This window comes from Rhipicephalus microplus, unplaced genomic scaffold, assembly GCF_043290135.1.
Source record: "Rhipicephalus microplus isolate Deutch F79 unplaced genomic scaffold, USDA_Rmic scaffold_14, whole genome shotgun sequence".
Classification (NCBI taxonomy): Eukaryota; Metazoa; Arthropoda; class Arachnida; order Ixodida; family Ixodidae; genus Rhipicephalus; species Rhipicephalus microplus.
In genome coordinates this window covers 30,148,530-30,292,708 of record NW_027464587.1, presented here as the reverse complement: position 1 = coordinate 30,292,708, position 144,179 = coordinate 30,148,530, and the positions used below count along the sequence as shown (strand labels likewise).

Below are 144,179 nucleotides of genomic sequence, written 5' to 3'. Positions count from 1 at the left end.
TGACTAGATTCCCAGAGAAGGCAAGCGGGGTAAAGGGAGACAGAAGGTTAGGTGGGCAGAAGAGATTAAGAAGTTTGCGGGTATAAATTGGCAGCAGCAAGCACAGGACCAGGTTAACTGATGGACAGTGATGCCAACCCTAGGGATTTATCCCTAGATCTAGGGGTTTTTTGTCTCTTTTAAAGATTTGGCGTCTTTTTTGTGAAATCTAGGGATTTTTTAGAGTGTTGAAATGAAACGCTATGCAGCTTAATGACTGGTGTTGCTGAGTAACCACGCGTTTTTAATAATAAGTAACTGCAAAGAATGTAATTTTTTGCTAATTTCTATTTTTCATTTCTAACTTTCCTTCGCTATTTCTATTTTTTTCGTTTAAAAGAGCATTGGTGTTGTGCAAGCCGAGAGAGGGCGACTTTGGTTCTGTAACGCGAGCATTGAGAAAGTAATTTCTTTTTCTATGACGCGAGGTTCTCGCAGTAACAACCTCTCATGTGTGCTGTCGAAGGAACTTGTCCGAACTTGTCGTCGCGAGTGACAACTTTTCTTCGCAAGTCAAGTGCAACTGTGGAAACTCTGAGGTGTGCTGTACACTCGAGGGAACTTTTCCGAACTTGTCTTCACGAGTGACTACTTGGCTTCGCGAGTGAAAGTGCAATTGTGACTTACAGTGCACGGAAAAACGCGCGAAATTCACCTCCGCTGCGCACCTTCACTGTGCAAAGTGAAGGCGCGCTCCATGTGAAATGGCAACTTCTGGACGAAGAGACTTTGAGCAAGGTGAGCCGAGTAGAAAGAAAGGGAAAGCATACGATCAAAAATATTTGACGAGATGGGAAGCTGAACCAAAGTACAAGGGATGGCTAGCAACGAGTAAAAAAGGGCCCCTGTACTTCTACTGCAAGTCATGCAACGCTGATTGCAAAGGTGAAAATCGGAAATCGACCGCCACCTCGCAAGCTCCAAGCACAGGAACAGTGCTGCAAGCTTGCAATCGACCCGCACGCTGACATCTATGCCTGCAGTAAGTGGGCAAACTCAGCTAGACAAATCTGTCAAAGAGGCGGAAATAAGGCTTGCAGCGTTCATCACAGAGCATAACCTGCCATTTAATGTCATGGGGCATTTAGTTGACGTTGTCAAAGCAGCATGCGATGATTCTCAAATTGCAAAGAATGTGAGCTGTGGCCGGACGAAGTGCACTGCCATCGTAAAAAATGTTCTTGGAGAGCAGAGTCGCCAAGACATCTGTGAACTCTTGCGCAGACAGAAGTTCTCTCTGCTTGTCGACGAATCTACTGACAAGGGAACAGTGAAGCATCTGTCCCTTGTCGCCCGAGTGATGAATGCCAACGGCGACGTAGTGGATGCGTTTCTTGACTTGGTACCAGTCAGCGACGGAACCGCCCAGTCTCTCTTCAGCAGTCTGAAGGCAGTCTTTACTAGCACAGAAATTCCATACGGAAGAAACTTGATCGGTTTCGCGGCGGACGGAGCAAACGTGATGATGGGTGCTCATCATTCCGTCGCATCGATGCTGCAAGCACAAATTTTAGGAATTTTCATTCTGAAATGCATTTGCCATTCCTTCCATCTCTGTGCCTCCTACGCGTGCAAAACACTACCGAGAGGAGTGGAGGATCTGGCCCGCGATGTGTACAACTACTTTTTGTCTCCCAAGCAGACTTCTGCATACCAGGAGGTCCAAAGGCTCGCAGAGGTGAAGCCACATAAGCTACTGCACCCGAGCCAAACCAGGTGGCTGTCCCTCCAAGTTGTTGTTACCCGCCTACTTGAGCAGATGCCGGCCTTGATTTCATTTTTCTAAAAAGCAGCCACTGAGGACCGCGTGCTTGCCGCAGAAGCCATTCTCGAGAAGCTTAGCAACCCGTCGACTAAGCTTTACCTCGAGTTTCTTGAGTACGTGCTGCCTTTTTTTACAAACCTAAACAAAGAAATGCAGTCCGAGCAAACCAGAATCCACTTGCTGCACGAAAAGGTTTCGGGCACGCTAAAATGCATACTCGAATGCTACATCAAGCGGGACTACTTAGAGGCCACGCCGTTGTCCGATGTGCAGTACAAAGACCCCGCCAAGTTCCTGCCACTAGAGGAAATATATCTCGGAGCAAAGCCAACTGCAGCGCTATCCGGTGGCACACACGGCCTAAATGATGACCAGATTCACAACTTTAGGCTGCGGTGCTTAGAGTTTTTCATCGAAGCCGCTCGTCAGATATACTTGCGGTTCCCCCTGAAAAGTCCCCAGTTGAAGAACCTTCGAGTCCTGGACCCGAAAGTTGTCATAGGAAAGACGATTTCATCAATCGCGCCCCTTGCGGTCTCATTTCCTCTGATCGTGAGGGAAAATGAAGTGAATGAACTGGACAGGGAGTGGCGTCTCCTCCGCAACATGGACCTGAGTGAGCACGCTGGCTTTACTGCGAGCCAGTTTTGGCACGCCGTATCCCAGATGCGAAGAGGCGATGGATCACAAGAGTTTCCCTGTTGTCAGCGTTTATGAAAAACATTTTGTGCCTACCACACTCCAGCGCTGCGGTCGAACGTGTGTTTTCGCAACTAAATCTGCTGAAAACAAAGCAAAGAAACAGGTTGTCAACAGACGCGTTGTGCGGCTTGCTGCACGCAAAAAGAACCTTGACGGACAGCTCCTGCTACACGTTCCAGATCACTCCATCGCATTTGAAGCGGATGAAGAAAGAAATGTATGGTGATTAAAACTTCAAAGTGTTACGTGTCACGATGTCCAGCATTTTCGTCGTCCTGCAAGCCTCGGCCGGCTGCCTCAGTAATTTGCGCATACAGAGAAGAGACTGTTGCAAGAGCATTTCAAGAGGCGTTGCTGTGAAACAAGAGTCGTCTGCTCGGAGAAGCGAATTCACATCGCTCCACAGAAAATATTGAAAAAAAAGAGCTGCAGTTGCTGCTAGTAAGCTATATCTTAACTCTAATGAGATTCAGAGCAAACGAGGCGAAGAGCAAGCTGCGTTTAGACTAATAAAGGTGAACACCAACGTGCGAAAAGAAAAAAAAAATGCAATCTGGGGATTTTGTCGGCTATCTAAGGATTTTTGAGGGGTCATTCTAGGGATAAAGCGTTGCCTCAGGTTGGCATCACTGCTGGTGGAACATTTCTCCCGCAGTGGATGTAGTAACGCTGAGGATCATGATGATGAAGCTGTCGCCAATATTTTTGCGTCCATCGTGGTGACAATGGGCGGGCGAAGTGGTTCGAGTTGATGTCAGGCTGTAATATTGCCAGATTGTCTCGGAGCGAGCATACCTGCTTGAGCGTTTTGGGTGCTTCACAGGCGCAACACTTCCGAACAACAATGAAAAAAACAAAACAAAACACAGTGCTGAGCCTGTAGCTACCACGGCCGAGACGTGCTGATATCCTATGTACCGATATCCTATTATGCTGCAAATTACAGCGCTAACGTGCATCGTACACCACCACAAACGGTGTTTCACCACAAACATCTACACCTCTCTCTCGCTTCCTTTCTCAAGTTCTACTTGAATGGCCGGCTGTGGTGACTGTACTTGCGTAACAAATTTTACGCTTAAATACTTAATAAAACAGCAAAGTACAATGAGACCTAAATACAAAATAGACTAAAATGTTTTATCAATCGCAGATTTCACAATTTTCAATGAAAGAAGTGCACAGGCAAAAAAAATTTTTTTTGGACACTGTGACGAGCAGTTTCGTAAAACACATGTGGCGAGGGCTAGCTACCGTGCCACGGATAGAAGCGCGGCGCAGTTGGGTTGTTTTTGATGAGGAACGAGGAGTCATGGCATGCTCAATTTAGGTATTTTGATTAGTGCTCGACAGTTTCATCTCTGGAAGACTTTACGACTTCATGCGAACGTCGAACGAATGTGTTAGCCTGAGACAAGACGGATGTGTGGATCCATTGTGTTCGGAAGGCCGCGCTAGCTGCCTTGTCCGCAATGCAGCCATTTGCAGGTAATTAATCTCTTCTGCTTCGAGTAAGTGAAAATGTACATATAATATAACGCAACACAGAGTGTTTTGAGAGTGGAGATGATGGAACGTTGCCTTGTAAACAATGCTTTAGACTCTGCATATTCGCGGCCATTTGTTTTGGATCGTGATAAAATATCAGTGTCTATGGCGCAATACTTGTGTTGAACAGCATGCTAAATAACTATGACGTATACTCGGGCAGGCTAACGCTCTATCCGAAGAACTAGAAAAGGGCACGTATTCGCTTGGTAATTAAATATCTCCAAACCTGTTCTCTCTGTGTGAGCTCAAGCTTTACTGCTCAGTACCCCCCCCCCCCCTCCTTTTTTTTTTGTCACAGAGATAACCTCGATGGTTTAAAATTAGAGTAGACCAAGACTTGATCTCTACGAATAGCGTTAAAATAATGTACAGTGACATTTATTAAAATTCCCGAGGGAATACGAATTTTGAATTGTACGTGACACGAGTTAATTGTGTTGATAATTACTATACAATGTTGTAAATTATACTGTGGTGTATCTGTACTTTTTACTGCTATGTACAATAAAGGTGTGCCTATTTATTCACAAATGTTGTTGACTGTATGTAGATAAGTGCAATCGCATGTTGAAAGGCACAATTGAGCAGAACTTCACCTATGCTTGCTTCATAAAATATCTCACAATGGTTTAGTCATCGATCAAGTCACGTATTAAGAGAGCCGCTGTTTCTGTTTACAGGAGCCGTTTGTAATTGCGACAATAGTACTTGTTTTTTGATTTATAGCAATATCGGCTTTACGATTTTCTAATGAGATGAAATTTAATTTTTAGTAGTACTGCATGTGTAAATTAGTAATTACAGTTGCACTAACAATGTAAATATTTCTTTCAGATGGTTCCGTACGTACGAAATCTACGAAATTGCTACCTTCTGCCGCCTTTCTAAGGAGGCAAATAAGGTGCTTCACAGCCCCTGTACACTCAATCTGCAAAGTTTTTAATAAATGAAGTCCAAATTCAACGCCAAGCTTCTTCGTCTATATGCATTGCAGGGGTCCACTGGTACCTGGAAACAATTGGGACCAGCTTAAGTGGTTTATGGTCAAATTTCCAGTGGAAAGCAGTTGCCAGTGGATCTCAACTGGAAGCAGTTCAAGTGGTTTATGGTCGAATTCCTAGTGGGGACCAGTTGCCAATGGGTCCCAGTTGGAACACACCGGCAACTGGTCCTCACTGGGAATTTGACCATAATCCGCTTGAACTGGTCCCAGTTGTTCCCAGTTAGAATATTTTCGCCTGAGGAATACGAAAAGTAGGTCTGGAAATTAGTATGCACAAAGTAAAGTAAAACAGTCTCGGCAGAAAATTTACAGCACTTAGCGCCGCGGAGCCGAACCATGCAAGTGAAATAACTAGATTAATAAGGATGGGGTGGATCACATTAGGCAAGCATTCTCAAATCACGAATGGTAATCTGCCACTAACTCTGAAGAGGAGGGTATATAACAGCTGTATCTTGCCAGTACTTACCTACGGAGCAGAAACCTGAAAGCTTGCAAAGAGGGTTCCGCTTAAATTGAGGATGACGCAGTGAGAAATAAAAAGGAAAATGATAAGCATAACTTAAAGGAGCCCTGAAACACCAATTTCAAGTAACCGTAGAATGAATTCACTGAAAGAGGTTATTGATTGATATGTGGGGTTTAACGTCCCAAAACCACTATATGATTATGAGAGACGCCGTAGTGGAGGGCTCCGGAAATTTTGACCACCTGGGGTTCTTTAACGTGCACCCAAATCTGAGCACACGGGCCTACAACATTTCCGCTTCCATCGGAAATGCAGCCGCCGAAAGAGGTTATTGCCTTGCGAATTCAATGCCGCAAAAATTTTTTAAGAATCTGTCCAGTTCGAGTCGAGTTACAAGATTTGTTGGATGCTGAAATTGCACTCTCTCTTCTCTCGTCGCAACAAAAACACTGGAAGCTAAGCAGGGAGGGATGGAAGGGGCAAAAAAAAAGCGTCACCTATGCCTCGTGACATTGAGCACTTTTTTTGTACTTTTTTCTTCGAATGCGTGGCTTTATCAGTGTTAGCACGAGCACGCGTGGACAAGTCACGGCCTCTCGTGGTGACCTCCGTAACGATCAGGCGTGTCATGTTCAAATCAGGCAATGACTGATAAATGGGCTTGTTACGAGTGATTTTGTAGCGTCTTTTGTCATTTGTTGAGAAAAGAGAAAGGAATATTTAGCTGGCTGTGATAACTTATTATGAATTCCAGGCCGCGTGTTTAGCTATAAAATTTGGCTCGCGTGTTGTCGGGAGCCTTTACTACCGATCGGCAGCGTTTCCTGACTATGCTCGAAAAGTGTTACAGGGCCCCTTTAAGAGACAAGAAGAGGACAGAGTGGGTCAGGGAGCGAACCAGAGTTGAGGATATCAGAGTTGAAATCAAGAAGGAATGGACGTGGACCGGGCACGTAGCGCGTAGGCAGGATGACCACTGGTCATAAAGTAAAATTGACTGGATTCTCAGTGAAGGCAAACACACGAGGGGGAGACAAAAAGTTAGGTGGGCTGATGAGATGAATAATTTTGCAAGTATAACGTGGTAATGGAAAGCACAAGACCGGGTTGATTGGTGGATCATGAGAGAGGCCTTTGTCCTGCTATGGGTTTAGTCACGCTGATGATGATGTTGATGACCATTCTGAATTTTAGCAGAAACAGAGGGATCGACGGCCGTAGACATTGTGCATTATCACCAGATTGAGATTTTGTTGTTCTGCCTGCCGAGTGTGACCTCGAGGTTTTAATAAAATGGATGACCGAAAAGGTACGTTATTATTAATTAATTTGTCTAATAATATTGGGATTTGAAAACCTTACCATAATAAAAGGCACCAAGTTGAGATTTCTGAAAAGGTCAGCCAATGGTGCATTCCTCGGTTCCTTTTTTCACAAAATTGTAACGGCGGGCAACAAGAGGCGTACCGTACATGGCACTGGTGTCACGCGGCGCACTCGTAAGCCCGATCCAGGTCAAATCTCTCAACTTTGATAGGATCCTTTCTGTCACTAGCGTAAAGAAGCCCATATTGATAGGAACGACCTTGTGACAACGGTGTTGCAAGTCATTCACGAACACAGTTTGAAGTGTGTAGTCACTGAAACAGCCACATTGAAGCATGGTGGGACGCGATCTCTGTGATGTCCCGTCATGAGCACATCGAATGCTGCTTCTTTCGCTATACATGCACGGAAGTCCAACGACCATCCAGGAGCGTCATCATCACACGAAGGGAGATTAAATCACCGCGTCACACATTGCCTTGATGTCATCTAACCGTCATGTTGCGCACCCATAACGTGACACGGAGATTCTTCAGGCGACGGTTAAAGGGCCACTCACCAGGCCCCATAACGAATTTTAGTTAGACAGTGGAAGTAATCGGGTGTTCTATGAGAAACATTTTGCCACAAAAATTTTTCGAATCGGTTCATCACTAGCGGAGGAAACGGGTTTTTTGAAGCGGCACGAAACGAAGATGAGAGGAGGCGAACTCGAAACCCTTGCCGCTCCTCCGCGTAGTCTTCGCAAGCCAAATCTCTTCCCCACTCTCTCCAGCATCTGAGCAAGAGGTGACGTGCGCTTGACGTGCCCAACCAAGTCCAACCCCCGAGAACGCGAGCAGCGTTTCTTTGTTGACCAGCGTTATTTTGTGGTCTTCTGCCTGTTTCTGCGGGATGGTTTGGAAACGCTAGCTTAGACGCGGTTGAGTAGATCAGCACAATGAGTGCGAGAATGCGTAAGAGCGTTCCACAGCGGTCGTCTGCTCAATGCGCTGACCGCGGGGACATGAACGCATGCGAAACGCTGGCACATTAGCCCCGTATCTCGTAGCACTTCACGGGAAAAAAATAAAAGAAAAACGCGCACAATTTTTATTGCGTCTCATTATTTATTTCATATTTTATTATTCTCTTAAAGCAACAAGTACATAAACTACGCATGTTGTGTTAAATATTTTTGCCATGTCACGTGGTATACTGTTGACAACGTCAGAGCAGACTCGTCTACGTAGAGGACCAACGTCACTGCATTGCCGTGTACGTAGGGCCAAACCTACGCCAACGTCATGCCCTCATTCTCTACGCGTGCGCCGGCAGAGGAGAGGGGAGCAGCTTTCTTTTTGAAATTTGACCCATTTCCGCGGCGCATAGCGTTGCAAAGCTTGGCAGACGTGATCATGAGCACCTCGTCTACGCATTGCGCTCGTCAGCACAAAATTGTCAAACCTGGTGGGTGGCCCTTTAAGAGAAACGAGGAATCGGCTTACAGATTGGTGCCCTCTGAGAAACCTACTGTCACTAATTTCCCCATCACGTGGCTATAACTACATAGGCCACAATATGCGACGTTTTCGTAGGGTAAGTAAATTTGCATGCTTCGAAAGCCGTATTGTCACCACAGGGCGAATGCATATCGAAAATATGTCTCAGTCGGCCCAGTGGTCGCGTCCTTACGACATTCTCAAACGGCACACGTGAACGCCAAACAATCAACTTGAAACCAGACGTCCTTTTCTCCCTTTTGACGGCTCCACTCGCGAAGCATGTGGGCGACCGAGTCGCCTGAAATGGTTCGGAGGATTTCAAGCTGAGCTGAACAGCTGTGCCGCCCGCGACCTCCGACGCCAACGTAGCTCTCTCCTCCTGACGTCATTGAAGCTCTCGCCGTGTGATGCCCCGTTCTCGAACTTCGTCGACCAGCTCTCCTTTTTCCTATATCCTTCTTTTTCTGTGTCACTCGCCTGTCCTATTTATTTATATAGATCCTCCCACTATTCTTTTTATCCCCTTCCCTACAAGGCATTGTGCCGTGTCGCCCTATAGAGGCAGACAGAAATTAGGTACCTTTTTTTTACTCTTCTCAAGAACCACTCACTCACTCATTCGCCTTTCTTTCCCATGTGCGGGTCTCCCGCGTCCCCCTTTCCGGAACACGGGAACTGGCTCTGCGCTTTGCAGCACGTACCCGTATACACTGCACCCCACTAGAACACGCCGCTCTGCATACCTCTTACTAACTTCTCCTTTCAGGAAATGGACTTGCTCGCTGGATTCGGGGCTGACTGGTTGTGCCCTCATGATCTCCGACGACAGCGCAGCTCTGGCCGACTGGGTTGGTCCTACGCCACCTCCTGCCGCCGGTCCCCTACGACGACGTCAGCTCAGCTCTGGCCGACTTGATTAGCCTTACGCCATCTCCTGTCGCTGACAAGAGCTCTCGCAAGTGGTGCCCGTGCTCAGAATCCTGTAACCGTGTTTTCATCTTTCCTATCTCTCTTATGTCGTCACTGGCTGTCCTTGCGCATCTATATCTCTGTCTCTCCCTCCATACCTTTAATATTATCCTTTTAATCCCTCCTCACCTCCCTGCCTTGTCAGCTACTGTTGAGGTGTCGCACGCTGATGCAGACAGTTACGGGGCTCAGTTTTATCTTCTTTTTCCTCTTATAACCACAATCTTCTTTCAGGAAAGCAGGTGCTGTTCATATATTAGTGGCTGTCTCTGGTGCACCAGGAAAACACTGTGATGGGCACTTATAAAATATGAAACATAGCATTCTTTTTTTATGATTCATTGTAAATCTTATTGTCTTATGGAATCTTCAGTGCCTTATCTGTCATTTAAAGCTGGATCAGCTTCTTTTTCTTGTTTGGCATATTTGAAGGCGCACTGATGTCCAGGAATTCTCCTAGCCAGGACCGCTCCCCATGGACGGCCTCTTTGCGGCATGAGGACCTTCCTTTTGACATGTTTCTCCGCAGTGGTGTGAGCAGCATTACCGTCGCACTAGTACCTATGGGTGGTCACTTCATTAAGTTGAATAACCCCAAAGCCATTCAAGAACACCTTCACGCAGTGTCCCCTAACTACAGATCGTAACTGACGTGCAGCAGTTTGGTCGCGGTGGGATAGTATGCAGATCGACAGACCAGGAATGTTTAAGAGACTTTCTCAATTGTTTGTCATTTGCATCAATTCCGGTGAGTGCGTTTGTTTCACCTCATCAGACTTGCACAAAAGGAATCTTACGAGGCGTAGACGTGCAGCTGAGCCCTGCTGAAACTCTAGAAAAGTTCTCGGTGGCAGGTGGGGTGGCAGTTTATCGATGCAATTGAGGTGTGGACAACAAGCGCGTCGCAACAGAGTCCTTGATTGCGACTTTTGCTGGCACCTCATTTCCTTCTGAGATTAAAGCGTTGTCCCTGGTGTTTCGAGTAGACCAATTGACATCTCGTCCGTTACAATGCCTGAACTGCAGGAGGTTAGGTCATAGTGGCGGTGGCTGTAAATAAGAGGGACGATGCAGCATATGTGTCAGGAACCCGTGCCGGACTGGAACGTATCTACTGATGTGGAAATTGATGCCCATGCTCAAAAACGTAGCTGATCCCCGCTGAATCATGCAAACCCTTCGTCCCCACAGGCGAAATAAAAAAAAAAGAATCCGGCCAGTAAATTTTTGAAGGAGAGTATTTCGGAGAAAGTTGTCTTCGCAACAATTACTGCAACAAAATAGCATCTTTAAAAGTTTTGCAGTGGAATTATTGTTCGATATTTGCTGCAATGACTGATTTACACTATCTCAGTTCCCAGCTGAATTCTGGTTTAATTTTGTTACAAGAAACTTGACTTAATCCAGACAACAGCTTTTATGTCAAGAATTACCGTTCTTTTAGACTAGACCGCCCTTCGAGAGGCGTTGGTGTAATGACATTGTTATCAAACAGACTTTGCCATAAAGCTAAGGAGACGTTTAGGCTGCTGTCTCCGGAATTTGAAATTTTAGCTATTAAAATAACTCTGCCTTTTCGTCAGACATTTACAATAGCCAATGTTTATTTCCCGTCCGGCGTACATGATACCAGATTATTGGACACCCTAATTGGCACGTGTGGAAGAAATATTTTATTAGCAGGAGATTTTAACGCCCATCATGTGACATGGCGTGTAAAATATGATCCGTGCAGTAACCGTTTGTGGGACTGGTCCTAAGATATTAACCTCACCTGTTTAAATTCAGGAATTCCAACGTACTTGAGAGGTAACACATCTTCTTCATTGGATCTTACTTTTGCAAGCGTCTGCCTGAATGTTTCGGGTAGGTCCGTAGTTAACTGCGCAACAAACAGCGATCATATACCAATTACTTATGAAATAAAAGGTCCGGTAGTATCTGTAGTTTCCAATGTACGTACGTTTATAAATTATACTAAATTTAAAAAGTGTTTGCTTGCTTCACTAACTCATCTATCAGATACAACCACTAAGCAACGGTCCCCAATGGAGACTTCTGGTCGATGGTAAGCGCTACAAGAAAAATCACGCGCGCTCTCAAAACGCTGCCGAACATCATCAGCCACAGACAAACCAGAGACGGCGCCCAGAGTGGTACGATATCCTAACCTAGCCTAACGACCTAACTTAACCTAACCTTCGCCATGTAGCGTAAATAGCGGATGAGTTTTACAGAGATCTGTACAGCAGCCGGGACAACCACGACCTTAATACTATAAGAACTAGCAGCAACGCAGATGACACCCCACCAGTAATGATAGGAAAAGTCAGAAAAGCCTTGAAGAGCATGCAAAGAGGCAAAACTGCTGGTGAGGATCAGGTAACATCAGATCTGCTGAAAGATGGAGGACAGATTGTATAAACATTTGTACAGTTCTACAGAATTCCCGCGAAAAATCTTAATTTACGATCACATCAGTGAAGCAGAACTGTAATTCACCGTGGTGGAATGATGAGTGCTCCAGGGACTACAGGCGTAGAAAGGCAGCCTGGAAAAACGTGTTATTCAATCAATGCCATCCAAACTGGGAAGGCTAACCAGTTTTATGCTGGAGCTTTTAAAAGAAGTTTCGCAAGCAAAAGAAAGTTACGACAATCAGACGTTTGAGTATATATCTAAATCAAACAACAAGCGCACACTCTATAGATTTCTCCGTAAAAAGAAAATGACACCGCGAGCTATGAGCACACAGTTTAATATTTTGTCTCCGGAGGAAATCAAAGAATCGTTAGATATCATTGGTAGGGAGTTATAGCAGCGCTTTTCTTCCCAGTTATCCTCACGCCAGAGCATGCCCCATGTGACAACGACTTCTTGAGATTTCCAGTTCTGAATTAACAGAGGTAGTAGATAGCATTCCATCAGTGGCTCCGAGCCCTGACGGAGTCACGTCGTCCATGTTAAAATTGGTAAATAAAGAATATCGAGAGATTTATTGGAGGTTATCAACTGCTCAGTAAGAATGGCATGGCTCCTTCCTGCTTGGAAAATAGCTAAGGTGATACCACTGCTGAAAAATCCAGATAAAGGGTATGAAATTGACAATACTGTAGGCCCATTGCACTAACCTCTAATTTTGTGAAATTGATTGAGCCAGTGTGAAACATCCGTAAAATAAAGTTCATTAACGAGAAAAATATTTTAAATCCGTCTCAAATTGGCTTCAGATCAGAGTGCTCGATACGGCATGCCCATATAGATACTGAGAGTCGGATTCGGTTAGCTCGGCATACTTGGTTGTTATGCCGCAATAGTAACGCTGCACATCGCGAAAGCGTATGACAGCGTTGAGCGTGCAGTTTTAGTAAAGCGGTTGCACAACATGAAGCTCCCAAATTACAGCACGGCATAGATTGAGGAATTTTTGTGTAATGGGACATTCTTTTGTTCCCAAAACGGCATTTCTTCGTCTATACGTATGCGCAAACACGAGGAATTTGGCAAGGGGCAGTCCTTTCTCCTGTAATATTTAATATACTAATGAGTTCTTTACCACGACATCAGAATGTACACACATATGTTTATGCGGATGACACCGTTTTTTTTTTTTTTTTGCTGCGGCCGACAATATTCACAATCTATATCAGGTGCTACAGTCATACTTATCAGCTCTAGAAGGGTGGCTTGATGAAATACACCTGCATCTGAATGTACGAAAATGTTTCATACTGCCATTATCTTTGAAAGACCCCATTCATATTTCTCTTTATTATCATCTACAGTGTATTCCGCAAGTGGAGCAAATGGAATACCTTGGTGTGCTATACGATCGCCCCATGTCTTGGAAGGAACACATCGAATACATAACAGTAAAGGGGGTTCGGGCGGTTGGTTTGTTACGCAAGATTAGTCATAGTCGATTTGGCATGCGAAGGCAAACGCTTTTATCAATATACTGCATGTACGTTCGACCGGTGCTAGAATTTGGATGCATATTATTCGCTGGCGCTCCTTCTTACAAGCTTCGCCCGCCTGTAATGCTTGAGAGGCAAGCGTTGCGTCTGTGTTTAGTTCTTCCTAAATTGGTAACCATTTAAGTCCTGTATATGGAAGGTGGACTCCCATCACTTGATCCACGTTTCAAATTATTGGCGGTACAGTGATGTTTAAAACTCTATGAATCCCCAGCAAGGCGTTCCGAAACAGTTTTTAGCTACCAGCCTGAGTTGTTCTTTGGGGCATATTGACCAAGATTTCAGAAGCCTTAAGTTCTCCATATACAGAGCTTTCTTGACAACTTAAATGTCCTAATAAGTGCCGTATATCCGATCAGTGACAGCAACAGCTCCATCAAAATACAGTTTGACCAAGTTTTTCCAAAACAAGCGAAACTAATGTCAGACCACACTTTAAATCCTATTCTGAATGATTATCTGGTTCATTCATCAATAAGGACAGTCATCGCGACAGATGCTTCGCAAAATGAAAAAAAAAATTATGGAATTGGAATATTCGTTCCTATTCTGGATTGGTCATATTTTCTACGCATTCCAGGTTTTGTACCCATTTTTGTAGCAAAGTGTTTTTGAGATAGTTTTGGCTCTCCGCAAATTAGCTGCACCAACTAGTACGGCAATAATTTTAACTAATTCGCTGTCGGTGTGTTCTTCTCTCACTGCAAATGACAACTCCCACGCGCTGAGTACTTTTAAATCATTAGTTCCACCGTATATACAGTTCGTTAAATTGGTTTGGGTACCAGGGCATTAGGAATTTCTCTCAATAAAATGGCGGATGCATTAGCTAAGTCATCATTAAATGGCTTAGTTATTCAATACTTCCAGCATTTAAATTCGTTATAGGGCAAGATTTAGGAGGAAAATTATGTTAGAATAATTTTATTTGCCATTCATAATAAACACAGTGAAATCTCAACACCTAAACTATTGTTGAAAGAGCACATTATGTGACACGCGTGCAGTTGAAGTTGCAATCACAAGGCTGAGGTGTCATACTCCATATCTAACTTTTTATTTACACCGAGCTGGCTGGCTGCTTCCTCAAATTGTTGGCTTTGTGGAGTCCCTGGGACATCAGAACATTATCTGATATATTGTAAAAAATACGCTGGATTGCGCAAAATCTCATTAGATACGATCTTCCCTCTCGTAGGATTGGAGTTGGCCACTACAAATCTACTTTGTTCCTTGGGTTCACTGACGGGAAAGTTGCCGATGCCTTGCAGGAGTTTAATAAAACTTCAAAAAGATTCAGACTGTAGAACCAATTATTACTGCTAAATTACTTTTTTTAAATTGCTCTATTCATTGATTTACTTATTGTTGTTGGTGAAACCATCTGCTTCATTTTCTGTATACATTATTCATAATTGTATATTTCCCTTTTAATTTTTGCTTTTCTATACAGTTTAAAAACCGTGAGCTAACAAATTAACATTATTTAGTCAGAACTACCTGGTTCTTGGCCAATGCCCCAGCATGGGTGTGTGCCACAGTTTCCAGGCACTTCCTTCCTTCCTTCCTTAAACAAATTTTTGTGTCTAGGTGAAAGCAAAATCAAAGAAAGCGGCATGACTGCCGGAACAGCGTCGCTGATTGACAGCATAACTTGGGATAAGGTGGCATACTCGTGGCATTTTATCGAGAAAGCGAGTATGCCACCGCGAGTATGCTTGACTGGAGGGAAACGCAACGCACGTCGCGTGAGAGAGAGAGGTTAATGAAAGAGGAGGAAATAAAATCGACGTTATTTTCTGCCTCCCTTCACGGGGGCATGGCTCACCACCTTTAGGGATGGAGGAAAGGTGATAGGAAAAAGAAAACAGTAAAAGAAGAAAAAAGTGAAACAAATGGAAAGATAGTCTGTTGTCGGTATAGCACGAAGCGAAAGGGTTCTTCTATAAGGTAGCGAGGTATGCAAAAGCAGTGACCTCGAGGAAGGCTCGGAGGGCTTGCGTCTTCGAGCGCGTGGGAAAAAGCCTGTCGTCCGCTCTTGCCCGACGAAGAACGAGCATGTGATAACAGCTCGCCATCACGCATTGTTGTCCAGCCAGGGCAGGGCAGGAGGAAGATATATGCTCCAACGTTTCGCCGTCGCTGCACCTTCGGCCCGCAGGTGATAAACAGAGACCCGTGGAACACAAGCGTGGCGCCGGTGAACCAGCAACCACCGCTCACATCAGTCCAGGCTGGTTTCCAGAAGGGATGGTGGAGGCCTGCCGTTTGCCACCCACATTTCAGGGTGGGCCGTTGGTAGGAGCAACCGTAATCGCTGCCGAGAGTAATCAGACTAGGCTGCCGCTTAAGGGACTGGCGTGTCGCAGTGGTGTGCTGCCTTAGTGGCGGTGTCAGCCTTCTGTATAGTTTCCAGCTAATCAACGTGCGAGGGAAGCCATTGGGGGGCAGGCGCACACCGCTATCTCCGATAGCGGTCAGTTTGGCGCGCAGGAATGCTTCAGTGATGCCTGCTTTGTCTGGCTGGAGCAGGGCTTGTAGGCCTGGCTGTGGGTAGGACATACTCGCCACGGGCAGCTGGGTTTAGCAGCTGTTAACGACTACAGGGTTTACCAATACTTTCCCATTTTGATCAGACAGCCGACACTGAAGTCCCTACCGATGCCAGCAATGTCAGTCTCAGCGCCATCCTGGTCCAGTGGCAAAATGATCAAGAGAAAGCGTTAGCCTATGCTAGCCGCGAACACGCAAAAGCTGCGACAAACTACTCTTCAACCGAAAAAAATTCCGCCATATCCACGAAGTAAATGATGATGAGTGGGCGAAGCTCCGGAGGTAAACCTGGTAAACCATGAATCCTCTGTACATTTTGCCCACTCGATTTTATTACATCGCTCCCCCTAGCGTACGTCGCCGCACTAAATCGAACGATTGCCTTCAACCAATGACACGCGCCATATGTGACATCATTCCTATTTTATAAGATCTCGCGTCTTTCATCAACTACAAGTACCGCTTTCTAGTTTATAACATCTTGCATCTTTTCATCATCAGCTACAAGTACCACCATCTAGTAAACACTACAAGAACTAAACGAAAGGTGGCTACATGGATGGATGGATGCTATGAGCGTCCCCTTTATAGCGGGGTGGTGACAAGTATGCCACCAGGCTCGAAAAAAAAAAAAAAACCTTTTTTTTCTTTTTATGTTGGCCTAATGCCTCTACTTCGATAAATTCTATCTTAATGGAAAAAAAGGTAAATTTTCACCTTAAGTTCTCTGCCATTTACGGCACACTGTCCATATTTTATTTTTCCAATATTTATTTTTGTCCTTTCTCTCTAATTTTCTGCCACCAATACTCTAACCGTCTCTTACTTATTTCAATCGCGGGTGTGTTCAGCTTTCCATTGTTGTCCCTAAAACCCAAGGCTTCCTGTAGGCTCGTGCCCAAACGTACACCTGGGTGGATATCTCCACATTCAATCAGAACATGCTCCGCCGTTTCCTTATCTTTCCCGCAGCATGTGCATTGTTCTTCTTCTTTACTGAATCTTGCTTTATAACTACGCGTTCTAAGGCAACCCGATCTCGCTTCAAACAGTAAAGCGCTTCCCCTTGAATTATCGTAAAATGCCTCCCTCCTTATTTCATTTTTGCCCTTTCGGTAGTTACTCAGAGCCGGTTTTTTTCTCCATAGCTGCCATCCAGTAAATCCTCTCCGCCTCCCTGACTTTTCCCTTAACGCTCTTTGTTGACATATGGCTCACAATACCAGCCGTATAATTACTAGTGAGTCTTCTAGTTCTTTTTCTCCACTGTGTGTCCACGCTCTTCCTATACAAATAACGGAACACCTTCTCTGCCCATCTACTCTCCTTCATATTTCTTAGCCTTTCTTCGAACCTTATTTTGCTCTGCGCTTCCCTCGCCTCAAAACCTGCCCACCCCATATCGCCCTTTACAGCCTCGTTTGTCGTCTTCCCGTGAGCACCCAACGCGAGGCGTCCCACAGTCCTTTGATTTACATCCATTCCCGATTGCACCTCTGCCCTCATGCACACCACTGAGTTCCCAAAAGTAAGCCCTGGAACCATTACACCCTTCCACAGACCTCGAAGCACCTCATACCTATTGTATCCCCACAACGCTCTGTGCTTCATTATTGCCGCATTCCTCTTTCCTTTTGCTGCCGAGGCTTTTTCCTGTACCTCCATGTATCTATCACTCTCATTTACCCATACTCCAAGGTACTTGTATTCACTTACCCTCGGTATTTCCTGGCCTTGTATGGACACCGTCTGATCACAGGGATCATTGAATGCCATCAATCCACACTTCGTTACACTGAATCCTAGTCCAAGAGCTTCACCTTCCCTTCCGCATATATTCGCCAGCTGCTGTATATCATCTCGACTGTCCGCAAATAAGACGATATCGTCCGCATAAAATAAACCTGGAAGCTTCTGCTCAATCATCATGCCGCCCTGTTTGTGTGACAGATTAAAACCAATGTTGCATACAGGAGACGGTACCGTCCCTACATACAGGAGACGGTACCGCCATCTAGTGAACACTGCAAGAACTAAACTAGAGGTGGCTACATGGATGGATGGATGGATGCTATGAGCGTCCCCTTTATAACGGGGTGGTGACAAGTATGCCACCAGGCTCGACAAAAAAAAAACCTTTTTTCTTTTTTTTTATGTTGGCCTAATGCCTCTACTTCGATAAATTCTATCTTTATGGAAAAAAAGGTAAATTTTCAGCTTAAGTTCTCTGCCATTTACGGCACACTGTCCATATTTTATTTTTCCAATATTTATTTTTGTCCTTTCTCTCTAATTTTCTGCCACCAATACTCTAACCGTCTCTTACTTATTTCAATCGCGGGTGTGTTCAGCTTTCCATTGTTGTCCCTAAAACCCAAGGCTTCCTGTAGGCTCGTGCCCAAACGTACACCTGGGTGGATATCTCCACATTCAATCAGAACATGCTCCGCCGTTTCCTTATCTTTCCCGCAGCATGTGCATTGTTCTTCTTCTTTACTGAATCTTGCTTTATAACTACGCGTTCTAAGGCAACCCGATCTCGCTTCAAACAGTAAAGCGCTTCTCCTTGAATTATCGTAAAATGCCTCGCTCCTTATTTCATTTTTGCCCTTTCGGTAGTTACTCAGAGCCGGTACATACAGGGGACGGTACTGCCATCTAGTGAACACTGCAAGAACTAAACTAGAGGTGGCTACATACAGGCTACAGGGGACGCACAGCCCACGCCCTAAGGAGCTTCGCCCCTAAAAGAGTGTCTCGCAGTCATCTGAGCAATAACCAAGTTTCGACCCTTTATGGTAGACCATTCTGAGCTTTCAGTGACCACCATGTTCTATGCTGGCTGGAAAATATCAAGGATTCGTCAGGTCGACTAGCAAGATGGAGCCTTTGGCTGCAGGAGTATGTCATTACTGTCGTATACAAATTTGGAAGAAAGCACAGTGATGCCGAATGCCTGTCACGCGCCACCGTTGATCCAAGTGTATCTGAAGAAGAAAACTTCCCGTTTCTAGGCGTTGTCGACGCAATAAAAACTGCTAAAAAACAACGAGATGACCCGGATTTGCTGGCACTTATGCATCTGCAGCGTCTCGACGTTCGAGTCCCTCGCACATTCTCCAGAAGGCTCTCCATGTTGTGCTTTTGGGGAGTGTCCTTGACAAGAGGAACTTCGAACCTCACGGCGAAATGTTTTACTAGTTCCTACAGCCATGCGAGAGAAAATCCTGCATGCCTGTCACAACGAGCCAACATCCGGACACACGAGTGTGAGCCGAACATTTACCAGGATTCGCTTGAAGTAGTATTGGTATAAGTGGCTCGCATCAGTGCAGTGCTACGTTAAAACTTGTCGTCAATGTCAACGGCGCAAAACTCCACCCGTAATACTAGCTGGCCTTTTCCAGCAAATAGACCCTCCGGATGCCCTATTGCGACAAGTTTGCATGGACTTCCTAGCACCTTTCCCGACATCGTGTGCAGGCAAGAAGTGGATAGTCACAGCCACAGACTATCTGACTCGTTATGCTGACTGTGACTCTCTGGTACAGTGTAATAGCTGCGGAATTTGCTAAGTTATTTGTGGGAAACACAGTCCTCAAACATGGTGCACCCATCGTCGTTATTATGGATCGGGGTACCGTATTTACTGCAGACCTAATGCCATGCTTGGTGCGCATGACAAATACCGGTCTCAGAAGAACAACGGTGTATCATCCTCAATCAAATGGCTCAACTGAACGCCTCAGCAGAACTCTGACCGACATGCTATCATTGTATGTCGATGTTGAACATAAACAGCGGGATGAATTATACTATAGATCATATTCGCATATAATACAGCCATTCAAGAAACAACCCGCGTTGTCCCTTTCAACTAGTATTCGGCCGAAGAGTAACCCCCTTCACTGGATGCCATGCTACCTCGTCCCTTTCCAACTAGTATTCGGCCGAAGAGTAACCACCCCACTGGATGTCATGCTACCACTACGAGACGAAAGCAGCTATCCATCTGACTTGGATGACTTCTTGCAAAGAGCCGAAGAAGCACGAAAAATGGCAAGATACCGAATACGCCACCAACAGCGCGTCGATTCTAGTCGGTACAACAAGCGAATTGCATACCACGTCTAGTGTTCGACGTCGACGTATATGGCCAGCGTATCGGCGGTGTTCTTATTAGGATGCTCGGCGAGGCCGTTGGTCTGTGGGTGATACGCAGTCGTCGAGCGGTGACTTGTCTGGCTGTATGCCAAGATTGCCTGAGTTAACTCCACAGCGAAAGCCGTACCTCTGACAGTGATGAGGACCTTCGGGGATCCGTGATGCAAAGCAATGTCTTCAACAAAGAACTTCACTACCTCGGTGACACTGCCTCTAGGTAGGGCACTTGTTTCGTTGTAGCGGGTCAGGTAGCTGGTGGCGACAACGATTCATTTTTTTCCTGCAAGTCGACATAAAGAACAGTCCCAGAAGGTTCATACCTATTTGCTGAAATGAATGGGGAGGTGGTTTGATAGGTTAAAGAAAGCGTGCTGGTCTTGTCGGCGTTGTCTTTCATCGTTGACAGTCTTGGCATGTCCTGACGTAACGAGTTACTTCGGCGGCAAGTCGTGGTCAGTAGTACTTTTCCGGTATTCTTCCGAGCGTACGAAAAACACCGATGTGTCCAGCCGTCGGGTCATCATGTAGGGCCTGGAGGGCTTCTGGTCTCACCACTGAGGGAACCACGAGAAGGTGTTTGGCTCAAAGGGGTGAAAAGTATTTCTTTAGGAGAACTCTGCCTCGCCGAAAGAACTACGCCAGTCTTCTCTTAATTATATTTGGAACAGTCACGCAGTTATATACCCTCGAGGTATTCCGCAAGACTTCCGAGTTCCGAGCCAGCTCGTTGTCGCTCGGTGAAGTCGTCGGCTTTTCAGTCGTCGTGGGTTCCCAGGAAGCAGTCCTCATGCGGGTCATCCTGCGGCAATGGTTTGACGGGGGCACGAACAAGGCAGTCGGCGCCATAGTGCTTTCTTCCACGCTTGTAAATAATAGTAACGTCGAATTCCCGAAGTCTCAGACTCCACCATGCAAAGTGACCCAGAGGGTCCTTCACGCTAGCTAGCCAATACAAGGCGTGGTGGTAGGTGTGAAATTTCGTGCAGCTCAGATGATGGCAAGGCACTCTTTTTTTTGCTGTGGAGCCGTTAGCCTCTGCCTCTGATAGTGAGCGGCTTGCATAACTGATGACTCTTTCCAGTCCGTTAGTCCTCTGTACAAGATTAGCACTGAGTCCTACGATGCTTGTGTCGGTGTGTATCGGTGAATTTGTCGAAATGCGCATGTAGCACCGGCGTCTGCAAACGCTGTTTTAGTTCCTGAAGTGCTCTTTCCTGTGGTGTTTCCCACTTGAACTCCGCGTTGGTCCTGGTAGAGCTAGTGAGTGGCTCGGCAATGTGAGTTAAGTTTTTGATGAACCACCTGTAAAAGGCGCACAGGCTAAGAAATCGTTGCACGACATTCTTGTCGGTGGGTGGTGGGAAGGTGGTGATAGAAGCTGTTTTCTGTGGGTCGGGGCGAACTCCAGACTTGCTGATGACGTGGACCAAGAACAAGAGCTCCTCGTACGGGAGGTGGTGCTATTTTGGCTTCAGGACATGTCCGGATGTCTAGGACACTTGCAGTACAGTTTCAAGGTGCTCGAGGTGTTCATTGAAGTTTGAGGAAAAGACCATGATGTCCTCAAGGTTAACACGATAAGTCTGCCTGCCATATCAAGCTGGCCAGTACTGTACCCATAACGCGCCGGAAGGCAGCGGGGGCCGAACAAAGCCCGAAAGGCATTAAAATTGAGCAGGCTATCTGGTGTTATAGAGGCAATATTTTCTCAGTCTCTCTCGTCAACCTTTAAGTAGGAGGGTAGCATGTATCGTAATTAGGTTAACAAAAGATAGAAGACGAAGGTGGTAGAGGCCTACGAGCCATGACGATCCTTTGGTATAACGCTTATACGAGGATTTTGGGTCGGCAAATAATGAAGTAAACACACAGTATACTATACTGATGGGTGACTTTGATATCAAAGGAGGCAAGGAACAGGCCGGAGACCATGCAGAGGGGAAATATGACATCGGCTCTAGAAATGCCAGAGTGGAGTTATTAATGAGTAGAGTTCGCAGAACGTAACAGCTTCCGGATCTTGAATACCTTTTACAGAAAATGGGCTAACTGCAAGTGGACGAGGCGGAGTCCTAATGGCGACAACGAAATGAAACAGACTTCATTCTGTGTGCATATCCACGCAGTATAGAATGGAGAAGTATTTGGCAAGATCTAATGAAGTAACCAAAGAATGATAAGAGCTCGAATCACTTCGGTTTAAAAAAAATGGCAGCATATCCACGGAGTGAATGGTGGAGAGTGGGGCGAAGCATTCGTCCACCCATGCGTCCGTCTGTGTGACCGTCCATGCATCTGTTCGTGCGCCCGTCCCTGCGTTCGTTCATGCATCCGCCCCTGCGTCCGTTCATGCGTCCATCCATGCATCTGTCTGTGTGTCCGTTCGTCCATCTATTCAACACTCCAAGTCCCACCATCTCGCATCTTTTTATCATATATTCCCAATATAGAAGCACCGCCATTCAGTGGACATTCCAAGGACTAAACGAGAGGTGGCACACGCACACTTTCTTACGGCTTGCGCTTCGAGTCTACTTCCCACCTTCAACCACCTTGAGTTCATGGTATATACTAGTTCACTGTATTCATGGCAAAGCGGCCCAATGCTCGCTAAACCTTTCTAAAACCAAGGAGGTTACGCCCAGCGAGTATAACGTAGCAACCTTTTCCTGTCAGATAGTGCTCAATGTACATGCCTGTGGCTGATAATGTGAAATGAGAGACAGGAGGATTTAGCTTTTAATTTCTTACGGCTTGCGCTTCGTATCTGCTTCCCCTCTTTAACCACCTCGAATTCATTCATGGTATATACTAGTTCATTGTATTCATGGCCCTGCGGCTCAACGCTCCCTAACCTTTCTAAAACTAAGGAGGTTACACCCAGCGAGTATAATGTAGCAACCCTTTCTTGTCCGATAGTGCTCAATGTACATGCCAATGGCTGCTAATGGGGATCGCAGCGTGCGCGTTGACTAAAAGCCGAATGCTCCTGTCTCTCATTTCCCATTAGCAGCGATTGGCATGTACATTGAGCACTATTTTTTTATTGTTAAACAACGCACAGAAGAAATCCCTCACCGGCACCACCTTGGAGGTCAAATGTCATACCTATTTCGGGTATGAGCCACTGGTGGTTACGTACTACGAGGGACGCACAAGCCACGCCATAAGGAGCTTCGCCCCTAAAAGCAAAGGCATAAACTGTAGTGTTACGCAAGAAGACAATTAATGAGCTGGCGTCGACAGGGAAAGTACAGGAATCAGCTTCAGAATAGATTCGCGGCTCTAAATGACGTAATTTACGTTAGCGTTGACTTAATGAACGATAAGATTACTAGTATCATTAAAGAGTGTGAAATAGAAGCCGGAGGTACAGTCACTAGGCAGAACACTGGTAAACTATCCCAGGAGAGGAAAATCTCATTAAGAGACGAAAAACCTTGAAAGCCTCAAATGCAACCGGCAAAGGAAAGATAGTGGCGTATTCGAAGTTAATCAATAAGCGTAAGGTAGCCGACATTAGAACGTATACCATGGAGAGAATCGAGCAAGCTGTAAAAAGCGGCAGAAGCCTAAAAGCCGTGAAGGCAAACTTATGCATAGGGAAAAATCGGATATATGCATTGAAAGAGCAGGAACATCAAATTTCAAATACGACATGTGGCGTTCATTCGAACTGTTATGAGATCACAAATCGGGTCACGCGCGGCGCCGTAGTTGTCCGCCACTGCCACCACCGGTGTCCGTACCCACTGCCGCTGAATATAGAAAAAAAACTTGGAATCAAAGTCACAGTGGGACTCGAACCCGGGTCCGCTACGTGCCAGCCCAGTATTACATCACTGAGCCATGGTGGAATGAGGGAGTTATTCGCTAACTTACCGTAGGCTTCATGTCGGGAAAGGAATCGCGTTAATAAGACTAATAAAGCGTTTTAGAGCAGCGAAAAACAACCAGGTGTCACACGATGCGAATAGCGTAACGAGTGGGTCGTCTGATACTCCAACCCATTACAAAAGCTTGTTTTTTTGTTCAGCTATTCGCTATGGCACATTACCACTTCAGGCATTATTTCTCATCGTCGTCAGCCACTGCATTAACAATTGGCACAAAATTCCTAGCAAGTGTTTAGCGGATACCACGCTTCTTAGAAGAATGACGAAAAATTGCTTAGCTGACGCCGGCATACTACCCTAAAATTTTTATTATTAATGCTGTAGTGGGCATCAAGCAAGTGTTCTTGCAGTAGTTACCCACTGAGTGTTTTGAAAAGGCTCTGAAAGGCCACTCTTATAGCTTTCGCCGTGACTGTGCTGCATGCGCCTTCGCGCAGACCTGGCGTTTTTCATTTTTTAATCTACGGTCATCGCGATCAAGTAACACGAACGCAGCGTTCACATGTCTTACCAGCCAGCGTGGCCCAAGCGTGGGTCTACAGCTGCCTCGCCGCTGCTCTGTCGGGCGTCGATTTCAGAATCACTGCTCAGAAAGGATCGAACCGAAAATGATTCGCCACGGCTCGAATCACTGCGATTACATATCCCTCAGTGTTTCGATCGTCCCTTGTGAACGCTGACGAAGGCGCGACGACGATGGTGGGAAGACATGCCGATACACGTGCGTGCCGGGGAGACGAAATGTCTACTGAAAATTGTGTCATCATTTCGTGTGACCACGTGATGAGATGGGGTGAGACCGCGGCAGGTGATCCCTTGGCAGCGTGAAAATTGGCGGGCTGTGCACCTGTTCAGAATTGGGTTCGGCACTGGTCATACTGGTCAATATTAAACTTAATAATTCGTCCCTCTGTTATTGCTAGCACCGAACCGTCATGTAGGGATTGACAACTACACGTTCACGCAAACGACAGATGTCGCTTGCGTGAACGTGTAGATGAATAACGACAGATGAGTTACGACAGATGTTTGACCCAGAAGGCGGTCGTTGAAGTAAAAGATGTCGCGATATGACGTGAGCAGATGACGGAGATCTCTAGCTTGCACCGGGGTTAAATCAGGAGCGATCATTTTCGCGAAGGCGTCAAGAGGCAGAGTAGAATTAGCATCATCACATGGTGACGAAAGTGACGAAACATTGGCGTCCAAAGTGGCATTCATGCAATTGTCTAGCGAAGAGAAAGTGGCCAATGACATGCCTTGAGGAATCACTTGAGTCAATAGACTGGCGTTGAAAAGTGGAATGACCACTGTATTATCGACTACAGAAACAATGGTGTGAGCAAAGGTGCGGTCTCGCACCATCAGTACGTCGACAAGAGACACGAGGTAGTCACCGCGAGAGGTACTGGGATTGTTACCCAGCACCTCCACCAAGTGTGACGGGGGCGAGATCAAGGTTTATTCAAACAGTTGATTGTCAGCCAGACGATATGGCGGATGAGTACCACGCGCCGGCTCTACATTTTCTCGCCGCCTTCATCTTCGGCGACCACCGCCCTGGTTCATGTCTATGTCACACAGTAACAATGTGTACAAGTATCAGCCTCTACTGCCGGCTCAAGAGCTGACGAGACGTGGCTACATACGATTACGAGGAGACGCTCCGCCCACGCCTTAAGAAGCTTTATTCCTAAAAAGTTCGCTTTTTCGCTTGCCGCCTCTTGCCTACGTCGACGTCACGAACACGTGGCATCTAGTGGAGGTGCTTCCTGGCCCATGCGGAGGTGCTTCACACCACCCTCAAGCCGTCAGCCCAGCCCATGGCGTGAAGAAGCCTCAGCGACAGTCGAGCCAGCTACAAACTGCAGAGACTACTCCCACCCTCTCCCAATTCGGGCCCTTACATGACAACACCCGAGCTACGACAACGAAGCAAGCCGCCACGAAGACAACACCTGCGCAGCCTACACTCCTACTGCTTCACCAGCCGAAGGAGCCGCCGAAATTCCGAGGGTCATCGTGCGAGCTCCTGGAGAGCTGGTTAAAAGCATATGACCGGGTTGCCGTCTTCAGCCATTGGAAAAATAAAAAAAAGCTAAGACATATGTACCTAACCCTTAGAAGACGCTACCAGAACGTTGTTCCAGAGGCAAGAGTTGACCCTAACATAATGGGACCTTTTCCTAATTAGGTTTTTGGCAATTTCGCCAGCGTCATCCGCAAAGAGAAGGCCGCAACTCTTCATGAAACCAAAACCCAACTACTATGCGAAAAATTCACGCTCTTCACGGAAGATATTACTAGACTCTTCCACAACGCTGATCTCCCTCGAAATTCCTGAAAACAAGAAAGTTCGCCTCCTCACGTGAGGATTTAAACAGGAACTTTTCGGGGGGATAATTCTGAACCTACCGAACAGGGTACAAAAATTTGTCTCGAAAGCCAACACTACCGAGAAGAGCCTGGACATGTGCAACCGCCAGTACCATTGCCGTTAGACGCCACAGTTCACCGCTATCCAAAGACTGTGCTCCACCGATCTGCGTGGAACGGTCACAACGATCGTGCAGAAAGAGCTGCGAAAATTCTTGCCTCTGTCACCACCTAAAGCGGATTTTATTGCTGGCGTCGTGCGCCATGAGATCTAGTGATCCTAGAGTTCTCCAGCAAGCAGAGGCGCAGCCGAGGGCTATATATGAGCTATGCTGCTGCAGCGCGTCGCTACGCTCGCCCTCCACAGCCCACAAGCGACCACACCGCCTCAGTTCCGCCGCCAGACACCAATGCCAACGCCGCCATACGATCCACCCGCCGGCCAGCGCAACGCGAGGAAAACCAACGTGTGGCGAGCCCAGAACACAGACTTCTCTGCTACCACTGCGAAGAAACTGGCCACATTTACCACCGCTGCCAGTACCACCAGATGGGACTGCGTGGTTTCGTCGTCAATGCGCCGCACCGACAGCAGAATGAACGCACTCACCACACCGCTGACTCCCCCGCAAGAGCGCAGCCAACTCACCGACGACCTTACCGTTCGCCGTCGCCAGAGCGCTACGCGTCACCGCATCGCAGGTAGTATCTCAACTCTGCTCGGGGTCGACCTCCGAGCCTGTACAAGGAAAACTTAGACAGCAACCGATAGAAGTGCGGTTGCTGTACTACGAACTACCGAAGATCCTCCGCCACCGCCGCCGCCGACGACGACAATATGAAACGTCAAGAGCCTGCCGCATCCCTAACGCAGCTCCAGCGTCGAAACTTCGCGGCCAGCAGACCTGACGACTCATGGAAGCAGTCGAGCAAACCGACGTAGTCAAGATTCGACGCCGCGACTCAACCGCAACACAAGATGACGAACAAAGGATCTCGACCTTCTCATCGACAGCCACAGCGTCACAACTCTCATCGACACCGAGGCCGACTATGCCGTCATCAATGGGACATTCTCCGGAAAGTTGAAGAAAGTTAGGACCGCCCGGGAAGGCCCCGAAATCCATACAACTGGAGATAACCTATAGTTACACCGTAGAAATCTGCACAGCCAAAATCACTATTAAAAGCAAGACGTATCCCGCAAGCTTTGTCGTACTACAGCATTGCTCGAGAGATGTCATACTTTGTAATGTGTCGCTCACGACCTGAGAACAATGTTGATAACACTATCCGCAGGATAACTAGCACCGCGCACGCCGCAGGGAAGCCACACCTTGAATGTGCTGAAATCCTGATCGCCGCCCGAAAAGGTGGCGCACCGAAGAACCGTTTCTTTTTTTCTAAACTAAAGCAGTCCTTCCCCAAGTTTCATGTCGTGCATAGCCAAAAAGAGAACAAAACAGTCCGAGCGATCTCACCTTTGCTTGTTTCGAAAACACTCACTGAAGCAATCGGCCCAGGATATCGTGTAACGAAGTTGGGAAGCGGCGACGTCCTTTTGGAGGTTCGCGACAAGCTCCAATACGACAACTTACCTAAACTGGTAGCGTTTGGGAATGTCCCAGTCTCAGTAGGCCCACACAGGTTAATGAATACAATGAGCGGCGTGGTCTCTGATGACGACCTGCTTGGACTGTCAGAAAGTGAATTATTAGAAGTCTGGCAAGACCAGAATGTAGTCAAGGTTCAAAGAATTAATATACGAAGAGACAAAAAGAAAACACCCACAAAACACATAATCATCATTTTTGGTACCAGTGACTTACCTGATTCAATTGAAACTGGCTACTGCAAGCTCCGTGTCAGGCCCTATGTGCCAAACCCTCGCAGATGTTTCAAGTTCCAGCGCTTTGGACATGGGTCACAAAGTTGCAGAGCGCACATTACTTGCGCAAAACGTGCATCTAACGAGCACGCATCAGATACGTGTATTTCAAACACATCATGCTGTGTGAATTGTGAAGGAGACCATGCTGCCTACTCGAGATCGTGCCCTATCTGGAAAAAAAGAAAAAAACAAATCCTTAAGATTAAAGTGAAGTTCGATCTGTCCTTCCAAGAAGCACGTAAACAGTTCTCCATCTATCAGTCCAGTCCCTCCTTCGCTTATGTGACGCGCCGGGGCGCCGCGCCGCATCTTTCCATGCCCGCAAAAGTCACACAGAGTGAGACTGCGGGCGCGCCACAAGCGCCCCTGGCTGGAGCAGCCAGTACTGCTCCACCACCTAACAAACAGGGCCAGCAGACTCCCCAGTCTGCCGGACCTCGGACCACTGCAAGCGCTGTTAGGTCCGAAAATTTTGTTAAAGTGCCTGCCGAGCAAGCACCATCCACCACCTCACAAGAGGCGATGGATACAAGTACGACTCCTCCGGCGCCCGAGACGCTGAAAGAGAGGCGCAGCTCTTTGGAGCGCACAAAAAAAAGAAACACTACGAATTACAGGGCCTCCGAAGGACCCTGTAACGTAAGGTAACACCTTTGTACACACAGCAACACACAGATTAAAATGACACATATATTGCAGTGGAACGTCAGAGGACTGCTGAAAAACCTCGATGATATTCAAGAACTTTTACACAAATATACACCAAAAGTGCTGTGTGTACAAGAGACACACCTGAAACCGAAACACATAAACTTTCTACGTCATTACGCCATGTTTCGAAAGGATCGGAATGATGCAGTCGCGTCATCCGGTGGTGTTACCATTGCTGTTGATCCAGGAACTGCCTGTACACATTTACCACTTCAGACGTCTTTTGAGGCAGTAGCCGTCTGAGCCGTTATCTTGAATAAACTGGTCACAATGTGCTCTATTTATATACCTCCTCAGCACCAACTTAGTAAACAAGAATTCCAGGCATTAATTGATGAACTTCCAGAACCGTACCTTCTCCTTGGAGATTTTAACGCACATAGCAGTCTGTGGGGGGACTCGCGCTGCGATGCACGAGGTCGTCTGATTAAACAGTTCCTTTCTCCTCTGGCGCGTGTCTCCTCAATAGGAAAGAGGCAACACATTGTAGCCTCGCTAACCATACCTACTCGTCAATCGACCTAAGCATTGTATCTCCATCGCTTCTTCCACTACTTCACTGGAAAGTCATTAGTAATCCTTTTGGAAGTGACCACTATCCTGTTGTTCTGAGCTCAGCAGCACCAAATGAAAGTCCTCCACAGATTCGCAAATGGCTGATAGAAAAAGCCGATTGGGACCAGTTTTACAAGGCTGCTAGCTTAACTTGGACTGACATGTGCGGTTTTAGCTTAGATGCAGCTGTACAATACTTTACTGTTTTTATTATTGAAGCTGCAGCTAAGTGCATTCCGCAAACATCTGAACTGGGCAGAAAACGACGAATACCCTTGTGGAACAGCGAATGTCGAAAGGCCCGCAAACAACAAAACAAATCATGGAGACTGCTTCGAGACTCACTGACCGCTGAAAATCTTGTCAATTTTAAAAAAACATCAAGTCTCAAGGCAGGAGAATTCGTCGACAGGCCAGGAGGGAGAGCTGGCAGAGGTTTATATCAGTGATCAATACATATACACATAAAGCAAGAGTCTGGAAAATGGTCAGTAGTGTAGTTGGACGAGAACAACATCCTCTTCCTCTAGTAAGCACACAAGGCAATGGTATGGAAGACCAAGCGAACTCCCTTGGTGCACATTTTTAACGGGTCTCCAACTCGTCTCATTACAGTCCAGCGTTTCAGCGATACAAAGCAAGAATAGAAAAACAGAAAATAGAATTCAAATCCACAAACAATGAGGCATACAATGAACCTTTAGTCATAGCTGAGTTACAAGCATAATTGAACTGCTGTAACAAAACCGCCCCAGGCTCTGACCATACATTATACGAAATCCTCAAACATCTGCCTCCTGAAACCCAAAAAGCCTTCCTTTCCTTGTATAATGCCGTTTGGTGAGATCCATTCCGGTGAGATCCATTCCACCTGGAAAGAAGCTACCATTATTCCAATTCTTAAGCAGGGCAAGGACCCATCTTTAGCATCAAGCTACATACCAATAGCATTGACAAGTTGCCTTTGCAAGGTTTTTGAAAAAATTCCGCCATATCCACGAAGTGAATGATGATAAGTGGGCGAAGCTCCGGAGGTAAACCTGGTAAACCATGAATCCTCTGTACATTTTGCCCACTCGATTTTATTACATCGCTCCCCCTAGTGTACGTCGCCGCACTAAATCGAACGATTGCCTTCAACCAATGACACGCGCCATATGTGACATCATTTCTATTTTATAAGATCTCGCGTCTTTCATCAACTACAAGTACCGCTTTCTAGTTTATAACATCTTGCATCTTTTCATCATCAGCTACAAGTACCACCATCTAGTAAACACTACAAGAACTAAACGAGAGGTGGCTACATACAGGAGACGGTACCGCCATCTAGTGAACACTGCAAGAACTAAACTAGAGGTGGCTACATACAGTCTACAGGGGACGCACAGCCCACGCCCTAAGGAGCTTCGCCCCTAAAAATGCTGAACAGACGATTGATGCATTTGCTGGAAACAAATAGACTGCTTGACCTTTACCAGTGCGGGTTCCGAGAGGCTAAGTCCACTACTGACCATCTTGTCACAAATTCGTGATGCTTTCATTCATAAACAATTCTTTTTGTCAGTGTTCCTCGATATGGAGAAGGCCTATGACACTACGTGGCGCTTTGGCATACTCCGAGACCTGTCACACCTAGGTGTGCGGGGCAGAATGTTGAATATAATCGAAAGTTACCTGTCTAATCGGACATTCCGTGTTCGAGTGGACACTGTGTTGTCCCGTACATTTGTTCAAGAAACAGGAGTGCCACAAGGAGGGGTATTGAGTTGTACACTTTTTATAGTGAAAATGAACTCTTTGTGTCTCGTTATCCCACGAAATATGTTTTACTGTACGTTTGTTGACGACGTGCAGGTCGGCTTTAAGTCCTGTAACCTCTCAGTGTGTGAACGTCAGGTTCAACTAGGTTTGAACAAGGTATCTCAATGGGCAGATGAAAATGGTTTTAAACTGAACGCGCAAAAGAGCACCTGCATCTCGTTCTGCCGAAAGAGGGGCGTTCATCCTGATCCCGAGATTGACCTGGAAGGTCAGCGTCTCTCAGTGAAGACAGAGCACAATTTTCTGGGCCTAATATTAGACACAAAACTAACCTTCATCCCATACATCAAGTATTTAAAAGACAGGTGTTTAAAACCATGAATATTTTGAAAGTGTTATCACGAACTACGTGGGGCAGTGACAGGAAATGTCTGATGAATCTATATAAAAGCCTCGTACGCACGCGCCTAGGTTACGGTGCTATAATCTATCAGTCTGCGACACCATCAGCCTTAAAGATTCTCGACCCTGTCCACCATCTAGGCATACGTCTCTCTACATGTGCTTTTCGAACTAGCCCCGTAGAGAGTCTGTACGTAGAATCAAATGAATGGTCGCTCAATCTACAGAGACGTTAACTGTCTTTTACATACTATTTCAAGGTTAACGCTGATGAGGAACATCCCGCTCACTACACAGTAAATGATCCGTCCAACTGGACCTTGTTCAATAACTGTCCTTCGCTGAGACAGCCATACTCACTTCGTGTCAGGAGGCTCGCTGAGGAAACAGCTGTGCCACATTTAGAACAATGTATGATGGCTCCAGCAGTATATCTGCCGCCATGGAAGTGGCAAGTCATAGACTGCGATCTATCTTTCATGAAAGTCACTAAACACGCGCCTACTGTACATCTCCGCACGCCCTTCCTCGAACTCGAACACAAGTACACCTGCCCAGAATTTTTCACAGATGCTGCGAAGTCCCACACTGGTGTGTCCTATGCAGCTGTTGGTCCATATTTCACCAACTCCGGTATTTTGCTCTCCGAAAGAACCATCTTCACAGCAGAGGCTCACGCTGTATCTGTGGCTGTCAAGCATATTAAGAAACTGAAACTACAACGTGCGGTAATATACACAGATTCGCTGAGCGTAGTGGTGGCTCTGAAAACTCTGCGAAAACATAAAAATTCTGTCCTTGTGCCCTTGTACTCTCCGTTATGCACGATATACGCTCTTAAACGGCATGTTGTAGTCTGCTGAGTGCCGGGGCACCACGAAATCGCTGGAAACGTGTTGGCGGATCAGCTGGCCGCATCTGCCCAAGACAACACTGGCGACAATACATCTGTAGCTGTCCCTGCGCTTGATCTGAAACCATTTCTAAGACGGGAGCTCAGGGCGTGCGGGCAGCGCCTATGGGATCGGAAGACAGAAAACAAACTGCATGTTGTCAAACCGAGACTTGGAAATTGGCTAACAGTATACAGATCACGCTACACACAAGTCACACTTACAAGACTACAGGTAGGACATACACACTCGACACATTGTTACGACCGTCATCAATATTGAAGTTTTTCGGCCTTTGTGAAAGGGACGAAAATATTTCGACGCATTCCAAGCGAGGGTATGCTGTCAAGACGGGTTGTTTTCCTGTCGGCAAAACGTGAAAAGGGGCCAGGACCGGTCTGCGCAAGGAAGGCACACGAGCCAAGAAAGGCCATTGTGAGCTCGACTCTATGCAAAGGTTTCCAGGCAAACGAGGATATTCGCAGCTAAGCCCCTGCTCCTAGCAAACAACGAGGAATGGAATGTGGGGTTGAAGGGAAGGGAATGGCACTATCAGTTGCAGCCCTTGCGGGAGCCCGCCTCGTTGACGAGGGATTAGTTGACTACTCCTCCTCCTCCCCCCCCACCCCTTTCTCCATAGGATCGGCTGAATGGGGTGGCATATTTTGACGGTATGCTGGCCCATTACTACATTGTCCTACCCAAACAGTCAGGCAAGTTTGACACGTGTTCTGGCAGCCGGTTTTTCGAACCTCACCCAGCTGTCAGAAGAATCTTGGAAACCAAAATCATCGGACGTGCGCGAAACTTGGTGACGTGTGCGAAAACGTCGGTGCAGTGCTTTGGTGACCATATTTGGGCATCGTGTGGACTGTGCCCTCTCCGCATGCATTGTGTGGTGTCTTTCCTCTCCTTCGTGGGTAAAGCACCTAGCCCATGGAACACCCTATTGGCGGGAGCCGCGGACAATGCGTCCATGGTTGACAACGTGGCGCTATGTAAACGGAAGACTTTTGCATATTTGAAGTTCTACACTTCAACAGCTCTCCTGTACAGTTCTGATCACTTGATCACCTCTTTTCTAACTCTCAGTTACTAACCATGTAAATAAATTGTTGTCGTTTTTACGAGGCCTCATCTGACTTGTTCGACGATGGGTCCTAGGACGGGGGCCAGCTACCAAACTGTGACCCGCGGGACCCGGAGTCACAACAACATTCATACCTTCTGTCTGGTGGCGATGCACCATTGTGTGAGAGATGTGGAGAACCGCTCACGGTTCTCCACATCTTTGTCCAATGCAGTGATTTAGATTTTCTTAGAAAAAAGCACTTTTTATATCCCTTCCGACAAGAGATACCCTTGCACCCATCGGTGTTCATCGGTAGATAACCCCTTTTTCCTCATAAATCGCTGCTGGCGTTTTTAACAGATGTACATATTTTTAATGTCATATATTCAGGAACTTCGTAGCACGATCTCAGAAGAGAGGTCGCTGCCGCGGTGGCTGCAACTACGTCACTGTCCCACTATCACGACGTCACGTCGTTTAGTATTCTTGCACATAGTTCACGTCCATGTCATGATTTTAATGCTATGTTTTTTCCCGCATTAGTGCGAGGAATTTTAAGGCCCTTTTAGAGCCACACATCATAACATTCATTCTTCATATCTCTAGTCTATCGAAATGGCACTATTTGGCCATCGATTGGCCCTTGCGCCATTGAAAACCACTCATCACCATCATCATGTTCAACAAAAAAGTTTTGTCTCGTCAATGCGCAATCGCACCGACAGTGATTTCAATTTCAAGCCAGGCACAGCAGAATGCAATCATGAAGGAGTAATGTAATGTTATAGGGTTTCAGCAGCTGAAACCATTGCCATCGCTCAAGATCACTCAATAAAGAAGCATATTATTACCGAGACAATGCGCATGCACCTCAGGCATTATGCCAGGACCGCTTCCCACCACCTGGCGAGCCTCGTTGCTGAAAGGCCCCACACGACATACGCTGCTACTGTCCGCAAGCATCGTTCATTGTTTACTGAGGCGTACGCACCTGCATCAAAGCCACTGCTTCCTCCTTAGAGCTTGAGCCGGCCGCGAGTTCACTTAATGATTCCAGAAATGAGGAGAAATTCGGACTTACCGACACATGCCCTGAAACAAATGAGTGTATTCCTACTGGAACAAAACTACAGTAACCACGTGCACATTTACACCGATGGCTCGACTACGCCGTCCAGTTCAGGTGGAGCAGTGGTTATACCATCACAAGGGGTAACTCGGGGTTTTAAGACTTCACATGTGAGAATGTCCATGACGGCAGAACTCGAGGCTCTGCGCAGTGCACTGGAACTTATAAATTCTGAAGAAAAACCAAGTAAATGGGCCGTGTTTTTTGACTCAAAACCAGCGGTACAGTGCCTGCTGTCAGTTCTCCGACGCGGATGCCACGACCAGTTGATCTAGCAAACCGTGAAACTTCACCACCTTTTATTATAAAAAAGGCCATGACATCATCTTTCAATGGTTACCTGGGCATCTTGATATAAGCGGAAATGATTCTGCAGATCACGCTGCTCGCACATAACATGAAGAAGCGAGCAGCGTTCCAATTCCGCTTTCAAGAGCAGGCGCGGTGAGGCAGATTCGTCAACTGGCTCGCAGTCTCACACTATCTGAGTGGAACACACCAAGCATACAACGGACAAAACTGCATGAGCTTCACCCTTCACTACAACTCCGGCCTCCACCCGGCCTATATCGACGTGAAGCTTCGCTTCTCTGTCGCCTTTGGCTGGGAGTTGCTTTCACGAAAGCTTCTACCACGTTAATAGAAATTACTGACAGTGCGGCATGCTATGTTTGCGGCACCGATGAAAATATCGAACACCTGCTGTGCCACTGTCCTCGATTTGCCTCAGACAGACAAGTACTTGCCAACGCAATGCGGCGACTGGATAATCAGCCTCTTTCTGTGCAGGCGCTATTACAGCAACGTCCACATTCCTCGACAGCCCACAATGCAGTGAAAGCCCTGCTTTGTTTCCTGAGAAAGACGGGCTTGTGTGAAAGCCTCTGGCATGTGGTGTAGTTCTACACGCTGTAGTGAAATTACTGCCAGTCTCTCCTTTTTTTTACACCTCTACTCTTATTCTCATCTTTCTTGTCCCCTTCCCTAATCCCCCCGTGTAGCGTAGCCAACGGTATGCCTTTATGGTTAACCTCCCTGCCTTCTGCCGTTTGTTGCTTCCTTCATATAGGGCCCCTGTTCAGTGATAGCCTGCTCTTCAATACTACAGCACAAGGCGCGAAAGCGTCAGATAGAAGGCACGCACAGCAAAAAGCCTACAAGAAAAATAGTGGCAGCATGAATGTTGACATTATAGCATTCTTTCTTAACATTTATATTCTCTCGTAACTATATCATTGAGTGATTACTGTGCTGAAGAAAAAAGTCACCTTAATTGTTGGTTTCCCTTGTGTGGCTAACACAGACCACTGTCGGAAGTGGGAGAGCTCGCCCCCCCCCCTTGCCCCCCTTGACCCCGTTGTCCGCCCCCAGCTGATACGCCCATAAAGTTTACGAAAAACTCAATAGATACGCCTATGCAGAAACCAAGGCCATCCACATTCAAAGAAATACAGCAAGTAGAAGCGATAAAAATAGAGCAGGACCCCACTGTAAGGTAGCGGTAGAAAATTTTGTGCCAATCCTAAAGAGGGGAAGTCCCTTGCACAATTCTAACGAAACGAGACTCAAAGATGTGACGAGCCTTCCTTTTAAGTATTTCAGCAGTTCATGAGCACAGAACGAACGCGCTTATTTTGTTAATGTCGTCAGGAATGCCAATGAAAATGATCACGAGGAAGATTTCGAAGATAGTCGTTTTTAGGTGCGAAGACGCACCGGATCTTCGTGTATAGTTGAAGGCGCTTGATTGAAGCTCTGTCGTTATGTTAGATTGGCGTTCTGCCAAAGCACCAAAATCTCATTTTAAAAGTTCATTTCAATAAAGTTTTCGCAAGATTATCGCATTGAATCGATTGTGTCATTTCAATATTAGCCAAATCTAAAGTTCGTATGCTAATATTGGAGAAAATCGTCTGTATATCTTTATTACTTGTGGCTGTGAACTTCTCCTAGCTTACATTTAAAGTATATATGGTAATAGACCTGACAACGCTGTGTTTACTTTCCGTAACAAATTTTCACTGTCTTCACAAACTCTGTTTAGGATGGATTTGACTAATTTCGAAAAAAAAAGAAAAGAAAAAGAACTCTTTTTCTTTTCGGGAGCCTTGACGATGGTGGGTAGTACTTTAGGGGTCTGGGTTGTCGTATGCTGGGTGAGCTGGCTGGAATAGAAGTGGATCCAAGAAATATAAAAGGAATCGAGGTAGATGTCCAGTGGTTAGACGTGAATATTAGAATTTTTGTTTGTGATGTGCTTATGTATAGTTGGTTAGTTTCACGTCATTCGAGTACATTTCGCATGTATTGTTGATGTTGAATGTCAGCGCTGTGAGACCTTTGTCTGAGTTTATAATGGGGGTGTCGCCTGCATAAAATATACATTAAAAAACAGAGATACATTTCGGCAAGTCATTGACGTATAATGAAGCAATGGTTGGACGAATATGACTCGCGAGTCATGACATGAATAACGTGACGATCCCGTCGCGTGCGTCGTCAAACATTTTTAAGCCAACGCAGCAAGAGGGCGCCAGACACCCAGAGACACCTCCTCTGGGACTGTGAGCCACCGCTGCGTAACCAAGATGAAGCAATGCCAAGTGCCATCAGCAGCAGGATCATCAGCTGAGAGTCGGGCAACCAAAGACACGGGGTCCAGCACGTGCTTAGCATCGTAAATTGCCAGAGGCCGAAAGCTGTGCCCTCACGGGTTGGAAGTGTGTAACACGCCAGTGTCTCTCTTTAATTCCCCTACCCGTTCCCCCCTTTATGCCGGATCGTCAATACATTTGTTTCACTCACTCACTCCTGCCATTGGAATATAACTGAGTACGGCTAAATGCCACTGATATGCGGGTATGTGCCACAGGCGACTGACACTTCATATCCACCCCGGAACAGCGAGAACCACAGGGTTAATTTTACGTTAATATAAAGCCGACATCGCTGCGTTCATCTAAGGAATGAGAAGAAAAAAGTGTCTGGGTGCCAGCAGGAATAAAAAAAAAAACAGCGTTCGGCGTGGCAACCAAGTATTTTCTACCCCAGAGCCACGTCCGTTCTCACAACTGCTTTTCAAATATACCGCAACGTTCGTGAAGCATCTATTAGGGATGCAGTGTTAGCTATACACTTTTATAAACATTACATATGTACTCCTACGATACAACCATCACATCGGGTTAAGATCAACTGTATTTAAGCACAATGCACTGAAGGTATTTGACAGTTTATATCAACCAAGGAACGGCGCGAACAGACATTGGTAATTTAAATTCGAGCGTTAAGAAAAATTAGTGCATCCCGATGATGTAAATGATGATGACTGGGTGAAGCTGCAGGTCCTAAGGTTTATAATGCCTACATAGAAGCTGCCGACCAGTGTAAGGGACGGATGCAGGAATGGACGGATGGGCAGATGAATGAATATTGATGCGCGGACGGATGAATGAACTGACAGATGCATGGACGGGTAGACCGATGGTCGGTGCGGTTGATTACGTATAGGGCTGTCGTGTAGTTGATTACTTAAAAAGTCGGTTCTTTACATACTTGTTTTCTTTTCTTATTGTGCAGGTGTTCGGTTTCGGTTTTGTGGTGTTTGATGGCTGAAAAAAAATGGTGCTAAAGAGTTTTGCCCATAAAAGCTGGCGTCGGCATCGTTGTCCCTGCGGACCCATAAAATAAATATCGATGTCCCTTCAGAAATCGAACCCTAGGACAACTGGTGGCAATCGAGTATTCTACCACAGAGCCACGCCAGGTCTCGGAACTGCTTTTCTAGTAGAACAAACAAATCCTCAGCCAGCACCATAAACATCTAGCAGACATTGCCAATTAGAAATTAAAAATGAACAGGGCAGAGCCAAGTGAAAATTTGAGGGGAAAGCATGTGCAGGAGAAGCGGACTCCTCCCCCAGTCCAACCAACCAAATAAAACTTCTTGGTTTGGTTTACAAGGTCGTTCTTGCTGATAACATGTTTGACCAAGTTAATCTTCGGTGACGAATTCTTGCGATGCGCAGCCTAATAGGACTTTCTTGAAGCTCTTGCTGTTCTTGCTTTTGATTTAAACCTCTTTTCCGAAAAAAGTGCTCTGTAAAACTAAAAAAAAAACTTTTGATTACTGCCCCTGCTCCCTCCACCCTGCTAGTGTCAAGTTGGTTTGCATATTAGTTTTATTACTTTTTCTATAGTAGCAAATGCAAAGTAGGTACGCGCAGTTGGAATTATTCTTGGAGTTTTGTTTCATTTTTTTATATACAACAATATTCAGCGGATTTAAAGTGTGACAGAATGTGGAGTTGCTTACAATATTAGTGGTTTACTTGTAAGTATTCATTAAACAGTACCTTTAACTTTAGAGATACGATTGCATGATTCTAACTGTGAGGAAGAAAACTTTGATTTGTGACAGACAGTCCTCGATAGTTGTTAGAATTTTATCCTTCGTGAGTGCAATGTCTATAGTTTTCACAATTTTCGCTTCAACTTGTTTATTCTTTTTTTTTCTCGTTTTCTCTTTTTCTCTCTTTCTTTAAAAGTTTTTTCCCTTTTTCCTGCCTCAACTTTTGTGTTTTTTCCCTTTCGTTTTTTCCTTGTTTCTTCTCTGTTCTCGCTCTATTTTCTTTTTTCTTTTCATCAAGCAAAACTTTCGAGTTTTCTTTTTCTCTTCTGCACTTTTGTTCTTATTTTCTTCCTTTTCTTCTTTCTTTCTTTCTTATTGCTTATTTTTTTCTACTTTTTCTACTTTTTTATTTTTGTTCTCTTCTATTTTCTTTCATGTATTGTTTTTTACATATTTTTCTTTTACATTCATTTGACAAGTTTCAGTTTCAGATTAGCTTAGCATAGACAACCATTATATAATAATAATATAATAATAATATTAAAATAATAATAATAATAATAATAATAATAATAATAATAATAATTTGCTTTTCCTTGTAGAAGGTGTTAGGAGACAGAAGGACCATTTGCTTTGGGTCTTTTATTAAATTTTCACTCCGCTTTATTCTTTGAACCGTAATTTCGTCATGAGAACAGTCCGCGTTTGCAATTTCCCATTTGCAATTAGCCCTGAGTACCTTACTGTCCCGCAAACGTTTTATCGATCGCATCTGCAGTTTGACCTCACTATCCGTTAGTGTTTTTGAAGTAGCTCTAATTTCGCCGCCTTTGGGTCCTGGGGGTGTTTTAGAGCTGTTATGCTCCCATTTCCCATTCCTGGTCCGCACGCCTCCCTATGTACTGATTGAACAGTGTATGAAGGGGCTTCTGATATCCCACCTTGTATCTGCAGGGGGCAAAGTTTCCTCCTTTATTTTCGTTATTTGTATATCTATGCGATAGCTCGAGGTTGCCCTGCTCGGTTGCACCGGTTTGGGGGAGGGGGTGCTTTTATGCGCCCACCTTCAATGCAGGCGGTCTTATTTCCACAGAGCAAAGGAGGATGTAGCGGCAGGTGTCTTTGCTCGAGGTTGTGATGCTCCAATTGCACCAGAATTATGGTGTTTATTCGAAGATGCTTAAAAACCTTCTTTTGGTCAGGGGGCCTGGCTTTCTCCGAGAAAATGTAGAGCATCTTCGTAGATTTTTTTATTTTTAAATTATCATAGGAGTATTTTCACAAAGCTAGTCACACATTTATTCATCTTGTTGTTTTTAATTTTCCCCATTACGATGAGTCGATTGGGATTGAGATTACTGCTTGTTCCTTGTTTTTGCCTACTTTTTCCGCTCCCTCTTCTTCCTTTTCGGGGCGTTATCTTAGTGATAACCGCTCTTCTTGATTATATTATTATTATTATTATTATTATTATTATTATTATTATTGTGGTTGTTATTGTTGTTGTTGCTGTTATTTTAATAAAACGAGATGCTCTGATTGGCTTCTTTAACTATCTGCTCTATGATTTTTATTTGTTATTTGTTTCTAATTATCTCTGGTTAAGGCTGTCTACGCTCTGTTTGTAATATTTCTGTAACTTTTCTCATTCATTTTTAGTATTTGAATAGGAGGTGAGGTAGTAGTCAAAAGAGGATGCCGCTTGTTCACACCTTCAATTCACCTCTTCGGTAAAGCCGAATCTTCTCAGGTAGTAAAGGATTCGTCCACGTGCCGAGAACGCCTCAGTTTCCCAATATCCCAATGAAAAATGAGCCGGTAGGTTATTCACGCTTTCGCCCATTTGTAGGAGTATCATGTCATTTTGAGTTCTATCGGTCACGATGTTTTTCTTCAAGTTTCTTTTTGATGATATTTGATGGGAATGGTACCTCGACATTCTCTCCACACATGCACGCTTTTTTAGAAAGTTCATCTGCTATCTCGTTTCTGGTTATTCATTTATGAGTTCGAAGATAAGTTAGCGATATGTTGTAGGTTAATAGTGACAACATATTCTTTTTGATAGAATAGTTGAAGTAATTTTTGTTGTGAGAATTTCCTAACCCTTTCAAGACAAATAGCCTGTTTGTTAAAATTTGATAAGGTTTAGAACTGTCCATCTTTTTAGTTTTCCCTGATGCTTCTCTGATTGCTATTGCTTCGGCTTTGAAGTTGCTGGAGTAGTTTGATAGTTCAAAATATTTTCGTTTCTAGTATATTGTCATTTTTGTGCATGACCACGTAGCTTGCTCCGCACTTGCGATTTTGTTTTGATCCATCGGTGTGTATGTTAATATCAGCATGAATGGGATTTTTGTTATGCTTGAGTGGTTTTAGACACGCAGGATGAATTGCCCATAAGTCGTAGCATGGAGCTATGTTATTGTTAGTGAACTTGTTACCATTTCATTTGAACATTTTGTCATCCTCAATTAGATAAAGCTCGTTTTCTCTTTCCATTGTTCAGTGAATTGGAGAAATGTTCGTTATGGCATTGAGTGGCGTGTTTGGTGTTGTTCTGTATCCTTTACACATTTTAATTAACGGCTGCCCTTGTATACGTCTAACCTTCCGTATTATGTGACTTTAATTCGAATACCATATTTCTGATGCAGAGACAATCGCTCTTTTGATACCTCTTATGTAGATGTCTCTTAGTTGTTTTGTTGACAATCCTCAACTGGAGCCTGTGAATTAAGCTAATCCTATTTTAATTGATTGTATCTTTGTTTAGGTATGTTAAGATGAACTAAAAAAGAAAATCTTTTCTCAAAAGTGTTTCCCAAAATCTTTTTTCACGGGATTATATAATATTGTTGCCGCCGAATTTTATTATAGGTGAACTATTCTGATATTCCTTTGCCAATAGCAGATGTTTGCTCTTATCAGAAAAAACTCTATTTTTTGTACTATTTTAAGTCCTTGATTACTCGTACTTTCTATTTGTATCCTGGTTTCAGCTATTATTACTAATGCTATATCATCTACAAAGGCCTGAATTTTTACTCCAAACAGCAATGGTGTATTGAGAAGTTTCGCCAATATAATATTTCGAAAAATTTGGCTCAGTGATGAACCTTGTGGTGTACCACCAGTTACTGAGAATTCGATGTTTTTGATGGTAGCTCATATGTTATGCTTCTTTCATGCAGTAAGTGTTTATTCACATTACCTATACATGTCAAAATTTTCAATTCCACAAATATAGTTAGGATTCCACTCGCATCTAAGCTTGTAAAGGAGTTATTTATGTCGAGGGATAATATATTTACTGTAGGTTTGTCTATTTTTGCTTTTTCAACATTTGTTTTGATTGTGTGCAATGCATGTACTCCTGATTTGCTATAGGTAGCCGATTTGCTATATATTGCCGTATTGATTGCGATGAATAAGGCTGTTATTGTGCAAATAATTGTAAATGATTTGATACAGTAATTTTTCATGGATATTGCCAAATATATCATCGTCATCATCATCATCATCATCATCATCATCATCAGCAGCAGCAGCAGCAGCAGCAGCAGCAGCAGCAGCAGCAGCCTGACTACGTCCACTGCAGGACAAAGGCCTCTCCCATGTTCCACCAGTTAACCCGGTCCTGTACTTGCTGCTGCCAATTTATACCCACAAACTTCTTAATCTCATCTGCCCACCTAACGTTCTGTCTCACCCAAACCCGCTTCCCTTCTCTGGGGATCCATTAGTTACCCTTAATGACCAGCGGTTATACTGTCTACGCGCTACATGCCCGGCCCATGTTCATGTCTTCGTCTTGGTTTCAGCTATGATATCCTTAACCCCCGTTTGTTCCCTAATCCACTCTGCTCTCTTCTTGTCTCTTAAGGTTACACCTACCATTTTTCTTTCCATTGCTCGCTGCGTCGTCCTCAATTTAAGCTGAACCCTCTTTGTAAGTCTCAAAGTTTCTGCTCCAAATATATAGCTAATTGCAATTGGTCTTATGCAGCTTTGATAGTTTGTCCTTCGTTTGTTAGCTTAGGAATTAGAATTATTTTTTCTCCGTGCTCTTGGAAAATAGTTTAACTCTAGTGAGGTATTCATTATAAAATAAAATATCTTCTCATGTTTATTATACAGTGTCTGTAGAAATGATGCTGTACTGTTGTCTGACCCTAATGCTGTTTTCCTTCGTAAACATCTAGCTACGTTACTTATCTCCCCGTCAGAAAATATTTATTAATCGCTCTGGACTTCCTTGGTTAAGCTTTAAGTAGGTGCTAGTGCCTCCTGCGTATTGGCATCTATATTCTGTTCATTATACTGTCCGCTTGTGGTTTTGCACAATGATTTCACTACTTCTGTTGCTGTTTCTACTATATACAATTAAGTTCTCATCGGATTTTTTAAAATACTACTTTTAGTTTCTTAATCATGTTTGTAGAAATTTTATGTAGAAAGTTAAAAGAATTTTTCTTTCTAATTTCTCCACAATATTCTTTTCAAGAACTGTATTTGGTCTCACTGATATTTTCTTGATAGATTGTAAATGCTTCATAGCACTGCTCCTTGAACATTTTCTTCTGAATCTCGTCTTTAGATTCTTGATATCTTCTTCTAGGAGCCTTAACGTTTTTTCGTTCTAGGTCAAAAAGAAGTTGTTAAGCTGAGTGAGTACAACGTCAGACACCAATAAATGGTGGCATTAGACCGTAAACATCAGCTGTGGCCACCGGCGAACTGGTAAAAACACTTAGGACCGACTAAACACTTAGGACACTTAGGACCAAGCGGCTCTGTGATGTCACCTTGCACTCCTTGACCCTCAGTGGTGCCGCCTACTCAAGCAGTGATGAAAGGCGGAGGTCGTGCCATGCTTCAGAGAAACACTGGTGGAGAGCGATGGCTGCCAGAGTGGACTATATAATGTGGTCTCACAATTTATTACCAGCCCGCAGGCTTACTCCATCGAAGGTAAGCTTGAGAAACGGACGGGTCACTGGGAACCTCGGCGATTTGAATTTGAAATAAGACCATGCTCTTGCAAAATAATTGACCACTGGCGACAACAGAACTTTGCCTCTTTCGAGCATGCATTCCCTGCGGCAAAAATGACATTGGGCAATATGGGCGAGATGTAGGCCATTTCCGATACACAGCTCCCTAATGAGTGCACAAGAGGCTGTTGTGCCTCTGATTTGGCGCAGTTCAGTCGTATTTTTCCGTAATAATCACTTTGCAAACGCATGTGTCACGTGCAATAAAGGTTTTATTGCGGAGTTGAGGTGTTGTTGGTGTTGGTAGAGGAAGAAGCTGTAGTAGATGAAGAAATAAGAATCAGTAGTTTATTTCACTTGCCATATAAAATGTGCACAGTGAGAAAAAATGCTTTGTTTATGCAGCTTTGCGAAGATATCGACTATACTGTGTCTTGGACATGAATCACCACTGCCCCATTCAAGAGGCAAGGGGAAGGCATAAGCTTGTAGTGAGAAATTCGAGAACACAGGAAGGGGGCTGAGCCAGCACTCACTGTGTGTTTTCAGATTTTTCATTACAACATTACTACATTATTAATGCAACGTTGTTACGCCGGTAATGTTACCACGAGAAGGAATAATGTGCTCAGTAGCTCAGCTGATGCAACGTTGGGGATAGGGTATTTCACACGTATCGGCTATTGAAAAAGAAATAAAAGCAGTAAAAGTTGAAGGCGCCCTGCACTAGTGAAGCTACCATGAATCATGAGATAAAATGTGAGCGCATCTTCTTATTGTCGTCGTAGGCCAGAAATTGTGTAACTTAAAAAAAAAAACATTCTCATGCCAGATTTTTCCATGCAAAATAAAATATATACGACACGTTTAGAGGGTGAGCATATTGCAATAGTATTGAACGTTGCGCTAGTTGCTAAGGAAGCATGTTTGAATACAGCGCGAAAACAACAAAGAATGTTAGAAAAGTGTTTTTGTTCATGCAGTCAGCCAATCAGAGAATAAACTACAATAAATTTCCTAGAATACACGTCAAAGTACATTACATTACAATTAAGTACATTACATTTTCTAGAATATATATATAAAAGGCGACAGGTGTCACAGGAGTTTGGATTTTCCTATTTATCCTTTACAGCGTACCGCCGACTGTTTGCGCTGACTGAGCCCCCAGCTTCCAACAAGTTGGGCCACTTCAATGCTCAATACTCACGTAAGAAGAACAGACTTTGCACATCAGCTTTCCACGTCAGTCAATAATTGGGCAAAGAAAAAAAATTCATCTAAGAGATTAGTATATTACTTCAAAAAGTACAAATTTGTTACTGTGCTGTATATTCTAGAATGTGCAGTTCGTTTAGTTACCCGGCTGTTGTTCTAGTTCATCCGTAAGAAACCGGCTACTAACCAAAAGGTTGCCCGTTCGATCCCGGTAATGGTGGTGGCGGTGGCATCTCGACGGAGGCGAAATGCTAGAAGTCCGTGTACTGTAGTAGTAGTAGTAGTAGTAGTAGTAGTAGTAGTAGGATTTTTATTTACAGTAAGCCGGATACAGAGCTCACTGCAGGGGCAAAGGGCTAAAGGCAAACAGCCTGACAAAGGCCCTTGTCCCTCCGCAGTCCGTGGCAGTGCAAAGCTTAAACAATATATATATTCAATACATTGTTTTCAAGCAACCTGAAATTGTAAATACAAAATTCAAACATAAATAGCATAAGAAGTTTACATAACACATTTTAAGAATTAGAGGTCACTCTCGTTATAATTCACACTAAACAATATCAATGAAACAACATCGAAAACAGACACAAAATGCATGCGGATACAATGAATTCCGCTGTATACACTCGTATAATTGACATAGAAGTTGATGAACAATTTAAGCATTTGCAGAGGCATGAGACTCCATTACGTAGTTTCGATAGTGTAGACCTGTGGTTATGAATAAGTTCTTTATTTGTTTCTTGAAAGTCGCACTACTAGCCCTAAAGTTCAATTGATCTGCAAGGGTATTTAAAACCTGAGGTACCTGGTAAGCAATACTTTGTTTTCCATACTTGGTTCTTGTTCTAGGAGCTCGTTTCTTTTGTTCGCGCATACTGTAGTGTGGTCTTTCGGTGCAACTTTCTTCATATAGCTTAGTCTTTTGTATTAACTGAAGTAATTTAAAATGATATAATTGATCAATTCTGAGTATGGAATGTTTAATGAATAGTGTAGCAGTGCGCAAGTCTTGTAGATTTCCCCTGTAATTTTCAAAGCAGCGCAATATTTTATTTTGCATAGTTATTAACTTATGGTAATTCCCTTGTGATGTCGTTCCCCAGACTAACATCCCATAACTTACTTTAGAATTGAAGAGTGCATAGTACATACTTATTTTTAACCTCAATGGGATTAAGTGCATTGTTCTAAAAAAACAACCAACTATTCGCGCTAATGCGGTGATAAGATGATTTACATGTGTATTCCAGTTTAATTTCTCCTGAAACCATACAACAAGAAACTTTTGTTCCCTAACATGTGCGATGGAATTTTCTTCGAATTTTACAGCTATGTTACTAATAGGTTTGTTCATAGGTCAGAATATCATATAGGTTGTTTTTTTTTTTGCATTCAAGCGCCGTCCATTTTGCCTTAACCAATTTGAAAGATTGCTTAGATAATTATTTACACTGACCTCAAGTAATATTAGATTGTCTGATGTAAAGAAAACATTCGTATCGTCAGCGTACATTATAAGTTCAGGAGAATGAGGTATATCGACAATATCATTTATATAGACAAGGAACAATAATGGCCCCAGTATAGACCCTTGGGGGACTCCTTGGTTCAACTTTATCTTTGCAGAAATAGTGTTATTCAGTTTTGCATATTGATAACGATCTTCTAGGTAACTTTTAAACAGTTGTAGTGCAACTTCACGCACCCCATAACTTGATAATTTATGAATCAATGATTTGAATTGTATGGAGTCAAATGCCTTTTGAAGATCGAGGAAGAGCCCAAGAGTATATTTTTTGTTTTCCATATTTTCGATTATCTTATCTTTGATATAGAGTAGAGCTTGTTCTGTTGATTTATTTTTTTGAAAACCATACTGACTTTTTGTTATTATTTGGTGCTTATCAAAAAAGGATGCAAGTCTATCATAAATAACCCCTTCAAATATTTTTGATATTGTTGGAAGCACAGATATAGGTCGATAGTTCGCTAAAGTATTGATATCACCACCTTTATTTACTGCAGTGACTTTTGCTACTTTTAGCTGCTCTGGAAATACACCGTTAGTGAGGGTGAGGTTGATAATATAGGCCAAGACATTAGATATCAATGGTGACACCATTTTAAACTCAACAGAACCTATCTCATCAATCCCTGATGCAACATTGTTTTTAAGTTTTCTAATTAATCTTTCTACTTCAACCGGATCTGTGGGTGCGAGAAAAATAGAATACGGCAAAGGAGATTTATGAGGAGTTGGAGCATTATCTCGCTTTTCATCCGTTAAAATAAAGGAACCCGCATTTATGAAATGTTCATTCATGACATTGGCCAACCTTTCACCACTGAAAATCTGACCATTAATTGTTAGGTCCTGTGTCCTATTACAACCCTTTTTTTCTGTTCGTAAGCCCATTTATGACCTCCCATAGCTTCCTCTGGTCATTGTAAATGCTTTCAAATAATTTTTCATAGTAGTTCTGTTTAGCCTTCCGTATTTCTGAATTTAAAACGTTTCTGTATTTCTTGTACTCAGCTAAGGCGTCTGTGTTCCGCGAACGGATGAAATCATGATACAATTTATTCTTTATTTTTATGCGCCGGTAAAGATCACGATTTATCCAAGGCTTTCTGCATTTCTTATTTCTGCCACGTGAGTGCTTCTGAAGTGGAAATGCCGCATCATAGCTAGTACTCAATAACGTCATGAATGTGTTATAACCATCATCAGGATTTTCTTGTCTATAAACAGTGGTCCAATCTATGCTCTGAACTAGCTGAAAAAAAATGTTCCCGAGTTTTGCTGTATGATGTCAGAGCTCGTTAAAGGACACCAGGTGGTCCAAGTTTTCGGTGTTCTCCACTATATGGCATGCCTCGTAATAATATCGTGGTTTTGGCGCACGAAACGCCAGATATTATCATTTCGACAAGTTAAGAACATCGATGCACACGAAAACTGCTGGCACAAATGAACGATAGTGAGTTTTTCGACAGGCAATTCAATGTATGCCGTTTCGTCTAAGTAACTTTGCAATTGCAGCAAGTTGGAAAATATGAAACTAAAAATGATGTTGCACAGAAGTGTATCTGCAGCGTTTTTGGGTGTCTTCTCCAAAGGTATGTTTTCTAGCAATTTCACAAATTTAGCACTGACTCAATAGGGTGCTTCAGATAGGTAACTATCACGCTTGCTCCTGACAATTTAATTATTTATTACATTACGTACTCATTCAATTATTGGACGTAGCTCCATGGCCAAGAGCAATAAAGGAGAGAGTGATTGCATCATAAATGTAATAAAATCAGACAACACATGAGATACTGATTAGGCAACGTTAGCCATGGCATTCTTGAACAGTTGGTAATTGTTGACGAAGGCTGCGTGCGGAGAAATGGGATTTCACCCTTCTAATGTGCGTGCTGGGAATTATTCAAATTGCGTCAGTGTTACGTAAAAGTTTCAAAGGTTTGGTTTCCGGGGCTAGTTGGTCAAATATTTGTGAATGGGCAAATATCGCGAAGGTGAAGTAACACAAGGAAAAGGGCATGCAGGGTTAGGCTACTACCAACTAAAGGCTTTATTGCTTCCGGGCAATAAAAAGAAAATTTGTTTACCCATGAGTTTTCGTTTCCATTGCGTTGAAGCATATACGATTCAGCTGTTAGTCAGTGCTCGTTCTGCACGTTCATTCACTTGTGTAACGTCTCCTTCGCTCCGTTTTTAACCTAAAACTGTAAAAAGCTATTCGAATCTTTTGTGCGAGGTCTAAACGATATGACACATACGACGGTGGTGACAAGAATTCGTTGCGGAGCTGGATAATGAAGATGCTGAAACGAAGTAGGTTATGCGAGAGATTATGGGTAAAGACTTGATTTTATGGAAGATAAGCCTTATTTAGTAGTTATCAATAATAATTCTATCGATTGAATAACGTTTGTTTTACTATAAGGTCACAAACGGAGGCAACATATTCTATGTTTAGGTAAATATACGTTTTGTGCGTGATTTTTTAGGAAAGAAGGTACTTTGTGAAGTTACATAGACGTATTCTAATATTCGATCAGCATATTAAATAAACTATAAAATGTGGAATTTCCAAGATAGGTTCGATGTAATGCGATTGCTTAGGTAGTTGTTGCAAAGCAGACTATCTTGAGGAGTGTCAGCTAAGCAGTAAATAAACGAAACAGGGCGAGTTTGTGTTATGCGCCTATGTTTAGAAGTGTTTATGGGAATTTCGATTATTTATTTATTTTATTTATTTTCCAAATACTGTTAGCCTTTCGGCTGTTACAGGGGTGGGACATACTAGGAATGACAAACATGAATACATTCAAATCATACAGCAATTTAAACAGCAACACTTGAACTTGGAAATGTTACATGACATGCATTGGAAACACCGGCATTGAGGCTGAAGGAAAAACAGTGCAGTCGTAGTAAGCATACAAATAAATTGCAATAAATTAACATAGAAGACCATGCTTACAGAAAAATATCTTTGAGCCCTTCCTCAAGTTTTTCCAGTAAATTACAATGAACCAGTGGTAATGCCAAAGCATTCCACTGACGAATTGTTTTTAGAAAAAATGAATTCCCATATACATTGACACGCTGTTGTGGCACTTCGTATGTGTAATCGTTTACACTTCTTGGGTTTCTTCCGCGGCGTGGCGTTAAATATTTTGTTGTATTTAGGTTTAATTTATTTTTTGACAATAAAAACAAGAACTTCATCCTTGCCAATTGCCGTCGTTCAGCTCGACAACACTCCTTATTGGTCTATTGGGCTTATTGAAAAAAAACTTTAGCTACATCAGCACAAGTTACATAACAATAAACAACGTAACTGTTTGCAAAAAGGTTACTTTACGAGATAACACATGAAAAAGAAATTAGAAAGAACTAAGACCATCACCATGTGGGCCACCAGATCGAATGGCAGCGCGCTATAGATCGAATGGCAGCACCTATGATATTCTCAGTCATTGGAAGCGGTTGATTGGTTGGTCGGTTGCAAAACTTTATCGAAGCCCTGCTAGCCGAGCGTTTTTTTTTAATCTAGCCAGTACAGCGTTTGAGAGACAATTTCAAGCTGGCGTTATTTGTAAAAAAGTTCAAGACATACCTTACTGAATGCTTGAGAAAATTCGAGTAAAAATACGATTACTTAGAAAACGACTATCAAGAATAGCATTATGTTTACGGGTAAACTGTATTAGTTGGGTTCAGAACAAAATATATTTCAATATAGATATTAGCAAGACCAAAATCGGTAAGCTCATATAAAGCATTGGTGTTTGTACTGGTGCGGGCGAGAATGGTAACCCACAACACTGCTACCGAAATCAGCTTCGGCGAACCGCGACTAAGTATAATGGGCGTGAACCCAACGTGACAGCTGTATTATAGGAATACATATGTAATTTTAATAAAAATTGGATAGCCAGCACAGCAAACGAATGATGTTTCAAGAACATCAAGGTGTTTATACTTGAAAAGTAGTTCCAAGACCTGGCGTGGCTCACTGGTAGAATACTATACTGACATGCAAAATGCTAAGTTGGATTTCTGTTGGAACATTGTTATTCGTTCTGTGCGTTCGTTGCACCAACGCTGCCGATGCAAGCTTTTCGGGGCTAAGATTCTTAGGGACGGCCTAGATTTTGTTCATCACAATTCACAAAACCCAAATCGAAAGTGAACACCTGCACAACAAAAAACGAAGACATTATGTCACGTCACCTCAGAGGTCTATGTGAGGTATATTGGTAGTAGAGCAGCAGAGCTCTTGGCAAAAGGCGTCAGTTGAGATCGCTTTCGGAATGAACAGTGCGCGCACTTCTATCGCAACGTGTGCCACTGGACATGCATTGGCATTATTCCCCCTTTGCGAAATAGGACAGCGCCTCGATGCTCAAAGAAAGCTATAAGGAAAAGAAAACAAAAAAGAAACAAAGGAGAAATCGCGCAGCTTACACAACGCGTAATTGCGATAATGGTAGAATGTATCTGACGCTGAGTCAATGATTAGCGAGGAGATCTCACTAACGAAAGTAAAAAAGAAAAAGAAACAAATGAGCAATAAGGGAAATTATGGACGCACAAAGTAAGGCTTCATGCACACGACATGAGTGATGTCAGAGCTCAGTTCTTTTCTTTGCGTTCATGTTGGCGATGCAGTGTCGGGAACCACTTCGATGCTTACGTCAATAACGCGGCGTAGCACTTAATAGAAACCGAAGTACCGACTAAGCAATGTTTGGGAAGAGGCCGCAGCGACGAACAGGGGATAGACTCTGCTTGCTGTCCTGGTCTTTAGGACACGTCCCTGTGGTGGGTGTCGTAGCGCCGTGCGTGTGCCTGCTGTTGCAGACTGATGTGCAGCCGGGCGACCTGGCAAGCTTCCTCGGCACGCGCTTCAAATTCTTCAGCGTCAGTTGTTAGCTGATAAGCGTATCCACAGGGAAGCATAACATTTAACATCGTTTGGGCTTCGCGGCCATAGACAAGGCCAAACAGCGGGAATCGCGTTGCCTCTTGAACGGCGGGGTCACACATGGTGGCTGGATACAACGCCATGTTTTATGTTGGATGCGATGTACATAGAGATCATCTCTGTGATTGTCTTGTTTAGACTCTCGGTAAGTTCGTTGGTTTGCGGATAGTAAGCAGTCGTCTTTCGATGCGTGGTATTCTTCAGCCGACAAAATTCATCCATAAACTGCGCAGTGAAAGCTGTACCTTGGTCTGGTATCACTAAGAGGGAACACCGTGACGCAGTACGATTTGAGACATGAAGAACTGCGCAACGTCGGAAGCTGTGGCTCATGGCATCGCCTCTGTCTCGGCGTAGCGTGTCGCATAGAGTGTTGTAACAATTACCCATTTGTTTCCGTCGGTTGACAGAAGAAAAGGACTAAAAAGATTCATCCGGATTTGGTCAAACGGCTTGCAAGGGGGAAAAATTGGTTGAAGAAGCCTCCGTAACCTTCCCTCCATTGCCACAGAAAGGTGTCCCCGAGTATTTCGCGTTAAGCACTTCACCTTCGCAGCAAATCTGTGATTTTGTTTTTTAGCCTTGTTTTTCAGTGACCGCGGAATCGAATAGAGCTCTCCTACTTTTTCAGCTTAACGGTACCGACAACTGAAATTTTTCGACCCAGTTTTTTTCCGGCGTGTCAAAAAGCTTACCCTTCGTAGTGTTCTATAGCTGCCATAGTTATACATAAAAGCAACTGGTTATTTTATATGTAGCATTTTTCGATCTAAAAGGTGCTGAATATGGACGCGCCTTTTTGTCTAGCAACACTGAGAATTAATAGCAATGCCGGTAGCCCTTTTAGCGACCTGTGCATGCAGTAGTGGTTCTGCTTTCACGGGAATTCCTGTAACTATACTTAGCCACATTTATTCTGAGCTTTACGACTATTTTTTAAAATAACAAGCCGTTACAATGAGATTGTGTGGCTTTATACAGCTTCTCTGTTTTTGTAACTCGTTGCGTGCGCCCATGTCTAACGTCGTTGCGCCCGTGTCGTGAATAGTTTGTCCCGTCATCCTTACTCTCTAGACACGCGAGCCAAGCCGAATCACCGAGAACGTCACTGCGCATATGCGCGGCCATGATGAGAAGCAGTACACGTCATTTTTGAGAAAAATTGTAAATAGAAAAACCACGTCGCTCAAAACTCTTAGCAACCCGGAAACTGTGTGGAAAATTTTATGAGCGCACAAAAATTATTCAAGTTGTGCTGACCAGCATGGCATAAATACGTCATGCGAAGGCAGCACAACTTTAACGCGTTATTGTAACGCAGGCCTATAGGTACATTTTTGTGTAATACTATCATTTACTATAAAGAAGCAAACAATATTTCCATACGAACAGTAAAATTGTTGACCGCGTATCCCTCTAAGCCAAAAGAGAGCATCGGGGGTGTAGGTGTTGCTGCTTTCTGGGAGCGATTGCATTGCCACTCCCATTATTCACTAGAAAGTAGTAACTGCAGGGGGTAAAACCGTTTCTCTCTATTTAGTTCCTCTTTCACGGAATGAACAGTTAATTCCTCCAGTTGCTCTTCGAGAACCGACCCTTACTCTCTCCCGTTCCTCCCCGTAGACCAACGGTTAGTCTTGATCATTACTCTCGCGTTGTCGTAGTTACTCTCTGAGGAGCAACTGCTCGTGCTTCCAGTTGCTCCTAGTGAGAATGAGCATTTATTCTTGCCAGACGCTGAACACACGTCCAGAGCTCCTTGGAAGAGAATTTCTTGTGTGCTTGTAACAAAAAGTGGACAAAATTTGAAAGAAAATAAATGCTTTATTATTTTCTTTCGTTTTATAGGTGACGTGTGAACACACGCAGTAGAGTTTGCCACACCACTGCCAAGGCTAAGTGAGTGGTATAACACATTAAAGATTTTTGGCGTCTTTCGTCGAAAAAACAATGTCGAATTCCCAGCACAGGGCAGACTGCGTCATCATGACAAAAAAACACTAACTTCTTCACCTGTGAAGGACTGGAGTTGCTCAGGTCTGTTGTTGCCATCAACATATGTGAGGCATCTCATTGCTACAAGAAGAAATAAAAGTGTGAGGTTTAACATGCCAGAATCAATACACGCAAATGAATCTCTCTTACACACACACACACACAAGCACACACACACACGCGCGCACACGCACACGCACACAAACACACACATGCACACAGATACACACTCACACACACACACACACGCGCGCACACGCACACGCACACAAACACACACACATGCACACAGATACACACTCACACACACACACACACACACGCGCGCACACACACGCACACGCACACACACACACACACGCACACATTTTCATGCTCTACGCAATAAACTCTGTTGGAAGTTAGCGCTTGTGCCTTTCGTGTCCTTCTTGTCTCTGTGTCGTCGTTTTGTTCTCGCGCTATAACTATCGTCATGCCATACCAACTAGCCCAAGCTGCCTCACTTCTATGAGCAGTATGTTGTGTTCTCGAGCAGCTGGCTGATTGTTTGTTTTTCCTCAAAACACATTATTTATTGATGTTGTGCCATCAAAACAAAAGTCTGTTCTTGCTTTTTCAATGTATCCTTTGCAACAGACATGGTTACTGTCACATGGTTACTGTCTCCTCTATATATTTTCGTGCTCTGCGCAATAAACTCAGTTGGAAGTTAGCGCTCGTGTCTTTCGTGTCCTTCATGTCTCTGTGTCGTTGTTTTGTTCTCGCGCTATAACTATCGTCATACTGCTCATGCTCTGAACAAGCACAGGCTTGGTAGCTGAAAACGCCTTCAGCAATGTTAGACTGTAATTACCTATACATTGTAAGAGCATTAAATGTAGTGGTAAATGTGACGCAGTTCACCCCCACTCACCTGCAAGCTGATGCATGCGCCGTCTTTTGTCTGATGAGCCAACTGGCTTGCAGACAACCGAAGACGCGTTTACGTCGTGTTTGTTCCATCCAGCAGCAAAACCCACAACAACATTGCGCTCTCGAAAGATAAGCATAGACTACGCCCCATGACAAAGAAATAGAAATGCAAATCTGGGAAAAACACGCACGAGCAAAATATGGCACACGGCCTTGCCCGTCCATGTGCTCGCCGACCTAGTTGCGCTGAAAAAACGTCGGGAGGTGGCAGCCCAGGCGTCAACGCAATGCTTTTAGTGTGTTCTTTTACTGCACTCATAAAAACAATCAGTTATAGTACAAGTGATGTTTAGTCAACGGCAAATTGTAGTTTAAATATTTTATAGCACTAGTATGCAGGAAATAAAAAAATAATGATCACTTTGTAAGGACTACATGCTTGCTATGCTAGCACCACTTGTCGTACGCAAGCAGGCTTGTCATTCTGCACTCACAATTCATCTACTAAGTTTTGCGACTGATGAAGGATGTGTCTGGAATGGCTTCTATTTTTTTTCTCCTGTTTTTTTTTCTGAAAGCCTTTTGCACTGTTTTGGTGGCCGGGGAAGGGAGGAATGGGGGGTAGGGGGTGTTGATCGGCTTTGTGTCAGCTTTTCTTTTTCCGAAGTCCTAGCTTCGCAAGAGTTTCGGCGTTTGATCGGCTTTGACATTCCTTTGCCGACTTTATGCTGCTCCTGCGCTTGTTACACGTGTTGCGGCAGCTGTATTCGCAGGCCTTCTGTTGTCGGCCAGCGCTCATTTATGTTTCCATTTGGTGCAGTTTGGTGCACAAACAAAGAAATCTTGCCCCTAAATATCAAAGTGGGCGCATATATATTTATTTGTCTGCAGGGTCCTTCAAGGAGTAACCGTTGTGTTACGAGGTCAATTGCTTACCTTTCCCCTTCTGTTACTCCGTTAAAAACTTCAGACTAACACAATTACTTCCCCGTTTTCGGATATGTCGGCCATTTTGTTCCACTTGGACTTTTTTGGGGAGTAGCAGTTGGTCTCAAACACCGAAAGCACCAGTTGCTCCCATTTTGGGCATTTTCGGCTGAGAGTGTACACTATAGTTTACGATCACGTGACAGGGAAGTTGGGATAGTAGAAGTTTCCACCACCAGGGGGCGACACAGGTTACTTTGGCAATTTTTAAACAAGAAATAAGAATATAACTCTACTTCTCACGAGAAAAATATGGTTGGTTTGACTCACATGGAGGGAAAATCTTCCTATTCATGCAGTCATCTCATTTCATGTCCTGGGCAGTTGTTCTTTCCTTTAAAAACTGGAAAGCCGCTCAAAAACATGCCGAACACCACGGCGCCGGAGGAAACGTGCCGGATACTCTCCAGGCGCTGTTTTTTTTGAATAAAATAGAAGAAAAAAATGTATGAGCAACAACTTTGTGAGGCAGCACAGGCAAAGGCACATTTTTTACTACGCCAAGCAGCCCGTTTTCGTGCACTTTCGGTTTTGGTTTCGCAAGCGCTTCCAACATGTACGTTTTCTCACGAACACTATGCCATGAATGCTACATTTACTAAGGAGGAAATCGATAAAATGTTCAACTTTAAGAAAAACAAGACGAAGGTAGATTGAAACATTCAGATTTATTTTAGAAAAAAAAAAGGTACGGCCGAGCAGGAACTGGGTGATTGGAAAGAGCAGCGCAAAGGCAAGAAACCATTTCCAAAATTTGAGTGCATATCTTTGGTCGGCATCGTTGTTTTCCTTCTTTTAGAGACGCAGGAACTCTCTGAAGACGCTCACGTTATATTTTTCAGCAGATGCAAAGGCGATGAGGGCAAGCAGAATGCTTGGTCGCCGAGTACAGATGCCATTGCAGAAAGAAAGATCAGTAAAGCTACAAAACGTTACAGAGGCGTTCGCAAGCTGCCTCGTTTCGCACGTGTTGTTCCCTGTTCAAGAACACATTATTTGTTACCATCGTAGCGGCGTCCTCAATACGTTAGACATAACAGACAAAATGGGGTGCAAGCTTCGTGTACGGTAGGGTTTTCAGTTCATTTCAACGGGCAGCCTTCTAAACTTCATTGGACAGCCTTTCGACGTCACAGGGCGAGGGAAACATGGGAGACTGAGCCCGCAAAAATCGCCTTTAGGGTAAGCATTCATTTTATTGTATTTTGATATCTCTACGCTGACTAACTTTGCCCTACGTGCCCCTATCGCTGCTGTTCTTGCTGTACTTATTTCATAAATCTTTATTGTACGGAACAAACTAGAAGAACGTGTAAAACCATTCATAAAATGAGTTAGAGGGCTGCTTTAAGAAAGCCGAGAAGTGTCCCCACCTATATTGTTTGTATCTTACACCGTGGTAAGAGCCTGCGTAAGAAACAGTCGTTTCTCCCTTTTACAGACCCTCAGCAATCATGTGATGGCATCAGGGAACGAGATTCTGCAGATGCGCGAGGAACCTACGCGTTGTATCCTAGTCAGCATCACTGACCTCCATTCAGAACTCACTGGCACGCGCTAGCGTGTTCGGACCTGCGGTATTGGCTATGAGAAGCTGTGACCTTTCCCCCTTACACTCTCTCAGCAATCACTTGATGGCATCGAGATACGTGATTCTGCAGAGACGCGATGAACCCATGTCCCCACGCGCGGCGTGGCGATGGACCCGCCTGGCGTGTTCCAACATGAGGTCGAGACGAATAACAGCAACAGAAACTACAGTGAATTGATGGTGTGCTCCACTTGCAAGGACGCTTTAGCATCGGGCAAGTTACCGCGATTATCAGAATTTTAGGTCTACCCATGCGTTGCTTCGCATGTACTCATGGTTCCTTTTAGTCAAAAATGGTGTAATTTAAAACACCCATCAAAAAGGTGAAACGCATGCACAGACGACAGTGAGAGCTAAGACGGTGAAACGCATGCAGTGCAACTGCTTAGCTACGTGACACACGATGGCCAGCGTAATGACGTGTCGACGGCGCTGCAGTTGCTGCAAGACAATCTCGGACTTGGAAGGTGGATATCGATTGTCGATGCGGGGAACGTATACATATCCCAGCCAGGTCTGCGTCGAAGGGCCGACAAGATGGCCGATGGGCGCGGAATGCACGTGCGATGCCCGACCGCCTCGCCATATGTCGCCGCCGACTGCATTCCCGAGGGCTTTTTTCAGCGCGGCGCCAGCTGTCGTGCGAGGCGGCATCTGCGAAGGCGTGTAGATACCCTTAGGAAAGCCTCAACGCAAGGCTGCAACTAGAGTCACTAAAACGTTTCCTTTTCATGAAGCTACGGTGAAAGTTGGATATAGGGACAGGAGCTACCACAAGAGTATGCCGTTGCCAGCGCCTCCGGGGTATCGGGGCGGCTCCGGCACTGTTTTGTACGGCACGCGCCGGAACTGCGAAACGTGATTAAATGTACACTTGAAGATTATTTACGTCCTCAGAGTGATATTACCTGCAATAAAATTTCGAGAAGCTCTAATATAGGGAAATTATGCGTCGCATGACGCATTGAAGGTAGAACTTTGATGGCCGCCAACGCATGCTGCTTCTACTGTAAGATGTGCTACCACTGTAAAAGCATGCTTACTTTTTTTTTCCTGATGAATCTAGCGAAAACTTGTGGACAATTTAGAGTTCTTCAACGACTCTGTTGAATATCAACGCGTCACGGAAGTGCAGTGGTCGCAACTTTTGACAGCGCGTCTCTAATCTCTAAGGCTATGTATACAATCAGTGTTTATATACGAAGATATATATCTCTAAGTAGCCTCATATTTGACAAAACAGCAGCCAGTTGAATAAATCAATGCCTTTAATTTAGCAAGTGATCCCTGATGAGGATCAAGCAATACTTCATACGGTTTTTTTGTGCTTTGTTTTGCGTTGATTCATCACTAGGGTGCGGTAGCGCGAATGAAGTTTGGTCATGCAATGTAGTTTCCCAGGCCCTTACTTTGCTATATAGCTTAGTCATACCGCGTTTTCCCTGTATTTATTTATTGTTTTTACTGCTAAGGCGGACACTTTACATGTCTTCTGAAACATGAAAATTGACTGACAGCGTCCCGCTCCGGCGCTCTTATCATGTGATGCAAAAAATGATGTTCTCGTGCTCATGACGTATGAATATCGATCGAAAATTAATTTTTCGCGCTTTTGCAGCTTGCCTAAGTATAGTACAGGTTTTGATGCACCCTCTTTGGCGCCGTCACCCTATGAAGCTTCGATTGGCAGCGCTCAAGTACTTTTTCCAAGCAACGGTCGTATGCTTTCAACTTTTCAGCTGTGAGGAGCTGCATGTAGCTCCGTCTATTTGATATGTCACCTCTACACCCTGGGCAATCTCAATGTTTGTTTAAAAGTAAATGATGAGCCTTTAAATCATCGAGCTTCTCTATTACTTGCTTGCAACGAGAAAGACGCGGCGAGTACGCTCACCTTAACTGCGGCATTACCGATGGCAGCTGTGCCAAATGGACTCATGCAAAGTGTCTATGCACTGCCTCAAGTCTCCAGCTCACATGACGGTTCCCGGGGACGCTTGGTAGGCGGGTGAGCTCTGGACCTTTTAAATGCGAATGCATTTCTTAGTCGCCCTATTGAAAATCCTGGGTTGGAGGATGCTGGAATCTTTGGTGGTTATGGTGGAAGTAACAGTGGATATAGTGGAAATGTTAGTGGATATGGTGAAAACTGTAGTATACATCATGGCTGATGACGGCGAGAGTGGAAAAAATGATGGCAGATGGTGGTGATGGTGGCGAGCCAATGGTGGTGGCGGTGGAAAATACCGGCTGATGGTGGCGAGGCAAAAAGTGTGTGGTGGAAGGCTTGGTGAGCCAGGTGGATGACGGTGGCGTGATTGAAGCTTGGTGGATGATGGTGGCATGATGAAAAAGCACATGACAGTATGTGAAATTACGTATTCCTAGTCTTTCTTTCTTGTATACGCAGAGATATATGTTTATGGTCAAAAGAAACCAACGCTGCTCATTACACTTTCTAGCAAGTTTAGTTTTTATTCTAGTGGTGTCAACAACACATGAATTTTTGTGCAGCGTAGAATATGCGGCCGTGAATATGTTTACATACCGCACACGTACTTACATTAGTGGGACTTCCACAATGTGTTTTTTGTTGTGATTTTTAGAAGACTAGAGGTGTCACAGTTAACAGTACCAATAAGTGTTTTTTATCGGCGCGCAGTTGTTAAGAATTAAATGAGCTCCAGTTCGTAATCACTCTTTTCAATGTTAGAGCAGAACACAGCGGTCACTTGATGTCACCACGCTAGAAACGCAGCCCTGGCGATTCTTGCACACTTTCTTGTTTGAGCCGCACCTTTATGTTAACAAAGTGCGTGCGAATATGCATAAACTTTCACTTTCGACATGCGTCGAGGCGAGCCCCAGCGAATTTGACTTTCACCCTTCTGTTCTACCACCATGATTTCCACCAAAGGTTAATCCTACCGACCGAGCCCGTACAAGTGTTATCGGCGCTTCTCTGTTTCAGAATGCACAATTTTGACGAGTAAAAATGACAATACAGCACAGCTGCGGCATCATTTGACCTAAATGAAGCCTTTTTTATTGTGTATGGCGTCCCCGCAAGAAGCGGCAAATATCGATGCGACACGCTTGCAGCACTTCCAACAAATGTTCGCCTCCCCTCACCGACAGCCGCCGGTCACACTCGCCGGCACTTCACTGGCTCTTATGCGAAAGTACAGACTCGTCTATTCGTATGCTTACTGAACCAATATGATAACATAATGTGTCTGGTGCACTGCATTCGTTTTGGCCAAGCCGTTATGTAGTTGTTCCAAACGACAGAGCAACAGCGGTGTGCTGGCACGACTGCGCTGTGCGTTGCGCGAAAAACATCACAATCAACTGTGTGGGCGTATCTATCGAATGAGCATAAAAGCGTCATAAAGCCTTAGTAGATATCGCCCTTTGGAAGGAGCGACAAACGGAGATTAAGCTTGGCAGTAACCACCGATAAACTCTATCTTCTCCTCAGTCCACTGAGTTGTTTTTTTCTTGCGGTTGTAAATTTTAACAAAAACATAGCGCTGTTGCCATTATCACACTGGCGATCGTTAAAGGCAGCACTTGTTCGTATTTATCAAATGTGCAAATGTTAGTAGCAAGTGCAGATCTCATCGATTTCGAGTAAGCGACAAACAAAACTAAAGTTAAACAGTGAGTTTGTGAGTTGACTACTCATTTAACACCATAACTGCCATCTGTTGGCGTGGTGCAGTGGTTAGCGTGCTCAGTTAGGAATCCGAAGGCGGGCAGGTCCCACTCCTCGCTGGCGCACTTTTTTTTTGCGGATGCTTTCTACATCGTTTTTATACAATTATTTTCATTATTTCTTTAGCAGCAGCTCGTCATGGTAGTTCTGACGCTGCTTCGCACTCCAGCACTACCAGCTGAAGCGCGCCATCCAGATAGATATGTGGGGTTTAACACCCCAAAACCACCATGTGATTATGAGAGACGCCGTAGTGGAGGGCTCCGGAAATTTCGACCACCTGGGGTTCTTTAATGTGCACCCAAATCTGAGCACACGGGCCTACAACATTTCCGCCTCCATCGGAAATGCAGCCGCCGCAGCCGGGATTCGAACCCGCGACCTGCGGGTCAGCAGCCGAGTACCTTATCCACTAGACCACCGCGGCGGGGCGAGCGCGCCATCCACTATCCGCTCCACCATATGCCACCATACACCACGTGCTACCAACATTTCCACCACTATAATCCACCAAAATGCTGTATATATGGTGGAATCCACCATTCCTATGGTGGACGCTTTTCCGACATGGCGGGGCATGTCAGGCGTCTGGCAGTTTCCAAATACTCGTCTACGATACAAATCCTCATGTCGTCAATACATTACGTCATTAAAATTATTATGTTGGTTACTGTCGGCGCAAGAAATGCATTCGCACTTCCTCAAGATTCTTTTCGGGGAGGGGGGCGGGAATTTTCGGTACTGGACGAATACGCCTAGAAACCGGGAAAGCTCCTTGGCACAGCGTCCGGCAACAGTTTCGGAACATTGCGCGGCGTCTTCACAGCAACTCCTCCGATTAGCCACTGGTCCATGCGAAAGATCACAGTCTCGTCGAAGCGCTTTTCACACACACACACACACACACACTTGCCAGAAATTGTCAAACCACCAGTTCCTTGTCGCGATAGAGCACCCTTGCACTTTTCCCGCCGTTTGATGTAAAGGCAGTCAGAACACAGACACCTTTTCGTCATTTTCTTGTAACCAGATCGACACTTATGTAGCAGCATGCACGTGGCATCCTTTTCGATCGTAAAGAAGAACGCGCACAACACCAAACGTATGAGGAAAACGGCATGGTGGTGCGTCCGGCGTCTACCCGATGCCTGGTTGGGTGGATTGATGTGGCTGTACCCTTTAGATCGGGCGGTGGCTAACGCCACTTAGCCGTTATACTTAGTGAACCAACAACTAGATTTATCTTTTCTTCCCTTTAAATAGTGAAGTTGAGGACTGGTACTTTGCAGTGAAGGGTTTAATTTTCACTCTTGCCTTGACTTTAGCCACCAATCAGATAACCTCCTTTTAGTTAATTCTACCCGCTTAAAATCTATTTTGCCCTCCTTGTTCCTAAACCCCAGTGCTTTGAAAGACTTTGCGCCATCATCCTGAACTATAGGGTGAAGCCCTTTACAGAACATTATCAAGTGTTCGGCAGTTTGCTCCTCCTCTCCACACGCACTGCATACCGGGTCCACACGCACTGCATATTCTTCGTATTTGGTGCGATATGTCTTGGTTCGCAATAATTCTGTCCTGGCCTCAAACAGTAGAAGACTATTCCGAGTATTATCATAGATCCTTTCCTTGGCAATTTCCTGCTTAAAAGTTTGATAGATCTCTAGTGCGGACTTCTTAATCATGCCAATTCTCCACATGTCAGTCTCCGTTTCTTTCACCTTTTTCTTAACCGATAGTTCTTTTTGGTTTGGCCCCTGCTGTTTTTAAAGTATTACCCGTCAGTTTTCTGGTTCGCTTCCTCCATTCTGTATAGGCATTCTTCATGTCTAAGTAGCTGAAAACCTTCCTAGCCCAACGATCCTCCCCTATTTCTCTCAATCGCTTTTCAAATTTTATCTTGCTGCTAGCTTCCCTGCCCTCAATAATTGTCCGTTTCATATCATCTTGTACTCCCTGATTTGGCGTATTCCCGCGAGCTCGTAAAGCAAGGCTACCTATTGCACGTCGCTTAATTTCTAATCTTCATTGAACTTCTGACCTCATGCCTCGTGAGAGGATAGAGCACCACGCCGCGGCCTCCGCTTGCAGTGCACAGAGCTCTCCCGTAGAGTTACGGTGGAGCTTCCTGACCCGTGAATGTATTAAAGGACTCTGCTGCAACGTATATTCATTCGCAAAAATTACGGAAATACAGCACAACGACATTTTCAGACACCCTTATTCTTTGATGTGAGAACAAAGGTGAACAGTACAGGTGGTGAATTTTTGGTCTACCGTAATTCCTCACGTAGTGCGAGTATTATTTAGCAAGGGCTGATTTTGGTTAGAAGATAGATTCATTGTGAATATGAGTAGCGCGAAGAACTGATAAAGGCATAGAAGACTGACTACAAAATGGGTTCACTGCATGGTCATAGTCAGGATTTTTTCTGGGGGAGAAAGAGGTGCAAAATCAATTTCGCATCGTGGTTGTGAGAGGGAGAGAGCATTGGTGTAGATTGGGTGAGGGCAAGTGCTGGTGAAGCTTGAGAGGACAACTACCCTTTTTTCACCTCCTGCCGACGCCCTTGATTCATTTGATTAGATTAGATTTGTCGGGTTTAACGTCCCAAAACCACCATATGATTATGAGAGACGCCGTAGTGGAGGGCTCCGGAAATTTTGACCACCTGGGGTTCTTTAACGTGCACCCAAATCTGAGTACACGGGCCTACAACATTTCCGCCTCCATCGGAAATCTTGACTCATTTGTCTTCAAACAGATACATGCACGAGAAAATCCGTGTGTCAAACATGGTCCATGGGTCATATGTGACTTAATTGTGTTTCTGACGTATTCGTATCAAGTGTTGAAACGCGTATAGACCTTTTAGGGGCAAAGCTCGTAAAGTCGAGGGCCTGTCCATCCCTTGTATGTTTGTACGTGGCCGCCTATAGTTCCACCTTTGCCAACTGCCCACTACTTCGTCCTCGCAAACATCTGACTACGCCCCATCACCGATCCACCACTTCCCCGACTATAAAGCAAATACTGTTCATAAGTAGCGAATATGAAATGCAAGATGGTCGTGGACTTGTATCCAGGTGCGCGTTAAAGAACCATAGGTTGTCCCACTTCGTCCATCTCTTGTTTGTACGTGTTCGCCTATAGTTGAACCTTTGCAAACTGCCCACTACTTCATTCTTGCAAACATTCCACTACGTCCCATCACCGATCCACCACTTCACTGACGATAAAACCGTTATAATGAAGCGGTAACGGAAGAGACGTATGGCTACCACTTACGATAAATAATATTTTTTTGTATAAATATATACAGTGTTTGTCACGTCTTTGATGATGTACTGGGCGATATTCGCGGATGGTTCACGCTTTAGTGATGAACCCCCAGCGCATTACCGCACTCATCATCATTCACTCCGTGAATATGTTGTGATTTTTTCATGTTTGTAAGCAGTGGTAGGTGCCGTTGGCATACCAAGGCGTTTGTAGCGACGTCGTGGCGAATTGGCTCAGCCCAGCCCAAAGCACGACACTGCACTCTGTGATCACGTGACAACTGGCACAGTAGCTGCAAAGTTGCATCCAAGCACAGCGCGACGGAAACGAGCCCTCCCCGATGCACTTCTTTGACAGTTGTCGCGTGATCATATATGAGGCAATGGCGAAATGTGGGCTGCATGAATCACACTCGCCGTGATCTCGCTACAAGCGCCTCGGTTTTTCGACGGTGCCTACCACTGTTTGCAAACAGGGGATTGATCTGTATCGTCATGTACATGCTTTGTGGTCAGTAAACGCACTGGTACTATGCACTGGTGTTCGTCATTTTTTTTTTGCTTCCTCGCGCAACCCCTGTATTTCCGCATTTCATTAATTCACGCCATCATCACCATGGGCGCTAACTAACTCACATTGCTATTCATATTTAGTGTTTAGAGTTGGTATTAGCGCTTCCCGAGATAACTCAAGCTGGACGGGGTACGCTGAGTGTTGCCTATGTTGGCTAACTAATACGTTATGTCGGCTAGAATCTGTTGGTGTTGTCTTTTGTCCGCTTAAGGATGCTAGGTATCGGCTAATGTTAAGTATATTACATAGCCCCCTTGATGGCGCAGTGGTTGTGGTGCTTGTCTGCTGACCCGAAGGCCGCGGACTCACATCCAGAGGTCAGTGGTTACCTTGCGAAAGGGGCAAAATTCTAGAGGTTCGTGCACTTAGATTTATAGAAGTACGATAATGTAACTCAGGGATTCGAAATTTCTGGAGATCACCATTACGGCGTTCATCATAATCGTAGCGTGGTTTGGGTACGTAAAACCCCAGTCTTTCTTTTGCTATGGTAGGCTATCCGCTGTTGTAACAGCAACGTCTTCTTCATTCGGCTCAACCCATTAGTCCGATTGCATATAGACAGAAACTCGATCTGTTTCGGCCAGAATATTTTGAAATCTTGTACATACTTTTTAAGGCACAAACCCTCTTTCATGAAAATGTGACACTTGCCGACACACACATCCAAAAGAATCGTCAGGCCTGCACGGAACCCGCAGCACTGTCACAGCGAAAGCTGGAAGAGCGGCGATTCAGAACATTTTAGCACTATTTTGGGTACTTACTGCAATCACACTTGTAGTGCACGGTACCTGCTGCGCCATTACTAATTCTGTAGTAGACAGGCATTCACCAAGCCATCCGTCGTCATTTTTTGGAGGAGCGTGGTAGCCGCTGCACATTTGCAAGGAGCTTCGTGCAATTTTTTTGTGCTGTGCCTGATGATGAGGAAGAATTCTGCCAGATGCTTTTGTAAGCCCCACAATCTCCCACAGTTGATATTCGCCACAGTTATTAGGTCAACAAAATCAAGCTTTTATAAAGGGTTGCAGCATTCAATGAACCACTCGTTGCGCAGTTCGCATTATGTGGAAACTAGTTTGTCATTTGTTGTACTAAAAGGCTTTGTTACTCATATTAACCCGATTCTTTCCCGACATCAAGCCTGCCTAGATTCAGTTAGCAAAAGAATTCAATGCACCGGCGTGGCTCACTGGTAGAATACTAGGCTGACATGAGGGGACCTTGGCTCGAATCACACTCTGTTCTTCGTGTTTTTGATTGAGCTTTGTTTTCTTGTTTTCTTCGACGGTGGCTACGGACACCAGCGGTGGCGGACAACTACGGTGCGAACGCGATGCATGTTGCGATCTCATTCGTTGTAAAAGAAAAATTGAACACTTAAAATTCCGAAGTGTGTTCGGCAAACGCCTGTGGTCGGTGCACTGGCCATGCCATCTTCTTTATTTTTTGTGGATGTATTACTTACAATATAGCATTTGGTATGGAGAAATATACATTAATGGAGCGCTTTTGCATACCACTCACCATCAAATGTGTGTGATGATAGTGTAGTGTCAGAGCGCCTACTGTCACTACGTCATGCTTACAAACCTTGAGCTCTTATAGAAATGCGCATTTATATCTATCACAGTCCTCTCATCGTTTTTGTTATAAAGTGCAGTTTTGCCTTAGGAGCATGGCCTCCAGAATTATAGTCGGTGACAACCTAGGAATAAATATAAGCTCCGCCCACGAGACCCAATTGCCCTTATTTTATGCCTTCAACTTACAAAAGAAGTAGTTTCTAAACATGGCAATAATGTTGATGCAGATAACTGCTTTTCTTTTTTACTCTTGCCATCGGGACTCAGAAAGATGACGACTTCGACGACAAGTGAGGCGAGTCAGACAAGCGGTGCACATTCTTATCTTCTCGGGTATGTTTTTCATGCGCCCTTGCACCGAGGTTGCTCCATGGAGACATTTTCGAGGATGCGGACGACTGGCTCGACCACTTCAATCGAGTTGCGAAAATTAACGAATGTCATGGTGGTCACAAGCTCCGAAGAGTTTACTTCGCATTAGAAGATTCGGCGAAAACGTGGTATGAGAAGAGCGAAGGTATGCGTCATGGCCCACAGTTCCATGACGCATACCGCAACACTGAAAGAAAGCAGAAAGCTGAGAAAGCCATCGCGTGTATAAGAACCAGTGACCGAAAAAGAGAGTATTGGTGTTTGTGGAGGACAACTTCGGCTGTTCAGGCGCCGACCCTTACATGTTCGAGCAAAAGAAGGTGCGGCATTTGATGTGTGGAGTGAAAGAGCAGCTTTTGGTTGGTCTCATACGCCATCCACCGACAACTGTGGCCGAGTTCATCACAGAGGCAACCGCGATGACGTGCTCTCTCCAGCAGCAGCGCTCGTCACAGTATGAACACCATGACGTCAAGGACACTGCATGCTACATCGTGTCTGACAGTAAAAGACAGGCACTCGCAGCCTTCATACGAAGTATCGTACGGGATGAGCTACGTCAGCTTCAGTCACTGGGACTACAACCACCTGTGATGGCACACGTGGATGTCATCAGAACTGAGATCAGACAGGTGGACGCCACACTCACGCCATCAATGCCTGAGGACCCCGTCCTAACATAGGTGGCAGCGCTGCGATCTGTGGCGCCACCAGCCACAGGTAAATCAATGCGTACAATCGAACATGCTCCTCCTCTGTCTTCAGACATCTCTTATGGTCCGCCAACCGGTACAAGGTTTCCGAGCGCACCCACATATATGCATTCCGGCTCACGACCAAGTGCTAGCGAGGCAAGCGTGTGGTGTTCATCGGACAACCGTTCACTGTGTCATCATTGTGGCGAAGAGCGCCACGTATATCGCAACTGCCAGTACCGCCAACTTAGTCTCCGCGGCTTCCACCCTGATGCTCGATGCCCACGCTACGATGGGCGCCTCCGCGAAATTGAGGCCTATCTTACCAGCCAGCGAACGCCTTCGACTGTTCAGCACCACCAGTCGCGATCACCGTCGCCTCGCCAGTCTACGTCATCCAGCATGCCCTCATCATCTTCCGTTCCTTTCAGAAGCCATTCCCCGAGTCGTCGAAGTAAAAACTATAGGAGCCGTAACTTCTGTGGGTTGAGCCACTGCCCGACGAACCTTAGAAGAATCCCCCTCCAAGCAGCGACCCGACGACGAGTGTTATGGTTCTTCACTATTTTCCGACAGTAATAAGATTGTTTCTGCCGATATCGCTGTTCTCGTAGAGAATCACGCCATCACCACTCTCGTTAACACCAGTGCCGACTATTCTGTTATGAGCGCCTCACTGGCATTCGATTTGAGTGAAGTTACCACATCGTGGCAAAGACACCAGTTGCACACGGCAGGTGGCCATCTGGTGATGCCGACTGCAATGTACAGTGCACGTGTTCAAACCTGTGCTCCCCCTTTCACGGTGTCTTTTCTTGTGTTGCCTGTGTGCTCTCGATCAATCATACTAAAAATAAACTTTCTTCGAGAATACGACGCAGCCGTGAGTTACTTGTGTCATTAAACGACTCTTTCTGAGCGGAAACTGAAAAAAAAATCCACGTTTCCGAAGAGAGCGTTACGTATTGCCTACGATTTTCTCGCTCTGTTCTCTCGAAGCAGCCTCTTCGTAGCTGTGTTCCCCTGCCACATTTGGTAGCAGTGGAAATGGGGGTGATAGTGGAACATTCTTCGTTATCAATGGCTTCAAAGTTCGTGATCGCTGTTCGCATTCTCAAGTGTTGGTACTGGCCGCTGAAATTCAGGATCAGAAGTTATGTCATCCGATGTTTCAGTTGAACGATAGTGCGCGCGACACAAATATGCCGAGCCAAGAGCACCGAGAGGTTAGTTTCGGCGATGCCACTACTCTTGTTGTCACGGTCGCTCGCCACAGTTACATACTGGCCCGCGGCGGAAGTGCAATGGTGTCGTCAGCATTTCGAAGTGCTGTGGTCTGCGCAGCTGCATCCTTTTGTCTGGCTGTATGGTCGTCAGAGAACGTTGTGAGCAGGTCGCGAATGTTAATAAAGGCTCCATGCTTGCAGAGAAAATCCACTCCGAGAATTAGGTTTTGGGAGCATTCACGAAACACGTCGAAGGAAGCAGTGTATGTCGACTCACGAATTCGGTGCCGGACTGTGCATATTCTCAGTGGTGTCAATAGGTGAGCTCCCGCAGTCCGGAGGTTTGGTCCATGTCCCCAAGGTGTCGTTACCTTTTCACAGCTGTGCAGCGAGGTCAGCGCTTACCATGGAATAATCGGCACCCCTATCTACCAGAGCGGTTAGCGGGTGGTTGTCGACAAAAAGGGAGATGCGAGCATAGACACATTTGTCATCGATAGGTCACGTCAGTGAAAGGATGTCGTCGGATGTCAGCAGGCAGTTCAGGGGAGGGTCTTGTAACGGTCGATCAACAGCGGCCTCACCCCCAGAGGTCGCTGGTCGTAGTTTCCCTGATGCAGGCTCGTGGATCTAGGCGATATTCCTGCAAGGAGATCAGCAAAGGCTGATTGTTGGCCAGGTGACGTGGAGCGCCGTGGAGACAGTGAGCGGGATTGGTGACGCGGAAGGCTTGAGAACTGCTGGCTTGCCAAGTATTCGGCGATAGCTCGGGGCCGCTCACCATCTCTGGGTCGACGAGCATCCGGACGAAAGCTAGGAAGACCTACGTGCCTGTACGCGCACTCACGGTAGATGTGACCTAGTTTACCACAGTGATAACAGAGAGGCCGGTTGTCGGGAGCATGCCACACACTGGATTTCCGTATAAGCGGTCGGTTGCCATGCTGTGGTGGTCCTGAGTAGAATGATGGCGCCGTCTGCAGAGTGGACGGACGGGACGAATAGCCAACAGCCGGTGCAGGAGTACGTAGTGCTTCCGCGTACGTTAACGGTGGAGCTTCGGCTAGAAGTGGGGCCATCATGGGTTGGACCTCGGCAGGACGCAGAGTCATCATGGGTTGCACCAGCTGCCGGACCTCTTCACGGACGACATCTGTTAGAGCAGCAAGATGGGGCAGAGCAGACACCACGTGCAGCTTTTGCAGTTCCTCGCGCACAATACTACGCACAAGCTCCGTCAGGTCTCTTATAGTCGTGACGTCAGGTGTTGGCAGGGCGGATGACACTGACGAAAAACTGCCAGGACGCTCATACTAATACAAACGCTGCCTTAGCATTCTCTTCATCGTCGTGGCTTCGCGGAGGCAATCCGCTACAGTACTTGGAGGGTTGCACACAAGTCCAGCGAACAACTGCTCTTTCACTCCCCGCGTCAGGAGGCACACCTCATTTTTCATTGAGGAGTCAGCTCGCTTGAACAGCCGCAACATGTCCTCAACGAACATGGCAACACTCTCGTTCGGATGCTGATTTCAGGAATTGAGAAGCCGTTCCGCTTGCTCCTTTCGGTCACAGTTTCGGAAGGTATTCCGCAACTGGTTGCAAAACTCTGCCAGGTTGTAATAGCGGGTTCACGGTTTTCGAACCAATTGCGCGCAGATTCCTCGTCGTAAAAGTAGACATACCGAAGCTTTCGGTGCTCGTTCCTCTCGTTGACACTGGCGCAATGGTTGTAGTCGTCTAACCAGTCGTCGACGTCCTCGTAAGAGTCACCGTGGAACGCCTTAGGGATTCGCCGGGCGTTGAAGAACCATGGAAGAGGCAGCATCGATGTCTTTCGGGTTTTCGTTCCTGCACTAGCCATAGTTCTGTCGAGTAGTGGAAGCGGTCCAAATTTAGGTGGTAAGCCTAGTTGTTTCCAGCTACGCCGTAGGTCAGCTGGTTTTTGCAAGTCGCGACTAGTGTCGGGATCTTGCTGCGGATCGCAGCGCATACAACACTACCAAGCACCTCCATCAGAAAATGTCACGTGATTACGAATAGACCACAACACCTGTTCACAGGATCAGCAGCACTGGACGTCGAGCCAATTCGAACGTTAGGCCACGAGCACAACAACCAGTCTTCTTCTTTGTCACAAAATGGCACATACTCGCATTGGTATAGTTCAATCTCGTTTCACGCCTGTGGCATTATTGTCACTTGACAAATTGAGCCCCAGGTTAGAAAACGGGATATCAAGTAGTCTTTTTATTAGTAGTCTGTACTTGTTACATAATAAATAATATTGTTGTATTGCTTGGTCGTCGTCTCCGAAAAACCCCTGTCTCACTATCTGGAGTCGGCAAAGCATTCCCACCGTCGTTCTTTCCATATACACATGTGTCACTTGAGCATCGCCCCGATTCTCATTCAAGATCACCGTATTTTTTTACGTGCAGTCAGTCACTGACAAGCGGCTTCATAGACTACATGCATAAGTTCAGGCCGGTGCTGGTGGCGCCTCGTGCAGTGGTGAGTGTCGGGGATCACCTTGTAGGCGACGTCACTTAGCTGGCGTCATACTCAATATGGTCCAATTATCACCTTAACAGCTTCTCGGACAGTCCACGCCTTCGTACGGGTGTTCAAACCCACACTCAGTCGCCGGTTTTGTAAGTTATTTTTCTACGGTGACCATTGTAGCGTCCTGCGTTGTAGACTTGTCGCTGGCAGATTCATAAGCATACGAGCTGCCTAGCTTCTTCTGCGCTCTCAGTGAACACGTCAGCCCCTGTGTCGGTGGCGTTCTATTCATGTGGCAACATCGCATCCAGCATTGTCCGTACCTCCCGTCCATTAACCAAACTTACCGGAGTCATTCGAGTCGTTTATTGTTTAGCTCTATTCTATGAAAACGTAATATACGGTAAAATTTCGTCCCAGTTCTTATGTTGGACATCCGCGTACATCAACAGCCTGTCTTCAATTGTGTTGTTGAGGCGCTCTGTTAGTCCATTCGTTGGCGGGGAGTAGTCAGTGGTCTTACGGTGAGTCGTTCAACATAGCATCAGGACGTGGTCTAAAAGTGCTGCCGTGAATGCTGTTCCGCAGTATGCTATGACAATAGTAGGGACACCGTGGCGCAGCACATTTTCTATGAACAAACTCTCCACTTTTGCTGTGGTGCTCATTTGGATAGCCTTCATTTTGGCGTACCTGGTTAGATAGTCTGTTGCGATAATAACCCAGCTGTTCCCTGCAATGGAAGTAGGAAGAGGTCCCAAAATATTCAATTTAATCTGGTCGAGCAGTGCACGTGGGACCTGAACAGGTTGCAGCTGACCGGCGGGTTTCGTCGGAGGTGACTTGCGTCTCTGGCAATCTAGGCAAGTGCGAATGTGGTGCTTGACGGCTGTTGTGAGTCGTGGCCAGTAGTATTCCTGCTGGACTCTTGCCAATGTGCGAGTGTAGCCTAAATGGCTAGACGTCGGCTTGTTGTGACACGCTTGAAGCACTTCAGTACCAAGGGTTGTGGAATTAACGAGCAAATAGGGAGCTCCGATGGAGGAAAAGTTTTTTTATTGTAGAGGACGCGGTTGCGTAAGTGATACGACGATAATGCTCTCGCAAAAACTCTGGGTACACCTAAAGAGCGTCCATCCACATAAAAAATCAAATCAAGTTACTCAGGGCTGCCCCGTTGTTGTTGGGCGATGGTAGACGTGTCAAGAACACGAAGGAAGGCCAGAGGCTGACTGTACTGGTGATCGAGACAGGCCGTCGGCATCCATATGTCGCTTCCCAGACTTGTGATTGTGTATGACCATCATATCGAACTATTGTAACCTCAGACTCGAACGCGCTAATCGGTCTATTGGATCTCTTAAGTTATTTACCCAGCATATTGAATGATGGTGGCTAATAACTTTGAAGGGGCGGCCATACAAATACGGGGGAAATTTCATAACTGTCCAGACCACGCCGGCACATTCTTTCTCAGTTGTTAAATAACTAGGCCTTGAGCGGGTGTCAGCGTCCTGCTTGCGTAGGCGATCACTCGTTCCGTGTCTTCTTGCCACTGCACAAGCACAGCTCTGAGACATACATTGCTTGCATCAGTGTGGAGCGTTCTTGGCGCTTCCTCGTCGAAGTGGGTAAGCACTGAAAGTGTTTAAAGAGGCTGGCGGAGGTCATTAAACACTGCTTGCTGTTCGTCGTTCCACTCTAAGGTAGTGTCGTCTATAGTGAAGCTAGTTAACTCTGACACAATCCATGCAAAACCGGCGATAAACCAGTGATAGTAGACGCAGAGGCCCATAAAGCGTTTGATGGCTTTCTTATTCAGTATCGGGAACTGTGCCATGTCCGCAAGTTTTTCGAGATTGGGCCGAACGCCAGTGTAGCTGACGACATGACCCATAAACAGCAGCTGCTCAAAACCAAAGTGTCAATTCTCTGGTTTCAATGTGAGGCCCGCGGAGCGTATGGCTCGTAAAACAACTCCTAGCATTTTGAGATGCTCGTCAAAAGTTAGGGAAAACAATATGACGTGGTCTAGGTAAACTAAACAGGCCTTCCACTTCAACCACGAAAGTACAGGGTCCAAGAGCCTTTGAAAAGTACCGGGTGCTGAGCACAGACTGAATGGCAGAACTTTAAATTCATAGAAACCATCCGTCATCGCAAAAGCGGGTTTTCCCGATCTCTTGGGTCTACCTCATTTTGCCAATATCCATTTCGGAGGTTCATTAAAAAAAGTAGCGAGCGTTTTGAAGTCTAGTGTGGGAGTCATCGGTACGTGGAAGCAAATACACATCTGTCGGAATCACCTGGTTCAGCTTTCTGTAGTCCACGCAAAGACGCAGGGTACCGTCATTTTTCTTGAATAGTACTACAGGCGATGCCCACAGGCTGTGTGACGGCTGAATAACATAATCTTCCTGCTTTGTGGCGACTTGTTTTTTAATCACTTCCCATTCCTTTGGAGCCACATGATAAGGATTCTGGTGTATAGGCCTTGCTGCGTCGTGGATAATTATTTCATGCTTTGTTAGCGGCGTTGCAGTACCAACTTTGAAACTAGGTACTGATTCTTCTTTAGGTGCTTCGTCTAGTCTTGATAAAGTGCTTTGTACTTCTACAGTATTGTCAAAGTAAGAGATGGCAATTCCATTCGGGAAGTGTCGGCACTTATCACTGAAGTTGGTGAGCAGCAAGTTTGTGCGTTCTGCAGTGACAGTCACAAGACCTCGTAACACTGAAATACCGTGGCTAAAGATTGATTGATATGTGGGGTTTAATGTCCCAAAACCACCATATGATTATGAGAGGCGCCATAGTGGAGGGCTCCGGAAATTTTGACCACTTGGGATTCTTTAACGTGCACCCAAATCTGAGCACACGGGCCTACAACATTTCCGCCTCCATCGGAAATGCAGCCACCGCAGCAGGGATTTGAATCCGCGACCTGCGGGTCAGTAGCCGAGTACCTTAGTCACTAGACCACCGTGGCGGGGCATGTGGCTAAAGACCAGCGAGCTTATTCGGTCGGCAATACCTTCACCGTCGAACGGCTCATTCCGTGCCACCAAAACAAGTGTGATCGATCGTGGCGATACGACCACATCGTCATTCGTCAGACGTAAAGGGCTATGTCTCCGCCTTGAACAATCGGCTAAGGCAGGGTCGCTGCGAAACGTAATGACACTGTGCTGGACGTTGATGACGGCGGCCTGTTATCTCAAGAAATATATTACGATAATCAGGTCTTTACAGCATGAAGCGAAAACGATGAACGTCGCCACGAAAGTAGAGCAACCGATATCGAGCCTCGCTGTGCACATTCCGAAAGGTATCAGTAGTTGTCCGCCTGCCGTCCTTAGCTGAGGTCCCGTCCACGATATATTTACTTTCTTGAGGCGTACGGAAGGTTCTTCACTAATAATAGAGAAGTCGGCCCCGGCATCGACTAAGCATTTGACTCACTGTCCGTCTACAAGAACGGTAAGGCATTGGGTCACAGTTTTGTCGATATTATGTGTTGTCGACTTTACAGCGTCCTGAGGTGAGAGTCATGGAAGCTTTTTTTTTGCGTCTTGGCAGCCTGCAACTGTACCCCCTGAAGGCGCTGCCTTAAGTTTCCCCGGCGTGGGCTGGGTGACCTTGCTCCTCTGGTACTGGCAAAGTGCGGCGCTGCGACGAAGGCGACTGCTCCAGAGACGGAGAGCGTGGTCGGTGTCGGAAGCCTGGCACGTAATCAAGTATGCCCTCGTCATAATTGGTAGTGCGGCAGACGAAGGGCGGACGGGCCACCAGAGGTCCTAGAGAACCGACGTCGTCGCGGCGTGACACGTTGTCGTCATCATGTCGACTGTCAAGCCATGGCCTGAGAGGGTGAAACGGGTCGGTGTAGTGCCAGCAATAATGGGCTATGTGGCCCACACCACCGCAGTTAAGTGTGGACGCCTCTCCACAATGCGTCAAGTGTCTGTCCTGCAAAGCTGTGGACGCCGTAATGAGCCCTCACGCGACTAAGCCACAGCATTCCAGAAGACGACTGGTAGTATGGCGGCTGGACGGTAGGGCGCCTTGATGTCTCCTCCTGTGGTGGTGACCAAGGAACGGTTGCAGGTGGTGGGCAAGATGAAGGCGGGACGGGTAGAGAGCTTGAAAGGGTGGCGGCGTACGTCATGGGACGTCGCTTGGGGGCAGGAGAAGCCGTCAAAATGCTTGGCGGATGTTGTCGTGCACGACATGAGTGACAATTGCCATGGGTGTGTCCACTAATGGAGTCCGCAACCTCTGCAGTTTTTTTCCGAACAATGATATTGTCCTGCAAGAAGCTATGATTGTCAAACGTCATAGCGGCGGCATGTATTTGATAGCTGCACAAGCCGTCATACTGTCGGTAGCCGTTGTGAAGTGCTCGATCAATAGCCGACGCTTCTTTGTTGAAGTCCACCAAGGTGTTTGACGGGTTGCACAGAAGTCTGGTGAACAAGTACTCTTTTACGTGGCGCAGGAGGTAGCGCAACTTCCTATCTTCGGTCATGTGTGGGTCAGCCATCCGAAAGAGACGTGCCATGTCTTCGACGAACATAGCGACCATTTCATCGGTTTTTCGGACCCATAGCTCTAGTAGTTGGTGGGCACGGCCACGTCGGTCGACATTGGCAAAAGTTTCAAACATCTGCTTGTGAAAGTCGGTCCGTGTAGACAGGGTGCCTTCTCTGTTTTCGCTCCAAGTACGAGCGCTGTCATAGAGATAGAAGTAGGTGCGGGAGAGCTTTTCCTGAACAGACCACTGATTGATCATCGCAGCACGGTCATGGTGATGTAGCCTGTTTTATACGTCTTCATGTGCGCCCCCACCAAAGCGTTCAGGCACCAGTGGTTGAAAAAACGTTAGCTGAGACGGAGCGAGAAGACAGGTGCTAAGGAGTACCGGCGGGGGCTGGTGTTGGCCATTTCTACGGGTGAGCGATGTATGGTAGAGATATCCTGCAAGAGGTGAACTGAGGAGGAAGACCTCGTAGCCTATGACTCAATCGCTGGACAGGAGTTGTAATAGGGGCGTCCGGGCTGGATAAACGGCACCCGCTAGGACTGACGGAAATCTAGCAGTATTTTGGCCTAGTACCTCCACCAGTGTCACAGTGCGACGCGAAAAAAGAATAACGGTTACTTGCGGTAGTAGAAGAGCGTGTTTAGGATCAGCTGTACAGCAAGACGCCTGCTTCGTCGTCGTCTCAAAAAATGTCTGTCTCATTAGCTCAAATTGGCAAAACATTCCCATTGTCGTTCTCTTCATATACACATGTGTCAATATTGTGGTTTTCAATAGGAAAACTCCTGCAAATAATATTAAATTATGAGAATGATGAAATATTACAGCTATAGGTGTGTTAGTGTCTGTGTCAGTTTGTAATGAGCGTCTGGTATTTAAAAGTATTTGGCTGATAACTCAAATTTCGTGATGTTGGCTCCGGAAATTCTTCCCCAAATTGAATTCTGTCCATGGTTTTAGTAAAAGTGAAAGGTAAATACTAGAAGCGTGGTATAAAAGGTTGTGAGTTCACGTAAAATATGAGTCAGTTATGTTCCGCTATGGTCTGATAAAAATGTGGAGGTACAGAGGAACGAGGAAAACAAGAAAAAAAAAACAGCACCAGTGCCCTTTTTTGTCCACATTCACTTGAGCCTTCAAATACTTATCAATCCACGCACCAAGTAGGTAAACAATGCATTGAAGTTCCGCTATGGAGTATTCTGCAGCGTCCGCGCTTCAGAATTTTCAGCGATACGCTAATTAGAAGGGGTTTGCGAACATTGAAACTTTTGCGTACCATTAGATTTCGAATGCAGCATGATTTAGTCAACATCTATCTTCGAATATAGCATGTATAATAATAATCACAATAGTAATACTAATAATTGTATTACTAATAATAATAATAAAATTAATAATAGTAATAATAATAATAATAGTGAATAAGGAAGACGTTGATACCATCAGCTCAACTATCATCAACACAAGAAAAAGGCACGAGATCGACGATCGAGCACCGTCAACAACAACAACAACAACAACAACAACCGTCATCTGGGTCCACCTGCGTTCCTTTCGAGCTACCACCCGCTGCCTGAGCTCCTTCAATAAACCCCCTTTACATTTGATGGATCGTGCTGGGTAACTACATCACCTACACCCTGGAACTCCGATCCCGCACCCTGCCATCGAAAATGCAAGTTGACGCTGCCTAACCGGGCCGGGCTGCTACTTGCCCCTGCCTGGTTCACCAGCTAGACCCCCCAATCTTTTCGAGCGCCGAAGACCAGGACGTCGAGGACTGGCTGCCGTCCGACGAAAAAGTCAGTAGACCAAACAGGTGGGATGACGCTGCCAAATTGAGCACTGTCAACTTTTACTTGGCTAATGTGGCAAAGCTGTGGTACACAAGTCATGAATCCGAGTTCAAAAACTGGGCCGCTTTCAAGCAGGCGATATCCTCCGTTTTCGGTCGCCCGGCCGTGCGGAAGTTGCGCGCCGAACAGCGCCTGCGTACACGAGCACAAGAACCTGGCGAAGTGTTTACCGCCTATATCGAAGATATACTCGATCTCTGCAGGCGCGTCGATGCCGCAATGAGCGAAAGTGCCAAAATCCAGCACATTATGAAAGGTGTCGATTACGACGTAGTTCAAATGCTCCTTGCGAAGTCTCCTGGTACAGTGTCTGAAGTTGTAACTCTGTGCCAGAGCTACGACAAATTGCGACGGCAACGAGCTCTCACCCGTCGTCCATTTAAGCTTAATAACCAATCACTCGCTGCACTGGACGTCGTGCCTGACCACTCCCGCATTCTAGCACAAATGAAAGACTTTGTGCGTGAGGAGGTCACACGTCAGCTTTCCCTCCTGCCGTTTCCTCAGCGCCAAGAGCTCCCGCAGCCGCAGCAAGAGCGACCACTGACCCCGTTAGCTCCCATGTTCCGACATGTGCTTCAGGACCAGAGTGCCGAGACTATGCCAGTGCCCTTTCTTCAGCGAGTTGTCGCTGCACCTCTTAGTTATGCTGACGCAGTAAAGAGGCAGCAGCCACACCAGCCCTCGCCGTTCAGTGCACTGCCGCATGTCACCGCTCCTACTCAGTCTTCTGTCGCATGGGCCCCTCCCCTCGCTACCACAGCCCCGACTCAGCCGTATGTCTCGTGGGCGGCTCCTCTGGCTGCAAATGCCTGGCGAACGCGTGATAACTGGTCGATCTGTTTTGCATGCGGCGGCCCTGGCCATATCTCCCGATACTGCCGTCGTCGCGTGCCCGGCTACACAGACGCCAACTACATGAACTAACCCCCTTTTCGGTATGAAAGTTCAGATCATCAGTCAAGCACGCCTTCCTGTGACTATCCGGTAACTTCGTTTCGTCGTTCACCTTCACCCAATCGTCGTTCTTTGTCACCCATGCGTCCCCGACCAGCCCCTCAAAATGAGGTCAACTAGCCGTCGCAGTTCAGGAGGCAAGAGCAGCGCTATCGAAACGTTCAAGTCCTCGCACTTTGCCGTCAAATATAGTCGAAGTTTTTGTAGACGGCGCTCATGCATACGCTCTTGTAGATACCGGTGCCACTGTGTCTGTTATAGACGCCAAACTTTGCTGCAAGCTCCGAAAGGTGACCACGCCGCTTGATAAGATGTCCTTACGCGCAGCAAATGGAGAACCTGTTCGACCTAGAGCCGCCTGCACTGCTCAACTCACAATTGCAGAGGACCACTACATTGTTGAGTTTATCGTCCATTCCTCTTGCTCATGACAAAATACTTGGCTGGGATTTCCCATTGCATAATCACGCCGTTATAGATTGTGCCCCTTCCGAACTTGAACTGCTTCCGTTTTTCGACCAGCCCTACGACCACACGGATCGAGCCGCGCACAAGGTAGTTGTAAAAGAAGATACTGACATTTCACCAACAACAGCTATTTTGCTCCCTGTAGTCTCCGACGGCATGCGTGATGAACTGGCATTTTTTGAGCCGTCAAGCCTCTTTCTAAGTCTAAAACCATTTCTGCTCCCTTATTCAGCCCTCGCAATTTGTAATGGAGCCAGTGCTATCTGCCTTGCCAATACCTTTCCACATACCATCAAGCTGTTTAAAGGCGAATCTCTTGGATGCGTACAGCCCATTGATAATGGACAAATTTTTACCGTGCCACAAGAATAATCGCAAAGTGAACTCACCGCCGTCAGTGCTATTAACCACTCTGACTTACAGGCTTCGGAAGTGTTCGATTCGGCGATCGCAGACAGACTGTCACCATCTGAATGATCTGAACTCCTCCAACTGCTGTACCAGTACCGCGAATCTTTTGATGTTGTTCAACCTTCACTTGGCCGCACTTCTATCACTCTACATTACATCAATACCGGCTCCCATGTGCCACTACGACAACGACCATACCGTGTCTCTGCGGCAGAACGCCAAGTTATTACCAAAAAGGTGGACAATATGCTGCAACGCGGCGTTATTCAATCTTCACAAAGTCCATGGGCCTCACCTGTAGTGCTCGTTAAAAAAAGGAAGGTTCCGTTCACTTCTGCATGGATTACCGGCTCCTAAATTAGATCACTCGAAAAGACGTGTATCCTTTACCCAGGATTGACGATACCCTAGACACTTTACAAGGTGCCGAGTTTTTTCATCGACCAGGGTACTGGCAGGTCCCTCTTGCAGACGCCGAGCGACCAAAAACAGCCGTCATGACACCCGACGGTCTATATGAGTTTAATGTCATGCCCTTCGGCCTCTGCGATGCGCCTGCCATCTTCGAGCGCATGATAGACTCCGTTCTTCGGAGTTTGAAGTGGCAAATATGTCTCTGGTATCTCGACGATATTGTCGTCTTTGCGCCAAACTTTGCGACACATCTCGAGCGCCTGAAACACGTCCTCACGTGCCTGAAGAATTCTCAGCTCCAACTCAACTTCAAAAAGTGCCACATCGCTGCTCGACAACTTAGGATTCTCGGGCCAGTCATGTCAAAAGACGGTATACTTCCAGACCCGGCTAAATTACGTGCTGTCGCCGACTTCCCCAAACCAACGACTATGAAGCAGTTACGGAGCTTCGTGGAGTTATGCTCTTACTTTCGCTGGTTCGTGCGCAACTTCGCCTCTATCATTGCGCCTTTGAGCGAACTTCTAGGCGAGGCCACTGATCTTTCGTGATGGTCTTCTGAGTGTGACCAAACCTTCTGTACCCTTCGTCATCTCCTCACTTCACCCCCAATACTGCGTCACTACGATCTTACGGCGGCAACTGAAGTCAACACCGACGCCAGTGGTGTCGGTCTCGGTGCGGTTCTCGCGCAGCGCAAGGCTGGATTCGCCGAGCATGTCGTCGCCTACGCCAGCAGAACTCTCACCAAGGCTGAATAGAACTACACCGTCACCGAGAAGGAATGCTTGGCAATCGTTTGGGCGCTTGTATAGTTCCGCCCATACCTTTATGGGCGTACTTTTGATGTAGTAACGGACCACCACGCATTATTCTGGTTGTCCTCGCTCAAGGATCCATCGGGTCGTCTTGCCTGTTGGGCTCTTCGACTTCAAGAATATGACATCCACGTTGTATATCGTTCCGGCCACAAGCATACCGAAGCTGATGCACTATCGCATACCGAAGCTGATGCATTACAGCGCTCTCCCCTATCCCCGGAGGAGGATGGCTAGGTGGCGTAGGGCGGTGAGGATGTGCTCACATCGCTCTCCGCTTTATGAAACGCTTTCAGGTGGAAATTTCATTCAAGTCTACTTTAAGTGTGCGTAATCTTTTTTGTGAAGTTGCGAGGATTCGAAGGACACCAAAATCTGGGACCTGGACCAGCTTCACGAGAAACAATCAACATTGGAAGACACGACGTGCACGAACGCAGCTCACCGTATCACTGGTTTCGGCCGGCGGCGCCGGGACGCTAAACCGTGCGGGGTACGGCGACGGGTGTGTGTGCGTCGACTGGCTCACAACCATTCGACCGACTTTCTCCGACATTTTCTGACCGAGTTAGAAGTCAATGGTGAGTGCCATTTAACCTTCCTTTCGGACTATACGCCTTGCGCAGAGAAAAACGGAGGTCGGCCCATTCCCTTGTATCTACTGAGCATGCATGCATAAGGACGCCTAGAAATTCTTCGTCTACGTGGACGTTTACAAAGACCCTCCCGGCGCATCTCTGGTGTCGGAGAATCAACCGAACGACGCGAGTAGCGTCTCGTCAAATGAGGAACGAAGTAACGACGCGCGAGCGCCCAGTGCCGCGTCTCTCGATAACAAGAACAATGACGACGCGGGTGTGGCTCTTACTTGGACGGGGGACGGCTGGCAAACCGTCCTTTCCGCAAAAAAAAGAGCCATGAACAAAGCCAGAAAGAACCCGAGAAGAGACTAGAGAAGAAAAACGAAAAGTCAGCAGGCCATCCGCCTGTCGATGCAGCACGGGACAGCCAAGTCAAGCGGGATCTCCAGTGCAGAAAACGCCGAGGTCTGACGCCCCTTCCAAAAGAAGACATAAAGGTTATCCGGAGACCGTACAAGGGCCTCACAGTGAAAAGTCTATTTGGATCGGAGCTCTCTACGGCAGTGCTAGAGGCCTGCCTCAACAGCTTTGGAGGAGAAAGTTTTTTGTTTGAGGCTCAACCCTGGATCGAACATCATAATATTGTCCACGCCACACGAACAAGTGGCGGGCAGGCTGAGAGAGCTCAACCAATTGAAAATCAGAGGACTGATTCACCCCTTTTATGCGTACGTGGCCGACCCAGAAGAGGTGCTGCGAGGCATCGTTCACGGACTACCGCCCGGAATCACTCAGGCCGACCTGATGGCAAACCTATGAATACGGACGCAAGGGGTGAAGATAGAGAGAGCCAGGATGCTGGGCTCTTCGATGTCTGCAATAATAACTTTTACGGGTGACGTGCTCCCCAGGTGTGTCTATTTTATGGGTGCAGAGGTGATCTGTTATCCATACAAGCCTACCGTACAGGTTTGCAAGATTTGTCAATAAACTGGACACCAAACCGATGTGTGCCCGACTCCGAACGCCAACGTGTGCTCCAAGTGCGGGACGTGTGACCCTACTCAAGGACACGAATGGGCCCTGAACTGCGCCATATGCGGTGAAGAGCACGCTACAGGGGACAAATCGTGCAGAAAGAAACTGAAAAATGTGGCTCCCCGAATATCACGAGTGGAGATGCCTCGAAGACAAACAGAGTGTACCTATGCCGAGAAGGATTTCCCGCAACTTCAGCAATACCAGCAGAAACCTCCTCGTCGGTTCAGCTCAGACCGAGAGGAAGCGACGCTCCAGAAGCGGCAGACATCTAGATCCAACTCCATATCACGATCAAGATCGAGATCAACATCAAAGACCCCGCAACAGCGAAACATCAGCAAGCCTGCGGAGGCCCCTGGCAAGCCAAACTTGAAGAAAACACCGAGCAGCAGCTGGGAAACAAGCTCCGCCCATGCCAGGAAAGAAGAAGCAGCAGCAGCAGCAACCACTTGCCTTAGTACGGAGGACGTACAAAACAATCAACCAAATAAGGTGAGCTGGGCGAGTCTAGTGCCTCCCAATGTTCTGGTAAGTGATAGCTCCCAGTATAGGAAAATTCTAGAGGAGAACAAAAGATTAACACCAGAAATTAAACAGCTTAGAAATCAAATCACAGCGGAGCGGAAAGAGTATAGACGGGCCATCTCGTCAATGGAAAGCAAATTAGAAAATGCAATTAAGAAAATACAAAACCCATGGTCGGTAGACAACCCCACCGAGGGCAATAAAGAGGCGTGAGAGCGTCTAGCTGACATGAAGGATAGCGCAGAAACGAGCGAGAAAACGATAGACGAAGACTCGTTCACTACTCAATCAGAAAGCAGTGAACTAGTAAAGCAAGTGCAGGCGCAGGTTCAAGCAAACAGGAAAAGCATAGCTACTTTATAAACTTCTAGCTGATTTCATGGCAGAAATGAAAACGTTTGTTGTAGAAGAACTGAAAATCCAGAGGCAGTATGTTAACGACGCTGTGGGAGGCTTGCAGAGGGCACTAAACAAATGCTCTCGGTCCGCCCCAGTTATTGACAAACCATCCAAAGCGGGCCGCGTCATCATGGATACGACCATGCAGCATAGTCAAAAATAATATAAAAAGTGTAGAACATTGAGAGATTTGGCAGTGGAACTGTCGCACTTTTCACAAGCGTGCTGCAACACTCCAAAATTACATGAACTCGGTACCAATTCAGCCAGACGTAATATGCCTGCAGAAGGTTCGACCCAAGATGGTAGAACTGCAGGGATATTATTGTTTACAAGATTCAAATTATCCCCGCGTAGCCTCGCTGGTCAGAAAAAGTATTGCAGCAAAGGTTGGGCACATAGAAAGTTTACGGATAAATCTTCAGATAGTCATCCTCCTTCCTCTGAAGAGAGGCAAAGTGAAAACGGTAATATTAAATATATACAGCCCTCCCAAAGACAAACATGAGGACTTTGGTGCACTGCTTAAATATGTCGTCGGCATTGCAGGGGCGAGATATTGACTTGTGGTATTGGGCGACTTTAACGCAACCAGCAACACCTGGGGTTATTCGAGAGATTGCCTTGAGGGAACGGGTCTCGAACACGCCGAATCCAAACTAGGATTGAGCTTACTTACTCTACCCACAACACCTACGAGGCTGGGTAACAGCGTAAGTCGAGACACGTTCCCAGATCTGACATTCACACGCAATAATAACGGCCCTAACTGGACAAACCTGGAAGAGAATCTCGGCAGCGATCACTACATAATCAGCATATCCCTGTCAACTCCAAAACTACGTAGGGTCATAGGAGACGCGGTGATCACTGACTGGGAAAGGTACAGACGACGCGATCCCCCACCCGACTCTGTACCGGAGTCGATTGGGGAATGGTCAGAGTACATAATCTCAGTTCACAAACAAACATCCAAACGTATCGCAAGAACAGCAGAGACTCCAGCAGTCGACAGGCACCTGCTCCACCTGTGGGAGAGCTGGCGCCGTATGCTGAAAAGGGAGAAAAACCATCGACTCAACCGAATTCTTTTCCGCAGAATCGCTGTTTTATGAGAGGAGGCAAATCAATACGCTAACAAAATTGCAACTGAGGGATGGATCAAGTTCTGCAGTTCACTACAGGAAACTCTGAGCACTGCAAAAACTTGGACCATCCTAAGGAACATGCTTGACCAAGAAAAATAAAAATCGGCCATGAACAGAACACTACAACGAGTAATGCATGATTTTCCGGGCACAGAGAAGGAGTTACTTCAAGCACTTAAAGGCAGATACATAGGAGAGAATATTGATAGTTGCAGTAATGAAATGCAGTACACTGGTGCGACAAACGAGAGACTCGACGCCCCAATCACCAAAGAAGAGGTCTTTGCGGCTGCCAAAGCAGCCTAGAGAAATTCTGTCCCTGGTTCAGATCAAATCACAAATGCAATGATAAGGAACATCAGCGATAAGGTTATAGAGGCACTGACAAAGCATTTTAATGACAACTATTGGCTCAAAGGGGAAATACCCGAGGAATGGAAAGTAGCCAAAATTATTATGATACTGAAACCCGGGAAGGAGCCATCCCTGCAGGCGCTCAGGCCCATATCTTTGACGTCTTGCATGGGAAAGCTTTTCGAAAGGGTTATTCATAATCGGCTCCAAAACTTTATAGAGGACAACGGCCTTTTTCCAGCAACTATGCTGGGTTTCCGCAATGGCCTCTCCTCTCAAGACGCATTTCTCCTATTACAAGAGGAAGTTTTGAGCTATATACCTACAGGAGGAGAACATCTAATATTAGCCCTTGATTTAAAAGGAGCATTCGACAATATCTCGCATAAAGCCATCGTAACAGAATTAAACAACATCGGATGTTGGACAAACACCTACGATTAGATCAAGGCATTTTTCACAGAAAGGCAGGCTTGGATAAACGTAGCACAAGTCACGTCAGACACTTTTGAGATGCCAAACAATGGTACCCCTCAAGGAGCCATCCTCTCCCCTGCTCTTTAATATCGGCATGTTAGGACTGACGCGAGCTCTGGATAAAGTTTTGCAGTTAGGATACACTCTCTATGCGGATGATATCACCCTGTGGGCAACGCGTGGATCTCTGGCTTACAAAGAGCAGACACTTCAAGAGGCTGCAACAGCAGTTGAAAAATTTGCGAAGGCAAGCGGGCTGAGCTGTGCCCCAGAAAAATATGAAATTATCAGGGTACAGGAAAAAGATGCAAAAGTAACGGAAGCATCGACATACACATTGAAGGTGTCAAAGTACGTGAGGTGACCGTCGCACGTATTCTGGGTTACTGGGTTCAAAGTAATGGACGAGCGAAAGATACAATAAACATAATAAAATCAGCCACGAAACAAGTTTCACGAATGATCCATGGAATAACATACCACAAAGAGAGAATGAAGGAAGGAGACACAATTAGATTAGTACAGGCACTTGTACTGTGTAAGGTTACGTATAGTCTAGCTTTCCACGTGGTAAACAAATCAGAAGAAGAAACCGTCGAGTATATAATTAGGGGCGCCTACAAAGTGTCCATAGGGCTGCCGGTAAGCACACCAACCCAAAAGCTTTTGGACCTCAGTATATATAATACATACCCTGAGCTAAAGACAGCGGTACTGACTGCGTAGAGAAACCGTCTAAGTCAAACGAAAGCGGGGAGATAGATACTTCCAGGGTGTGCTTTCCGCCATAACCCCCGAACCTGGACGAGGTTCTTGCAGAAATCCCGGATCCCGTCCACAGCAATATCTCGATCTCACCACTGCCCAAGAACATGGACGTAAAAACAAACAGAAAGCGCCGGGAGGAGAGAGTGCGATGGCTCCAAAAAACATTAAAAAACAAATCAAATGTTTTGTATGTGGACGCTTCGAGGTACAATTTGGACGTTTCGAGGTACAATTTTAAACGGTCAGTTGCATCAGTACTTAGCAACGACAACTGCATGGTGACATGTGCATCGCTGTACATGTCCTCGATCGCCAAGGCGGAATGCTTTGCCATTTCCCTTGCAATAAAAGCGCAGGAACAGAGAAATGAGCCGCAGACAACTATCATTCCGACTCGCAGGAAGCGTGCGGTTTCTTTTTAAGAGGGCGCCTTCCGATAAAAATAAGCAAATTCTTAGGCGGGAGATTGACGAAGAAATACAGGCTGATCTGGTGTCCAGGACACGCAGGCCTGGAGGGGAACGAAAGTGCCGACGCTTGTGCTCGAGGGCTCACGAACCGAGCACAGCTTCGACAGCACATTCGATCCTTTGAAACACTGCATCCTGTCTTTGAAAGTACCGAGATACAATCTGTTTGCAATCGTGTCATGAAGTTGACGTGAATGGTCTGTTGCCTCAGTTCTCACTCGATGCGTCTTGCAGTCTTGACCTAGTAGACATCTGTCATGAAGTTGTCGCCATACTCACCGAAATTCTGGCCTCTTTGGTCAAAGCAAGCATTATAATAAACGACGTTGCGAGCAACCATAAAGTGATTGTCAAACTTCTGTTGGATGGTCCTGTATTTCTTGCTTTCGTCTTCGGAGAAGTAGAAAGTTTGAGATATTATCCTCACTTCTTTTCCCAATATGTAAGACAGAGTTATGACTTGAACTGCCTCGCTGTGCTCGTTAAATACCAAGAAAAACTGGTTGTCGTCCATGTCTTGAAATAGTGCTGGCCATTCGGACATTCTTTTGAAGTTCGCTCACGACTGGATGGTGAACATTCCGGAGGAAGTCCCTTTTGATTTGTCACCAGGAATGTTGGCGTCGTGCTGTAGAACAATACCGAGATATGAAGGCGCACTGCGTAATGCTCTTTCTTGACGCCAGCCACATTCCACTTGTCACGCAATGTTGTGTTACTGCCGCCATGTTGGGGCAGACGCGCAGAAGAAAGAACATACGTACCCCCTCCCGAAACAAATTTCTGCTCATGCCACTGGTTCACTCGTATCTCGATATGAATTCCATGAAAATAATTGTTTGTGTATTCTGTTCGGTAACGACAATAGTAATGCTGCGTAAGCACTCACGTAGCTGAATGAAGCCATGAGACAGGGATCACAAAAGCGAACAGGGCGTGCAGAGAGGGGCACACATGCTGTCCGTCTTCTGTTGTCCCTGTCATATTAGCGCTATAGCTTCAATTAACGTAAATAGCTCAAAAATCTGTTTACATATTTGTCCCGATACAGTAGCTGAGATTCGCGCCATTTAGAGGTGTTTTAATAAACTGCGTAATACAAAGTGGTCGTGTTAGATCAGCGTGGGAAGATACATAGACGTGGCGCGAATGATAACGTACCACAGTCCTCAGCCGGGGTCGATGAAGCACATTCCGGGCATACTTGCTCAAACACGATAGTACGTAGTAGTACTACGTACTACTACTTAGTAGTAGTTTTTAGTAGGTTTTTAATTTTATTTCAAACCTGTAAAGTTAGCAGGGAGAAGCATTCACGCACAAGTGTACTGAAAAAGTGAGCACGATAACATGTGCGTAATAAATATGACATTTAATAATCCAGCCTTTTGACAGATTCACATCATGTGTGATCAGTTGGTTTAAGGAGTGCTTGCTTGGAAGAGAGTGCTCAAGTTCTATCGACTAGTCTATGTAAAAAAGAGATTGTGCTCAGAGATGATCAGTTGTTGAGTGTAATGTATAAACACCATCAAAGATGTGCGAACAGCAAAAATGTACAATGCACGCCTAAAGCTTAATTTCTTAGAATTGTGCCTCTTCAATCTGTATGCACTTACTTCATAACTGTGTTCCTTTAGCATATATGTTTGCTGCATGCTCAGCAAACCAATCATTATTTGCGACGAAACATTCTTGATTTAGTAGTGGTGTCCCCTAACTATAACCATAAACTAAACAACCTTGAATTATTTTTTATGCCTGTCACCTTAAATACATTTTAGCTATGATATAGGGTCATGGCCAAGAATTAAAAAAAATCGTGCCAACTCTATTGAAACAAGGCGGCATTGTCCTAATGTAAAGTACTAAAGGTAACATCACAGAGTGAGAAAGATTCAGAACTGCACTCAACCGCGATTGTTTGCGGGGCTAATTTAGCAAAGCTTAAAGGTAAACATTTGACCGATGTCTGTTTGGTTGAGTATGTAACTGGGAAACTGGGAACTTCCACCAAAAAGTACAAGAAATTGCGTAAACCCAACGTTTTAGAATCGGATTAGATGATTACTCAGAGGACACTGGGGCCACGTTGCAACAGCGTGTTCAAAGCACTCGCGGGGTGGTTAAATACCCCCCCCCCCCTCTCTCTCTCTCTCCCGTTACGCCGCGGAGCATAGTCCGTGTGCATACACCGGATGAAGGATTCCGAGAGAACGTTCGACGTTTCGGGCCTTTCACTGTATATGCTACGACTCGAGTAGTAATCTTCTCCAGTCAGTCTCACTTTCGAGGATGGTCGTTGCGTCGAGATTTATCTTGTGGTCAAACGTCTCAGAACGCTTGGTGACGGCACTGACTCTTTGTGGAGCTTCTGGACGTCGTTGGCGTGTTGTCTGAGTCGTTCATGTAGGTTTTTTGTCTCGTCACTATACGAAAAACACTCAGCACCCGACATTCTGTAAACGACACTGGGGCTCGTGTCATTGTTCGCCGGTCTTCCGGGTGGGAGAGAAGGCAGCCCAGCGTACACGAAAGCACGTGCTCGATGCGAACCCCTTCTTTTTTCAAAATTCGCGCCAATAACTCGCTGGTTGCTTAGATGTTAGAGACTGGTACGCGTTTCGGACAACTGCCAATTAATTCTGACTGAAATTTTTGTATCCTCTGTTGCTCTGCTCGGCGAGTGGTGGTTCGAATGAAGTTTTTTCGGGTATCCGTTTTTTCTGAGGTCCGCATTTCACGGGTCTGTTTTTCATTCGTTCCGAGCCATTGAAGCATATGTTCTTGGCTCTCTAGAGTAATATGGCCACAAATGAGGCTTTGTGAAAGACAGAAGTGAATGAATCTTATTGAAGGTAGCCGCCAGTGTGCGTACGCTTCCTGTGAACGGAGAAATTCAAGCCATTGCGCTTTCTTGCCACCTTCAGGTCGAGAAAAGGCAAGCTGTGGTTGCTTTCACACTCTGCCGTAACTTCTATGAAGCTGGTCACAACGGAATAAACATGCTGTCTGAAATTTTCTATTTCAGAACGCAAAAGCAATCGTCCGTATAAATAAGTAAGAGCTTGGGTCGCGGCTCAAAGAAGCTGAGTGCTCTAGGTCAGGTTTGCTATTGTGATAGACATGAAAGCTCCCATCGCGGTTTCACACTTCAGCTCGCAAAATTGTTCATTCGTAGGAGAAGTACGTACTAGAAGGCAGAATTCCAGTAGGCGGCAGAGCTCGTCAATGGCCGATGGAGTTCTTTCACTCAGGCTTGCGCCACCATCAAGCGCAGCACGGGCAGAGGACACAGTAAAGGTCCTGGCATATTGGCAAACAATGAAACGACGCTGAATGAAACCAGGCTCGCGTCATTGTTAATGCTCAGCTCTGACACTAACTCCTCGAAGTTACTGGAGTCACGGACATGAGTTCGTTGATTGATTTATTGATATGTGGGGTTTAACGTCCCAAAACCACCACATGATTATGAGAGACGCCGTAGTGGAGGGCTCCGGAAATTTCAACCACCTGGGGTTCTTTAACGTGCACCCAAATCTGAGCACACGGGCCTGCAACATTTCCGCCTCCATCAGAAATGCAGCCGCCGCCGCCGGGATTCAAACCCGCAACCTTCGGGTCAGCAGCCGAGTACCTTAGCCACTAGACCACCGCGGCGGGGCGGACATGAGTTCGTGTATTCCGAGTTATAGAGGGAGGGGGCGCTATGACCGGGGTTGGCGGACACCGGAGGTCCGGGATGAAGTTGTCGAGGCAGGAGGAAGAAAGACTTGAAGAGGGTTTATTTGCATTATATAGATGGTGAGCTCTCGTACATCACGACCTCTTACATGGCGAGCTCTCGAATCTGGTGTTCCTCTACGCTGTGCTCTTTCGAATGAGCCGGGTGGCTTAATATAAAGGGTATGCTCTCCCCAGATACCTAGATAAAGGGACACGTGCAGATTTTACTGTCCAATCAAAGATCACACACAACTGGCGAGGGGACGAGCATTCACGGCCCACGTGAACGTCCAATATTGAGGCGTGATCGCCGCACTCCAAGGTGGCGCCAGCGAGGCTTTTTCTCATCATGTGTGTGCCGCTGGTCGGGGGGTCCCAAGCTCCTGACAGCATACATCAAAGGGTCCACCGATCTGTTTGCTTAATTAGCGGGGCGATTTGCGGTGGCTGCCACGGTCTTTTTCAAGGAAGATCTGTATTTGTTGTCCTCTCTCGAACAGCTTCAGCGCCGTGGCGACACGACGTCTCACCCTCCAGCTAGAGGGACTATACCTAGTGGGCATAGGCAGCCAGCCGGTCGGCTACTTGTTTGATGATTAAAAAAGCGCCGCTCCCTTTGTCAGCTCTGGCGCTGGTCACAACAGCTTCCCCCTTACCAGATGAGTCACGGAGGGCAGCAGTCACCGCTGCTGCTGGAAGGGACGACAAAAGGGTCCGTAGCTGAATGCCAGGAACTCGCCTTCGCTTGTCGCAAGGTATGGGTAATTGCCGAAGACTGCGACAGTGTCTCTGAAACTCGACCACCTGCACAACCAAGCACTCCACCCCCTTTGAACAAATTAAGCCAAAAGAGGGATGGCAAACTAATTTTCTTTTGTAGCTTTGCACTAAAAGCTCACACTCAAAACTCTCAGGATTCACTAGCGCTTAGAAACCACACGTGCGACCTTACACATTTAACATATTAAGTTGCACAAAAAAAAACAACAAAAATATAAATTTCGATGCAATGTGAAGAGCAATCTTGAATAGCTTGGAAAGAGGGGCTGAGCGCGTCAGCGTTTCCATTCAATTTGCCTTTCATATACTTAATGTCAAAATAGCATTGCTGCAGAATCAAGCTGCACCTCAAAAGGCGACTGTTCTTTAACGTCACAAATTTCAGCCAGGCAAGAAAAGAATGGTCTGTCTCTACTGTAAATTAAGCACTTCTGAGATAACACTGCAACTGATGAATGGCCTACACAATGCAAGCGCACCCCTTTCCTTAAGCGCAGTACGTCATCTCACGAGAGCCCAACTTCTCGCTCAAGTAGAGCGCATCTTTGCTCGTTAACACTGTCGTCTTGACATCATACGGCACCAAGGCCTCAATTTTCATCGCTGGCCGCTTTCATCGGTTACGTCCCGCTTAGAGCATCAGTCATGTACGCGAACGCTGAACAAACTCGGATTCACCGAGTGCTACAATTGTACAAACGTCTGTATTTTCCTACAGCCGCCAATACCCGTCTACTGCTGAGACATTAGGCTCGCCAGTCTCCCAAAACCTTAACCTACGCGGTGACCTAACGGTATACATCGTTGTTTAGGGAAAGCTTAATCATCCGCTCATATGATCCCTTGATCAATCATTCTTCAATGTAATGCACCAAAACATACAGAACAAACACTGCTTTCTGGCAGGTTCAGTGGTGTTGAAGTTACTTGCCTATACCTGCCTTTGTATAAAATAAACCACTGCCTATAATGCCTTTGTTTTAAAATAAACTACTGGGCTCTCCTGAGTGTTTTCAAATAACATCGTTCCTACAGCGCTGCAAAATACACGGCGCTACTAACCAATCACTTAATCCTTTACAGTTTGACTAATCACTCATCCTCAGGTTATGTTGTAACACACCTTGTACAACAGAAAAATAATCCTAGGTGCAGTACTCATCAAAAGCACCTCACAATAATTGCACAGGTTTTATGCTGAAACTGTGCACTAGATGGTTCTCAATACTCATTGAGCGTAACGACAACTCTTCCGTGTCGTGCCAAAGTTAATCATTTTACGAATTCATTTGGTTTATGCCAACATCTTCCCTCAAATGCTCCTTCACTACAAATCGACCAGGCAGTGAAGGCATATGATATTACACTAAACCTTTGAAACTCTAAAAAAATACGTTTTTTTGGTTTTTACCTTCTGGGTATATTCGCACAAATGAATAAATCACTTCTTTGCTAACTTTCAGCCATTAGTTCAGCGATTCTCCCGCTGAAATATTCACACCGCATCACGTAACGTACACAATTAAACGACTGAAGTCTGCATCTACAAATCAACACTAAGTAACCATACCGAACACGCACGTGCAGCAATTACTCACACTGACCACCCCCTTTTCTCAACTATAGATTCGCTTGAACCGCACACGAAGGGGCCACTGTCCCGGCAGTTTTCGAACACGCCAGAGGCTGCAAAACGCACGAACGTTAGGCTGTGTCCTGCTGTCACGCCTCATTTCGCACTTCGGCCGGCTCCGCTCAGGAATTTGAAAGGGACGCCAGAAACAGGGGGGAAACCTGGGTCATTGTATCTTTGTGTTCACCCTTATGTGGTTTTAGTCACTCTGCCCTTTCGACTTGAACCTTTCGGGTAAGGCCACTTTTCCGAAGTCGTCGAACTGAACCGCGTGCTTCGATAGGGTGACGTACCTCGTTTTGCCCCTCTACACCTGTCTTGCCACTTGCACCTCAATGAACGCCCCTATTGACGTTTCCTGAAACGGCCTGAAAGCCCACCCTTTCGTCTTTCTCGCGACGGGGTGGGGCCTGTCCTAAGCTTACGCGGTGCTGAACGCTTCCGCTCCTTTCTTTTTCTGTGATGTTTGCAAACCAGCTCGATAATATCGCTGCACTGCTGAAGCATGGCGTTCTTGCTCTCATCAGCCACTGCGCTAACCATGCCTACATTTGACGATGCCGAAAGGTCCTCTTGAGGCAGGAAGTATGTTTCCAGTTCCTTACTGGGCGCATTAGGGCTGCTGGCACTCTGTTCATCCACGCAAGGAGCGTCTTCCAACAGATAGTTATAGTATACCGGGCTTACCGGGTTAACGGGTGTACCGTGATACCGGAATCGAAGTGCGCATGCGCAGATACGTATGTCACCCGTACCGCTTCATGCACGATATTTTTCAAATTTCACGGTACCGTGGTAGCGTAGGTGTACGTTGTGTACGTAAACATGGTGGCGCGCTCGGACGCCCGCTTCGAAGTGATTTTGGCGTAGTTGTTGAAAGATTCACCTTGTTCGCAGCAAACGACTGTTCAAAGTGGCTTCACTTGCCTTCAGTTAGCTTCTATGACCAAGTAGTACGGATGAATTGGCGTAGTTCTTGAGATAGCTTCGCATTTCGAACACGCCTAGGCCTAACTACAAGATCGATGTATACAAATCGGCAACGTAGATGTTCTCGCGTTTGGTGCGTGGTTCATATTTATTTACTTTTATTATCACTAAAATAAACTTCTAACGGTGTTTCGCGTGGTGGCATAGACAAGCATTTGCGTTTTCTTTTGATCTTCACTTTTTAACTTATTAAACATATCATAAGTGGCGCCACCACGCCAGGTGGGCACGTAAACCACGTGAACGCCATGCCGCTAAACTATAAGACGCTGCCCACAACGAACGTTTGCTGCACGGCAACACCATTCTCTTAACCTACGCTATGACTCTAACGCTAAACTATAGCTGTCTAACATCGTCCCTTCCTCCAGACCGGCCAAGGCCTCGTTCTCAGCATACCCTACCTTGATGAATCCTAGAGTACGCGGGCCCTTCTCTGGCACGATCTGTTCCTCTCACGCTTTATGACGTGCCTCCACTTCCGGCGCTTTGTGACGCGCCTCGCTTTCAGACTCCCATCTGAGTCTTTTTTTCTTTTCGCTAACAGAAGTTCCAAATCTCCTGATTAGCTCTGCTTTAACAACTTGGTAGTTGTTCGTGGCCTGCTCACTGAGTCACGCAACAACATCCGCTGTCTCGCCGGGCAGAACCGGGAATAGCTTCTGAGACCAGGTGTCTCGCTCACACGACAGTTGCCTACACTTTCGTTCAAAGAGTCCAAGATACAGGCCCATATCCCATATATCCCATTATACCTCGGGGAGACGATATACACTCCAACCAAAAGTTTTGAAGAAAGCGCAACGGCCTGGAGCTCTCTGTTCATAGGAAGCCAACGCACACTGGCCGCTACCTTCAATTCGATTCTTCCCACCCCGCCTGCCACAAGGCCTTGGTTGTGACCACGCTACTCCAGAGAGCTAGGAACTTATGCTCTAATGACACAGAGCGAAAGAAAGAAGAGGCCCACGTAATTGTTGACCTCAGAAAAAACGAATACCCCAAAAACTTCATTCGAGCCGCCACCCGCCGCGCTAAGCAACAGAGGATGCGAAAACCCAGTCAACTTTGATTGGCAGCCCCCCCCTTCCCCCCCCCCCCCCCGAAACGCGCACCGGTTCCATACGTTCAGAGAACCAGCGAGATGTTGGCGCGGATCTTCAAGAAGGAAGAGGCTCGCATCGCGCACGTGCCTTCGTGTACGCTGGGCCACCTCTTTTCCCGACCAAAAGACTGGCCAACAAGGAACAGGAGCCCCAATTTCGTTTACAAAATTGTGTGCGCCGAGTGCCCCTCGTCGTATATCGGCGAGACGAAAAACCTACCGGAACGACTGAAGCAACACCGCAACGATGTGCGGAAGTTCTACAAAGCGCGCAGCGCAGTCGCTGAACTTGATCAGACGTTGGATCACCAGATAAATTTTGAAGCGATGGCCATCCTTGAAAGTGAGTCGATCCGGAGGAGAAGGTTGTCACTAGAGTCGTGGCACAGAGGACAGCCCATAACATCAACCGCTCTCTCGGAACCCTTCCCCCAGTGTATATATGTGGACTGCGCTCCATGGCAAAACGAGAGAGAGAGAGGAGTCATTAGCCACACCGTGAGTGCTTTGAAGACGCTGCTGCTACGTAGCCTCCAAGCCTCCGCAGTCACCCTTGAGGAAGGAAGCAAGTCGGTCCCAAAACATCGGGTTTCTTCAAAACTTTTGGTTGGAGTCTATATCATTTCGCAGTTTCATAGTCAACCAGACAGAATTCTGTCGAATGTTTGCATTCAAGCCCTTGATACCTCATATAGCTGCATGTACCTAGACATCTCGAACTCTGCCTCATTGTCGAGAAGCATTACTCCTCGCTGGTGTCCCAACCAGTTACTCAGCTCCATATATTGTTCGAAAAACTTCATCTTGAGCTCCTCTCATTCATCTTCTCTCTTTCCTTCAATCTGAGCTGTTCTTAACTTTCTTTCAATGATGAGGTCTTATTCTTCACTTATTTTTTTTATTTATTATTTACAGGTACCTTACAGGCCCTTGGTTAGGGCATTGAGTAAGGGGGGCTAACAAAGACATGTACAACAAGTAAAAGGGCGAAAGGTGCCGAAACGTAAGCTCGAGACATGAGTAACAAATAAACAAGAAATAAGTAAGTATAAATTGACATCATACATCGTCACCAAAAAACTAGAAAGATGCAGTTCATGGCACGCAGCAGTTAGGAAGTGTACAATACGTGTAAGTTAAATTGACATAGATTGTGGTATAATACACTGGAAAAATCATGAAAGCGCTTGCAGGAAGTGTGAACAGTTCGTCCTAAGCAAACAAAAATAAAGCACAAAAAAAGGGGGCATTAAGCGCATTAGAAAAAAACTTTTTGCACAGCATTATGAATGTCATATACATTCAAGAACGAAGCTGTGAACATAAAATTATCAACCAAAATGTAAGACCAATTTGTTGCGGAAGGAAACAGGGTTAGTGTCAGATACCAAGTTATCGGGAAGATCATTCCACAACGTGATGGCACGAGGCAAAGCGGATGCGTTAAAAGAGTTCGTTTTGCCGTACATGCGCGAGAAACTAAGCCGGTTGGGTAGTCTAGTTGATGAATAGGAGGGTCGTTCAATTGGAAGTCTGGTCATTTTAGTGCTATTGACGTATTTATGAAAGAGGCATAAAAGAGAAATGTTGCGGCGAGTGGATAATAATTGAAGTGAATAATCCATTTTAAGTTGTGTTACGCTGCAGCAGAAATTATAATTACGAGAAATGAATCGGACTGCCCTATTTTGAACTGCCTCGATCATGTTGGTTAAGTAATTTTGGGGGGGGGACCAGATTGGTGAGGCAAATTCAAGTTGAGGTCGAACAAAAGTTTCGTAAGCTAGTTTTCGGACGTTAGCGGGGGAGGAATGTAAGTTACGGCGTTGGTATCCCAGTGATCTCGAGGCATTTGCGCAGATATTAGTAATGTGAGAGGACCATGAAAGATTTTGTGTGAAGTGTAGGCCCAAATATTTGTATGGTGAAACATGCGAGAGCGGGTCATTATTTATACGGTATGAAAAAATGGAGGGGTCATGCTTACGGCTAAATGAGATGGTTTTGCATTTTGATGCGTATAGAACCATTTGCCACGTCTCACATTATTTCATAATTACATCAAGGTTTTTCTGTAGTGCGTAATGATCGTTAACATTTTTGATAGGGTGGTAGATTATGCAGTCATCGGCAAATATTCGTATGAAATGTGACGCCATCAGGCAAGTCGTTTATAAATATAAGAAATAGCAGCGGGGCGAGCACGCTGCCCTGTGGCACCCCGGAAGTTACATCGCATATTGCCACGTTCCATTTCCCAAGTTTTCGTTATCGTCCCAAAACACCACACGATTCTCAGCGCAAACCGCGCCTGCAGTTTTCGAGAAGGTTCCGGACTGTAGTAGATCATTTCGATAAAATCACGCCCACTGTGCGAACAGTACAGATTGTTCTGGAACCTACGCCACCACCAGCGATAACGCTAGAACGTTCGACGGCAAGAGTATAAATGCCGACGCGCTTCGCCGCTTGTCAGTAGTTGTTGATCGAAGGCCGACGCTGCGTTCGCCGCTATCAGTCCGAGACTGCTATCTGTGCAAGACTGCTGCTGTAATTAGACTTTCCCTTTACCGGGCACAGGTTCGCCCAAATAAACAGTTAAATCCCAACACGAAGTTTCCTGTCTTCGGCCACGTCACGACCCCGTGACATCTGGTGGAGGTGCTGCTTCGTTCATGTACCGGACGCCCCCGTCAAGCCGTGAACCAAGCCCCCGTCGCGGAGAAGACACCGACGCCAACCAAGAGCAGCGAACGAGCCGCCGACAGCAAGGTCTCCCACCGGAGTACGGCCTTCTACAAGACAAGGCACGGAAGACCATGACCTCGGCTGCAGCGACAATGACAACCGGAGCGTCCCAGCCCGCGATCGTCATTCATCAACCCAGGGAACCACCAACGTTCCATGGCTCATCGTTTGAAGACCCGGAAACCTGGCTAGAAACATACGACCGTGTGGCCGCCCTCAACCACTGGGACAACGAAGAAAAGCTCCGTCGTGTGTACTTCTACCTGGAAAACACCGCAAGGACCTGGCTAGAGAATCAGGAGTCCACGCTCCGAACGTGGGATGTCTTCTGCGGCGTTTTTCTGCAAACGTTCGCGAGCATCGCTCACAAAGAGAGGGCCGCTGCTCTACTCGAGACCCGGGTTCAGCTACCAAATGAAAAGGTCGGAATTTTCACAGAGGAGATGACCCGTCTATTCCGTCACGCTGACCCAGACATGCCTGAGGAAAAGAAAGTTCGTTTCCTCATGCGAGGGGTCAAACAGGAGCTCTTCGCGGGACTAATGAGGAATCCACCGAACAACGTCCAAGAATTTGTATCCGAGGCGACCACCATCGAAAAAACGCTGGACATGCGCACCAGACAGTATAATCGTCGCCTGGCTCCAGAATGCGCTGCTGCTCAAGCCAGTGACTACGACGACCTGCGTGAAACAATCCGAGCGATCGTGCGGGAAGAGCTGCGCAAACTGTTGCCTTCGGCGCAGCCTCAAGTGGATTCGATCGCCGACATTGTGCGAGAAGAAGTCCGGCAATCGCTTCGAATTCCCCAAACACCGCTGCCCGAGCCAGAAACTATGAGCTACGCCGCTGCAGTGCGCCACAACGCTCCTCCCCGTCCACGCCAAAACGCCGCCCCGTCGCACTTCCGTTGCCAGACGCCACCACCGCCACCTCCCCCACCGACGTCCTACCGTTCCCCAGCTGGCCAGCGCAGTGCACCGAGGAAAACGGACGTTTGGCGTGCACCTGACAACCACCCGCTCTGCTACCACTGCGGCGAGGCCGGGCACACATACCGCCGTTGCCAGTACCGACAGATGGGACTGCGTGGCTTCGCCGTCAATGCACCGCGTCCGCAGCCAGGAGATCGGCCACGTGACATCGCCGACTACCTGGCAGGAACTCAATGGACACCACGAAGTCCTTCCCGTTCGCCGTCGCCCAGCCGCCGCATGTCACCGCACCTCCGGCAGTACTCTGGCCCAACGCGGGGCCGGTCTCCTAGACCGTATCCGGGAAACTAAGGGCAGCAACCGATGGAGGTGCGGTTGCTGTGCGACGAACTACCGAAGATCCTCCGACGACGACGCCGTCGCGACGGAGCTTTTTGAACACAACACCAACCAGGCAAAGCCCTGAAGGCAAAAGCTCACTTACCGAAGGTGGCCGGACGACGCAACATGGAAGCAGCGGAACAAGCCGACGCAGCCGTGACCCGACGCCACGCCCTAACTGTAATGCGAGACGGCGAACTAGCGACCTCGACGTTCTTATCGACGGCCACAGTGTGACTGCTCTCGTCGATACTGGAGCCTACTATTCTGTCATCAGTGGGTCATTCGCCGCAAAGTTAAAGAAAGTTAGGACAGCTTGGAACGGCCCTGAAATCCGCACAGCCGGAAGTCATCTCGTAACGCCTGCAGGAATCTGCACAGCGAGAGTCACCATTAACGACCGCATTTATCCTACAGACTTCGTAGTCCTACAGCGTTGCTCGAGAGATGTCATCCTTGGCATGGACTTCTTATGCCTCCATGGTGCTGTAATCAACCTAAAAACAAGGTCGATAACGTTATCCACAGAAGAAGCACTACCGCCGCGCACGCCGTCAGGACACCATGCCTTGAATGTGCTGGAAGAACAAGTCACAATTCTGCCTCGCTCAAGCGTCATTATTTCAGTCGGCGCTCCTAAATCACCTGACTTGGAAGGTGTCGTTGAAGGCAGTCAGCATCTGTTGGTCACCCGAAATATTTGCGTCGCAAGAGGAATTGCAGAGCTGCGGGGAGGCAAAGCAACGGTTATGCTCACGAATTTCAGCAATGAGTACAAACATGTGAACAAAGGAACAACGGTCGCATACATCGAAGAAATTGTCGAAGCCACCAGTGCTTTCGCCCTCGCCGATTCTGCGGAACCTGCTCAGAGGAACCAAGCCCCTCCCATAGCTTTCGACGTCAATCCCAGACTTCCGAACGATAAGCAAGAACAGCTCAAGGCCCTGCTCCTGCAATACAAAGATTGCTTTTCGTCGTCATCGAAAATTCGGCAGACCCCAATCACGAAACATCGCATCATAACCGAAGAAAATGCCAGACCACTCCGTCAGAGTCCGTACAGGGTTTCGACGCGAGAGCGTGAGGCCATGAAAAGACAAGTTGAAGAAATGCTGCGAGATGACATTATCCAGCCGTCAAAGAGTCCGTGGGCATCCCCCGTGGTGTTAGTGAAGAAAAAGGATGGGACCCTACGTTTCTGCGTCGACTATCGCCACCTGAACAAAATCACAAGAAAGGACGTGTATCCTCTCCCACGAATAGACGATGCACTTGATCGGCTCCATAACGCCAAGTACTTCTCGTCAATGGACCTTAAGACTGGCTATTGGCAAATCGATGTCGACGAAAGAGACCGAGAAAAGACGGCGTTTATAACACCGGATGGCCTCTTCGAGTTTAACGTGATGCCCTTCGGCCTTTGCTCAGCGCCTGCAACTTTTCAACGCGTTATGGATACAATACTGGCAGGATTGAAGTGGCAGACTTGCCTTGTGTACTTGGACGACGTCGTCGTGTTTTCCTCGAGTTTCGACGAGCATCTTCGGCGCCTCGAAGCTGTACTTCAAGCCATCAAGACGTCCGGACTCACACTGAAGCCAGAAAAGTGCAGATTTGCGTATGAGGAGCTCTTGTTTCTGGGGCACGTTATCAGCAAGTCTGGAGTTCATCCCGATCCACAGAAAACAGCCGCCATCGCCGACTTCCCGCCGCCCACTGACAAGAAGGCCGTGCGCCGATTTCTGGGCCTGTGCGCCCATTATAGGCGGTTCGTGAAAAACTTCGCCCGCATCGCCGATCCTCTCACTAACCTTACCAAGGCCGACGCGGAGTTCAAGTGGGAAACGCCACAGGAACACGCTTTCCAAAAGCTTAAACATCGCCTCCAGACGCCTCCGTTACTTGCCCATTTCGACGAATTCGCCGAAACAGAAATACATACTGACGCAAGCAGCGTAGGTCTTGGCGCCGTTCTTGTGCAGAGGGCTGGCGGACTTGAAAGGGTTATTAGTTACGCCAGCCGGTCGCTATCCAAAGCAGAAGCAAATTATTCCACAACAGAAAAGGAGTGCCTCGCCATCATCTGGGCTACGTCGAAATTTCGCCCCTACCTCTACGGCAGGCCCTTCAAAGTTGTGAGCGACTACCACGCCTTGTGTTGGATAGCCACCTTGAAGAACCCTTCAGGTCGCCTCGCACGGTGGGGCCTGAGACTTCAAGAATATGACATTACTGTCATTTACAAGTCCGGCAAAAAACACTCCGACGCTGACTGTCTCTCTCGTGCGCCTGTCGACCATCCGCTACCCGACGACCCGGATGTCGACTACTTCTTGGGAACGATAACTACCGACGACTTCGCTGAACGACAGCGGGCCGACCCGGAACTTAAGGCCCTAATAGAATACCTCGAAGGCAGGACCGCCGAAGTCCCGAAGGTATTCAAGCGTGCACTTGCGTCATTCTTTCTACGAAACGGTCTTCTACAAAAGAAAAACTTTTCACCGCTTCGAGCTAAGTACCTCCTTGTGGTGCCTTCAGCTCTGCGACCAGAACTCCTGCAGGCCCTGCACGACGATCCGACGGCAGGGCACCTCGGTGTTTTCCGCCCGCTCGCGAGGATACAAGAAAGGTACTACTGGCCACGTCTTACCACCGACGTCACTCGTTATGTGAGGACATGCCGGGACTGTCAGCGACGCAAGACACCGCCGACAAGGCCAGCGGGACTTCTGCAGCCAATTGATCCACCTTGCCGACCTTTCCAGCAGATTGGTATGGACCTACTGGGGCCGTTCCCGACGTCGGCTTTCGGAAACAAGTGGATCGTGGTAGCTACCGACTACCTCACCCGCTACGCCGAGAGAAAAGCCCTGCCAAAAGGCAGTGCATCCGAGGTAGCTAAGTTCTTCGTCGAAAATATCGTCCTACGTCACGGCGCCCCGGATGTCCTTATCACCGACAGAGGAACGGCATTCACTGCCGACTTACCTCAAGCGATCTTGGCATACAGCCAAACAAACCACCGCCGGACGACAGCGTACCACCCACAGACCAACGGCCTCACCGAGCGGCTTAACAAGACGATCAACGACATGCTGTCAATGTACGTCGATGTCGAACACAAGACGTGGGACGCCATTCTTCCGTATGTGACATTCGCATACAACACGGCGGTGCAGGAGACGACGCAGATATCTCCATACAAATTGGTCTACCGAAGGAGCCCGGCAACGACGCTCGATGCCGTGTTACGCAACGTCACCGACGAAGAAAACCTCGATGTGAGCGAGTACCTTCAACGCGCCGAAGAAGCCCGACAACTTGCGCGTCTCCGTATCAAGAATCAACAGACGACAGACAGCCACCATTACAACTTTCGACGACGCTTCGTGGAATACCAGCCCGGTGAATGTGATTGGGTGTGGACGCCAATACGCCGACGTGGACTAAGTGAAAAGCTTCTGCGACGCTACTTCGGACCGTACAAGGTGGTTCGACGTCTCGGCCCACTTGATTACGAGGTTGTCCCCGACGGCATCACGAACTCTCAACGACGCCGATCGCGACCTGAAGTCGTGCATGTCGCGCGACTCAAGCCGTTTCATGCGCGTTAACAAACTGAAACAGTGTTTTTTTGTATTATTGTTTCATCGTAATTTATTCATTGTACTTTCTTGCATTTTTATTGTACCTTCATCTTTAGTTAAAGCATCGGGATGATGCCTTTTTTTTCAGAGGGGGGCAATGCCACGTTCCATTTCCCAAGTTTTCGTTATCGTCCCAAAACACCACACGATTCTCAGCGCAAACCGCGCCTGCAGTTTTCGAGAAGGTTCCAGACTGCAGTAGATCATTTCGATAAGATCACGCCCACTGTGCGAACAGTACAGATTGTTCTGGAACCTACGCCACCACCAGCGATAACGCTAGAACGTTCGACGGCAAGAGTTTAAATGCCGACGTGCTTCGCCGCTTGTCAGTAGTTGTTGATCGAAGGCCGACGCTGCGTTCGCCGCTATCAGTCCGAGACTGCTATCTGTCCAAGACTGCTGCTGTAATTAGACTTTCCCTTTACCGAGCACAGGTTCGCCCAAATAAACAGTTAAATCCCAACACGAAGTTTCCTGTTTTCGGCCACGTCACGACCCCGTGACAATATTTACGACGAATCGTTAGTGATGACAGTGAACTGTTTCTGGAGAGAAAGACAATTTTGAAGCCATGATAAAGTTAGTGAGTCTAATTGAAGAGCAGATAGCTTTGAGATTAGGCGGCAGTGGGGCACATGGTCAAACGCTTTCGAAAAGTCAAGAAAAATGCAGTCTATTTGGAGGTTATTATTCATGTTCGAGTGAAGGTCAGTCGTGAATTCTAGCAGTTGTGTCTCGCATGACCAACCTTTCCTAAACCCATGTTGTTTGCGGAAAAAGAACTGGTTAGACTCAAGATGGTTGTAAATGTACGAATCGATAATGTGTTCTAATAGCTTGCAGCAAATGAATGTAAGTGAGATTGGACGGTAATTTTGGGGTAGATGTTGGTCTCCAGACTTGAACAATGGGGTGACTTTTGCAACTTTCCAGGCGTCAGGTATCTGCCCAGACTCTAAAGATTGTTGAAAAATATAGCACAGAATGTTACTGGTAATAGAAATTGTGTTTTTTAGTACTTTTGAGTTAATATTATCAGCCCCAGCGGAGCTAGACAGCTTCAGCTTAGTTATCAGACATTCTATACCTTTAGCTGTAATTTCGATAGGTTTCATGTACTGGTAATCATAATCGGGCACGTTGGGTAATGTGGATTGGTCTTCCCGAGTAAACATTGAGGCAAAAAAAGTGTTAAAAGCAGAACAACACTGGCTGTTAGAAAGAGGTTCGTGATTATCATCATGTAAGGTAATGTGGTTAGCATCCCGATTGCGAGATATTTCACGCCAGAATTTTTTTGGGTTAGTTTTTAGGAGGGAGCCCAGGTCTGTTGAAAAATATTTAAGTTTAGCAGAACGTATAGCTGCGCAGTAGGTGTTTAAACACTGCTTATACTTATCCCGTGCACTGGCTGTGCGCAGGCGTTTAGCATTTCGGTAGAGACGTTTCTTTTTATTTCTTAGTTGGTTGAGTGACTTAGCGAACAAGGCATTACACTTGTCATTAGATATCGAAATCAAGGGAATGTATTTATTAATCAAGACGGTCATTTTGTCACGGAAAAGTACCCAGTTGTCGTGGACCGAGCGATTGCTAAACGAGGTCAAGAATACCTGGTTAAAGAATATTTCAAGTTCATTGTTGATTTCGGCATAGTTAGCTTTATTATAGTCGCGAATATTTTTGGTAGTTTTGCCGGAAAACGTTACAGGAAGATCAAGGGTTACTTCAAGAAGTCTGTGATTGCTAAGACCTTCTCGGTAAAGGACTTCCACGACTGTATCAGGGGCTGAGGTCAGTATTAAATCTAAAATATTGTTTCCACGGGTGGGTTTATTGACCACCTGTACAAGATTAAAGTCAAGCGTTAGGCTGATAAACTGGGATGATGTGTTACAAGGGGAGAATAGAAGGTTCCAATCAATCTGGGGAAGGTTGAAGTCTCCAAAAAGAAAGACAGTTTTAGTATGGCACAAATTAATGGCATCAGTAATACTTTCCCTCAATTCAGCTATGAAACAACTATTGGAATCAGGAGGGCGGTAACAGTTTCCTATCAGAACAATGTTAGTAGGGCTTGTTTTGCAAGCAACCCAAATGATCTCAAGGGCCGATTTTGTGTCGACAACGTAAGAACAAACTGTTTTTCTGATGCCCAAAACAACACTACCACCTCTTTTATCAGCGCGGTCTTTACGATAGATATTAAAGGTGTTAAAATTTGGTAAAATCTCGTCATCGTTAATATCAGGTTGCAACCACGTCTCAGTAATCACGAGGACGTCAGATTCGTTGTCGTCTAGCAGCGAACCTATTTCTTCTTTTTTAGGCAGTAAGCTACGTATGTTTGTAAACGTAAAAGATAATGAAGTTTTGTTAGAAAGGGGGTTATCTTGAAGACACTCTTCCGCGCACGTGTAGCTGCAGTTTTTGATATAGCGCTTTGTAAGAGGCGGAGGATATAAGAGCTATCTTGTCGACAGTACCACTTTGTTCGTAATACTATCAACCACATACGTTTTTTTGTCCATGTGTAAAGTGTCGACGGCTAAGTAGAATCTGGTGTTCTGAGCTTTGGCAAGGTCGTACAATTTTTTCCTTATTTGCCTGGTTGTAAAAGAGAAATCTTCACTGATAGACAATCCCGTTCCTTTAAGTTTTCGCGCTGATGACAGTACTTCCTGTTTGTCCTTGAAAAATGCAAATTTTGCTATTATGGGTCTATTTTTTACCTTGTGTGTATTTCCCTAATATATGTACGCGTTCAAAATGCGTGCTGATTTTTCTTAACTCTAATTTGTTCGAGCACAAATTAATTGTTTTTTCTTCGGATTTGGCCCAATCTTCCTCTGGATCATCATCGAGTCCAAAAAACAGAAAGTTTGACCTTCGCTGTCTATTTTCTGCGTCATTGCAACGAGACGCGATTGTCGTAACTTGATTGGAAAGTTCAAGAATTGCTTTTTCGGCTGTATCAGTATCAGCTGTACTGTGGGAGGCATAGTTTGGTTTTAGTGTTACAAATTTAGCTTTCAGCGCAGAGATTTCATTAACATAAACTTCCTGTCTCTCTTTGATGCATTTAAGTTCTGCGGTGAGTGTTTCATTTCTCTCCTCAAGCTTGTGGATAGTCTGGAGAGCTGCAGAAAAAGCCTCTGCCTCGGATTTGCTCATCGGCCTGGGGTTTGACTCGACATCACCCGTAAGCATCAGTAGAAGGCCAAACAAGCAAGAGCACATATCACGCCAGAATGACACTGTTCGCTTCAGCGGATCAAACCACTTAGTATCTCATCATCTGCCCCCAAATCCTTAATTGCTTGAATGATTATGGGTTTTCATGCCAAACCCTTTGTATCGATCCTCAATTCCTCACACAACAGCAACAAGTCTGACTTCTGCAGCTCCCGTAAGTTCATAATCCTACACAGTGCTCGCTACTTTCAAAAATCACTTCCCAAACGGCAAAAATGAGTCTTTTGGCAAAGTTAATTGCCAGTTCTAAAGTTCGCTCTCTTTAGAACCTGGTTAACTCAAAATAAAAGCCAAGCACTCGCACATACGTGATCCATCTCTCGAGACAGCTGCTTCCCGTGGGCCGACTGTTGTTGTCACTTGTAGCCTCGTATCTCACCGCTGATCACCAGTTGTTATGACCGGGGTTTGTGGGCACCGGAGGTCAGGGATGAAGTTGTCGAGGCAGGAGGAAGAAAGGCTTGAAGAGGGTTTATTTACTTCCCACTTACAGATCACACACAACTGACGAGGGGGACGAGCATACACGGCCCATGTGAACGTCCAGTATTGAGGCGTGATTACTGCACTCCAAGGTGGCACCAGCGGGGCTCTTCCTCGTTGCTAGTGTGCGGCTGGTCGAGGGGTCCGAAGCTCCTGACAGCATACATCAAAGAGTCCACCACTCTGTTCGCCTAATTAGCGGGGCGTTTTGCGGTGGCCGCCGTGGCCTCGTTCAAGGAAGATGCTGTATTTGTTGTCCTCTCTCGAACGGCTTACGGCGTCGGGGCGACACGACTTCTCACCCTCCGGCTAGGAGGGACAATGCCTGGCGGTCATAGGTAGCCGGCTGGTCGGCTACTTGTTTGAGGATCCAAAGAGCGCGGCTCCCTTGTCAGTTCAGGCGACAGTCATAACAGGGGCGAAGATTCGGTGTAAAAAATTTGAAAGGGCTCGGCATGGAGAGGAAGTGGAGTCTACCATTGGCCGGAGATAGACGTCATGCTTGCGAGTTCTCGGTATCAAAATTACATTGCTCTCACAACGCGAGCTATCTGCCGGCAATGTGCAAGTTTCTTTCCCGATTACATATCATGCATTCATATCACTTGAAAAGTAACACTACTTTGTGAGCGCCGCATAGCTGACTGCAGCAGCAGATCCTTGCATTAAAGGTACGCTATCACACTAAAACGCCGCAACAAACTGAGTGCGACGTTCATTCATTGATCTCGATGTTCAGTTATATGCATATGTTTGTTCCTCATACACAGAGTTCGATACGTATAAGGGTTTCACGTCCTTTCCACAAGTTTTGTCATCACCTCGTTGCACTGTACGTTATTCTTAGTGCAAACCACGCATGCACTATTCGAGAAGCTTCAGGGCTGCCATAGATCATTTTGCTAAGATTACATCTAATTCGTGAGCGATACAACTTATTAGAGAAACTACGTCGCCTTTAGCGATAACGCTAGAATATTCGATGGCAAGAGTATAAATGCTGACACGCCTCACCACTTGTCTGTTGATCAACGGCCGACGCTTCGTTCGCCACTATCAGTGAAAGTCTGCTACTGTTACCCCACTTTCCGTTTACCAGGCTCAGGTTGGCACAAATGAAGAGTTTGATGTGACCATGCAGTCTCCTGCCTTCAGCCACATCACGACCTCATGACATCTGGTGGAGGTGCAGCTTCTTTGATACACCGAACGCTCCCGTCAAGCCGTGAAACCAGCCCACACCACGAAGACACCGACGCAATCCACGAGCAGCGAGTTAGCCGTAAGAATGAAGGTTTGACACTGGAGTATGATCTTCTACTTGACAAGACTCGGAATTCCATGCCTTTGGTGTCAACCACGGCGACAATGATCGGCGCCAGTGCCACCGGAACCGATTCTGCTCCGGCAACCCAAGGAGCCAGCCACTTTCGGCGGTACGCCACTCGAAGACCCGGAAAGCTGGCTTGAAAGGTTTGACCAAGTCCCCCTTTTTAATGATTGGACCGAATATGACAAACTGCGGCATGTCTATTTTGCCATGCAAGACGCCACCAGGACGTGGTTTCAGAACCAAGAGCCAACCTCGACAACGTGGGACATTTTCCGCTCCAGGTTCTTGGCCGCTTTTACAAGGGTCATCCGCTAAGAGAGGGCTGAGACTCTGCTGGAAACCCGTGTCTAGCTGCCCAACGAAAACGTCATGACCTTCACAGAAGAAATGACTAAACTCATCCGGCATGCAGACCCTGAAATGCCAGAAGAAAAAAAAAGTCCGGTTCTTCATGCGAGGAGTTAAGCAGGAGCTTTTCGCGGGACTGATAAGGAATTCACTTAACAGCGTTCAAAAATTTGTATCCAAGGCCACCACCATAAAAAACCCTTGACATGCGCACCAGACAGTAAAATCATCGCCTGACTCCAGATGCGCAGCTGCTCAAGCCCTTGACTCAGAAGACCTGCGTGAAACGATCCAAGCGATCGTGCGGGAAGAGCTGTGCAAACTGTTACCTTCGGCGCAGCCTCAAGTGGATTCGATCGCCGACATTTTGCGAGAAGTTCAGCAATCGCTTCGAGTTCCCAAAGCACCGCTGCCGGAGCCGGAAGCTATGAGCTACACCGCTTCAGTATGCCACCACGCTCCTCCCTGCCCACGTTAGGACCGCAGTTCCACCGTATGACACCGCCACCACAGCCATCATCCACGTCCTATCGGCCTCCCGTAGACCAGCGCAACGTGCCAAGAAAAACGCCAGGCCTTCGGCGAAGGTGCAGCACAGTCACAGAGAAAGCTTCATAGCCACTAGGGCATTATTAACGAATATTGGGGTGGTATTCTGGCATCCCCTAAGGTATTTCTTATTGTTCTTCTTAAAAGCGTGGTATCCGCTAAACTCTTGCAAAGAATATCAAACCAATTGTTCATATAGTTGCTCACGATGATAAGGAATCATGGCTGAAGTGGGTATGCGCCACAGTTAATAGGAGAACAAGAACAAGCTTTTTAATGGAATAAAGAATTGGGAGGCCCACTCGTTACGCTATTCACGATGTGCGACGACTAGTTGTTCTTTGGCTGTTTTCAAACGCTTTATAAGTCGTAATAGCATGACAGCTTTCCCGACATCAAGCCTGCCTAGAGCAAGTTTGCCAACAAGTCACAAGCACCAGCATAGCTCAGTGGTGCAATACTGAGCTGGCACCCAGCAGACCCGGGTTTCCAGCCCCACCGTGTCCTTGGTGCTAGTTTTTTTTTCAATTTCGCGTGATATGGTTACGGGTGGCGGCAGCGCAGCGGCGGCGGCGGAAAACTGCACGTGACCCTAGTTGGGATCTCATAACTGCTTTCATTGTAAAACCAACGTTAGGCGCGCCCCTGACAACCGCCCGCTCTGTGATCGCTGCGGGGAGGCCAGCCACACCTACCGTCGTTGCCAGTACCGACAGATTGGTCTGCCGGGTCGCTCCGTCAACGCACTGTGTCCAAAACGGGAGGAACGACCACATGACATCGCCGACTGCCTCGCAGGAGCATAGCGGGCACCCCGACAACCATACCATTCTCCGTCACTTGGCCTGTATGCCTCACCGTATCGCAGGTACGCCAGCCTTCCAAGCCTTCACCAGGAAAACTAAGGGCAGCAATGGATGGAGGTGTGGTTGCTGTACGACGAACTACCGAAGATCATCCACCGCCACCGACGACGACGAAGCGACGACGTTAGTGAAACTCGCCGAAGACAAGGAGAAGAAGAAGATGAGGGGCACGGAATAGCGCGCGCGTTAATAGGCAAAACAAAAAAAGATTCTTGCTGTTTGTTCGCATCGAACGCAGTCCATACACAACTTAAAATCAATCTTTAGCATAAAATTTCACGATATATTTACTCATAATGCGAAACATTTGGCACATAGGTACTTAAATGACCAGTTAGCAGATTCTCTATCTCGCCAAGAGATAAGAAATATCAGTGCGACTGATGCATCTGTGTCAAAAGAATAGTCTGGGGTTGGCATCTTCTCTCCTTCTTTTGACTGGTCCTTTTCGATTCGACTCCCAGATTATACGCCTGAATTCATTGCAGAATTATTGGCTATTGTTCTTGCCTTACGCTAATTTCCCTCAAGCAAATCAGCAGCATTTATCATTATAGATTTGTTATCAGTATGCAATGCTCTTTCTGCGGCAGCAAATCTGCGGCAGAATTTCTGCGGCAGAATTTGTTTCGGCATTTAGTACCGAAAAACGTAAAAAAATTGAATTTGCTATGGGTACCTGGCCACCGCGGATTACATTTGAATGAAATGGCGGACTCTTTAGCAGCAGTATCCCTGAGTGGGCCCACCATTCCAGTTTTGCCAAATACGGCTTACGTGACAGCGCTAAGGTACCGAAATGCTTCTTTGCAATGGGGAATAGGTAATTTGGATAAACCTAAAGATTTCGAGAGTTTAGGGCATTGCTGGAATAAACAGTGGTGTGTATCTCGCCAGTTGAAGGTCACTTATACCAGATTGCGCTGCACAGTTTCACAACTAAATTATTACCTTAACAAAGCTCGACTCAAGGCGTCACCGCTGTCCATTTTTTGCAACGAAATTGAAACAATTGAACATTTCTTTTTATTCTGTCGTTGTTACTCTTATCAGAGAAAAAGGTGTTTAGTAGCCCCATCACAAAAGCTAGGAATACAAGTAAATCTATCAGTACTTTTATCACTTGGCGGCACTTCATTTGGTTACTGCCACAGGGATATATGCTCCACTGTGTATGATTACATCAATGTAACTAAAAGATCACCGTGCTAGTGAACTCTAACCTTTTCAGATCTTTAGTTTATAATTCGTAGCGATGTCTGTCAGAAACAAGAGATTGTTTGATCACTTGCTCTGCAAATATTTTTTGTTTATTGGCCGTATTATATCTAAACTAATTTTTCAGATTGGCTTTAATTTCATTGTAGTTTCATTTAAGTATCCTGCCACCCGGTTCTTGGCCCTTCCCCCTCTGTGAGTGAGCGCCATTCGTCTGAGGTCATCAGCATCCGCACGCTTGTCTCGTCTCGTTTCTGTGACATGGTGCCGTGAACTAGGAAAGCGGATTCTCCTCTTCCCACTGGCGACAGAATACCAGGACGAAGGACAGGCCACAGAGGACGACGGACGAAGAAAAGGCCCAGTGCGAACCGACGGCAGCGAGACGGGACATTGCCATCTGAAAGAGCGGAACAGACACGGAAGACGACACAGCCACAGAAGAAGATTCGCCGCTGTAATCTGTAAGCGACCAGCCGTTTCTTCACTTGTTCAAAATGATCAGGAAAGTTGTTTCGAAAAAAAAAACGCTGAGGACGCAATTAACCCACCTAGGGAGCGAAGCAGAAAATAAGTTTCATGAGATTGAAGACTCTACGGCAATATTGCTGATAGCCAGCCAGATTAGAGGCATTGCCGACATGTTAAAGAAAGTTGACGAACAGATGCAACAGTTCATAACGCCGGAAACAGCCGAAGCCGAGTTCGCAAGGATCACTGAGTACGAGCTAAAGACGATTAGCATTCTGCATAACATCAATCTTGCCTACCTTGCCTACCTTTACCGACAAGAACGACGCGAGCCAATGAAAGAACAGGTCACTTCAAATGACAATATCAGGCAAGCGCCACAAGCAAATGCAGTAAAGCTACCGAAGGTAGAATTATTGAAGTTTGATGGAGACAGGAGGAAGTGGTAGAGATTCTGGCATCAGTTTGGATCGGCTGTTCACGTGACAACACAATTAAAAGAAAATCAAAAGTTCACGTACCTTCTGTCATCACTAACCGGGAGAGTGGCAGCCACCATGAAGGGACTTCAATATTCAGACAGCAATTATGTGAAAGCTATCGACATGCTCAGGCAGCGATACCGGAAAGACGAAGCGCTTATATAAATGCACATGAAAGAGCTAACTTGAGTACAGTAGCAAACTGCAGTGACTATAAAGGATTGAGAAGACTGTCAGACAAGGAACAAGTCCATACACACACGTGGGCTCGAATCCTTAGGCATGAAAATCGAGTCCTAGGCATCGATGCTACTACCAGAATTGAAAAGATCTTTACTTGCGGAGAGGCACATGGGGTTCTAATTGAAACAAAGAGAATCGGCCGGCAGGTCTTCAGATCAAAATCATAATGTGATGAAACATTATGAAGAAACTATGAAGTACTTGATGAGGTATATAGAAGACCAAGTTGAGTGCAGAGAGGAATTTGTAGAGCGCAAGGAAAGCCACGGCAACAAGTGTGCCAGTAGGCAACAGAAAATAATGGTCAATTTTCAAGGCACCACAGTAAAGTTTTTTTATATTTTGTGAGACTAATATTCACTATTCTGATCACTGCAGCAAGAATATGCCATATGAACAGATGAAAGTGAAGCTAAAACGTCTTAGATGCTTTCGTTGCACGAGGCCTCGACATACCACCAAAATATGCAAGGCAAGCATAAGTTGTAAGATATGCGGGAAAAGGCACGCAACGTCTATGTGCCGGGTAAAAAAACTCACAGCGCAGGGCACTGCACTCATTGAAGGTAAAGATGAAAATCAGGGAGAACAAGGGTCGACCTGCCAATATACAAATATATCGTCAAGCCATTTTCTGCAGACTGCAATGACAATAGCAGAAGGTAGAAACAAGTCGTGCTATTGGCGGGTTCTGTTGGACACTGGTAGCCTAAGAACACTCATCCTTAAGAGCTTGTAAAAAAAGCTTGGTCGCACGGTCAAAAGAAAAGAAAGACTGACCATAGGCTCATTCGGAGGAGGACAAGAGGAAAAGACTATGCATTCAGTTGAAGTCAACCTTAGCAGCACATATAGTGGCGAAGAGGTTTTGTTGGAAGTGCTCCAGGTGGACGTTATATCATAAGAACGAATACCGTTCCTGCCAGTTCCACTGAAGAAGAAGTATGAAGATGACGGATTAAAGTTGGCTGACGGTTTATCTGCAAGCAGACTGCAGAGAAATTGGAATCTTTGTTGGATCAGACCAGTACTATCAAATAATGACCAGAGGCACCCGAAAAATACAAGAGAAGCTGACAGCGACAGAGACCATAATCGGTTGGACGGTGCAGGGCAAAACTCAGTTAGCCACAACGTTAATGAAACGGTAAACCATCATGGTACTTCATGTTGAAGTGGACAAGTCTGACATAAAGAAAAAGCTAAGGCATTTCTGGGACATAGAAACCATCGGCATAAGGGGCACCGAGCAAGACGCAAAGGAAGAGGAGAGTGGAATAGCGAATTTTAGCAAAAACCTAATGTTTGAAGAGAAAAGATACTCAGTACGACTTACATGGAAAGATACCGTGGAGCTTGATGAAAACAAGGGTGTCGCAATGACCAGATGTAAGAAACTCACTTGAAGGTTACGGAAGCACGAAAGTGTATTGCGACGTTACGACAATGCCATCAGAGAGTACTTTACTAGAGGAGTGGCAGAAGTGGCCGAGGTACAAAGGGCACTAATGACACACTGTCACTAAATGCCGCGTCAAGCCGTCATCAAGGAAGATGCTCAAACAACAAAGATAAGAATAGTATTTGATGCATCATCATCGTCCACAAAAGGGTCATCTCTAAGTGACAACGTCGACACCAGACCAAATCTCAATTGCGATCTCGTGCACATGTTGATGAACGTCTGACCCCATCGCATTGCGATGACAGCTCATGTTCAAAAGGCATTCTTACAGATTTCAATACATGAGGAAGACAAAGACGCGCTGCGTTTCCTTCGGTAGGATAGATTTCCGAGTTGAAGCGATGTGAAGATCGTAACATTGAGAATGTCAAGAGTGGCGTTTGGCACAGCCCCCAGTACTTTCTTGCCCGCAGCAACAGTACAGCACCACTTCAGCTAGTTGGAGGAGAAATTTCGAGAGATGTATAAACAGTTGAGGAGAAACATCTACGTCAACGACATAATAATGGGAGCCCAATCACCAAGGAAAGCCAAAAAACCTTTGTGGGAATCAAAGGAGATTTTTCGAGAGGCATCAATGACTCACAGAAAGTTCAACACAACTGAGCTTGGATTACAACAAAACATGAAGAAAAAAGAAAACGCAAGCTTAGGGGCTTCCATCGAATTAAAGGTCCTTGGCATCAGATGGAACTTCAAGGAAGATAGGCTGTACCTACCATCGTTTGACATAAAAGACATCAATACGAGCGGTGTGCTAACGAAGTGCCAAATGTTACAGCTCAATGAAAGAGTATACGATCCTTTTAGACTCTTTATTCCATTAGCGGTAACAGCCAAGCGAGAAATACAAAATATGTGGGACGTCTCGGGATGACTCACTGCCAGATGATGAAACAAAGGCTTGGAGGAGATGAGTGAAAGAGCTGGAATCGATTCAGGACTTCACTGTACCACGATGGTTTGATGTAAGACAAAGGAGAAAGCTTATTCACATGAAAGTTCACTTGCTTTCAGATGCAAGTCAATATACATAAGGAACAGCGGCCGATTTGATAAATCACTACGAAAAGGAAAAGGAGGCTAAAATACAAATTGCAAAAGGAAGAATAGCGCCAATGAAGCAAATCTCGTTACCACGACTTGAGTTGAGGGCTGCGTTGCTATCTGTACGCATTTTTGAATACATCAGAAGCGGATTTGCAAAGAATATAAATGCTACAAGATACTGGACGGACTCAACCATTTTTCTTAGTTGGCTACAAGGAAAGAAAAAACCAAACACATTTGTAGCTTGTAGGTTGAAGGAGATAAAAGAGAAAACGAAGCTATCACAGTGGAAATACATTGCAAGTCAAGATAACCCAGCTGATCTCATGACTAGAGGTGTAAGCGCAAAGGCTTTGATGCAGTCGGACCTATTGTGGCATGGTCCAAGGTGGCTTGTTACGGAAAACAAGACCACACGGCAGACGGAAACGGAAGAAGACACTGAGAGTAGTGAATGTTATGCAACTAACACATACACGTCTATTCTGGTCTTGACCGACGCAGAAAAGTATGGAACCTACATAAGAATGCTCAGAGTAACAGCTTGGGTTCTGAGACACATGCAGATTATGAGAAAGAAGCGGATAATCGGTGATCTGAGTTTTGAGAAACTAAAGAATGCAGAGATGGCGATAATAAAATTGGAGCAACGAAGATACGGGAACATATTATACTCAACCAGAGCAACTCGACGAAGACAACAAGGAGGCTTCATTGTGGTAGAGAAGTCTGTGAAGATGACCAAGGACTAATAAGGCAAAAGGGTCGTCTGTCTCAAAGTGAACTGATATACAATGAAAAACATCCAATTGTGATACCAAAGTGGATGGCTGCTACAAAGCTGCTAGTGCGAAAATGTGTATCAACTCGCGTTGCATGGAGTAGTCAGTGCAACACTGTGACAGCTTAGAACGAAATATTGAATAATCCAAGGAAGGCAGCTGGTGAAGAAGGGTATTTATGGATGTTTAAAGTACCAATGATTTCAAGCTTAACCAATTAGGCAAGACACAGCACCCCTGCCTGCTGACAGAGTAAACCACCGAGAACCATTTGAAGTGACTGGTGTATATTTTACAAGGCCGATGCTTATAAAAGACACCGTGAAAGGCATGACAAGGCATGACTAAAAGGCATGACTGTACATCGCAGTATTCGTGTGTGCAACAAGAGCTGTACATCTCGAAGTTGTTGACAACTGTAAAACAGAAGCATTCTTACATGCATTGAGAAGCTTTACAGTGAGAATAGGCTTATGTCGCACAATATATAGTGACAACGCAAGGACGTTCAAGAAAGCCAACAGAGGAATCAATCGTATGCTGAAGGAGTTACAAGAAGTCTCTGAAAGAGCTAACCAAGGAGATCGCCGAAGAAGCGCCTTGTTGAGGAGACTTCTATCAAAGGATAATACAAAACATGAAATCATCAATGAGGAAAGTCATCAGTGCTAACCAGGGAAAAGATGGAGACAATAGCCGCTGAAGTTTAAGTGGTGCTTAACAACAGGCCGTTAACTTATGTATACAGCGAATTGGATGGGCCGCTACCTATTGTGCCAGCTGACATAATGGGTGGAAAATACAGACTCACAGGCAATGACGAATATCAACACGAAGTCAACATTGAAGAAATCTGGAGAAAGCGGCAAAATATCCTGAAAGATTGGTGGAAAAGACGGGACAAGGAATATCTGAAGGAATTGAGAGAACAAACTTACGCAAGTAAACAAGAAACGAGAGTGAACCGAGGAGACATCGTATTGCTTGGTTCACGCATTCCTAGATCACTTTGGAAGCTGGCCAAAGTCATGGAAGTTTAATCGGGAGTCAACGGAAGACATGCTCATGCCTCTTGAAAACCAATGGAAAACTCTTTCAGAGGCCTCTACAACAAATCTACAACTTGAAGGTTGTTTGTAATGAGGAGAACAAAACTTCATGCTGGTCAGAAGCTATTGAAACTCGCTGAAGACAATGAGAAGAAGAAGAAGACGAGAGGCACTGAAGAGCGCGCGCGTTAATAAGCAAAATAAAAAAGAAGACTCTTGCTGTTCGTTCGCATCGAACGCTGTCCACACTTGTCTCGTATCGTTTCGGCGACAGACGTCTCAAGAGCTTGCTGCACCGCGAACGCAGCTCCGACGTCGATACTTCGCAGCCCTCAGAAGACCCGAAGACGCAATTTAAAAGCAGTGGTACAAACCATCGTAGCCGTGATCAGACACTACAACCCAATCGTTATGATTGGCCTGCCTGGCTTGACGCCGCTTTGACCCATGAGACATTGCAGCTGGGTCTATCCTGATTTCTTCCAAGTCAGCGCTCCCAGATATGCACCAAAAGCGGCGACAACAGAGAAAAAATTCTTCTAGTTATCCCAGGTAGTCAGCGCTCCTCGTAAACCCTTTGGAAACGCCTGACCGACTGACGGATTAGGAAGAGTTGTTGGCTGTCAAAGCGGCTTTCTATGTCGTCTAGGTGTCTCGGGCAATGGGCCCAGCGTCTCAGAATAGTATGCGGATGCCTTTCTCACGTTCTCCGTGGCACCTTGATGCCGCTGTTTTCACAATTTGGGGTCTGCCTGGCGCCACATACCGATTACTGCAACAGACTACGAAATTGACTTCCACGTAAGACAACGTCTTCGTGCTGTGCTGTGTCGTGCGCAGTGTGCAGTGTTCTCTTCCTTGTCATGGGACGAAATGGGAGTGCTTCTTTCCTCTTTCCTTGGGCAGAAAGGAGGTGGCGTTTCACCTTCTCCTTTCGGGGGCGGAGGTGAATATGGTTTCAGTGCACTGTCCTGGCCTCCATTGTTTTTCATGCAGGGAATCCTGGGAATGCCAGCACATAAAACGCGAGCGCCAAGGCACTCCCGACAGGCTCTCACAAGCTCGCAGAAGCTCCCACCATGCTTCTGTCGAGAGCTTCCATGACAATACCACCATCATGTAACACGCTATCTGTAAATATTGCAATTAAATGTTACTGTTAACAGCTTCGAGATCTTCTCCTCGACATCTCTCCGAGACTCTGGCTGGCTCTGGTCTTCTGGGCAGAACCCCGACTACATCACAACTGCTACGCCAGGCGACGAAATAGCAACCTCGCCGTCCTCATTGAAGGCAACAGCGTCACCGCTCTCGTCGACATTGGAGCCGACTACTCCGTCATCAGTGGGCCAACGCCGCCAAGCTGAAAAAAGTAAGAACCGCCTGGGAAGATCCCGAAATACGTACTGCTGGCGGTCACCAAATCACGCCGGCAGGAGTTTGCACAGCAATATTCACCCTCAATAACCAAACTTATGTGAGCTTTGTAATTCCACAACACGTCTCCAGGAATGTGATACTTTGGATGGACTTCCTCAATCACCATGGTGCTGCCATTGACTGGACATCTGAATCCATAACGCTATCCACACAAAAAAATGGCAGCGTATTCACGGAATGAATGATGGAGAGTGGGGATAGCATCCGTCCGTCCATTTGGTCTTGCTTCCGTCCGTGCATGCGTGCGTCTGTGTGGCCGCCCGTGCGTCCATGCACCCGTCCGTGCGCGCGTCTGTTCGTGCGTCCGCACGTCCACCTGTGCGTCTATCCCTGCGTTCGTCCATGCATCCGCTCCTGCGTCTGTCCATACGTCCATCCGTCCGTGCAGCCATCCGTGTGTCCGTCCATGCATCTGTCTGTGTGTCCGTTCATCCACCTATTCAACACTCCAAGTACCACCATCTCGCATCTTTTCATCATATATTCCTCATATAGAAGCACCGCCATCAAGCGGACATTCCAAGGACGGAACGAAAGGAGGCACAAGCCCACTTTCTTACGGCTTGCGCTTCGTGTCTACTTCCCACCTTCAACCACCTCGAGTTCATGGTATATACTAGTTCACTGTATTCACGGCACTGTGGCCCAACGCTCGCTAAATCTTTCTAAAACCAAGAAGGCATCCTTTTCTTGTCAGATAGTGCGCAATATACATGCCAGTGGCTGCTAAGGGGCAACGACAAACAGGAGAATTCAGCTTTTAGTTAACGCGCACCCTGCGAATTTTTTATTGTTCAACAACGCACAGAATAAATCTCCCACCAGCACCACCTTGGAGGTCAAAATGTAAGACTGGTTACACACTACTACTACGACTACGAGGGATGAACGGGTGCCGCTATAAGAAGCTTCGCCACTAAAACACTGCAGCTGCACACGCCATCAGGAAGGCACGCCTTAAATGTGCTGGAAGACCACGTCGTCATTTCTCCTCACTCCAGCGCCCAAACAAGGAGTTTGATCTGACCATCCAGTCTACTGCTTTCACCATGTGACGACCACGTGACTTGTTTTGTTCAGACCTGACTGTATACTTGTGTTTTACAGGCTGGGGTACTCGCAATAAATGACGGAATCCTTACTTAATTGACGTTGTTTTTCCAGTAGAGGTCAGTTTAGTCACTAGGCGATAATTCGAGATGCGAAGCGGGATTTAGCTACTGCAATATTCAAATTCCACGGAAAGTGAGCAGTGCGGCAGCGCTCACGAGCAGTTGGTTCCCAACTAGCAACAAAAAATGCGTCTGTCTAATAATGATCATAGTACTAGCAGCACCTACTTGCCTCAGGGTATTGCAGTTTACTAGGCCAAGCATCGCAAACTCTCAAGTTCTAAAGATAGCCATACAGGGGGCGAAAAATCGACGACGGGGTGTTTCTACATGTGCGAGTGTTGTGTCACTACTCACTCCTTTTTTAGTGGTCGGATAAGTTAGTGTGCATTTTACCTGTTAGGGGCACTCAACACGGCTAAAATTTTTATTTCAGGATGCATCAAAAGACCGTTAAAGGATTAGTTGTTTTTCATGAGCATTGCGTAGAATATTTTTTTATTACTTTACTTATAACAGAAGAGAGGTGACTGGGTTCAACTATTTATATTATCGTGATGCTGAAAAAGTAGCAGCCAATTGGCATCAATTGCGTTTCTGTCGGTTAGTTCGTTCAAATTTTACTGTGGTTAGCCGCGGTACTTTTTATCTATCGGCATTTTGAAGGTCCGTTTTATTTCAGCTTTGATAGATGAATGCGAGCTTGTGTGTAAAACTTTACGTGTTACTACGACGAAGCGAACGTGTGTAAAGCCTGTCAACCATGTCGGCTGCTGTGATTCACCGACGTCCGGCTGTACAGCCTCCGGCGTGAAAATTCAACGTCGGCAAATTGCTCGGACACTGGCTACGAAAACGGAATAATCATTCATAATGAGGGCGTGCTCTCCGGTGAGTGAAAATGCGCTGCTTTTCGTCTAAACAGCGCCCCTTTCTTTTGCTTGCGCTACAGTTTTTGTCATTTCATAAGGCTTTTGACTTGTACAGCTACTGAGATGCACACCTTGTGAATATTTAAGATTATTTACTTTGTTGTCACATTCGCTGAAAATATTTTTTACCGCTAAACTTTGTAACACAGATCACATCATCACAGAATAAATTTTACCTGTTTCTGCTCAGAGTGAGTCTTCTGCAATAGATGCTCATACATTCAACGCAATGTAGAGCCAAGTGAACCTTTAGTACTTGTATGTTTTTGTACATTTTTTGTAAGTTTACAATCAAGCTTATTACATTTTCATAAACCATATAGTTCATTCAGTTGGGTGACTACTTAGCTTTGTCTTCTTAAAACCTTCACTAAAAAAGTTGAAATTCTATCCACAAGACACATTCACAAGAATAGCAATGTTACGTCCACACTGCCTTTCTTATATGCAGTGTTCACATATACATTCTTCCTAGTCGTGCATCGCAAGTCTGCTCACGCTTCTACCAGAGTAACCAGGACCTTTTTTTCTCTTACAACTCAACTGCAGCCTTCAAGAAAGTGCTCATATCAATGTACGCTTCGATACTTCATCGCTGAACCTATCTCAAGTCAGCGAAGAATGTGTCATCACTGAAAGCAAGCTCATGGGCCAAAATCCTCGCAAAGTATGGTTGAACATACTTGATTTATTGAACCTACTTTCATTTAACCATCTATTTCTTACCCTTCTAATAACTCTGTTTTTCTTCTTTTCAGAAAACTGGACAAAAGACCATTGATTTCCAAGCTACCCACATCAAGACGTAAGAAGCTCAACAGTTGTAATACCCCCATGCACCACCAATATACCAGGAGGACAAGCGGAAACGTTATACAGAAAAGCAGTGATAGTTTCCGGTATGTTCAAGCTGTACGAAATTGGGTGCACAGATTGTTGTTTCTTATTTATGAATTACTCAGTTTACAGGAAATGTGCAGGCTTCAAACTTCTTGGACAGTGCATGTGATGGGGTGGTCAAACTGTACTTCACTCTACGTGTCAAACTTTGCATAGAGTACCACATATAACTAGGTAACAAATGAGGCTGTAGTGGTGCATATTTAGCAGCACTTCTTTTTCACATTCAGCATAAATTGCTGTTAATGTGAAGACTGTTGCAAGACAATGGCAGGTGCAGCTACAGTAGTGCTGAAACAGAGTTACTGATACCACGTTCACGTAACGAGTGACACTGTCAAAGTTCTAAAAGAAACTGTGCAAGAACTCGTTTCTTCATTAAGCGAGGCGTGTCTTGCAGAGGTAGCAGCCGCGGAGGCGAACCATGAGAGTGAAATGACTAGAATAAGCATGGGGTGGATCACATTTGGCAAGCATTCTCAAATCATGAATGATAATCTGCCACTAATCCTGAAGAGGAAGATATATAACTCCTGCATCTTGTTCGTACTTACCTACGAAGCAGAAATATGAAAGCTTACAAACAGGGTTCAGCCTAATTTGAGGAAGACGCAGCGAGAAATAGAAAGCGAAATGATAGGTTTAACCTTAAGAGAGAAGAAGAGAGCAGAGTGCGTCAGGGAAAAAGCTGGGGTTAAGGATATCATAGCTCAAATTAGAAAGAAAAAATGGACGTGTGTTGGGCAAGTAGCACGTAGGCAGGATAACCGTTGGTAATGAAGGGTAACTGACTGCATTCCCAGAGAAGGCAAACACACGAGGGGGAATGCTGTTGAGGAATGCTGCTGTTCGGTTGTTTTCGTCCTCTAGAAAGTTTTGTTTGGTTTGATTTTGCCAATTATTGTGATCACTCTAAACAGACTTCTGCGAGCAGCAACAGAAACAAGGGGCTCCCAGTTTGAAAGAACCATTGTGAATACCAATGTGTTCAAATTATTGAGACGTTTCCCTGATAGAAACACACATTGCAATGTGCTTTTAATTAACCGAGTGCAAATAACGACCTTTTACTGTAATACTATTTGTTCGATGTAAAAGACCTGACACATGACAAGGAATCTTTAAAAGTATGTTTATTTCAAACAGACCATGTCTGGGTGCACTCAGTAGGTATAACCAGAGATGGCCACTGTTTGTACGTATTGATGACTTGATGTGCGCTAACAGATATTTCCTTCATATTGCTGTGAACTATATGTTGCCAAAAAGACTAGTTTTGTACGATAGCCATGTTAAGAGTGAGACAGGAAGCTAGGAAGTAGTGAAAGATGGAAATGTGAATTCTGCTTCTGCCGTTGTCCATTGTTTGAGCATTCTCTGTGGTGACCATGCATCAGTAACACAAAAAAACTAATTCATTCATCTGTTAAAGCAAAGCATAAAATCTTTGAAGGCCACTCAAAAAGTAAGGGCCATTTGGTTTAAAAAAGGTTATATTCATCAGCAAAAGTTTTTATTGGTGCGCTCAGTTTAGCAATAACGTACTTCACTTTCCAACAGAATCACTGTTATTTTAGTAGCACTTTTCGTACTATCGCAGTAGTTTCTTTAGTCAATCTGCATAAAAGATCGCAACCTGGTAATTGAACCTGTTGCGAACGGTGATCATGAATTCCTCACTGTCTTCAAATCTTACCCCAAGCCATTGTTTCACGTGAACGAAGATCACGTGAACGAAGATCACGTGATTGCGTGCAATCAGCGTTCCCAACCGAAATATTTGATCTTCTCATTGGTACTGACTGTGATGCAAGGATGCGCGTTGTCATGTAGAAGGGCGATTCCAAATGAAAATTTGTAACGTCATCAATGTCTATCACACTTTTTACTCTGGTGAGTGTTTCACAGTATGTTAGTTGTAATTGTAGCCCATATTTTATGAAATTAAGCACTGAACATGCTCTTTTGACTTGGAAAATGGTAGCCACAATTTTCTAATTGGAGTAAGCTAATGGCTTGAATTTTTGTTGGTTTTCGTGAAACGAAGTGGTGGCACCACTGTGTTGTTTCTGCAGTTGCGTAAACTATCAAGCGTCGTCACCTCTGCAACAACATGGGAAAACGAATCAGCCCTGTCTTATCGGTAGCAGTCCAGAAATGCTCATCCACTTGACGTACTTTCATGTTTGAGTTGGTCAGTAAGCATTTTTGGAAGCCAGCTTGAACAAGCTTTGCGATATCTGAGCATATCAGCTACAGTTGTCCAAATCGTAGTGAGGCAAACAAGGGGAATTTCGTCTTATAGACCACTAACTGTTAGTTGTCAATCTATGGCAATATACAAACCACTTGATTAGTTTGGTTGATCTTGATGCTTGGTGTGACACTTCACTTTTTGTTGTACACATTGGTGTTGGTATTTGGGAAGTCTGAACACCATGTTTTGACACTTTGTTTCACTCCTCACGGTTGGTCCGTGAACCAGGCACAACTCCCCGCATATTAAAAAAGAGAGCAATTCTTTTGCATGTAAAAATGTCATTACAGGGTGCACCTCACAATGGGCGGGAAGAACAATATTCGCCTATTATTTTATCTGCATTCGCCGTCGACTACTGAGCGAGAGCAATCACTTCAGTACTTTCACGGAGAAGTAGCAGGTTGTGCTGTGCATGTAAATCCTCAGTCTGACGAGCAAATATTGAAAGATTAGAAAATGGACTTTGCTTTATGAATAACCATCGTAGAAAAATTTCTATGATGGCTATCAACAACAGAGAAATCAACAGTGGACGAGCAGGAGCAAGGGTAGCTCGTTTTCTGAACTTGTCATCCATGACAGTTTTCACAAGAATTTTAACTTGCTGAAATGTTCGACTCGAACTTTTATTATTCGCTAACTGTTACTTAGTTAAAGCGTCTGTCACTGCAACCTTTTTACCTCTTTTGAAATGTAATCTATGTTTTCTTTTCAAGATGATCCTGTAAATGGTGTTTTCACAGGATGCACGTGCTTAGCACAACTGCAAGTTGATCTAGTTAGTCGTAAAAAGATCGGACGCGCAGGCAAGAGCACATTATTAAACAATATCGAGAACAATGCTATATGCAGGTATACCTAGAACAACAGCGTGAGTCATTTCTTTTTATTCAACGCCATGTGCCTCTCGCAAATGTGTTGTCAAATATTATGTGTGGCTCAGGCTTATCGTACTGACAACGCACTCTTTAGGGCATGCGTGGTGAGAAAGACAACAGGCAGCACGGTACCAAGTACTAGGCAAAGGGTGTCCCGTGTAAGTATCATTGTCTGACTGAACGAGACAAGAGACAAAGTTGCACAATTTCAGGGGGTAATTTAATTAAACACACGGCTATTAGTGCTTTTTTATGTATTGTGATTGATTTTATGTCTGTGAGTGACAGTGTTCCTTGTTCACATCTATACTGCGGCGTTCACAATTGTCAATGAACAGTGTGAACTTATTTGCTTGGCGTGTCTTTGCCAGTTGAGACTTCTCGGTCACCTGGCGACATAGCGGAAATATTGATAGTAACGTTAGGGTGCCGTGCGCGTGAATACCACCCCGCAGTTGCAGCGAATAAACGTCCATAAACCTGCGGGCACGCACCGCGACTAGAGCGTACTGGAACTTTTTTGGGTAGTGAAATGAGCGGCAGGCAGCAGGTTAGGCACTTCATGTTATCGCCTCAAGGTGGCGCTAGCGGCGCTTGACCAAGCACCGGCAAGTGAACGATAGTGGTTTGGTTACGGGGCCTTGTAGCTGGCAGTGCTCTGGAGAGTATTAATTTTTCACTAATACTGCAGATATGCGTGGTACTCGCCCTGGAAATGCCAATACTATATTAAGGGGGCATTAATCAACATGTTTTTGGCTGATTCCTCCAGCTGAGGCGACACCGCAAGGCACGATGCGCGCTGCATTTATTTAGTGAACGTAGCGCCGTAGAATTGTGGTGTGTTTTTCCGTTCAGGCTGACAAGTTCCTATGAGAGGCAAGCAGCACGTTCCGAGTGTGTACAAGCTGCATACACTACGCGCTTTTGCCAGTTCTCTCATGGCCGACAAGCGCAGTTATCTTACAAACGCACAGAAACACCGGTAATGCAATTGCCTCAATGTTAAGTGCGGATGTTTGTGTATTCCGATTACTTGGATGGTCAACATCCCTGTATTTTTATTTTTTTTTCTGCTTCACAAGATGAAGGTATCAACTGGTACCAACCGCAGCTGACACTGCGGTTGGTAAATATGAAAATCGAAGACAAAACTTTACCGAACACATATTTATTTACAGAAATTGATTCAAGGCGACCGGAAAGCTTAAACTACGACACATATTATTCACAGCAGACCTTCATATACCGTTCACACAAAAGCACAAACAACTGGAATAAGGAGTCCTGAATAGCAAACTGCACCAAACAGGCCCAATCACGTGCAGCGGCTTAGCTTCAGGTACTTAGCAGCTTCCCGTTTCCGGCCCCTGACACAAAGAAATGTAGACGGATGGTCTCATAGAACGCAACCATTTGAACCGTCAGTGATTCGGAATGGTTGACACAGCCGATACGATCTTGCTGTTTTTGTTTTTCAGATTAACAATGTCCATGATACTGTCATGGTGAAGTTCCGGTGAGCTGAAGCAACTGGTGAAAAGGTCATTAGCTAACTGATAAACCGGAACAGGCAACCATGATAGTACAGAAGGCCACAGTTGTCCGTCAGTCTCGTGTAATCAGCTGGCCCCAACAGCTCCACACTCTCCCTGCTTATAAGTAGTAGTTTATGGCAGTCTTCGCAGTTGGTGTTGAGCACGAACTTCTTTGCCACATATCTGCAAATGTAAAAATAAGTTTTGCATCGCACTTTGCGAGAACACATGGGCCATGGTCTGAAGCAACATAACTCAGTTCTCCGATGTGTTGCTTTGCACCAGTCAAGTCGGCGTCTTCATTCAACCTTTCAATGAGGTCTTGCCTGCTCTGCTTACAAGTACCTGCTTTATCTGGCTTCAGGAGGGACGTTAGAACACCTGGCTCAGTATTCCCATTGGAAGCAGGCTTGGCTAGCCCATAGAAACTTGATCAGCTAATAGTTATTAGGGATTGTTGCGGCATTGGATGACTGTTACACCCAGACGAATGCCTTGTGATTCCAAAAAGGTTTTCGACGGCATCTTGGCTGGGCCTCGATGTCATCACATATCTGTACGCAATGTGTTTTGAGGAATAGTCAAGCAAGATAACACACTAGGCACCATGACTAAATGTCCCACTGCAGTATACATGCGGTCAGAAAGCCTGCTTTTCCCCCGCATGAAGTTCCCGCTCTGTAAAGTAGGTCAGGAAAGACAGCAGCCGGTATTCAGAAACAGACGTGGGCTTCAGGGCTTTGGCAAGGTACCGGAGTGTCATGATCTCAAGCAAATCTCAAATCATTCTGCAGTACAAATGCATGACAAGGACGTGTTTAAAATACGGAAGACAACACTAATCAGCGCTTCATTTTCTTTTATTGCGGTTGACCAAGTTATTTTCGTGTTAAGAAGGCAGGCTTACCTGAAAATGAACTTACCGAAAAATGTAAGCACTGGCTCAAGGCTTCCCCAGCTTGCTTCGAGCTCGGTCCTGTAGAGGCGGAGGCCATAGAGTATGGTATCGCTGAACAGCTGTAACTGAAAGTTGGCTCACAGTTTTAAAGTTGTTTGGATTGGTGTGGCAGCTCCTAATCCCAGGCATGGCTTGAAAAGTCACATTGCTTCCATTGAGGTTGAATGCATCTCGCACAGACCGAAGTGACACGTGCTATACACATAAGCTTGTTTAAATGATAAGTACTCTGTGTAGTACTACACATATGGCTCAGTACTGCTCGATTTTAGGCTTCTAACGAAAAAATAACACCGGTGACGGCTGCTATTACCGCTCCTGTTGGGGTGTTGAAGCTCGATGTGAAAAGCCCGTTCTTTAGGCCTTTATCAGATGAGAAAAGTCCGACACAAAATAAAGTGATCGGCTGGGATCTACCTGATACCACACCTTGCTGCTGGTAAACGTTGCAGTTGCCTGGATGTACATAAGAGCTCACATTTTTCTATTCCAAGTAGCCCTATCGCTTGTAATAAAATCGATAAATAGGCCGGCTTGTTCAGCAAGAATTACAGCCTCTGACACAATCTTTGTCAGAAGGTTCCCGTTCACGTTGCTGTGTGTGGAAAACACGGCGATCATTTGTGTCCCTTTGCCAACAAATGGTGAAAAGAAAATAACCATTTCATAGTCACGCGCAGTGTGTAAGTTGGCGTCCGAGGTAAAAGTACCCAAATCAACAATACCGTCAATGTGGCCCTTAGGTGACACGGAAAGATTCTCGGACAGCTCCATTTTGCCGACCAGCAGTCCACCGTGTCTCCTAAAGATGTCCATTGGGCTCGTCTTTTCCTTTATTATGCTTAGAACCTTTGTGCTAAACCTAAGTTCTGTTCTGTATCCTTCACCGTGCTTTCGTAAGGTGATTTGTGATGGAAGAACAAGAATCTGCTGCTTCCGCATGTATAGTCTCGGCCCTTTCATTTTAATACTGATGTATTTCAGCATCCACTTTTTTGAGTAGACCATACTCTTTATGCCTTTACTTTTTGTAGCAGGAAACATATGATGGGCTGCTCTCTTTTGCTTAAGAGGCAGACTTCCTGTTTTTGCCTGAAAAACTTTTTCACTAACACATCTGTTCTTGGCCATGCGTGCTAGCAACACGCTGCTGCAGCGTGCACACACGTGAAAGATGGCGCCTTCTTCGTTGGCGACAAAACTTCAGCAAATTGCGAATGTTCCTTTTAACTGGCTTCTTGTCTTTACACGATGTCTTCTTGCCTGCAGGCTTTTCCTGAGGTACCAACATGCTTGACAGCCAGCACCTATGATATGAAAGCACGTGGAATAAGGTATACTGCTTACAAATTCTGAGTACTGTGTGCTCTTTGCTACACAGAAGAGTATTAATGAAAGCTTTCTGGTGATGTCATTAATAGGTACACTAGCTAAATGAAGCGAAATATTTACTAGTCAGTTAGATATTTCTAATTTAGTACAGTTAGTTATGTTGGTTTTTCTGGCGCAAAAGAAGCAATGGCAATGATGCGCAAAGCACTAGGTGATTTTTATGAGATGGAAGATAAAGAGTGTGAATAAAAATTTGTTTATAATTTGCTTAAAATACATGTGGCCTCTGAAACTGGCAAACGTCTTCATTGCAGATTATTGCATTTTATGATAGCGTTAACATTGGGTAGAAACGTATTTGCGTTCTATAGAATTCTTTAAAATATTTCCGTCTTTTGTTTTTCAAAACTGGACATGTTATTGAAACATGATTATTAGTCGAAGGTTCGTTGCGACGCTCGCATTCGGGCTTAGGATCTCCTCTCAGTAAAAAGTTGTGAGTTAGGTGGGTGGAACCTATTTGCAGGTGGCATAGTATGACATCGATGAAGCGCTTTCGGTAATTGCATAATTTCCAGTTTAGTAAAATTCGCTTGACAGTTCGAAGTTTGTTGTCCACTTTAGCTAACCATTTTTCCTGCCACTTTGCCCTAAGTGCTGTCCGACCTCTGCGAAAATAATCTTTGAATGGTACCTTTAGTTCTGCTACACTATGGCTGCCCGCCATTGCTGCTTCCTTGTCTGCCTGTGAATTTCCTGTTATGCGGACGTGGCTTGGCACCCCTACTAGGCGGATATTTTTGCCACTTAGCTGCTTGAAGAATACGTAAAATGTCTACCAAGAAGCGGTTTGCTTTCAGACCTTGCATGTAGAGCTTTAAATGCACTAAGCGAGTCAGTGTATATGACTGATTGCTTGCGCTTTCTAGATAAGATCTCCTCAAGAGCAATAAAAAGAGCGTATACTTCCGCTGTAAAAATAGACGCGAATTGTGGCAGTCGGATACAAGTTACTGAGTCCTTTGGTATAACAGCACTTCCTTATTTTCCTACATTTTTGAACCATCAGTGTAGTATTCAAAATGTTTGCTATATTTTTCTTGCCCCCCTAGGAAAGCCTGCATATTGTGCTTCTGTGGGGTGTAGTAGAGCATACGCACCAACGCGTATGCACCTTCGGAAGATAATGAAAAGCCCCGTGCTCTGATTGCGCGAGAGCCTGTGCCGCCTTCGCCAGACTTGCCGTTCGGCCATATTTTGTTGCAACCTCGTTGCGACTGCTCTGCTGGAATAAACGTCATCACATGGGTTTCATTTTTCTTTAAGAGGGTCAGGGTGAAATCGGTGTGATGCTAAAAGTAGAATCATGGAGCCAGTTTTTCCGGTGTTTGAGCAGTGTTGAGCTCTTGATTTGGTTCTTTCTATTCTTGGCGTATTTCTTCAAAGCGCAGGAGAAATGGTCTTAGCATGTGCGGTCTGTTGTTGTACTGTGTTTTGGTAGTAATGTGAGAAACAATGATGCGACATATGTGATTTGTTTTCGATCGCGTTCTTAATACATACGATACTGTTAGCAGCGCTCTTCGGTGTTCGAGACAAGGCTGATTGCTCTCGGCACATTGACTCTCGACGGGTGAAGTACTGTACGCCCCAGTTGCCAAGCGTAGTCCATGATTATGTATTGGATCAAGACATTTCAGGTAAGACTTTTTTGCTGACCCATAACACACGATGCTATAATCAAATATGCTGGGCGAAATTGAGCGGTATATCCGTAATAGGCAAATTCGATGAGCGCCCAAGTGTTACCACGTCAGCATTTTTAGGATGTTAAGCGACCTGTTTGCCTTCCTTTTCATGTTGTTTACATGAGCAACGAAGTTTAATTTGCTGTCAAGAACTAGGCCCAGAAATTGGTGTTCTTGTTTCAGTGACATTAGGCTGTTGCTAATTTTAAGAACAGGATCGGGATGCATGCCATGTTTGGCGAAAATAGAACAGCGACGGTTTTCCGAGTCGAACAGTGAAAGCCGTTTCGGTCAGCCAATTTAGTTTGTTGATGGTGAGCTGAAGCTGCCTTTCACATGTTGATATACTTGAAGCCTGATTGCTATTTAAAGATCGTCCACATATAGTGAATGCATGATAGAAGGTGGTAACACTCTATTTACTGAATTAATTTTGACCACGCAGAGTGTGATGCTTCATATGCAACCCTGCGGCATAACATTCTCTTGGATGAAAATACTTGATAATGTAGAGCCTAGCCGTACCTGAAAATTTCAGTCTGATAAGAAATCAGACAGGCAGTTGAGCATTCTGACGCGGATTCCTAAATTTGCCAGGTCTCTCTATATACCAAGCTGCCATGTGGTGTCATAGGCCTTCTCGAGGTCAAAAAAGACTGCAAGGCAGTATTGTCTATATGAGAGTGTTTCACGTATGATTTGTTCTAGGCGAACAAGATGATCGATTGTTGCGTGCCCCTTTTTATATCCACACTGACGATTATCTAGTTAATTCCCTGTTTCCAGGGTGTATGTCCGTCTGATGTTGATTTTGCTCTCGTAAGATTTTGCTATGCAGCTTGTCAGTGCAATAGGTCTATAGCTACCCGATGATATTGGTATTTTTCTAGGTTTCAGAAATGAGACTATGATTGCCATTTTACATTTGGTGGGCATTGGGCCAGTTTTTCATATCACATTAAAAATTTTAGTAGTACTTGTATGGCAGCCTGCGATAGGTGCGCGAGCATTGTGTAATGTATTCTGCCCGGACCAACTGCTGTCTTTTTTCCGGCTGAAACCACAGTATTTAACTCATACCGTGTTAAAGGTGTGTTATACGACTCATTTAGACGCCCAGTTATTGGTAGCTTCTGTTTCTCGGCTGCCTGTTGTATTTAAGGGAAGAATGCGTGTAAGTTGCTGAACTGGATATGGTGTGAAAATGTTCACCTTGAATATTCGCTTGCTTTTCTAGGGATGTTTGTGTACCGGGGCCTGTAGGTATAGGTATTGTGTACGCGGAATTGTCACCTCTGAGCTTTATAATAACTTGGTTCCACATTGTTTTTGATGTGGTTGACGTATTGATCGCGGATATGTATTTCTGCCAGGACAATTTTTATGCCCGTCTGCGTATATATCTTGCTTTTCCTTTCAGTTGCTTGAAAGCGAGGAGGTTATCACACGTAAAATATCTGTAAAAATTGCACCAAGCTTTGTTTTGTAGTTATTTTTGCCATTATGCACTCGCTGGTCCACCATGGTTTTGGGCCTTTCCCCCACTAATTCCATGGACTAAGGAACAGCTTGCTCTGCTGCTGACAGGGTGCACGAAGTGAACCTGTCATTCATTTCGTCTATTGCTATGTGGTAAAAAAAACTCGTTCTGTACAGTGGCTTTCTCTATAAATAGAGGCCAGTTAGCTTAATCTACCTTCCAACGTTGTGGTCGACATTGTATTGTCGGAAGGGGAGACGTCAGTTTTACGACAGGTAGATGGCTCCTGCCATAATGGTTGTTTATTATTTCCCGTATAAAATCCCCAAATCCCCAAAGCTGGAGCACAGCACCAAATCTAAACTGCTCATGGCTCCTGTGCACGGAGAGCAGTACGTGGGTGCTCCAGTGTTGAAAAAACTAATTGTTGGTTGGGATAAAATTCTCAAATACCTGCCCTTTACTGCCTGTCACTTCCCCATATTGTATTGTAGGCATTCAAATCTCTTGCTAGCACATAGGGTTCAGGTAGCTGCTCCAGAATCTGCTCTATATCTGTTACGGTAAAAGCTGTATGAGGTGGATTATATACTGAACGCACAGTAATAGTTTTGTGCGATAAAATAGTGACAGATGCTGTTTCAATGAAACTATTAACTAATACTTCTCTCGCCACTATTACGTTTTGGAGTATAATGGCGACCACGCCCGAGAGCCGGCGTGCTTGCAAGCGGTCGCGACGTATAACGATATATCCTTTTAATACTTTCGTGCTTTCGGTCCTAGATTCGTTTCCTGCTACTACAGTGCAACAAAATAGGAGCTTGTAAAATGTCCTTAACATCGCTTGAATTCCATATCATGCATCTGCAGTACTAATGAATAATATAAGCCATTGTGTTAGATGATGTGCTTAAGACCAAGCACTTTGAATTCGTTGTGTGTAAACTGAAAAGCGACGCTATACTTGTGCTCGGTCACTTCTTTTTTTGTGGGGCCGAAACTGTGTTTTGGTTCCCTTTCCATTCTTTGCAGGGAGGGATGATTGGCTGCCTGATCGTCCTGTTGGTTGAGGCATGGTCTCCCAGGCTTTCTGTTTTCGATAGACTCCCGTCCATGAATTCCACACCACCACGGTGCTCAACAATATTGGGCCTCGGCGAGGACGCTGGCCTCCGCAAAGGAGGTGGGCTACTCGGCACCATCGTTAAGGCCTGTAATGCCTCGACATTAGGTTGGCTGGCACCAACACTGGTAGAGCCTTTAGGGCCTAACTGAAGAAAGGCACTTGGTGCCTTCTTTTCGGTCTTATCTTGGGGACGGACTGCGGCCACTATGTCTTGCAGTTCGACCTATGTGCCTACAGAGACTGCCGATGGTGCCTTTCCCCTCTGCACCGCTTCAGCGTAGGTGGCATTTTGGGCAAGCACTACTCGCTTGCGTGCTTATGTTTACGATATGTTTTCTTTCATTTTCAGTGTATGTCCTTTTCGTTTTGCGATTTTGCGCAGGAGCGTGAACACACTGCAAAAGACCCCTTGCAGTTCACACAGTTTAACGTGTTGGGGCACTCACCTTTAAAATGTTTATGCTCGCCGCAATTCACACAAGTCGGGTTACCACGGCATGAATGAGGCTCATGCCCGAACCTCTGGCACCGGAAGCACCTGTGAGGATTGAGTATGTAGGCCTCGCACACAAATATAGGTACGTTACCTTAACTGCCTTGGGGAGTGTTGCGGTTGAAAATATTAGTATAACATTCTTTGTGCGGGTTTCCTCTTGGTCACTGCGAATAATGATGGCTCGTGCTGCAAGTACACCTTCATCCGCACGAGCTTCCTTAATTTCTGCGCCGGTGCAGTTGAAAAGATTATTGTCTGATACTACTCCTTGCGTGTTGTTGAGAGATCGATGGGCTGTTACGCGGACTTCATGTTGTGCGATTTTCACTAGGTGTCTGATTTTCTTAATTTATTATTTGTTCTCTACTTTTGTTAGGAGATCTTCTGAATTCATTTTTTGCACTGCAGTTGTTTGCAATGCACTCTTTGATTGCTTTTGCAATCGAAAATGGTGGTATATCCTGAAGACAAGCACAGAAGCTTACAGTCTGTCTGTAACGTGCTCATAGAAGTCACTGATGTACTGCTGTTGGTCCATCTCTTCTTTTCAAACATCTGGAATGGCTGTCTGGTGAAGAAATTCCCGAGGTTCTACCATGGATTTCATCTTGACTTCCTTCGCTTCCTTGCCATGGAAATAACAGTGAGCGCAGACCCTTTTGTTGTCGTCTGCAGCAAACACTATCATCTTCTCGCGCACGAGAACAAAAATATTTTTGTAACGGTAGTTATTGCGCACAAAACACCAACAAAGCCTGGCACTTGTAGTTTTGTCTACATGCTTGGAAGACTACTACTGAGTTTGCCAGCGATGCTCTCCAGTGAAACAGGCTCGCTAGGCTCGTTCGAACTTGGGCTCACGTTCTCGTATTGCCCATTTGTGTCCTGTAAACCAAACTCGTGAGCGTCATCATCATCACCATTTATTTTCCCTTAAAGGCCCTTGTTGGTGTATAAAATAATAAGGGGATAACATAGAAAAACAGACATGAGACTCGCGAGGTCACAAATTTGAAACACACAATTCAGTGAAATAGATTACCTGTATAAGGGCAAAATATAAACATTACAAATTAACAAGACAGGAAGAAGAGTATAAGGTCATAATGAATATTACAGCGTGAGGTGATCAGTAAGCAACTGCTTAAACACCATGGGGTTACGCTCAGTGACAATACTATCTGGCAATATATTCTACTCTGCAATGGCGATCGGCAAAAAAAATTGATTGAAAGAAGAAGTTGAATTATGCAACCACTGGTTGCTGCAAGGGTTAAAAAGGCGACGAGATGTATGGTATGGGGGGTTTAGAAGTTTACCACAAAGTTGAGGGAAGTTGTAATAGAGCCGATGGAGCAAGCACAGCCTTACAATCTTACGTCGGAATGATAATGATTTGAGTCCCAGGGATGACTTTATGGCACTGATGCTTTCATCACGGCTGTACCTGGAACAGAAGAATCTGGCCACACGGTTCTCTATAGATCCTAAAACGTTAATCATGTATGCTTGATGAGGGCTCCAAATAGGTGAGGCATATTTAAGCTTACTTTATATAAATGTTTCATACGCAGTTTTCGCGTGGCTTAGGGACACAAGAAAAGAGAAGGTCTGATGTAACCAAGTGATTTAGTAGTATCGGCAGCTAAGTTTGTGATGTGATCGGATCATGTCAACTTGTTATTATTGTCAGACCAAGATAAAGATATGACTCGACGGAGGACAAAGCTATCGAGTTCAGGGAGTACGTGTAACAACTGTTTGAGCGCTTACGGGATATCTGCATCACTTTGCATTTCGATATGTTGAGTTTCATTGATGAATTGGAGCACCAGGTTTCGATTTGATCCAGATCATTTTGCATGATATCATGGTCACTATGGTGTGCAATGTGACGATAAAGTACCCAGTCGTCAGCAAAAAGCTGAATGGGAGTTGAAATGTCGTTAGGAAGGTCGTTTATGAAGATGAGAAAGAGCATAGAACCAAGGACGGATTCCTGTGGTACTCCGGAAATCACGTCAGTAGTGGCTGAACATTGATTCCCGACAACTGTGTATTGGAGGCGATTTATCAGAAAGCAGCGGATTCATGACAATGCGAGGGGGTCCAGCCGTAGGCATGAAAGCTTGGCCAAAAGTCGCTGGTGGGGAACGCAATCAAAAGCTTTGGCAAAATCTAGGTAGATGACACCAGTTTGAAAAGATGAGCCTAGGTTTAGATGAAGATCTGTAACGAATTCAAAGAGGTGAGTATCACACAATAAACCTGGCCGAAAACCATGTTGAGTGTGAAAAAAGAAGGAACGATTACTTAGATGGCATGCTACTTGTGAATATATTATATGTTCCAAGAGTTTGCAAGCAATGCTTGTGCGAAATGGGATGGTAGTTTGAAGGATCCGAGCGGCTGCCAGACTTGAATACCGGTACTACTTCATTTATTTTCCAGTCATTCGGAAGCAAACTATCTGCGATGAACTGCGTAAAAATTATTTGTAATACGGAACTGGAGAATACTTTTGTGCCTTTTAGTATTTTGGCTGTATTACCATCATGCCCGGGGGCACCAGAAATCTTTATTTTTGCGATGAGTTTGAAGATTCCTTCAGGAGTGATGGTTATGGGAGGCATTTGGGAAAGAGAGCGGTTGGCCAGGTCGAAGCCGCCTAACGTAGGTTCGTTTGTGAAAACAAATAAAAAGTATGAGTTGATTACATCTGATCGCTCATCAATTGGCCCATTGAAATCATCAGGGTAACTTAAAGAAATGTTATTGGAGCCTTTACTTGGAGTGAGGATTTTCCAAAAGTTTTCGGGGTTGGCGCGCATAATTGTCTGTAGGTCATGGTGTAATAACTTCTTTTTGGATCGTCTCAAAGCAGTTTACAGGCACGTAAAATACTTTCTCCACTTTAAAGAAGAAGTTTCTGAGCGTTTCGCATCGCGGAAAAGACGCTTTTTCTTCCCTGACAGTTTCTTTAGAGTATTCGAAAACCAGGGTTTAACTCAAGTCGCCGCGAATGCGCACAAGGGGTACGTGTATCTCAACGAGTGGTGTTAGTTTATTCTTAAATAGCAGCCAATTTTCATCTACTTATCGAGATGGAGCAGTCCGACTAAAGAAATCAAGGAAAAGACTTATTTCGAGGTTTATTTTCGTTAAGTCGGCTTCGCCATCATGACGAGACGCCACGACGAGACAAACGCTTTTTCTTGGCTGGTTTTATAGCACAGGGAGTTCGTCGCTTTCTATCAACTCGCTTGTGTGCGAATTTTTTTTTTTAAAGGTAGGCTGGTTTCTCCGGCAGCAAAGCTGGTACCGCATCGGCGGTGAGTAGAGGCTTTCCTAGAGGGATCCTCACCTCTTCTCCATCGATCAGGTGCACATAATCCCGCATGATGAACCATGCTTTGAAATGTCTCTCACACACGGCCGAAGCTTCCGATAGTGGCTTGTCCTTCCGGTGTAGATGTCTATCCCACTGCTTTCGCTGGGCTTCATCCTCAAGGCATTGAAAAAACGATAACGTCCGTCCATCGAGCTTGCGAAATCCGGGATAGCCTGTTTTACAACCCGCCGCGTAGCAGCGCGTATACGCTTGTTTTCTTTTCTTCGCAGTGACTAGAGAACAGCCACGTGCAACAGTGGCGGTGATGGCTGCAACTCTGCGATAGGCTCGACGCAGTGCTGCCAACCTGCGGAGCCACCTTTTCTCTCTCTAGAGTGAGAAAATTCCATAGATTTCTCTACATTTTCACGGAAAGCAGTTTTTTGAAGACTAACATGTGTTTGTGTTGTGGAAAACAATTTCTAATTTCACTTTTATAAAATATTAGTGCATTCTCTTCAAAATATTCACTAAAATCACCGTGCTGCAGGTGAAAAAATGTTGCAGAACAAATTGAAAACCTTTAAACAACGTTTTATTTCATGAAATCTCAAATGTAAGCGGTCATCCCACTTAGGGGGGGGGGGGGGGTGGAAGACACGTAGCATCGCAGTATTTTATACAAGTCGCCAAGAAAAAGGCATTGCATAAAGGTTGAAGAAGGAATAAATTATCAAAATAATACTTGCGGACACTGCTTGCTGTTGAATGCAAAACATGGAAATCTTACACTACAATACAGTGCACTTGTAATAGCAAGCAAGTTACAATTTAATAATAATAATAATAATAATAATAATAATAATAATAATAATAATAATAATAATAATAATAATAATAATAATAATAATAATAACCAGAACAAGCACATAGAGCGCAGCACGTGAAATATTCCGGCGAGCTAGCTTTGAAAATTAATCATCAATTTTGTTATTTTGCAACTCGTCCGCAAAAAATGCTTGGTGGTGTTCATATAAAACATAGAGTTATGCACGCTTACTTAATATATAAGGAAGGAAGGAAGGAAAAACTTTATTTGCAAGGGATTGGGACAGGGGTCATGAGCTTGATGGGAGGAGCCCCAAGTCCAGGGCTCCACTGGCTGCCGTCGCCTGCCTGACGTGACGCAGAAGTGCAAGTTGCACCTCTGGGTCAGAGCTGGCGAGCTGTGCCTCCCACTGCTCGAAAGTATTACAAAGCTTGTACTCAGCTAAAAAGGCGTCTAAATTTGGTGGTCGTTTTAGGAATCCGCACGAAATGTGGTAGAGTGATGGCGAGCCGCCACTCCACGGACACGCATGCCCATACAGCGTTGGAAAAATTTTGTGTAATCTATGAAGATTGTGAAAGACTCCCGTTTGAATTCGGCGGAAGTCAATCGTGTCCTCCCCTTCTAATGATTTGTGGGGAGCGCTGCATTTTTGTCGCATGCCTCGCTGGTTAACAAGAATTTCGCCAGGGGCCATTCTGGATGGGTCATTATCCTCCTCGATAGCTTACTCCTGGAGTGTTGCCAAGGATTGAATGTGCTGTCGAAGCTCTGCTCGGTTCGTGAGCCCTCGAGCACAAGCGTCGGCACTTTCGTTCCCCTCCAGGCCTGCGTGTCCTGGACACCAGCTCAGCCTGTATTTGTTCGTCAATCTCCCACCTAAAAATTTGCTTATTTTTATCGGAAGGCGGCCTCCTAAAAAGAAACGGCACGCTTCCTGCGAGTCGGAAATGATAGTTGCATGTGGTTCATCTCTCTGTTCCTGCGCTTTGATTGCAAGGGCATTAGCAAAGCATTCCGCCTTGGCGATCGAGGACGTGTACAGCGATGTACATGTCACCATGCAGTTGTCGTTGCTAAGTACTGATGCAACTGACCGTTTAAAATTGTACCTCGAAGCGTCCACATACAAAACGTTTGATGTGTTTTTGAATGTTTTTCCGAGCCATCGCACTCTCTCCTCTCTGCGCTTTCTGTTCGTTTTTACGTCCATGTTCTTGGGCAGCGGTGAGATCGAGATCTTGCTGCGGACGGGATCCGGCATTTCTACGAGAGCCTCGTCCAGCTTCTGGGGGTATGGCGGAAAGCCCACCCTATAGCAAGTATCTCTCTCCCCACTTTCGTTTGACTTGAACGATTTCTCCGCGCAGTCAATACCGCTGTCTTTAGCTCAGGGTATGTATTATATATACCGAGGTCCAAAAGCTTTTGGTTTGGTGTGCTTACTGGTAGCCCTATGGCCACATTGTAGGCGCCCGTAATTATAAACTCTATGATTTCTTCTTCTGATTTGTTTAACACGTCGAAACGTAGACTATACGTAACCTTGCAATGTACAAGTGCCTGTACTAATCTAATTATGTCTCCTTCCATCATTCCCTGTTTGTGGTATGTTATTGTATGGATCATTCGTGCAACTTGTTTCGTGGCTGATTTTAATATGTTTATTGTATGGTTCGCTCGTCCATTACTTTGAACCCAGTAACCCAGAATACGTGCGACGGTCACCCCTTGTACTTTGACACCTTCAATGTGTATGTCGATGCTTCCATTACTTTTGTATCTTTTTCCATGTACCCTGATAATTTCAGATTTTTCTGTGGCACAGCTGAGCCCACTTGCCTTCGCAAAGTTTTCAACTGCTGTTGCAGCCTCTTGAAGTGTCTGCTCTTTGTTAGCCAGAGATCCGCGCGTTGCCCATAGGGTGATATCATCCACATAGAGAGCGTATCCTAACTGCGGAACTTCATCCAGAGTTCGCGTGAGTCCTAACATGGCGATATTAAGAGCAGGGGAGAGAGGATGGCTCCTTGAGGGGTACCTTTGTTTGGCATCTCAAAAGCGTCTGACGTGACTTGTGCTACGCTTATCGAAGCCCACCTTTCTGTGGGGAAAGCCTTGATGTAACTGTAGGTGTTTGTCCCACATCCGATGTTGTTTATACTTAATATATAAATAATGTCTTGAAAAACGTCACTCTCAATCTTGGTAATGATATCTGATGCAGGATATGGTGACGAAAAAAAGTTTTAACCATGAAAGCATATTATGCCGGGTGGCAGTTTATTCCTCGCAAAATGCTGAATGGTAACGAAAAGATATGTTTGCTAGAAATGTTGACTGCCATATATTCGTTCCAAATATATCCTTGCATTCTTCCACCAGGCACTTTATTTCCACTTTTTTTTTTCAGCTGTGCAAATAACCACATACGCGCAGCCTACTGTTCTAGCTGCGCTTTTCACAGAAACCTTGGTGACCTTGGCGGAATCACATGGCTCAACGGGCCAGCTCCCTAGCAACTTAACAGCGCTCGCAAAAAAGGGAAACCGAGTTAGAAAAAGAACAAACCAAAGAAATAACGTTGCTGGTGAAAGGCTAGAAAATGGGAGGTTGGTGTAAAGGAAAACATATATATTCTTTGCGCACTCGACTGAAGGCACCTTTTCTTTGATTCAAATTGGGATTCAGGCAATCAACGTTAAATACGGACTTCACAGAATGAACCGCAATGAAGTGGGGGAGAGGAGAGCGCTGACACAGCGTTGGGGACGGTGCTGCCCTTGCACCCCTCGACACCACTACTGGGCAAGGCACAGCGCTTTTGGGTGAGTGTAGAGGGGGTGTAAAAAAGAAAAGGTGGAAGAAAGAACAAAAAAGTGGTTGTGGGCTGGACGTCCCTCCATTCATAGAGTTGCATACAAGTATTATTTTATGAAACTATGTCTCCCTCGATCTGCTTGCTTCACGTGAAAAATATTTCACTAGAATTGGACAAATTTCTCTTTTCCCCTAAATACAACCAAAATTCCTTAGACCCGAGGGAATTTCCCTAGAGTTGGCTGCCCTGGCTTGGCGGTCCGGCTCGCGGCCTCGCGGTCAGCTTGCTCGCTCGGTTTCTTGACGCCAGCGCTCCCCGCCGCGGTTAACAGATGGGGAGAATTTCTCCCATAGGCAGCGCTGCGCACTCTTTCCACTACCCCAAAACTGCTAGTATTCTGTACCGCATGGAGGAAGGAAAACGTGAAGAGAGGCCCTATTTTATCCCAATGCATTGCGAGAAGTGTGGCGGAAGTGTTGTAGAATTTACGGGGCAAAGAAACCGGTATGGAGTAAACAAAGCAGCAGACGCTCCGCGGCGTTCTCTCAGCGCTGGTTCGCTCGCTTCTACGCGGACTTAAAGCCCCAGCGTAATCTTAACGCGTATTGTATGGTTTGCACGCAGTAAAATGATGCGAGCACACCTTTCCGAGACTGGTCGTGCGTCGCAGGCCTGAGCGTGGGGTGCTGAAGTACTTCGTGGATTGTTTTCGTGCAACGGCACAGAAAGAACCAGTACGTGTCGTAATCCAAATCAATCAGCCCCTGCAGCATCGTATTCGAACTCACCCGGCAGTGACTTACGCGTTCTGCTCGCCATTAGGCCTTTTTTTTCTTAGCCAGATTTCCCGATCTATGGGCCGACTAACAGTTCTTTGCTCGTATATGGTATCAGTCTGGCAATGCACGTTTCTACGAGCTTGCTTCGTAGCTATTCCGTGCAACGCCAGCCTAGTACTTGACGTACTTCACATGATGATGGGAAGTACTTGACGTACTTCACATCATCCAGCGGTTTGAGGACGCCCTGGCAAATCAGAAGAGAAAGGGAGCCAATGCCCCGGACAACGGGAGTGGAGGAGCCCGAGTATCCAACGCCTAGCCGGAGCACAACGTCCTCAAGATTTAGGCCCTGGGACTATAGGACTCTATTAGCCATATTCTTCAGATAGGGAATACCCGCGCCCTGCGTGGCCGGTGACTTCCCGCACGCCGGATGCGTAAATAAATGTTGTTTGTCTCTCTCTCACATCGGTAAGAAGTCACCACTGTACTGTATACGCCATCGTGCAAGTAAAATGCGTTTTTCCAGTGCGCGCACAACTAACACGCTGCGAGTGCACACCGTACAGTATACATACACACTTAGTCTGATAACTAGAAAACTTTATCATCGTTCCGTAGGAATGACACAGCATCTAAACATAGCGACACGATGCCTACAACATTAAAAACGAAAGTTCACGTGTGTTCTCAGTTGACGCAATGAGTAAGAACCAACGGAGCGTACAGCTGACAGCTCCGCATGCAAATACCACACATTATTGATCAACAATGAAGCGAACATACCTGAACAGGGCCACCAGATACATCTGGCGGTGTATGCGATTCGCACCTAGTATACACTACAGCTCGGCAAAACACAGCTTTCCAAAAAAAAAAAAACACGCAAAAGAAGCAGTACTCCTGCATTGACTCGCTGCCGGCAGAAAACAACTACCACTTCGCCGGCGCCGGTTCTAAGGCCACTGCAGTGGCTGCTTTGCCGCCGGAAATTGCGAAGTGTTTATCTGATTTTCCGCTAGGAGGTAGTCGGATGTTTGCGATGCAGCGGCTTCACAAATATGACGTCACGGCCTCTCCTAAATTTTTCCGTCCTTCATGCTGTACCGCACGGAGGAAGTAAATGTAAGGAGAGGCCCTGACGTCGCTCGTTGTGAAGCTGCGATGAAGCCGAAAGTTGGCCATATTGATTGGGCAATATCCTTTCTTGTTTACACTCGAATGTAAAGAAAAAAGCGCGACTCTCTCTCCGGCTTCAAAAGCGCGTGGGCTGCGCAGCGCGTGTGTCATAACGAACCGAAACTAATGGAACGGCGCTCATCACACTGAGCCACGGGACACCTTCGGCGCAATCATTTCGTCCGAGTAATAACAGGGAGTAATGGCTCGCCGACAATTCGAAGCAACTACAAGAGAACGCACGCTAGATGCACTGACAACGGCGAGTGTTTTCACGTCATTAATTCAGCAACTGTACAGATAACACGATCGGTCGTGGGGCTTCTACGGTTGCATTCCGCCACGCGGCCGGCGCAGCGTCCGACCACTGTGTCCGTGTTCCGCGTGAAACTCACCGGCGTCAGCATTCTGCGACCGTGGCAACTTTGAGCACGGTGCTAGTGACAGTTGAGCGCGGTTCCTATTACGCTGAGATTACAGGCAACGCTCGTGGAGAGTGTACAAAGCGGACCAGAAAGGGTGTTTACGCACATGCAAGTTGTTACTGTACACACAAAACACGAAACTACGTATGTGCACATTGTCCTCATGGCGTCTTGCTGGGCTCAACAGTGTCGTCCGTTGTCGCAAGCAGGAGTACTGCTCAACCGTCACTGACCTACAAGGCGTTCATAGTCATTCAGCTTCGTCATGGTGCCCAACGCAATTTCGCTGAACACTAACTGCTTCAACCGCGTCATCCGCCGCACGACCCATAAATGCGCACTCGTTCTACGCACTGCTGAAACCACGTTATGGACAAAGGGATTTATAAACGTTGCTAAGAGTAGAGTAACTGCCAGGAGAACACTGCGTAACCAATAACTCGGCGCAGAGCACGGATATTGTCCGCCGCTGCTCAGCACGAGACCTGGGGAGGCGCACATGCCGCCGCCAGCCGCGGCCGCTCACTGCTCGACCAGCTCCATGCGCTACACGTAACCATAGCAACGCCGCCATTATGCCCAGTGAATATGGCAGTCGTGATGTCATTTCCGTCACACTTTTCACGCCGCGCGCCAGCTGGGCATACCCTCTCCTACCTTTCCTTTCTCCATGACCGCCACCACGGAGGAAGGAAAAGGTAAGGAGAGGCCCTGACGTCACTCTTTGTGAAGCCGCGATGAAGGCGGAAGTCGGCCATATTGAGTAGGCAAATTCTCCTCTCTTGTTTACATATGAATGCGAAGCAGAAGGCGCGACTGCCTCTCCGGCTCGGAAAGCACGTGGGCTGCGCAGCGTGTGTGTCGTGACGATCCGAAACTAATGGATCTGGGCTCATCACTCAGAGCCAGCGGGACACCTTCAGCGAAATCGCTTCGTCCGAGTAATAACAAAGAGTAAGGGCCTAACCTCATGAGCGCGAAAATGCCCGCGACAGCGACGAGCGACGCTATGAGCGACGAAACAGGGCGTTCGCGCGACGTGTCGCGTGCTCGTTTTCGCGCGATCGCTCGGTTCTCCAGATTTGGAAACCGTCGCTCATCGCCCAGAAGTGCTGGGCTCAAGCAGCCAATAGCGAAATACCGGAAAAGACAAAGACTACATAGGTGCACGTGACCCTGCCCGAGTCACGTATGTGCAACAAGAAATAACGCAATGTTTATTATGCATGTGCATATAAAAAAGTGCTGCAAGGCAATAATAAACACTTTCCGTTTCATTACACAACAATATATCTTATTTTTAAATTGCATACCGCTCGCTACGTGGTTTTCTTGGTGCGAGTAGACGGCCTCATGCCAGCAACAGTGGAATTCGCTCGCCGAAGCCGTCGCGTGAATGAGTTTGCCTGCGCTAGCGACTCATCGCGCGAAGCCGATCTACGTAGTGTCGCTTGTCGCTTTCGCGTGCATTTTCACGCTTATCGGGTTTGGCCTTAACAGCTCCCTGACAACGAAGAAACTACGAAAGAACGCGCGCTAGATGCACTGACAACGGCGAGTGCTTTCACGTCATTAATTCAGCAACTGTACAGACAACACGATCGGTCGTGCGCCTTCTACGGTTGCATTCCGCCACGCGACTGACGCAGCGTCCTGCCACTGTGTCCGTGTTCCGCGTGAAACTCACCAGCGTCAGCATTCTGCGACCGTGGTGACTTTGAGCACGGTGCTAGTGACAGTTGAACGTGGTTGCTGTTACGTTGAGATTACATGCAATGCTGGTGGAGAGTGTACCAAGCGGAACAGAAAAGGTGTTTTAATACGCACATGCAAGTTGTTACTGTACACACACAACACGAAACTACGTATGTGCACATGGTCCTCACGGCGTCTTGCTGGGCTCAACAGCGTCGTCCGTTGTCACAAGCAGGAGCACTGCTCAACCGTCACTGACCTGCAAGGCGTTCGTCGTCATTCAGCTTCGTCATGGTGCCCAACGCCATTTCGCTGAACACTAACTGCTTCATCCGCGTCATCCGCCGCACGGCACATGGATATGCACTTGTTCTACGCACTGTTGAAACACCGTGATGGACAAAGAGATTTGTAAATGTTCCTAAGAGTAATGTAACAGCCAGACGAACACTGCGTAACCAATAACGCGGCGCAGAGCACAGATATTGTCCGCCACGGCTCAGCACGAGACCTGGGGAGGCACACATTCCGCCGCCAGCCGCGGCCGCTCACTGCTAGACCAGCTTCACTGCGCAACACGTAACCATAACAACGCCGCCATTGTGCCTACTGAATATGGCCGCCATGATGTCATTTCCGCCACATTTTTTACGCCCTGCGCCGGCTGGACATGCCCTCTCCTTACCTTTTTCCTTCCTCCGTGCCCGCCACCAAAGCAGCCGCCATATTGTCTAAGCGCAATGATGATGATAGTCCTACCAGTGCCATCTCTAGTTCGGATAAGTTAGTTTTCAATGCCACCCCTACTCTTGTTTTCGTTGCATTGTCAAAGGTATAGTTTCCCTTCTCTAATTGTTAGTATATAGATGTTCTCTGACTACGCCGCCGCTACGTGATTTTGATGCAACAGCCCAAAGG

At 45.9% G+C, this 144,179-nt stretch overlaps 1 long non-coding RNA gene across 1 annotated transcript; it reads left to right on the top strand.

The window, feature by feature from the left end:
• The first annotated feature begins 3,187 nt into the window (after positions 1-3,187).
• On the top strand, positions 3,188-5,020 carry LOC119181008 (uncharacterized). The gene is made up of 2 exons (XR_005111134.2): positions 3,188-3,994; positions 4,892-5,020. It is a non-coding gene; the product is annotated as an uncharacterized LOC119181008 (long non-coding RNA).
• Positions 5,021-144,179: the final 139,159 nt, after the last annotated feature.